Source organism: Theropithecus gelada, chromosome 12 (assembly GCF_003255815.1).
Source record: "Theropithecus gelada isolate Dixy chromosome 12, Tgel_1.0, whole genome shotgun sequence".
Classification (NCBI taxonomy): domain Eukaryota; kingdom Metazoa; phylum Chordata; class Mammalia; order Primates; family Cercopithecidae; genus Theropithecus; species Theropithecus gelada.
The window spans coordinates 17,508,046-17,652,224 of NC_037680.1; the positions used below are offsets into that span (position 1 = coordinate 17,508,046).

The 144,179-nt window shown below is 38.5% G+C and overlaps 1 protein-coding gene across 1 annotated transcript; it reads left to right on the forward strand.

Moving 5' to 3' along the window:
* Positions 1–21,886: 21,886 nt before the first annotated feature.
* On the forward strand, positions 21,887–96,192 carry SPOPL (speckle type BTB/POZ protein like). Its single transcript, XM_025405421.1, has 11 exons — positions 21,887–22,227; positions 73,198–73,335; positions 73,524–73,645; positions 73,923–74,074; positions 75,571–75,698; positions 82,002–82,179; positions 82,261–82,316; positions 83,782–83,904; positions 87,679–87,821; positions 87,911–87,964; positions 91,901–96,192. Exons 2-11 carry the CDS (start codon positions 73,258–73,260, stop codon positions 92,043–92,045), a joined length of 1,179 nt encoding a protein of 392 aa, XP_025261206.1. The 5' UTR covers positions 21,887–22,227; positions 73,198–73,257; the 3' UTR covers positions 92,046–96,192.
* Positions 96,193–144,179: the final 47,987 nt, after the last annotated feature.

A 144,179-nucleotide genomic window follows, 5' to 3' on the forward strand; every position in this document is an offset into this window, starting at 1 on the left:
AACCAGGCCATAGACATTAATTCAGTAACTGAGTTCTGTGAAATTTCCAAGCTAGATTAAGATGATTAAAGAGTGTCTTCTCAAAAACAACTTTATTATTAAAATTTAAATAGATCTTGTAGAGTAAGTGTCAGTAATAATACACATCTTTTTCCTCTTAATAAAGCAGTATGGCCGGGCGTGGTGGCTCACGCCTGTAATCCCAGCACTTTGGGAGGGCAAGGCGGGCGGATCACGGGGTCAGGAGATCGAGACCATCCTGGCTAACACAGTGAAACCCCCGTCTCTACTAAAAGTACAAAAACATTAGCCGGGCGTGGTGACGGGCATCTGTAGTCCCAGCTCCTTGGGAGGCTGAGGCAGGAGAATGGCGTGAACCCAGGAGGCGGAGCTTGCAGTGAGCTTAGATTGCGCCACTCTACTCCAGCCTGGGCAACAGAGCAAGACTTCGTCTCAAAATAAATAAATAAATAAATAAATAAATAAATAAATAAATAAAGCAGTAAATAATAGGAGAGTCATTGTTTATAATTTCTAATATTCTCATACCAATGCTTATAATCATACAACTTCTTCATATCACAATGAATATATTCTGGCTGGTGATAAAGTTCAAGTCAAGACTGTAATCAAAGAAAAAAAAATGAAATCACTATACAGAAAGATATGGTAGCATATGCTGGTGAAGTGTGGTAAAAAAATTTGCATGTGTTCCCTGTGTCTCTTGGTGGATGAGACTAGAAGACATGATAAAGAAGGATATAGGAAACCTAAAATGGGATATTTCCAAATTGGAATAATGGGCTTTCCACTGTGCTACCCTTATTCCAGAGAAAGCCATCATTCTCCACTAAGCATAAGTAAACCAAAACCCTGGTTTTCCGAGGTAGCAGATTACCACAGGGTATGCACTAAGAAGTGAGAAGTGGTGTTTCTGCAGATAGTCTCAAGATGGTTGGGTCGGTGGCTCAAGCCAGTCTTTGAGAAATCCTTATTTCCAATGGAAAAAATGGGGATATAGAAAATACAGTTTACTATCAAAAATATATATTGTTATAGGCTGGGCCCAGTGGCTCACACCTGTAATCCCAATACTTTGGGAAGCCAAGGCGGGCAGATCACTTGAGGTCAGGAGTTTGAGACCAGCCTGGCCAATATGGTGAAACCCCGTCTCTACTAAAAACACAAAAATTAGCTGGGCGTGGTGGTGGGCCCCTGTAGTCCCAGCTACTCGGGAGGCTAAGGCATAAGAATTGCTTGAACCCGGGAAGCGGAGGATGCAGTGAGCCAAGATCGCATCACCGCACCCTAGTCTGAGTGTCACAGCGAGACTCCATTTCAAACAAACAAACAAAATACATCTTGTTATAAAATGTTATTAAAGTTATTGAAGCATATATTCCTGTGAAATATTTTTAACACACATTTTATGAAACTAGAGATTTGTTTCTTTACATTGACAGTGTAGACAAAGACCTCTATCTGGTAAATTATCATTTCTAATTCCAAGTGTGTGTGACCATGCATATTCCTATCTTATTTTAGAATAAAGTTTCTTGGTTTTTATATTGCTTGTAAAACTGCAGGGTTTTTTTCTGTTTGTTTTCTTTATGTGGAGTTTCACTCTTGCTCAGGCTGGAGTGAAGTGCACAATGGCTCACTGCAACCTCCACCTCCCCAGTTCAAGCAATTCTCCTGCCTCAGCCTCCCAAGTAGCTGGGTGGGATTATAGGCACCCGCTACCACACCCAGATAATTTTTGTATTTTTAGTAGAGACGAGGTTTTATCATATTGACCAGGCTGGTCTCGAACTCCTGACCTCAGGCAATCCACCCACCTCGGCCTCCCAAAGTGCTGGGATTACAGGCAAGAGCCACCGCGCCAGGCCAGAAATGCAGATATTTTAAAACAAGATCTACAAATTGATTTTTCAGACACTGTGGTAACAATATTTAAAGGTAAATTAATATAAACATATGATTGATGATACTTAAAAAGACTTTTATTTTTCAAAAGTGGTAGTCTTTTAAATTTTACACTTGTAGGTAAGAATATTTCTGGAGAGCATGTCCAGACTGACTTATTTATATAAGTGTTATTTTATACACTGGTTTTTTTCCTAAAAGAAAGTAAAGGACATTACAAAGATACAAACAGTATGAATCTACGTTCAGATGGCTAGGTTAATTCAAGGAAATATTGTAGACAGTTGTATTTGTCAGTATAGGCTAGGTTATACTTTGCTTGAAAAACATATCTTAGATTAATAAAACAGAATTTTGTAACTTATTTACTGTAAGTCTGTTGTAGGTCAAGGTGACTCTTAAGGCTAATATCCTTCATCCAAAGACTAAAAAAATTGATGCTGCATTTATCACCTTCCAGTGGGTTTCAGAGCATATCATTTTTAGTTTTGTCAAAATTTTTTTAGTTAAAGAATTATTTAAATGGTATATGATGCTACCAATTCTAAATTTTGTTCCAAGCCACAAGCATCGATTGATATAATGTTAGGATATATACTTTCTGTTTTCTGTTTTTGTGTTTTAGGGAGGATGATGCCTATGTATATTTGCACATTGAAATTGTTTCTAGAATAACAAATAAGTTCATGTCAATGCTTACTAAATTTTTTTGTGTGTAATTTTTTTGTTAAACCACTTTATTGAAGTATGATAGATATATGAAAGGTCATAAATATTAAATGTACACAACATGATGGGTTTGGAAGTAGGCATACACCCATGAAACCATCACCATAATCTATGCCGTAAATCTACACATCACCTCCAAAGTTTTCTCCTGCCCTTACTACTATTGTATGTGTATATGATAAGAATATGTAACAAAAAGTCTACCTTATACATTACAGTATTGTTAACTGTAGGCATTATACTGTACAGTAGATCTCTAGAATTTATTCATCTTATGTAATTGAAGCTTTGTACACTCTAATACTTTCCCATTAATACCTCCCCCACAGCCCCTGCCAACCATCATTCCACTCTCTGCTGCTATGAATTTGACTATTTTAGATTCATCATATAACGAAGATAATGCAGTATTTGTCTTTCTGTGTCCGGTTTACTTCACTTAGAATAATACCTTCTGGGTTCATCCATGGTGTTGCAAATGGCAGGATTTCTTACTTTTTTAAGGCTGAATAATATTTCATTGTAAATATATACCACATTTTCTTTATCTATTCATCTGTCAGCAGGCTTTTAGGTTGTTTCCATTTCTTGGCTATTGTCATGAATCTAGTAATACAGATATCTCTTCAAGATCCTAACATTAATTCCTTCGAATAAATATCAAGAAGTAGGATTATTGGATCATATGGCAGGGTTATTTATAATTTTTTGAGCAATCTCCTTATTGTTTTCCATAGCTGCTGCCCCAATTTACATTCTCACCAACAGGATACAAGTGCTCCTTTTTTTCCCACATCCTGGCCAATACTTGTTAACTTTTTTTCATTATTAATAGTCCTCCTAATATGTATGAGGAAATGATCTCATTGTGGTTTTGATTTGCATTTCCCTGATGAGTGATGTTGAGCACTTTTGATATAAGTGTTGGGCATTTGCATGTCTTCTTTGGAGAAATATCTATTGTGATCCTTTGCCCATTTTTAACCAGATTATTTGTTGTCAGGCTTTTGGGGGGTTTTTGGTATGGAGCTGTAAGAGTTCGTTATATATTTTGGATACTAATTCTTTATACAGACCTATGGCTTGCAAATATTCTCTCCTATTTTATATTTTGCAGGATAGGTTTGTCTCTCACTTGATTTGTTTTCATTCACCGTATCTTCACAATATTTATATTTGCCACTAAGTGAGATTTGAAAAGCATGTTTACATGGTATTCTTGCAATTGTAAAATCCTCCCAGAAAAACTGAATTGTTTACATTATCATGCCTTATTCCCGCTCCCCGCCCCCCCGCCTTAAACCAATTCTATAAGCACTTAAATGATCTTGATAGGGATTTAAAGTGATACCATCTCACACTAGTCAGAATGGTGATTATTAAAAAGTCCAGAAACAACAGATGCTGTTGAGGATGCAGAGAAAAAGGAACAGTTTTACACTGTTAGTGGGAATGTAAATTAGTTCAATTGAAATTAGTTCAATTGTGGAAGACAGTGTTGTGATTTCTCAAAGATCTAGAGGCAGAAATACCATTTAACACAATGATCTCATTACTGGGTATATACCCAAAGGAATATAAATCATTCTGTTATAGGCCAGGTGCAGTGGCTCACATCTGTAATCTCAGCACTTTGAGAGGCCGAGGTGGGCGGATCACTTGAAGTTAGGAGTTTCTGCGTTAGTTTGCCAAAGATAATGGATTCCAGCTCCCTCTATATCCTTGCAAGGGAAATGATCTCATTCCTTTTTATGGCTGCATGGTATTCCATGGTATATATTTTCTTTATCCAGTCTAACACTGATGGGCATTTGGGTTGATTCCATGTCTTTGCTATTGTGAATAGTGCTGCAGTGAACACAGGGGTGCATATATCTTTATAATAGAATTATTTATTTATTTATTTATTTTTTGAGACTGAGCCTCGCTCTGTCACCCAGGCTGGAGCACAGTGGTGCGATCTTGACTCACTGCAGCCCCTGCCATCCAGGTTCATGTGATTCTCATGCCTCAGCCTCCTGAATAGCTGGGACTACAGGCACATGCCACCACACCTGTCTAATTTTTGTATTTTTAGTAGAGACAGTGTTTCACCCGTTGGTCAGGCTGGTCTCACCACAGGCTCTCACTTATAAGTGGGAGTTAAATGATGAGAACACATGGACACTGGGAAGGGAACAACAAAAACTGAGGCCTTTCATATGGGAGGTGGGGGGAGTGAGGCCATCAGGAAGACCAGCTAATGAACACGGAGCTTAACACCTAGGTGATGGGTTGATGTGTGCAGCAAACCACAATGGCACATGTTTACCTGTGTAACAAACCTGCACATCCTGCACATGTACCCTGGAACTTAAAATAAAAGTTGAATGAAAAATAAATAAATAAATAAATAAATCTAGTATTGATTTGGGTTGTTTCAGTTTGTGTTCTCCAAATAATATTTGTTCAAAATAAAGTAATTTAGAAAATGCTCTAAAATGTGAAAGACTTACAAGAACTTGAATGTAAGACAACATCCTTTTATTCTAAGGCATACTTTTGGACAAAGTATTAAGAGTCTATTATGTGCTTGGCATCATACTAAATAATAAGAGAAATACAAAGAGGCAGAAAGAGATCAGAAAGCTGGAGATGTGGGTATCTCACTGGTATCTCATACACACTGTGGTGTGCATGCCATTTTGACTCAGAAGGCAAGGGTTGGCTTTTCTCAAAGGGTGATATCATGCTGACTGCTAAATGAAGAAGAAAGTGAACAACATGGATTTTGGGGGTAGGACATGGGTAGGTAAGGTGTGAATCATACCAGGCCATAATGGTCATAGCATGGGGTCTAGATTTATGTGTGCTAAGAAGCAGTTCTTGGGGTATTTTTAGTAGGGATGTAGTATGATCTGATCCATATTTTTTAATATTGCACCCTGTCTTGTACATAGAAAATAATAGTGTCTTGGTGGCAGAGTGGAAGGAGAGATTAAGTAGGAGGCGAGGGTTTAGTGTAAGTGGGAGCTGAGAGAAGGAGGCTTGGATCAGTAGAAGAGATGAAGAGAAATGGACAGAATTCCATAAAGAAATTCTAAAGACAGGTCGGATGTGGTGGCTCACACCTGTAATCCCAGCACTTTAGGAGGCTAAGGCGGGCAGACCACCTGAGGTCAGGAGTTCGAGGCCAGCCTGGCTAACATGGTGAAACCCCATCTCTACTAAAATACAAGAATTAGCTGAGCATGGCGGTGCACACCTGTAGTCCCAGCTACTCAGGAGGCTGAGGTAGGAGAATTGCTTGAACCCAGGAGGCGGAGGTTGTGGTGAGCCAAGATCATGCCACTGCACTCCAGCCTGGGCGACAGAGCCAGACTCTATCTAAAATAAAATAAAATAAAATAAAATAAAATAAAAAAAAAGAAAGAAATTCCAAAGACATAAGGTACTAGGAAAATATTTGAACCTCATATTGCTTTTCTACAGATCAGTAAGAAAAAGACTGAAAACTAAAAGTAAAATGAACAAGGAATGTTAACAGGCAGTTTGCAGAAAAGAAAATAAAAAATGCTTCTAAATATATATTAAGCTGTTCAATTTCACTCCTAATAAGATAAATGAAAATGAAAATTACATTGAAATGTATATTTACTAAAGATTAGCAAAAAGAAGAGAGTTTAATAGAATATAAACTTGGGGAGGGTAGAAAGAAATATTCTCATACATTTCTGGGGTGCATATAAATTAGTATACTCTCTGTGATGGACAATTTGGAGGTATCTATCAATATTACACATGTACTTATTCTTAGACCCAGAAGAGTCTTCTCATTTTAATTTATCCTAGAGATAAACTTTATTCTATATCCCGTAACAGATGCTGTCGGTGCTATGCTCATGTTCATCAGATCTGCAGCCTCCTATCAATGACTCTCAGAAGTTGGTGTGTATTCACTTCAGCTATCTCACTCTTGAGGTTAAATAATTGTGAGGAGTGTGTTTTTCTTCTTTCTCAGGTTTCCTCATTTGAGCTTCCCATAAGGTTAAACTCCAGTTGCCCATGTCAGTACCTTGGCTCGATACCACACCATTGGATGACTGCCTTCTTTTCCCTGGATCACTTCCCTCTTCCTTTACTGGTTTTCCCAGTACTTATGAATCAATTACTTAAAATCGAGATTTGTTTCTCGAGAAATTGAACTAAGACAATCAATCCGAGCTTTTTCTCTGAATGTTCTTTCTACTTTTAGATTCCTAACAGGGGTGCTACTGGCATTTGGGTAGCATATGTCTATGTCATATAATCCTGCCACTACCTTTCAGGATGTTTAGCTTGTCTCTTCTTTGGACACAAAATTCCACTAGCTACTGTGACAGCCAAAAACTTAATACATGCATTTCCATATTTCCACGTGTCTTTCTCTCTCCCCTGGAAACAGAGCTTTTCCTATAGCCCTCTCAAGTAGTGCCAATATCTTCTCTCAGATGCCATATACCACTAGGCCAGTCGGGGGCTCCATACTGCTTCCAGATCATTTTCTCTTCTTCTTCCCCTAAAACTCCAGCTTTTAATATCATATCTTCCCATCATAATATTGCTATGATTCACTGTGTTTCCCTTGACCACTCCTCCTTATTCCTTAAAGATTTAGCCTTTAGTTGACTGACATTTTATCAAACGCTATTCCTATAAAAATTCTTGATAATTGTAATATTCATGTGGATGATTCTTTCAACTCCATGACCTCTCAGTTCCTTGATTTTCTCTCTTCTTCAATGATCTTATCTGTCCTTCCTAAGGGAACCTCCAGAATCTCCTACCAAATACCTACCTATGGCTCTGCATCTGTGCCCACCTACCGCCTTTTCTGTTACTGTAAATGAACACCCTGTGCCTATCCAGACCCATATGTCTTCTAGTGTTCTAATCCCATACTTTCCTGCCCGCTGAAGGACATAATTCTAGCAATTCATCTTGCTCTATCTGCATCCTAAATTTTCCCTCTTTACAGCAGTCAAATATGCTGCAATTTTGCTCATCTGAAAATGATAACATGCTCAACTGGTTTTTATTCTACATCACTGGCTACTTTGTCACAACCTACTTTGCTAGTTTTGTCTTGTCTCTTTGATTCTAACTATTGGAGTGCCCCCAGGGCTAAGCCCATGAACTTTTCTCTATCTGTGCTGGTTACATTGTGATTTTGTTAATCTCTGTGGCTTTCAATATCGCATATAAACTGAAAATTCCAGAATTTATTTATCCAGCTTGATCTCACCTCTGAATTCCAGACTTATATATCCACTATCCTTTTTGATAGCTCTATCTGGTACCTGATAAATAGTTCCAACTGGAAATTTTAAAAACCAAATTTATATCCGCCTATCCAAACGTGCTCACTCAATGATCCTCTACTCAGGAAATGGCATACTCATCATTCCAATTGCTCACACCAAAGTCCTGGCATCATTTAATTTCTCTTTCTTTTACACTCCACATCTACTTTATCAACAAATCTTTTTGGCTCTATATTAAAAGTATAAATAGAACTCGATCACCACTTACACCTCCATTGCCCCCAACATTCTAGTACGAACCATAATCCTTTTTTTAAAATTTCAATAGCCTCCTGATTGGGTTCCTTATTTTCATTTTCCCCCACAGTCTAATTTAAGTATAGAAGTCAGAGTGATCCTTTTAAGACTTAAGTCAGATCATGTTATTACCTTGATCAAAACTCTGTATCTTATTTGGAATAAAGGTGAATGTTCATACAATTGCTCACAAGACCAGATAGATTCTAATCCCTCAGGCACCATTCCACATGCCTCCTCTTTAACCTCTGAATAAATAACTGGAGAATGGAGACAGATTCCACATAGATTTTTGGAGGTAGAACTACTAAGACCTGCCAGTGGATTCGATGTGGTAGGGTTAGGGAAAGACAGCAATAAAACATGGTAAACAACTCCTGAGGTTTTGGCCTGAGCACCTGGATAAATGATTGTGTGTTAACTCTCATGGGAAAGACTAGGGGAAGAAAGACTTGGGCCTACCTAAAGTGCATTTGTAGGATGTAGTTATAGCAAGTAGATAAGAATTCTGTCATATACATGTTAGGTTTTAGATACCTACTGGACATTTAAGTGAAGATTTTGAGTATGCAGCTATGACGTCCAGTAAGAGAAAACTAGGTGAGTGTATTTCATGAAATCTATAGAAGATGATGCTGTTACTAAAAAGATGCCATGTTGAGAGATTTTGATGCTGCTGAGAGATTGAGGAAAAATTGAACAGAGGTTGACAATGAATTAGATACATTCAGGTCATTGGTAACCTTGTGAAACCGTACTAGTGAAAAGATGGGATGGGTTAGGGACAGAATAGGAGGAGTGAAATGGAAGAGAGTTTATACAACTAATATGGTAGTAGAAAGTTATATTGATTCTGATTGAATCCGTTTTTAACCATCATTGTTATGACATAATTAACATACCATAAATTTACCCATATAAAGTATACAGTTCAGTGGTATCCAGTGTATTGAAAAGATTGTACAACTATCACTACTATCTAATTCCAGAATATTTTCAATACTTCCCAAAGAAACCTCACATTCATTAGCAGTCACTCTCCAATCTCCCAATCCCTGCCAACCACTGTCTTCTTTCTGTCTCTATGAATTTGCCTATTCTGGACATTTCATGCAAGTGAAGTCATTCAACACACGGGCCTTTGTGTCTGGTTCTTTCACTTAGCATGTTTGCAAGGTTGCAGTGTGTGTCCATGATTTATTCCTTTCTATGACTAAACATATTTGATTATTTTATGTATATCCCATATTTTGTTTATCTGTTCATCAGATGATAGACATTTGGGTTGTTTCCACCTTTTGGCTGTTAAAGATAAGGCTGCTAGAAGCACTCATGTATGAGTTTTTGTGCAAAAATATTTTCATTTCTCTTGGGTACATCCTAGGAGTAGAACTGCTATGTCATGTAGTAACTATACGTTTAGAAATTTGAGGAACTGCCAGACTTTTCTAAAGTGGCTGCACCATTTTATATTCCCACCAGAAATTCCAACCAGATTCGGGTCTTTTAAAAATATATTCCATCTCTACTTAGCTTTTTGAACATTTGGAACATAGTCACAATAATTGTTTTAGTGTCTGTCTCTGCTAATTATATCATCTGTGCCAATTTTGGGTCCGTTTTGATTGATTGGTTGCTCTCCCCATTATGAGTTGTGTTTTTCTGTTTCTTTGTATGCCTGGTAATCTTTGATTGCATGCATAATTTGTGAAGTTGTTGGGTGCTGGATACTTTTGAACTCTCATAAATCTTCTTGAGCTTCATACAGGTATGATGTTAAGTTACTTGGAAACAGTTTGATCTTTTCAGATGTTGCTTTTATGATTTGTTTGGCAGGTTGAAAGCAGTTCTCAGGCTAGGGCTAATTATTTCCCACCACTGAGGCAAGACCTTCTTGAGTACTTTATCCAGTGCCTGTGAATTATGAGTTTTTCCAATCTGGCTGGTAGTGGGAATAGACACTATTTCTGGCCCTCCTGGCCCTATGTATGTCATGGCCACAGGTTCTGTCTACTTCCTCCAGATGGTCCTTTTCTAGGCCTCATGTAATTTCTTCATAGTCATGATCAAAACTCTTCTGAATACTTGACGGAGATCTTTCTGTGGACCCCCAGGCTTCACTCTGCACAGCTCTCTCTCTCTCCTCTGTCACTCTCTCCTAAGAAATCTCACTGCACTGATCTTCCTGGACTCTCAGCAATGTTGCCTCAATTCAGAATCATAACTGGGCTTCACCTCTGTTCTCCTACCACATGTCATGACCTGAAAACTCTCTCAAATTAGTAAGCTGGGGCAACAGTAGTTCTCATCCCTTTTATTTCCTGTATTTCAAGAATCACCATGTCCATTGCCTGATGTCTAGTGTCATGAAAACCATTGTTGCATGTCCTTTGTCTGTTTTTGTTATTGTTTAGTTGTTACAGGTAGGAGGGTAAATCTAGTTCTACTACTCCATCTTGACCATATATTTTTTTCTAAATCAGAGATAGCAGGGAGGACTCTGAAATGGCCCATCATCAATGCCTTTCCTTCCTTATTTATGATGAGAATGAGGGCTTTGACTCAAATCATTTCTATGTATATTTACATAGCTGTTTCTCAGATCTTAAAAAACAGATGGGGCAAGCACTGATACCTCAAATAGATTTCTTTTTTGGAAACAAAATATTCCACTGGGGAATAGTCATTTATAGTACGGGATGCTAGCCCAAGCTTTGTCCTGGCAGAGTTTACAGATCCAAATGTCTGCACAGAGGCTTGACAGATGTGAAGTGTAGGCCAGAAGTAAAATGTGATGAACTGAGAACATGACAGTGAACTGGAGAGGCAGGCTTGGTCCAAAGTCCTTCAAATTCAAAAGGATGACAGCAAATGAAAATGCCCTAACTTTCTGACTGAACTTAATCCCACTGTCTGCATCCAAAACTCTGACCACCTGCCTCGATTCTAAGATAGTTTTTATTTATTTTTCACCAACTACAAAAAGCAGCACTGAATAAGATTGTTTTATTAAAATATCTCGTACAAAAATACCTTTAAAAGAAGAGCAACACATACTAATTTTTGTATAGTGATATTATTATTAATGCCTATAAGTCCTACAAAGGAGGCTCATTGTCTCCCAAAAGATGATTAACTAGGAGAATACAAAATGACAGATGAGGAAATAAATGTAGTTTTACTGAAGCAGTAAGTATTTTAGCAATCTCAGAATGTGTGTCCACAAAGCTTAGCAATATACTCATGTCAAGGACAGTAGTTACATCTCTTTTATCTTCCCAGCAAAAAGTAACTACAACCAGTTTCACCTGTTTTGCAACTTGCTTTGGTCAATATTTTCTTTAGCTGGGAAGAAAGCTAACTGACACAGTGGAGATGGAAAACTGGTTTTAGAAACCTATTGATATAAGTTAGAAGAGACATATTTGGAGAGCTGGAATCAACATTTTAAATACAACAATTTCTAGACTTTAAATAGTTATACTTTGGTTTACAGTTTTTTAGAAATTAAATGGTAGCTAAGACTATCATATTAGGAATTGAAATATGAATGATTCTATAGACTGTGACTTAGCTGTGATGCTCATAAAATTCTAAGTCCTGCACCTACTTAAGGTAGTCCATACAAGTACAAACCCAGAATATCTGAGTCATGTTATGAGTGAAATATATGTTCCTACTAATATTCAATCAGAGTTACCTTGCCTTTTAAAGGACATCAAAGGATTTCAACATACAAAAGTCAGATATAAAGTGTTAGTGTATATTTTTTAACACCTAGTAAAAATAACAATGGTATTAATTGTATGAAGAAGAAAGGCCATCTTGGTCAGGTCGTCCAACCACAATACTTAACAGGAAGATTAGCTTCTCCAACATAAACACTTACTTACACACACCACTGCTGTGACAATCACCACTGACTTTCACTGTAGAGTTTATGGATCTTTAAGATTATATTTCATGACTGAACTGCATTTTTAAAAGACTTTTCCCAAATAATGTATGAAAAACCAGACTTCTTTTAATTATTGTTTGTTGTAACAACTTATATTAAAAAGAAGTGACATTTTTCCAAGTAGGTTTTGTTGGATCAGTGGTTTTCAATTTGGGGCTCATTTGTCTCTCTCATTTTTTTCCCCCAGGGGACTTTTGGCAATGTTGAAAAATGTTTTGATTGTTATAACTAGACAAGTGGGTGCTACTGGTAGAGATGCCACCAAAAATCTTACAATGCACAAGACAGCTCCCAACAACAAAGAATTATCCAACCTCAAATGTCAATAGAACTGAAATTGAGAAATCATGTTAGATCAAGACTCTGTGATGTTAAGCTTCCGTATAAATTCTAGTTGAGAAATACCTTTGTGGTAACTTTTAAAATTACAATTGTTTCAAGAAAAACAGCTAATTTAGGCTTATTTACTATTTCAAAACAATAACTTCTTATTTGCTTAGCATTTTATCTTTAAAAAAAATTTTTTTAATAGAGACAGGACCTCTCTATGCTGCCCAGGTTGGTACTGAACTCCTGGGCTCAAGTGATCCTCCTGCCTTCGGCTCCCACAGTGCTGGGATTATAGGCATGAAACACCATACCTGGTCTTTTTTCTTTTCTTTTAGCCTTTTATCTTTTGCACAATCTTTTCATATGTTTCATCTCATTTTCTCCTCATAGATTTGTGGTGAAATTATCTTTTTTTCTGTTCTGCTATCCAGGGCACTGTTGTGCAGGACAAGAATAGGATTCAAACAAGTGATACTGATTCGCATTCTGAATGAAAAACCCAGTGCTCTTTTGCTATCCTATCCTACAGTAGTGACACTCCTGTTAAGGACACTATATGAAAAGAAATGTAAAAATAAACAAAAACAAATCATTGTGCACCTCTGGGAATGTGACCCCAGAAGATAGGTATCATATGCTCTAAGAATGGAGGAAGCAGGAGAGACATAGGTTGGATATGGGAGGTGAGGAGCAAGTATGGCGAGTAAGAGGTGGAAAAAACAATGACATTACTAAAGCCATCTGGAGAAGCACAGGCAGATTCCTAAACTGAATGTGACTGCTTTCCTGTGAAAATCATTCCTTCTCCCCTAAGCAGGGTAAGACCCTTATGAAAACACAAAATGCATGAATCTGCTGAATTCAACTAGAAAAACAGAAACCACACTTATTTCTTCGAACAAAGAATGTGATACAAGGAATCTGTTGCACAGGTGATGAAAAAACTGAGAAGAATCCAGGGGAAATTCTTCCCTGGAGAAGCAACCACAGGAAACTATTACACTTTTTAGTAGGTGGCAGGAGGAGGTGGTATTGTCAGATCCCAGCGCTGATTTCATGGTAGGCCTGTCCAGCAAGAGAGGGAGCCTTTGGGGAGAGAGCTGCTGCAGGGGATGGTGCCTAAGGCAGAAAGAGATGGGGAGATACATTGGTTTTTCCCACCCTCCAGTCACCGGACAGTGCTCCCTGTTAGCCTAGCCCAGTAGGAAGCCAGCTGACACAGGGGTCTGGAAAACAGCCTGCAGAAGCCAGCTGAGATAAGGAGAGAGAAGGGCAGGGGAGGAGTATCTTCCAAGACTAGCAGGCTAGTCATCACATGTCCCGCGGAGGAATGCCAATGGAGGAACACCATGGATTGGTTCAAGTGATCAAGTAAATATTCCAGGAGCTTAATCATGTTTTCTTTCAAAATAAGATGTTTTAAGTCTATCTTGGACCAAACAATTAAATAACTAAAATAAAAATCAAACTCAGAAGAGAAAGAGTATTTGACAAATGAAGCCCTGTACCTTTTTGTATAAATATCCAGGCCTCGTAGGGTTAAGTGATTATCACAGAAAGAAAAGTTTTTTTTTTTAATAGAAAATAGAAAACAGCTCTAATAGGTGGGATTTTGTCACACCTGTTTTGCACACAGTAGGCTCCACGGTCAAAATAGAGGAAAATTCTTGCTGAGCTTTTGACGACATGAAAATAAAGGCATTCATCACCTTTCCTCTCAAAATTGCAGACTGTAGCAGAACACCATTTTTAAAAAGCTAGTCTAATTTCCTTTTTGGGGAAAAAAATGAGAAAGGAGACTAAAGAGACAAAAATATATAATTGCAGATTCTCCCTCTTAACTAGATCACTGTGTACCCAAAATACGTGTAATTCAATTCTAAGAAATATATTGAAATTGCAGAATCACTAGTATAGAGACCTCAGAAATCCTGGAACAAAAAAGCCAACTATTAATGGCTATTTCAACTGAGTAATGGTTAACATTTAGAAGAGATGTAATCTGGGGTAATTACTGGGGATACTTTGACTTTCTTGTATATGTTCTTAATCTGCATAAATCTGCATAAATGATCAGAAAAGCCACAGAGAAGTGTAGTAGGGATGCCACATGTAATTGAGTCATAAAAGGCTCCTTTAGAGAAGGAGACACTCAAAGCACAGGGAAATGTAACAGGCACCTTAAGTAGGAAAATGTGAAGTGTGATTTCTGGTAGCTGTCCTACTTGGGACACAAGTGGCCTTTGCTGGTCAGTCCCAGCAGGCAGGGCAAGACTGAAGGACCCAATATGCAGTCCCAGACCAGGGCTTTGAAAGGGGCTCCAGAGAGCCAGATGAAGCTGCAGCCTTGAGAGAGTCCAGTTATCATTTCTACAGGGTCAAGCAAACAAATGCCACAGTCCAAAGCGGCAGTCGCCTGGGGGCAGGGTCCTCAGAGATGGAACAAGAGCTTGAAAGGGAATCTAGGGGCTGGTGAAACTCTTGAAATCCAGGGAGGCCAGCTCGCTTTGGGAGTAAGGGGAGTGTTTATCTGACAGCTACTGGCAGAAGGTGAGGAGCCAAGACAGAGGATCAGGCAAAGAAGCCCATTAGGATATAGAAACTGGGCAAGAGAGAGATTTAAGTGATGATGGGGGTGAGGGGCTTGAACTGTGTCATAGAGACGTGTGTAAGTGTTTGCTTCCCTCCCAGTGGCATTTTTCTAATCCTTTGAGGCTCAAGTTCTCACGGTAGGTTCAGTGCCCAGAGCTCATAAGCCTTTCCCAGTCTTATCAAATTGTTTGAGAGCTGGACAAGAAAATGCCCTGGCTCTAAAATAAAAAGCAGACTGTAAAATGAAATTAATAAATACTTCAAGAGGAAAAGTATATGAATTCCTTTAATTTTTCATAACAAAACATTGTGCTTTTCATGTGGGATAGGACTACATTTTCCAGTGTTTGATAGTGTGTGGGATGAGGCCTCTAAAAGAATATGAAGGGTTTATGTAACCCTTGAATTGGTCTTTCTTCTGCTTGGCATAGTTCGGGCAGGGGAGGTTCAGTGTGTTAAGACTTCAGCAAGGTTGGGCAAAGACTGGAAGGCAAAAGTCCAAATCACACATAGCCAGAAATGTGGGGGAGGGGAGGAGAAGAGACTGGAAGGAAGGGTGTCTGGGACAGTTGCAGAGGTTGGGTTGACTAAGTGCTGAGAGATGCAGGCACAGTGCCCCTGGAGATGGTGCAGTCTGGTTTCTAATTTTGGAAATGGTCATACCAGGGTTTCCAATTCGGCAGGCAGGCTAGCAGTAAAAGACTGAAGTGTAGGAGAACCATCTAGAGGCCGGTGGCCATTCACTGTTGTGTGGGGGTATAAATACAGAATTGACAAAGTAAGACAGGGCTTAGTTCCTAAAGCAGGTAGGCAGCAGAAGGGAAGCGATGACTGAACTGGAGAATCTGGTTTTTCTGAGGCACCAGACCAGTGGAAAATCAGTGAGTCAAGGAACACTGAGGTCCAGAGGTTCCAAGGCTCCTGGGTTTACTTAGTGTCTGATTGGCTACAAGGCAATTTCAGGAACACCACAGAAGGTCAACCAATGAGAATGGACTTCTAGATTGCTTGTCTGGGATCAGGGCCTAATTCTATTCTATATGCATCCTCGTTGGGAGGAGGGGCACCAGAGTCTAAGTGAAACAGGGAGTGATCCAATTGGAGATTACCCTGGAGACAGGACCCCTTTGTGTGTCCAGAGAAATAGGTATGGAACTGCCATTTCTTGAGTCAGGTTCCAAGATGACTGGGGTGAAGTGGCTCCAATTTAGGAGAAGGACACAAAGACAGGAAACCACCCAGTAGGCACTGCAGGGGCAGATGTTTAAACAAACTCTTCTAGCCAGGTACGGCCCTGATAGGGAGGAGGGTGTGTCTCTCTGAGGAGACCACAGACCCTGACGGGGAGACACTATGATGACTGAGCAGAGATAAAAGAGGAGGAGACCTATCAGTTGTACCTCTAGAGCCAATTAGGGCTGATGCAGATGCTGGTGGCCTCTGGCTGAAGAACAGAGTGGAGAGCTTTAGACTTCCCCTGGGTCTGTATCCAGGGTCCAGGGCCAACCACAACTCCTCTTTCTCTGTTACCTGAGAGCAGAGAAGGGGCAGGGCCAGGGTGCCAGCAGGAGAGAGCTTAGCTGGCCAAGCTGAAGAGACAGGTCATTAGGGACTAGATCATGGCAGCAACAACTGCCTGGATCCTGGCAGAATAAAAGAATTCCAGCAACAGTAAACGACTTTGGATAAGAGCCCTCAGCTGATGCCTGGAGGGATGCTGTAGGAGTTTTGGATAATCTTGTAGAAGAGATCATTTTTATTGTTTTTCTTTTACTACATATGAATAGAAGACCTGCAGGTAGCATAGCCAAGACTTTTCTCAGATGATATATTTCCCAGCAGAAGTACTGCTATTTCTAATGTGTGAGACGCTAATGATACAGAATCTAGGAATTACTAGCATTTCAAGAGCCTCCACCACGTTTAAAATCTAATTCAAATGAATATTTAACTGAACGGCTATAAAATGTAGCAGTATGCCAACCATTCAACTTATTTTTCAAATTTTTCACAAGAAAAACAACAAAAATCATCTCTCCTATAGTAGACCTGACAGATTATCCAAAGAATCAAGGCAGTAAATTTATGAACATGTATTTAATTTGGAACAAAGAAGCATTCTGAAATATTTGACATAATGTGACTGGGGACATAAAGGTAAAGCTGTTGGCCGGGCACTGTGGCTCATGCCTGTAATCTCAGCACTTTGGGAGGCCAAGGCAGGAAGATCACTTGAAGCCAGGAGTTCCAGACCAGCCTGGGCAACAGAGTGAAACCCTGTCTCTACAAAAAATAAAAAAAAAAAATTAGCTGGACTTGATAGTGTATGCCTGTAGGAGGCTGAGACGGGAGGATCCTCCTTGGGCCCAGGAGGTCAAGACTGCACTGAGTTATGATGGAACCACTGCCCTCCAGCCTGGGTAACAGAGCAAGACACGGCAAGGGAAGGGAAGGGGGAAGGGAGAAAGACAAAAGAAAGAGAAAGGAAAAAAGGGAAGGGAAGGGAGGAAGGGAAGAAGGAAATGGAAGGGAGAAAAGAAAAGAAAAGAAAGAAAAAGAGAAAGGTGAGAAAGAAAAGAAAGTAAGAGGAAGGGTACCAATGAAGGACTTAAAGGACTTAAAAATGGTCCTGTTCTCAGAATTCAGGGTAGGCCCTGTTCTGAGTTTTCTGAGAATTCTCTGGGAATGATTTTTGAGTGAGTACATCAAATGTATGGGTCCTTTTTTGCCATAGGCATCATTAGACAAGGGTTACAGGTATAATTGTTTGAGTTCTGAAGTTTTTTGCAACCTTAAGAAGTCAGTATCATATAATATAAAAGTACTACAAAACTAGGAATTCACAAGCAAGATGAAAAGCCAGAGGCAGAAAAACGAAGACATGAGAAGAGAGAATGAAATTACGTGTACAATAATTTACAAGCTATTAATATTAAACAAGGATTTAGTGTTTCCTTCGAGATAAAAGGCCTCATATTTATTACAGTGAAAAATAATCAGCAAATGAGTTGTCATTTCTTTCCACATTGATTCCAGAAACTAAATGTCATTCTAATTGTATAAGTGTTAGCTTGTGCAAGTTGGGACTGAGTTTGGTTTCCTTGAAGAAAATTTAGGAAAGAAGGGAATGATACTTAGAAAAATACGTGGGATGCCAGGCATGGTGGTGTGCATCTATAAGTTCCAGCTACTCAGGAGGCTGAGACAGGATTGTTTAAGTTCAGGAGTTTGAAACTGCAGTGAGCCATCATCGTGCCTATGAATAACCACTGCACTCCAGCCTGGGCAACAAAGGGAGACCCTGTCTGTTTCTTTCTTTTTTTTTTTTTTTAAAAGCCTCCACCACGTTTAAAACCTAATTCAAATGAATATTTAATTAGGTTTTATTAAATATTCAAATGAATATTTAATAATTTAAAAAAAAAAAAAAAGAAAGAAAAAGGAAAAGGAAAAATAGGGGAAATCAGCTTACTAGCAAAGAGCTTGGTGGACTGCATTAAAACTTGCAGAGGCATTAGCAAAATCCCCAGAAGCAGCGAGCCCAACAAGTACATCACCAAGGATTCATAAAGTATTGCATGTTTGCTAACAAGCATATTCCTTGCTTTTTTATCTCTACATGGAAGATAATAATGGATTTGTGAGTTTTGTATAGCTTAGTTTTTGACAACTAGAATTGGAAAATTATTGTATAAAGCAGGTGGTGGTATGGAAGGCAGTGGTGAGTCCATCGTGCCTACACAGCCATGAAATGGGAGCATCTGTGGTGTTTAATTTAGAAGAGGAACAAGATGCTACAGTCACTAAAATATCAAACTGGGAAGCTTGATTGGTTCTTTAGGCAGAGCCTCATAGGGTTGGGTCATGGAGATCCAGAGTCTGAGGCTCATCTGTGTTTATTAAACTCAGAACGGCTGTTCTGATCATCTTCACTAACTGCTGACATAATTATAGGAAGTAGAACTTCCAAGTTGGCCATATACACTGAGTATAAATAGTTTCCTATAGAAAATCAACAATAAGTAGCAAAATAAATATGCAAAAGTTATATGCATATTTATTCAGTAGGCTTTTAGGCAGGACAGGTTGGATGATCCTAATGGTTAATGCCTTAAACAAAGCAAGCCTGATACTGGCCTAGCAGAGGCACACTGCACTCTACACTAATGATAAAGCTGTTATTTATCTATTTTAAAAATTTACTTATGGCAGCAGTAAATGAAAGCCTATCATCTCTCTCTAGTTTTCCAACAGGTATCCAGTAAGTAGGAAATCAAATTAAGAAGGTAGTTCTTTAGCAGACTGGTAATAAAGCATCAAGCTTTAATAAGCTTAAATCCAAGCTTATTGACCATAAAACCATCTTCTACTTTGCTAAGCCGTTACAGTTTTGTTAGCATTACTTACAAGCCATATTCACTCTTACTATCATTTTATTGGTGGGTAAAGTCATTGAATACTGCAAGCAAGAGAGGAATTGTGTGTCCTAACACTTAAGGATGGTAAGGAGATCAAGCCTAGGGAAAAGACTCTATGAGAATACCCTGAGAAGCAATTTGACATCCTTGTGGTGGAAGTTTATTGAATCAGTTCCCAACTTTAGCCCAGTCAACTGTGAAGGGTCAGCATTATTCTTAACTTCCAACTGGAAATGTACTTGATGAACTTATAATTTAATTCTTTGAGTGTATTATATTTACTAGGTGTCTTAAAATTTTTAATTAGTGGAAGAGAGGGGGGTGACATACTACGAAGGGGTTGAAAGAGCTAAAAGCCTTAGTCAAAAATTACATGTAATTTTTGCTGTATGTCACATACTATAAAGTTAACACGGTTGCACAGTGAGTATAGCAAATAGTTTTAACTGTTCTTTGCTGGTGTTTGGAGATGGTGAAATGTTTACACTAATATTTCCTCTCTCCACCAACTCTTCCCCACTCCCTATACTCACTTCCACTTCTGTTTTTTAACTTTTGGAGTTTCTTGATCTGCATAAACATTCTATGAACTCAGCCCAAGGCAACTTTGAATTTTATGGTTACACTGCTAATTTTATCTTTATCTGAAAACTTTTGGCACAGATTTTGTTTTAAAGCACGTTTTGTAAATAAGTCAATAAGATTGCTACTGTAAGGCCAGATGCGGTGGCTCACACATGTAATCCCAGCACTTTGGGAGGCAGAAGCGGGAGGATCACTTGAGTCCAGGAGTTTCAGCCCAGCCTGGGCAATATGGTGAGACTCCGTTTCTACTAAAAATACAAAATTTAGTCGGACTCACGCCTGTAGTCCCAGATACTTGGTGGCTGAGGCACAGAATTGCTTGAATCCGGGAGGTGCAGGTTGCAGTGACCCAAGCTCACGCCACTGTACTCCAGCCTGGGGTACAGAGCAAGACCCTATCTCAAACAAACAAAAAGAAAAAAGAAAAAAGAAAAAGAAACAAAAAAGATTGAAATGAGGGGATCTGACTGTCCAGTATTCAAATCCCAGTAAACTTTGGATGAATTACTTCCCATTTCTAGTTTTTGTTGCTTAATTTTAAGATGGAAATAATTTCTACCTTGAAGTTGTAGGGAGGTTGTTGAGAGAATAGAGATGATACAAGTCTATGCTTAGAATACTCAGCACATAGCAAAATAATAAATGTTTTCCCTCCCCCACCTCTTTTCTTGGAAAGCCAGGTAAGCAATGAGAAGTTGATTTATGGCCGGGTGTGGTGGTTCACGCCTGTAAATCCCAGAACTTTGGGAGACAAAGGTGGGAGGATCCCTTCAGCTCAGGAGTTCGAGATCTGCTTGGGCCACATAGCAAGACCTCATCTCTACAAAAAATTAAGATTACCTGGGCATGGCACACACCTGTAGTCCCACCCACTTGGGAGGCTGAGTTGGGAGGATCACTTGGGTCTAGGAGGTCGAGGGTGCAGTGAGCTGTGATGGCACCACTGCACTCCAGCCTGAATGATGTCCATGCCTGTTCAGGCAAAGCCCGAGTTGCTGGTTCCCCAAACTTCTTTAAAGAAGTTTACTGCTGGTAGCTCGATTAAGTATCTTTGTCCCATGACCGTGGGGAATAAAGAGTTCAGTTGTAACCCCCTTTTTAAACTAAATGGCCGCAGAGACAAGGCAGTCCCATCCTCTCTTCACACATTTGTGCAAGTGCAGCTTTATTTCCCACCGTGCAGCCCCAGGAGGCCGCCTGCTCTTCTGCACTCACTTCCTAGGCATCCCTGGCCGCCCCTCGGCAGGCTCTCCTTCTGGCCTGAGACTTCCAGCTAAGACTTATCCCCTCCACCCGAAAACTGCTCCATGGGGCACTGCATCTACCTGGAGAGTTCTCGATTTCCAACTGGAGCCTGTATATTGCTGGTTGTGTCTCAGCAGTCCTTACAGATCTGGGCTCACAACGGGAGTTTAGCAAAAGTTCTACCCTGGCTTCCTGGACCCAAGAAAATCCTGTGTGCACATACGGCCGCCGCCTTTGGCCTCTCCTGCGGATTAGACCAGTTAGGAGGTCTCAGTAGGCTTTAAGCAGGACAAGTTTTACACTTGGCCAAATAAGGGTCAAGCTAAGCAAGGCGCCTCCGCACGCCTAGCCAGAGCGGTGCGGGCTGCGGATCCTGCCCAGCCGGGAGCCCAGTGCCAGGCGGCAGCGGCCTCCCAAGCGCGGCGGCAGATCCGGGCCCGCCCGGAAGTGCCCGGCCCTGGAGGAGGGAGCAAGAGCCCGCAGGAGCCCGCGAGCCGCCGCCGCCGCCGCGCGCACGCGCCCTCGCGGGCTGGGGGCCGAGGCAGGAGTCGTAACTCGGAAGCCGGAGCCCAGACGGACCCGCGGCGGGGGGGTGGGGGCTGCGCGGGGGCGGGAGCGGCGGAGGTGGCCGCCCCTGGCGGCGGGTTTGTTTATCCCGGGGAAGAAGTTTAGGAGCGGGAGATAGGGAAGGAGGGCGGGTCGGGAAGGAGGGATGCCGTTCGGCGGAGGCGGCCGCCACAGGGACTTGCCGCCATCACCCCTGCCGCTGCCACCGCAGCCTCGGGCTCCCAGGGCCGACGCGGCCGCTGCCTCTGCAGGAGAGGAGTCTCCGCCGGGACTGACCGCTGCCGCCCCGCACGTCCAGGTAGGCGCCCCTCCCCCTCCCCCTGGTCCCGCGGCAGCCCCGGGCGCTTGCTCCCCTCCCCCGGCTCGCCGAAGACCGGCGGCCTCCGGCTCGTGCCTCACTGCGCCCTCTTCCCTCTGGGTCCCGGACCCCCGCTCGGGCGGCGAGCTCCGGCCTGCTCTGGGGTCTACCTCCCAAGCCGCCGGACCGCCCTTCCCTCGCGCGGCGGCGCCGCTTTCCCCGGGGATGTCCCCAATCCCTCCTTGATTTCCCAGCCTCCGCCTTCCAGGATCCCCTTTCGTTTTACACCCGGGCCTCGCCCCATCTTTTCCTCTGGTCTCCCTCCTCGTCTATACCTGTATACCTCCACACCTGCTCCTTTTTACCTGAGTGCTGCCCAAAGCCAGAAACTGCCTCCTCTCCCACCGCGCAGCGTCCACTTTCATACCTCCTCATCCCAAATACAGACACTTGAAACTCTCATCCCTGGTAGCCCATTTTAGGCAGAGTTCTCAGCTCCGCAGACCGCTCAGTACCTCCACTCCCATGGTCATGCCTTTAACCTCGCCACCTGCTTTCTAATACATTTTTGCTCACTTATACCAGAGTACATCAAGCTAACCGAACGGTTCGGGGTCCAAGTCTTGAGAAAGCCCACTTTTATTCCTGCTGCTCTCCTTTTTCCTAATTCTTTTTGACTCGATGTATTTGTATACTGATTCAACGTAAAAGAAAAGGGATGGTAGCATTTTCTCTCTCAAAGCAGTCACAGAACCCAGTAGAAATAATATTCACCGTCTGCTTATCCTAACTTTCGCTTCTCTTTCTTGACTGAACTCTGTCATTCAGTGATTCTTCCCAGGCTTCTGATGCTTTGTCTATATTTGAATAATTTTGGGCCTAGTTTGACCCATTGTAGTACTCACTTTCCTACTTGCAATTGAATTCACTGTTTGTTGGACTGGAAACTGACGAGGTAAAAGGTTCATACCTTGGAAAATTACTTCTCTCCTGCCACAATGGGATTGGTGGAATATTTCAAATTATCATTTCATCATTCTTGTGAGAAATGTTGCCTAGTGGTTAAGAACTCTTCTCTAGAGCTCAAACTAGTATAGTTACCAGGGTGTAAATCCTTGCTCTGCCATCTACCAGCTTTGGCTTTGGAGAAGTTAATTTATATTTCTTGGCCTCAATATTCTTACAGCTGTAAAATGGGGTTATGTATTACCTCATAGAATGGCGCTAATAATTGCACAAGTAAATACAAGTAAAGTACTTAAAACAGTACCTGGCACAGGGCAAATATCTGATAAATGTTATCTTTATCATCACTCCTTGGTTTTACTTGATCTGACTTGTGGGTAGGTTAATTCCAAGATAGGAAAGTGGGAATGGAAAGCTACTGTCTTTTTTTTTTTTTTTTTTTTTGACATTTAACATCCTTTTTTTGACATAGATAGCATTTATAATTTGTTATTGTATAAATTAATTCCTTCTGATTTGAAAACTACAGGGTTGTAGCCCACCAGTTGCAAGTCAACTGACTGCCAAGCTACAGATAGATCAGTCTTTATTTCAGATGTCTATTTGGAACTTCTACAATTTTACCTTTGTTTTGAGAATAAACAAAGTGAAAGTACTGTGTATAATAGATTCATCTACTGGAAACTGAGATTTTACAGATGAAAATGTTAGTACTGTAAGTTAAATACTCAAAACTGGTGGTATTCTTCGTACTCATCTGACCTTTATCTTCAATCACTACTGGAGATAGAGCTTTGGCTTGGCTTCATTCAGAAGACTGGTGGCCGTTTTCTCTTCATGTGTTACATTCATTCATATTCACATGTCTTCTTGGCTTGGTGTTTACAGAATTTTACTCACTTAAAAAAATGCTGACAGTTTTTGCCACATTTGCTTACCTCTTGTGCGCTATTGCTTGTTTATTACATTTTTAAAGGACTCACATTAAAGGATCTGAATAGATATTACTTACTTTAGTGTTGTTTTAAATAGTAAAAGTTTGAAATCACTATTTGCTGTCCTAATTACATGTAAAAATATGTACATATGTAACTATCAAAATAAAAATGTTTTTCCATTTATAGTTTAAAATCATTCTTGTGCCACGATGGAGCATATTCCATACTTGGGGTGACACTGTTTTTGGTAATCCTGTTCCCTGATCTAGAATGACCTTTGCTCCTTCTCCTGCATATCCAGGTTCTACCTGTATTCCACCTCTCTCTGCTTCCACCTAGTTCCTTCCAACATTTCGTTTCTTGGCTTTCCTAATGTCTATATCTGCATTTTTGGCCATGAATTTTTTATAAGCAGTGCAGATTGAAGAAAACTTCCCTAGAATCAGACTTTTAAAGTTTATAGAACTTTGAAAGGCTGGGATAAAATTGACATTTAGCATCTACTCTATGCCTAGCACTATTTCTTTGGTTTTGTAAATACTCTTTCCAAAAATATTTAATGAGCATCTACCATGTGCCAGGCATTGGGGATACATGAGAGTGGCCCTTCTGCACCATGTTTCTGGGTGAAAATCAAACCCTAATGCTCTGAGGCATCTAAGCTATGTAATGAATTATCTCATCTACTATGCACCTAGAATGGTACTAGCTATGTACCATTCTTGAGAGAACTGAGGAAGTGGTTACTCCAGTCAGTTTTTGTGAGGCTTAATTTCTGCAAAGCCCTAGTTGAGAAAAGCTCCTGTACAGAGAAGAGTAATATGCAGTCTCTGCTTTTTTATAATTTATATTCTAATGTGGCACTGACAGGCAGTTTATATATATTAACTTTTTTAAACCCCGTAATAATTCTTTAAGAAGACTTTTTTATTCCTATTTTACAAATGAGGAACTTGAGAAACAGATGACTTAACTTCTGCAAAAGCAGACAATTGAGAAAGTATTGCAGCCAGGCAACATAGTTCTCATCGATTACTCTTTTGACTCTCACACCTTTCACTTCCTTGTTGATTTACTTTAGAGAAGACTCACTTCCTTGTTGATCAGAGAAAATTCTTCACCTTTCTGAATATCTTATTTATTTATTTTTATAAATGTAAGCTTCACAGCAGAGTTTCCTTCTCTTTTCATGTTGTTTAGTAAAGAAAGTAAAGGAGATGTAACTCTTGTAAAGCACCTCGTCAAAAGTCTTATGTCAAGCCTTATGTATGACTAGATATTGAAGGTATTTACATTTAGTTGTCAGGCTCACTGTTTTGTTTGCTTACTTGGATTTGTTCACTTAACGAAAGTTTATTAACAGCTCATCTGTGCCAGGCACTGTGCTAGTCTCTGGTGACATGTGGTAATGGAAAGATATTACTTGTATTCATGGAGGCAGAAGTCTGTTTGGGGAATAAAATAAAGAAAAAAATTACAGGCCAGGTGCAGTGGCTCCTATCTATAATCCCAGCACTTTAGGAGGTTAAAGTGGGCTTATCACTTAAGGTCAGGAGTTCGAGACCAGCCTGGCCAACATGATGAAACCCCGTCTCTTCTTAAAAAAAAAAAACAGCTGGGTGTGGTGGCACGGGCCTGTAGTCCCAGCTACTTGGGAGGGTGAGGCAGGAGAATCTCTTGAACCCTGGAGACAGAGCTTGCAATGAGCTGCACTCCAGCCTGAGCAACAGAGTGAGACTCTGTCTCAAAAAAGAAAAAAGAAAAAATTGTAAAAAGTAATTAGCTACCATTACTGCTACAAAGGAAAACCATTGTAAAGAATGAAGGCCCACCAATCCATCAGGGAATGCTTCTCTGAAGAAATGACTTTTAGACAGAAACCTAAAGGATGAACTTTTAGTGACCCAAGTGATGTTGGCAATTTCAGCTTTCTAGAACTGACAGACCCAGTAAGAACTGAACCTTAGTACATGCGGTTGGTTGATGGGGAATAGACTGGAGCAGATCACAATGGCCAAAATCCATGCTAAGCATTTTGTACTTAATCCCAAGAGCACTAGGAAGCCACCAGAGAAAACAGCTGAATAAGTTACCCAAATTTTTGCTTTAAAAAAATCACTTGGCTGCTCTGTAGAGAATAGGTTGGAAGGAGGCAAGTATAAATACAGGGAGACTAGTTAAGTCATTGCCTCTCAAGCTTGTCTGTGTTGAAGGACCAATTTTGTTTTAATTTTCAATTCATACTGGTATTTAGTAACACGCAATAAGGTGTTTGCTGTGGCAGTGTCAAATTGCTGTAAAAGTTCCTAAATGCTTTCTCTAGGTTTCTATATTTATTTCATTTCAGACCAATAACAAAAGTTTGTGGATCAGTGTCAGTGCACAGATCACAATTTGAATAGTATGGAGATTAGCTGTTATAATAATGTAGTCAAGAGTTGATGGAACCTTGGTTCCGGATGGCAGTGATAGAGGTAAACTAGCCTGATTTGACAAATATTTGGGAGGAAGAATTATGTAGATATAATAGATATAGAGGTGGATGAGATTTGGGGATCCTGGGGAGAGGAAAAGGCTGACTTCCAGGGCCAGTAGTTCTTGTGCTTAAGGTGGGAGTACTGGGGGAGGAGCAGTTTTTTATTTTGTAGTTTCAGGGAAGGGGGAGGTATTGGTCATTTTTCAATTTGAGGCTTGTTAAACTTGAGACTAAGACACAGAAGTAGAGATGTCTAGTAGCAATTGGATGTATAGGTCTGGAGCTCAGCAGAGAGGTTTGGACTGGAAATAAATTGGAAATAGTCAGCATACAGTTTATAATTGATTTCTTGGAGTGAGGGATGAGATTGCTTAAGGAGAGAGTATAGAGAAGATAAGGGGGCTTATGAGTAAGCCCTGTGAATCTTTTGCATTTGAACTTTGGTAGAAAGAAATGGAACTAAAGAGGCTGAGAAGGAAGAAGCTAGAGATTGGAGGAAAATTTTGTTGGTATCACTGAAGCCAAGGCAATAGACTAAAAAAGAAGGGAGTGGCCGGCTGAATATTTTGAATGCAACTGGGAAATCAATCAAGTGGCAAAGAGCATATGCTGAATTCAGCAACAGGAAGAAAATTTTGTATTTCTGGTAGTCAGTCCACCCATAAACTGTTTGACGATGAATTTTGTATTGATCTGCTAAAACTACAATCCTAAATTAAAATATTAAATCTATAACATGAGCATTATCTGTCTTCCTGAGTTCAGACATGTTTTTGTTTATCATTTGGCTGTTCTATAAGTATCTAAAACTTTTCACAGCTTATTCATTCATAGTATGTATTTCTTAAATAGTCACTATTTATCAGACACTGAATACTAGACTTCTAGGTATAGGATTAGAATTCAGAGATTAGGGACCATGGATGATTAAACAAATATTTGTTTTTCTTGTGTGATGAGTGCTGTCATGGCAATTTATTCAGGTTGCCTTGGAAGCACAGAGCAGGGGCATCAAGGGAGGCTTTCTAAGGAAAGTGACCCTTGAGCAGAGTGTTTCTGAACGTCGAGTTACATAGGTGGAGAGGGCGAGTTAATCATAGGTGGCAGAGGAGTTTAAAGAAATGATACTTTAAGTAATTTGAAAGTCTGCAAAGGCAGAAAATGGGGCTAGATTACATGGGTAGTAGGTTGGAGAGGTTGGCCGTACCATTTAAAGGTTTCTCACTTGAACTTGTATCTTTTTTGGATTTGTTTTTTTGATTAATATCCTTACCACCCATACAGTCAATAATTGTGGAGGTATCTTTTTACTATCTTTAAGAATGAAATATTTCTTCGTTTGAGTATTTATTGCCCAAGATAGTGTTTAATTTTGCTAGTTAGCTTTACATTATATGTATGAAACCCATACTTACAGATTCATTCAATAACTGATAGCATACTTAAATATTTTAGTTATATTCCAGTGACTTAGTATGGAAGAAATTTTATGTAACTTTTTCTCTCAATTTTAAGGAGTTAAGGAAAGCCTTGCTAAGGATTGGTGAAGATGTACTATTAAACCTTGGGTTTATGGTCAGTGATGGTGTTTTTGGGCTCAGTAGAATGACAGCCGTCCCCTGATAGCTTAAATGTTATTTTAGGTGGTTGTATTACATCAAACAGTCTACAAATCCCTGGACTTCTCTCTTGAACCATGGGTAGAATACAGTTTATAGACATGGATAAACTTTTTGAAGAATACTGTAGTTGGTAAAAGCTTAATTGGCAAAGGCAGTGTCTCATAGAAAATAATGGGATAGAAAGGAAAATTATGTTAAAATTAATTTTATTCTTTATTTTATTTTATTTTTATTTTATTTTATTTTTTTGAGACAGAGTCTTGCCTTGTCACCCAGGCTGGAGTGCAGTGACATGATCTCAGCTCACTGCAACCTCTGTCTCCCGGGTTCAAACAATTATCCTGCCTCAACCTCCCCAGTAGCTGGAACTACAGGCATAGCCACCATGCCTGGCTAACTTTTGTATTTTTAGTAGAGATGGGGTTTCACCATGTTGGCCAGGCTGGTCTCAAACTCCTGACCTCAAGTAATCTGCCCGCCTCAGCCTCCCAAAGTGCTGGGATTATAGGTGTGAGCCACTGGGCTGGCCAAAGTGAATTTTAAAAACACAGTGAATGAAAAGTTCTAGAAGACATGTACTTTGTTTTATTTTTTGCAGAGACAGAGATCTCGCCGTATTTCCCAGGCCTGTCTCAAACTCCTGGCCTCAAGCAATCCTCCCACCTTGGCTTCCCAAAGTGCTGGATTACAGGTGTGAGCTACCCAACGCAGCCATAGAAAGAATATACTTTAAAAGGGGGTCAGCTTTTTCAAAACCTGTTTCTGAAATACCTTCTTGAGTTATTGTGGAAACATCATTGTGTTATTCTGATCTGCTAGGGTGGTCTTCCTGAAATTTCATGTTAGGAAAATTATAACTTTAAACATTTCTTTTTCCTAGTTCATACTGGCTTTAAAATCTTTTGTTCTTGCCTTTTCCTTGGTTTTAAGTTTTGTATGTCTTATATAACAACTGTATGCTTTTCATGTATTTATTATGGCTCTTACAGGTACCCTTTTAGAGGCCTTTTATCTTTATGTTGAACATAACTATAGCTCCTGTTTGGTATTCTTTATACCTGCTTATATGTTCTAAAAGAGGTCAGAATAATTATTAGCATTATATTCTGAATTGTGTAATACATGAGACTAAACTTTACATAGGTAAAAGCTAGCAGATTAAAATGATTTTTTTATTCTCAAGTATAAAATTTTTGCACCTCAAAGCATCATTGAGACAGGTTAGATATACCTGAAGTGAAAGTATGATGAAGTTACTCATCTGTGCAAGATGGATATATTTAGAAAATACTCCCCTTCCCCCAGCACCCACACTTCTTTGGAGTTGGTGTGTTTGCTTTCATCCTATATTAGATAAATAAATACAAATATTTAGGGTTAACAATTAAAATCAAAGAGGTGTTTTTATTTTCTGCAGAACTGTAAGGTTAATAGTATACCTAAAAAGTAGTATCATGCTTTTGAAATATTATTTTATAGGTGTGAGCTGAGAATAAATTAAACAAAAATAACGAATAAAATATAATGTTTTATTTATTGACAAAGAAAATACCATTGTTTCCTGTTTGGGTATGTTTTCCGAAGCAAATTTAACAATTTTTTTCTTGTGTAAAATACATTTGTATCTCCCCTCTTTGAACCCCCCAGTTAAGTGATTTCTTAAAAAAATATATTTTATGTTTTTGAAGCTGTTTTAGGTTCACTGAAGAAGTTGAACGGAATAACAAATAAAATATAATGTTATATTTATTGACAAAGAAAATACTATTATTTCCTGTTTGGGTATGTTTTCTAAAGCAAATATAACAATTTTTTTCTTGTGTAAAATACATTTGTATCTCCTCAAACCCCCCAGTTAAGTGATTTTTTTAAAAAATAGATTTTATGTTTTTGAAGCTGTTTTAGGTTCACTGAAGAAGTTGAGCAGAATCTACAAAGATTTTCCATATATCCCCTGCACCCATACAGACATAATCGCCTCCATTATCACCATTCCCCACCAGAGTGACCCATTTTTTAAACTGATGAATCTACATTGACCCATCATTATCATCCAGAGTGGATGGTTTACATTAGATTCACAGTTGGTATTGTTTAGTGTATTCTATGGATTTGGACAATTTTTATGACATCAGTCTACCATTATGATGTCTTTTGCAGGGTACTTTCACAGCCTAAAACTCCTCTGACCTAGGCCTGTTCATTCTTCCTTCCTGCAACCCCTGACAGCCATTGATCTTTTTACTGTTTTGCCATTTCCAAAGAGTGTAGCCTTTTCAGATTAATTTCTTTCACTTAGTATTATGCATTTTAAGTTTCCTCTGTGTCTTTTCATGGCTCAATAGCTCATTTCTTTTTAATGCTGAATAATATTTCATTATCTGGATGTACCACAGTTTATCCGTTGACCTACTAAAGGACATCTTTGTTATTTACAAGTTTTGCAGATTATGAATAAAGCTGCTATGAACAACCTTGTGCAGGTTTTTGTGTAGACATAAGTTTTCAGCTCTTGGTAAATACCAAGGACCATGATTAATGAGTAGCATGTTCAGTTTTGTAGGAAACCACCCCGCTGACTTTCAAAGTGACTGTACCATTTTGCATTCGCACCAGCGATACGTGAAAGTTGCTGTTGTTCCACATCCTTGTCAGTGTTTGGTATTATGCTGCTGTTGGTTGAAGTACTCTATAGATGTCCATTATGTCCAGTTGATTGATAGTATTGTTGAGTTCAAATTTGTCCTTACTGATTTTCTACCTGCTGGATCTGCCCATTTCTATTAGAGGGGTGTTGAAGTGTCCAACTACAATAGTGGATTCATCTGTTTCTCTTTGCAAATCAGATTTTGCCTTACGTATTTTGACGCTCTGTTGTTAAGTACATACAAATTAAGAATTATGGAGAATTTACCTCTTTATCACTTTATAATGCCCCTCTTTATTCCTGATAACTTTCCTCAAAGTATAATTAAGTGATTTTTTAAGGTAAAGATTGCAGTAGTCTCAAGGTGTTTTTTAAGCAGTCATTTGGAGATATTTTTTAATGTTTTAGTAGGAAATTCCTCTGTAGTTTTTATAATATAAGACAAAAAGTGAAATAACAGTGAGTGTAAATTTGTTCTGAGATTGCCAAGGCAAGTACAAAAACAGGAAGCTACCAAATACCTAAATGAGTTTAATTTCATTTAATTACACTTTTTTGGTGACAACATTTAGGCTCAGTTTAAACCTACTAACCATTTAGGAATTACGTCGAGTTTTGGTAGAAAAGCTCAAGTGGGGCATGGGCACACACTAAGCAGATTTGGTCATTTCTGATTGCATTTAAAGTGCAACCTTTATCCTGCATGTAGATTTAAAAATAAAAATAAAAAAATAAAGTACATCTTTTAAAACATGAAAATACTTTTTCCTGTAAGCATTTTATCAATGGCATTTGAGAACTGCCTTGAATTGTGGAGTATCTTGGTTTGTGCGTTAATATTGTTGATTTTATTTTCTCGGGTGTCTGATTTATTTTTACTGTTGTCTCGCTGCCTCTCCGTACCCCAAGTCTTTTATCAACAAAAATTTCATCTTTAAGTAGTTTAATGAAACCAGTATTTTTTCTTATGAGAGTATACCAGGTGTATTCGCACATGGGCCTGAGAAACTGACAGCTTTCTACAGTGGTAAATATAACCTTTACATCAAATTTCCTCATAGATTATTTTACTAAAAGAGAAGAAGTACCCTTTGTAAAGCACTTGTGCCAGACAGACACTGTGCCGAGTACTTAAGACATTTTATCTCATCTACTTCTTATCAGTAACCCATGAGGTATAGATAATATCGTAATTTTTTGAATCACAGTTGCTATCAATTACCAGATGGATTATTATTTTATGTACCCCAGAGAGAGAGAGCACTGCGAATTTTAATTGTAAGATGCTATCAACTTCAGAAATGTTAAAATGTGACAAAATAGCTGTCTTAGAATTAGTGAAAGGTGGAATTAGTGCTACCTTGTTTTGTGGTTATCACTTAGGGTTCTCCAGACAGCTCACCTCCCAAAATGATGTGAAGTCAAGACAAATATAGGTCTGCTTTACTCCAGAGCTCTCCAGGCATCAGAGCATAGAGACTAGGAGCATACAGCCAGCTTGCCATTTAATAGCTGTATGACTTCAGGGAAGTTACTTAAAGTCTTAGTTTTCTTTTCCGTAAAATGGAAATAGAAATGACAATGGTAAAACCATATAGTTATGAGAACTGAATGAGTTGTATATACATTTATAATGTGCTTTCCATGAGGTTAAATGCTCTGCACATATATTGGTTAATTAAAACAGTAGTGTTGTTTCTGATCTAAGTAGATGCTTTAAGCTTAAAAGGGAGAGGAAAAGAGCCTTATCAAATGGTTCATTGATGTTTTGTGCACATAATAAATATTAAAGTAATTTATTGATTTGTCCTTTAAAATTAATGTAAGATTGCAGTCTTGACAATTTTGACATCTAAATTATATTTTTATTTTGATAAAAATAATACTGTATAAAAGTTTGGGTGAAATCTGCTTTCCTTTCATCTCTGTTATGACATATTTAGTCAGAATATTGATGTGCTATGATGGATATCTTGAAAATAACCTGTGATACAGTTGGGATTCCTGTCAACCTCATAAGAAACTGATTCGGAAATTTTTTTAAAGGGTTTCAGTATTATTGACGCATGTTTTAATTTCAGTTAAAATACACTGCCTTTTCATTGCATGGTGTATAGAGGAAAGATAATACTGAGACAGTTTTTGTAATAGCTTTATGTGCGGATGATTTTGTTGGTTCACTTTGAGATTTAAAATCTTGTCATTTTTCTGAACCACAGTTCTATACAAATAAAATAAAATCTTTTCATATACCCTGATAACAAAAATGGATTAAGACTTCCTTTGAACTTCTTGCTTTTTCCCTTATTCCCACTTTTGCTTTGTTTTCATTGTTTTGTTTTGGTTTTTTTCGGACTCACATTATTCATTTACTTCACAAATAGTTATTGACCGACTGTTAAATGCCAGGTCCTGTGTTTACAGTGATGAATTGGAAATAGCCCTTGACCTGGAAGAACTCACTGTTTATTAAATGTCTAGTCATTGAGTATTTAGGCATGGTGCCGAGGACTTTCTATATACATCTTTTGATTTAATCCTTGTAACTACACTACTAAGATAGGTCAGTGCTTCTCAAATGTTTCTATTAATAGATGGCAGAGAAGAGGAAACTCTTGGGGAATCAAAGGGAGGTGACAGTCTAAGTGTGGTAATGGTGATGGTGAAGGGGGAGAGCTTTGATGTTAAAATTCTTTTCAGTTTAGTGTTTTCTCTTACAAATGATTTGAGGCCTTGGTGGCTGTCACCTGTAATCCCAACACTCTGCAAGGCCAAGGTAGGAGGATTACCCGAGGCCAGGAGTTCTAGACTAGCCTGGACAACATAGCAAGACATTGTCTTTATAAAAATTAAAAAGTTAGACTGGACATGGTGGCTCACGCCTGTAATCCCAGCACTTTAGGAGGCCAAGGCGGTTGTATCACCTGAGGTAAGGAATTTGAGATTAGCCTAGCCAACATGGCGAAACCCCATCTCTACTAGAAATACAAAAATCAGCCAGGTGTGGTGGCACACGCCTGTAATCCCAGCTACTTGGGAGGCTGAGGCAGGAGCGCTTGAACCTGGGAGGCGGAGGTTGCTGTGAGCTGAGATTGCACCACTGCACTCCAGCGTAGGCGACAGATTGAGACTCCATCTCAAAAATAAAAATAAAAATTAAATTAAAAAATTAGCCACATGTTGGTGTTGCTGTGCATGCATGTAGTCCCAGCTACTCAGGAGGCTGAGGCAGGAAGATCACTTGAGCTCAGGCATTTGAGGAGGCAGTGAGCTATGGTCTTGTCACTGTACTCCAGCCTAGGAAATAGAGCTAGACCCTAACTCAAAAAAAAAAAAAAGAAAAGAAAAAAAATTGGCTTTTGCATTCTGTTAACATACCTTTCTTTGTTTTGATATAAACAAATTTTTAATGTAAAAAAATTTTAATTAGCATGAGGGAAGATTCAAAAAAGTATCCTGTTCCCATTTTAGGGTAGAGAGAGTATGATACTGGGAGCAGGATTTTATTACACACTTCAGAGCATCAAGGGTGCTTATTTATTTGTTAATTTTTTTTTTTTTTTTTTGCTTTTTTAAGTAAACTTTTGAAGTATAACATGCAAAGACATGCACATATCATCATACATCATGTATGGTCTTTTATCCTGGCTTCTTACTCTAAACGTACATATATGGTTATGTGATCTGTGAACCCGAATATGTGAGACAGGTCTCAGGTAATTTAGGAAGTTTATTTTGCCAAGGTCGAGGACCTGCGCTGGGGTAACAGCCTCAGGAGGTCCTAATGACGTGTACCCAAGGTGGGCAGAGCATGATTTGGTTTTATACATTTTTGGGAGACATGAGACATCAGCCAGCATATGTAAAATGAATATTGGTTTGGTCCAGAAAGGCGGGACAACTCGAAACTGGGATAGGGCTTCCAGGTCATAGGTAGGTAAGAGACAAATAGTTGCATTCCTTTGAATTTATGATTAGCTTCTCCAAAGGAGGCAATCAGATACACATTTATCTCAGTGAGCAGAGGGGTGGCTTTGAATAGAATGGGAAGCAGGTTTGCCCTGAGCAGTTCCCAGCTTGACTTTTCCCTGAGGAATGTACCTTGTAATATAATCATTGGGTCATATGTGTGCTTTGTTCAGTTTTAGTATAACCCAGTGATTTCCAAAGTTGTACCAATGTATATAACCTCATCAGCAGCAGATGAGAGTTCTAGTTGTCCCATATACTCTGGAACATTGACTTGATATTCTCTCTCATATATTTAGCCATTCTGGTGGGTGTAACATGGTATTAAGTTGTGGTTAGGCTATTTTCTCAAAGTAAACATGATTCCTTTCCCTACTCCTACCCTTGGTCCCCTCTGTGCACAACAGAGACCTGTGTATTTTCGTAAAACCCATCAGATGATTCTGGTCGCCTTGCCAGTTGGTAAGAGGCAGAATATACAACAAATTTAAGTATAATTTAAGGAAAATGAGATGGTCGTGAAAATTATAGCTCCACAGTGTAGTTTATTGGTTTTCTGACAAATAGTGCACTTCTGACTTGCTAAATATGGATGAGTTTTAAGATTTTGCAGGCTGGCGAAAAGTTTTATAGGCTTTTTTATTTTACTGAGTGAGTTTGCAACATTGGCCCAAAGCTCTAATTACACAATGCTGGAATGTGCTTGTTCTTACTTGACCATCTACCCAGATTGCAGGTTGTGTTCATTCATTATTCTGTGGGGTTTTGCTACAGTTTAAAGAAGGGAAACACTATATGAGCAGATGTTTCTCAATTTTCAGAACTTGAAAAAAGTTGACAAAGTAACCATTTCCTCACAGCATCCTGTGTATTGTTTTATATTTAATTTCTTGTGTTTTTCTTTTAAGTTTCACAGAAGTGTTGCTAAGCTGTATTTTTTGTCGTTTTGTAGTGAAAGCGCAAGAGTGCAAAAAATATTTTTCCCTTGTATCCTTTTCAGTGTTAGGATTGTAGTTAATCTTTTCTCATTCCTTAATCATTATAGTGTTATGCCCAGACCGTTTGTTCCCCAAAGAAGACCACCAGAGTCCAGTGTCAAAGCCAAGCGGCAAGGATCTTTACTACAAGTTCGAACCTGGTCCCTCCATTCCACAGCATACAAGAGGGCCCCAAACAATGCGAACGTTTGCTTTTTATAGCCCGAAAGTTACAGGGGAACAAAGAAATTCTTTTGGTTCCCGCGCTTTCAGTAAAACCTTGAACGGCTGTCTCCTTATCGGAGACTTTCCAGGTGGTGTTTGTACTGGGCTCAGGGAGTTTGAGAGATATATGGCGATATGTGGTGGGATGGGAGGATGGGATGTGTTTGTACTAGGCTCAGGGAGTTTTGAGCCCGGGGCGGAGGAATGTGCCCAGCTCCTTTCATTCCCCCCTTCTTTTCAGGTATCTCTAGAGCCAATCTTGGGTCTTATAAGTCTGATTCTGTTTCAGCATTTACAGGTATTGGGCTCTGAGGACCATGAGTTGTACAGTGTCAAATCTCTCCCTAACAAATTGTAAAATTCTGTTAACAACACAAGGTCCTACGGTAAGCAGGAATAGTAGACTTAGCAGGGGTCCAAGGAAGGGTAAGGCTAACAGAGAAAACATAGAGGAATTCCACCATTGGTCTGCAGCTGAAGCAAACTGCCATGTTTTTACTTCTGCGCTTAACTTGCGTAACTGTTGGACCCGGTCCTCTACAAGCCCTGATTCATTTATGTAGAAACAACAGTCTTCTTTCAGAAACATACATGTACCACCTTTTTCTGCAGTGAGTAGGTCTAGGGCCCTCCGGTTCTGCAAGGTTACCTGAGCTAGGGACGTGAGCTGCCGCTGAAGGGAGGCAAGGGACTCAGCCAACTCCATAGCAACGGCAAATTGTTGGTACAATTTGTTGCTTTCTATGAGGGTGTGACCTAGGGCTCCCCCCGCCAGTCCGGCCGCCATGAGGGATGCGGTGAGGGAGATTCCCGCAATGAGGGGGAGAAATATGGCTCGTGCAGGTCTTGGTCTAGGGACTGGGTGAATAGCAGTACTAGTCCAGTTACCGGTGTACCCTAGGAACTCGCCAGCAGTTAGTAGAGTCAACCGGGGAACTAATGTGACAGGAAGACACAGTAGGTTGGCAACAGAGGGACTAGGTAGGTTCTTAGATAACGTTCCATTACACCAGAAGAATATGCCCGGCGGAGCCTTTAGGGTGATATTAGGGGGCATTGCAGTGATGCTGCAGAGGCTGGAATTGGTTCCTGAGAAACAGTAGGGAAACTTCTCCTGACTGGGGTTTAGGTATAGGGGCACGTTTAGGATAGGAGCATATGAGAAGTTTCGGAGGTTGTTAGCTTGGGCAAAGGTAGAGGATCCCCATGGCAAAGGGACAGCGGTTAGCGGTGGACGCCCTAGAGTGGCACACAGAAAGCAGCCAGACAGGCTGTGAAGTCCTGTAAGGTTAGCAAGTTCTAGTCCTTCTTGTAATAACTTTAACCAGGAGAAAGGACGTAAGTCTTGTGTTAGTCTGTTTTCCTGTCGTTGGATATTCCCGTGGACCAGGGGCAGTACTTGCACTAGGCCTTGCCACAGATAGAGGTGACTGCTAGGCCATGTGGAGGAGGGGGAGTAGTATACAGCGCCATGTTGAGGCGTGGTCCAGCGGGAGTTCCAGGGGTCTCTTAACTATCCATGTATATGAAAAGTCTCTATCCCGTCTATGATGGAAAGGCCACTTAGGGTCTAACTGTTTTCTCTCTCCCCAATAACGGGGTCTAGGGATGTTACAATAGCTATAAGGACAGCCGGCATTTTGGTGCCACCAATAGTGTTTACAATTGTATTTAGTCTGATCAAACTCAAAGCATATTATTGGTGTCCTAGGTTTGGCTATTTGAAAACCAGTAAAATTTAGTAGAATTGGGCTGTTGCACCCTGAGGAGGGGCAATCAGCACTGGCCAATAATTTCCCGGGCTTATGAGGTTGTCCAGGGTGGGTTCGGTTTTCATAAAGCCAGAATCTCCAGACAAAGGGATTAAGAGCTGGTTTTGTGATTTCCCCAGTGGCCACTAGGGCGACTAACGTTAGGGTTAGACTACCTAACTGCATGTTTGCAGTGAGCTATGCTGCCGGCGCAGGGTGAGTTTTAAGGGGTTGTTCCTAGCTCTGTCCACAGTCCACGTGTCCGGTGCTTCAGCCGCCGCCGTGATTGGTCCCAGAAGTTCGGAGGTTGGGTCCACTGGCTTGACGTGGGTGTAGTGGATCCACGACGTGATGCCTTCTACCTTCAGGGCGGTGGGTGTGGTTAGGAGTACCTGGAGTGGTCCTTTCCACCTGGGTTCTAGGGTCTCTTGTCGGTGTCGCTTGACCAGGACCCAGTCTCCCGGCTGGTATGGATGGGGTGTCGGCGGGGGACCAGTCTCATATAGTTCCTTCAGCTTGGGCCAGATTTCTTGATGAATTTTTCTGCAAGGCTTGTAGGGAAAATAAGAGTTCAGAGACATTTTCTGTTTCAGACTTGAGCAGATCATCTTTTAGGCTGGGAACTAAGGGTGGGGGTCTGCCATACATAATTTCATAAGGGGTAAGGCCCAGTCTGTAAGGGGTATTACGGGCCCGGAACAGAGCGTAGGGGAGAAGGACCACCCAATTAGCGCCAGTCTCCATAGTTAATTTAGTTAAGGTCTCCTTTAAGGTCCGATTCATCCTTTCTACCTGTCCTGAACTCTGGGGCCTGTAAGCGCAATGTAGTTTCCAATTTGCCCCAAGGATGGAAGCCAAATCCTGACTTACCTTAGCGACGAAGGCCGGCCCATTATCTGACCCTATCTGGACGGGGAAGCCATACCTGCGGAGGATATCTTCCAGGATTTTCTTTGCCACAATCTGAGCAGTTTCCTTTTTGGTGGGGAATGCTTCAGTCCACCCTGAAAAAGTATCTACAAAGACAAGTAAGTACCGATACCCGTATTTTCCTGGCTTTATCTCAGTAAAATCTACTTCCCAGTAGATACCGGGCCTGGTTCCCCTAAGCCTTGTTCCTGTTGCAGCCTGGGATTGGGGGTAGGCGTTGTTAAGCTGGCAGACTTTGCAACTTGTCACAATGTTGCTGGCCGTCTCGGCTGTGTGTCTGAATTTGAGCTTAGAGCCTCTGATCAGGCCTCTCATCCCCCGAGCACCCAGGTGGGTGGTTCGTGTGTTCTAACACTTGTTGTCCTAATTTTTCTGGTAGGATGGTTTGGTCATTAGTATCAGTCCACCACCCATTCTGGATCTGTTTCAGGGGAAGCTTGTCAATCCACTGGAGATCTTGTTCTGAATAATCAGGGAGATATGGCAAGTCCCGGGGGCCCGGGTCAGGGAGCTGGAGTGCAAGGAGTTGGCTGGGAGCCTTCGCCACCTTCCTTGCAGTTTGGTCTGCCAGAAAGTTGCCTTGAGCAGTTGGAGTAGTTAGTTTCTGATGCCCTGGGCAATGCACAATGGCTAACTTTTCTGGCCTCCATAGGGCTGTTAGCAGGGCTAGGATCTCTTGCTTGTTTTTTATCTCTTTTCCTTCAGCCGTCAGTAACCCTCGCTCCCTGTAAATGGCCCCATGTATATGCGCCGTTGCAGAAGCATATCGGCTGTCTGTATATACCGTCAGCTTTTTCCCCGCCCCTAAGGTAAGAGCTTGGGTGAGCGCTATCAGTTCGGCCTTCTGGGCCGATGTCCCCAGGGGCAGGGGTTCCGCCCAGATTACCTCAGTCTCTGAAGTCACTGCCGCTCCAGCGTACCTCTGGCCCTGATGCATGAAGCTGCTACCATCAGTGAACCAGACGAGGTCGGCGTCAGGAAGTGGGCAGTCCTGCAGGTCTTCTCGAACTCCGTGCACCTGAGCTAGTATCTCGGTGCAGTCGTGGAATGGGGCGTCCAGGTCTGGGTTGGGCAGCAGCGAGGCAGGGTTTAAGGTCGTTGGGGGCAGGAAAGTTATCCTGAGAGGATTTAGTAGTAGTCCTTGGTAGTGGGTGAGCCGGGCGTTACTCATCCATCGATTAGGTGGCTGTTTGAGTACACCTTCGATGGCATGTGGAGTAACGACCCGCAATTCTTGCCCCATGACAAGTTTATCAGCATCCTGCACCATCAGAGCCGTGGCTGCAATCATTCGGAGACAAGGGGGCCACCCGGCAGCCACTGGGTCTAACTTCTTTGACAGGTAGGCAACTGGCCTCCGCTAAGGGCCTAAGTTCTGACTTATTACCGCCTTGGCGACACCTTTATTCTCATCTACGTATAAGTGGAAGGGCTTGGTAACATCAGGTAGTCCCAGTGCAGGCGCGGAGAGTAGGGCGGTTTTAATCTGTTGGAAAGCCGACTCGGCTTCGTCTGTCCACTTAAATGGCTGCTGCCCCCGTGTTGCCTGATATAAGGGTTTAGCCAGTTCTGCGAACCCAAGTATCCATAGTCTGCAAAACCCCGCTGACCCCAGGAATTCCCTCACTTGTCGGGTGGATTGTGGCCTGGGGATCTGCAGAACAGTTTGTTTCTGGGCATCTGTTAACCAGCGCTACCCTTCTTTAAGCAGGTACCCTAGATATGTTACCTCTGGCTTACAGATTTGAGCTTTCTTTGCCGAGGCTCGGTAGCCTAGATTTCCCAGAGCTTGTAAGAGACCCTTGGTCCCTTGGATGCAAGCTTCTTGGGTCTCAGCAGCAATTAGGAGGTCATCAACATACTGGAGTAAGGTTATTTCAGGGTGTTTGCGTCGGTACTCACCCAGGTCTTCATGGAGGGCCTCATCGAACAGGGTAGGAGAGTTTTTGAATCCCTGCGGCAGTCTGGTCCATGTCAGTTGGCCACTTATGCCCCTATCAGGGTCATTCCACTCGAAGGCGAAGAGCTTTTGGCTCTGTGGGGCTAAAGGCAAACTGAAGAAAGCATCTTTCAAATCTAAAACAGTGTACCATTGATGTTTAGGGTTTAGGGGACTTAGGAGGGTATACGGGTTAAGCACAGTTGGATGTATGTCCACAACCCTCTTATTGATTTCTCTTAAGTCTTGTACAGGTCTGTATTCTCCACTATTAGGTTTTCGTACCGGCAACAATGGAGTATTCCAGGGTGAGTGACATGAGCGAAGGACCCCTTGGTCAAGGAGCCGGCGGATATGCAGGGCAATTCCTTTCTTGGCCTCTAGGGGCATCGGGTATTGGCGTACCCGCACGGGGTCTGCCCCAGGCTTAAGTTCAACAAATAAGGCAGGACGGTGTTTTGCTAGACCTAAGCCCCCCGTTTCCGCCCAAGCTTCTGGATATTGCTGGAGCCAGGTTGCTAGGTCCTGGTCAGGGGCCGCTTGCTCCTGGTGGAGCCGGTACTCATCTTCTAGGGTTATAGTCAGGATGGACACGGGTCGATTGTGGGAGTTGGTCACGACGGGCCCCTCAGGGAGGAAATGGATCTGTGCTCCCATTTTAGTTAGCAGGTCTCTCCCCAGTAGGGGACAGGGGCTCTCAGGGATGACCAGGAAAGAATGGGTTACATTCCTGGCTCCGAGGTTTACTGTTCTTTGTGTTGTCCATGGGTATTTCTTAACTCCTGTGGCCCCTTGTACCCACGAGGACTTGGAGGATAATTTCCCATTAGTTTTAACTAAGACTGAGTGCTGTGCTCCCGTATCGACCAAGAACTGGACTGGGGACCCCTCCACTTGCAAAGTTACCCTAGGTTCGGGGAGGGGATCCGAACCCCGTCTTCCCTAGTCTTCATCTTGAGTGACTAGTACGGGTGTAGACCTAGGGGGTCCCTGTCCTCGTTGCTTCTTTTTGGGGCAGTCTCTTACCCAGTGGCCAGCCTCCTTGCAGTAGGCACATTGGTCTTTTCTCAGATTATCATGCCTGGGGGGCTGCCTAGGTTGGGTGTACTCTGGCTGTAGATGCTCTTTCTGTACTACTGCTGCCAGGACCTTGGTCATTTTTTTTCAGTGGCCTTAAATTGCCTTTCCTCTGGAGTATCTCTGTTATTGTAAACCTGCTGGGCTATCTGAAGGAGGTCTTGAATCCGCTTTCCTTCCAAGTCTTCTAATTTCTGGAGTTTTCTTTTAATATCTGGGGCTGCCTGATTTACGAAAGACATTACAACAGCTGCCTGACTTCCTGGAGCCTCTGGATCTATGGGGGTGTACTGTCTAAAAGCTTCCATTAATCTTTCTAAGTAGGTAGCTGGGCTCTCTGTCTTTCCCTGCAGAATAGAATATACTTTAGCCAAATTAGTGGGCTTGCGAGAAGCTGCCCGGAGACCTGCCATTAGAGTCTGGCGATAAAGGTGTAGCCGTCCCCTACCTTCTGCCGTGTTGTAGTCCCATGCCAGCCTGGTCAGAGGAAAGGTCGTGTTTATGAGGTCGGGGTTGGCAGTCGGTTGACTGTCGTCCCCCGGGACCAGCTTTCTAGCTTCTACCTGTATTCTCTCTCGCTCTTCCGTGGTAAACAAGATTCGGAGGAGCTGCTGACAATCATCCCAAGTGGGCTGGTGGGTGAACATGACACTATCCAGTAAAGCCAGTAAATCTTTGGGGTTGTCTGAAAACTGAGCACTCTGAGTCTTCCAGTTATACAGATCACTGGTGGAGAATGGCCGGTACTGGAGCCTGGGGATTCCTGTGTCATCTGGGGGTCCTATTTCCCGAAGGGGTAAAGCCACTGTGGAGTCAGGTGGCTGGGGGGGCTAGTCTGCGAAGTGCGCCCTTGCGTCCGCCCCGCCGGCCCTTCAAAGTTACTTTCCCTTTCAGCGGGCCCATGTGTGTCGGCCGCCTCCCGTCCGCCTGCTCCCTCTCGCGGCTCAGCCCGGGGGGTTGGGGCCTGGGGCCCGGAGGGGTACGGAGGGGGTTCTGCGAACAGTGGGTCCCTGCTGTCAGGTAGAACAGGATTGGGGGGGGCAGTTGGTTGCTTGGATTTTAGTGGTCGAGCAACCAGTGCCTTACAGGATTCAGAGGCTAATTGGAAAGGGGACAGCCAAGGAGGCGGGTTTTCAACAAGGTCCTGCCATATGAGGATATATGGGATTTGATCTAAGTGGCCCGCACGCCCAGGTAGGAAAATCTTGGATTTTACCCTAGTGATGACAGCAAGTCGGAAGGTCCCTTCGGGTGGCCACCCCACATCAAAGGCCATTCGGAGCGACACAGAGTAATTAGCTTTCCTTTCCTGATTTCCATACCAAGATCATGGCCCCTTGCTCTGACTTCTTTGAAATTACTTGTAAGGAGTGACAGAGGAGTGCTCTGGGTATTACCCATCCTGTAATGATTTGTAGTCTCTTCCTGTAAAGGAATGTGGGTTAGAATCCCTGTAAAGGAAATCTGATCTGACTTATTAATGATACCTAGTCGCAGGCGCACTTCGGCAGCCCGGGAACCGGGGCAGTTCAGATCGCGAGCGCGCACCGGAAGCCGGAAGCCCGGGAACCGGGGCCGCAAGCACACACCGGAAGCCGGAAGCCTGGGAACCGGGGCTGCAAGTGCACACCGGAAGCCCGGGAACCGGGGCCGCAAGCGCGCACCGGAAGCGGGAAGCCCGGGAACCGGGGCCGCAAGCGCGCGCTGGAAGCCTGGGAACCGGGGCCGCAAGTGCGCACCAGAAGCGCAGTTCAGATCGCAAGCGCGCGCCGGAAGCCCGGGAACCGGGGCCGCAAGCGCGCACCTGAAGCCGGAAGCCCGGGAACCAGGGCCGCAAGCGCACACTGGAAGCCCAGGAACTGGGGCCGCAAGCGCGCACCGGAAGCCGGAAGCCTGGGAACCGGGGCCGCAAGCGCGCACCGGAAGCGCAGTTCAGATCGCGAGCGCGCACCGGAAGCTGGAAGCCCGGGAACCGGGGCCGCAAGCGCGCACCGGAAGCCGGAAGCCCGGGAACCGGGGCCGCAAGCGCGCACCGGAAGCGCGGGTCAGAGTTAGCTGCCTGGGTCGCGATCGCACTCGGGCGACCCAGATCAAAGACAGCTGCTGCCCCGGGAACGGGGGCAGTTCAGATCGCAAGCACGCACCGGAAGCCCAGGTCAGAGTTAGCTGCCTGGGTCGCGATCGCACTCGGGCGACCCAGATCAAAGACAGCTGCTGCCCTGGGAACCGGGGCAGTTCAGATCGCAAGCGCACACCGAAAGCCCAGGTCAGAGTTAGCTGCCTGGGTCGCGATCGCGCTCAGGCGACCCAGATCAAAGACAGCTGCTGCCCCGGGAACCGGGGCAGTTCAGATCGCAATTTAGATCAGAGGAGAGCCAGGGGATGTCTCCCACCGGTCTCCACTGGCTGTCCTATAGCGCGTCCGCCAGGACTGTGCCAGCTCCAGTTTCAGACCTCACGAGTCACAGATTCAGATTCAGAACAGACACACAGACACAGACAGACAAACGGAGACAAGCCAGCTCACCTATCAGTAGATTGATCCTATCAGATCCGTTGACCAGGGGTCTGGTGGGCTTGGGGAATCCCGGACGGGCCCCCAGATGTTATGCCCAGACCGTTTGTTCCCCAAAGAAGACCACCAGAGTCCAGTGTCAAAGCCAAGCGGCAAGGATCTTTACTACAAGTTCGAACCTGGTCCCTCCATTCCACAGCATACAAGAGGGCCCCGAACAATGCGAGTGTTTGCTTTTTATAGCCCGAAAGTTACAGGGGAACAAAGAAATTCTTTTGGTTCCCGCGCTTTCAGTAAAACCTTGAACGGCTGTCTCCTTATCGGAGACTTTCCAGGTGGTGTTTGTACTGGGCTCAGGGAGTTTGAGAGATATATGGCGATATGTGGTGGGATGGGAGGATGGGATGTGTTTGTACTAGGCTCAGGGAGTTTTGAGAGATATATGGCGATATGTGGTGGGATGGGAGGATGGGATGTGTTTGTACTAGGCTCAGGGAGTTTTGAGCGCGGGGCGGAGGAATGTGCCCAGCTCCTTTCAATAGATTATGTTAGAATCATATGTAGGGAAGTGTCATTCCTGTACCTTTTGGGAATAATATTTGTTGATTTCTTTTAAGATATGCACATAAACTCTTAACTCCAGATAAGCCCATAGTTTTCCCTTTCTACATTTTATATGCCTAACTTTTTACAGCTATTATTTTTATAACTGGCTTCATTTCTTACTGCTGCAAACTACTGTTTTAAGGTAGAGCAACCATTTGATAAATACTTCTGCTCTACATATTCAAGTATTTACTGATTATTGCTAGTCACAGAACTCTTGGAATTAGCTCATCATCAGAAGAGCTAAGATGTCATTCATTATTTGTAAGATTTTTATTTTGAAGTAAACGTGTTTGACAATAATTAGCTAAAAAATAAACAAACAAAAAAACCAAGTTTAATGAAAGCATGTGCTTATGAAGCTGCTATTCTGCTTTTTAAAATTTTCTATAGCATTGTTCATCAGCTCAAATAAGCAGACCGTGGGTGGTTAGATTGATAAGGGGTGGAGGGTTTACAGGATGGTTGCGGTAAAAGAACAAAGGAGTGAAATGTTAAGTATGCTTGCTAGAGGGTGTTTGAAGTGGTGATGCATTGTGGGTTTGAGGTTTGATAAGGAAGGAAGTGAAGCCATAATGGGAATAATGACTTAAATGGGAAGGGGCTAAGGAAGTATTGGTAATAAGAGATATTGAGGGATTAAATTGGTGACAGAACAGGAATAAGGTCTGTTGTAAAAGATATACTGAGGTTTATTTTCAGAGTTGGTCAGGCTATTGTAGGTAATAAGTTTGTTTGGAAAAGACTGCTATAATATGTGGGTGAGATCATTCGGGAATGTCAAGGAATTTCATGCTGGTAGGTTGCAAGTCCACAGGGTACACTCATCCAAGGTGATGATAGAAATAGTGAAGAAAACTATGGAGGGAGACAAGTGCTGAAGTCCTCAATAAGGGAACCTAACTATTAATAGAAGAGGTGAGCCCATGATAGCCAGGGAGAAGAGGGGAAGAGGGTATTGCATTTGACTCACACAGTTGCCAGTTTTGCAAGAAGGCTGGAAAAGTGGTCTGGAAACAACATCAGGGAGTTGAAAGAACTCTAATTGCTCCATACTTCTTTGGTCTAGATCCTTCACAGGTGTAAGAAAAGAGTATTATTTGAGCAGTTCTGGTTTATCTGCTTTAATTAGGTATTTACCTCTTTGACCTTATTGTCATAATCTTTGTTTCACCAATGCCTGACCTATTTAGGTACTTAATAAATGTTTGTTCTGTAAATGCTAGACAAATTGAAATTGTGCCAGTGTCCTGGAATTGTAGAACAAAGAACATTGCTTAGACATTTAAAAAAGTGATTTGAAAACTAGTAAAAGAACTGTTACTTTAACACAGTTATATTTTCAAAGTATGGAATTAAGTACCATAACTATAATGAGACATGTTTGTGTTTACAGGCATAATACAGGAAATAAATTACATAATTTTTTACATAAATAGGTGGATGACAGTTTCTTGATGGATTATAAAGGGTAGTTGGGATGTTTGGGAGAACATTCTTGATTTTTAGAAGTTGGCAGGAGGATATTGCGAAATTGATGCGTATCTTTTAGAACTTTCGACAATTATTACACCTCTGATGTCTGGCTGCTTTTTACTTTGTTGTTTCCTTTCATTGGAGCATTAGACTTTTGAGGACTGAATTGTAGCAGATTAATTTTGGGGCAAGATGGGTAAAGAAATCTTCAGTAATTTAAAGTAAAAAATTTCTGGCTGGACATGGTGGCTCACGCCTGTAATCCCAGCACTTTGGGAGATTGAGGTGGGAGGATCACGAGGTCAGGAGGGCGAGACCATCCTGGCTAACACGGTGAAACCCCGTCTCTACTAAAAATACAAAAGATTAGCTGGGTGTGGTGGTGAGCGCCTGTAGTCCCAGCTACTCGGGAGGCTGAGGCAGGAGAATGGTGTGAACCCAGGAAGCGAGCTTGTAGTGAGCCAAGATCGTGCCACTGCACTCCAGCCTGGACAACAGAGGGAGACTCTGTCTCAAAAAAAAAAAAAAAAATTCTGACCTAGGCCGGGGTGCAGTGGCTGATGCCTGTAATCCCAGCACTTTGGGAGGCTGAGGCAGGCAGATCACCTGAGGTCAGGAATTCAAGACCAGCCTGGTCAGCATGTGGTGCAACCCCGTCTCTACTAAAAATGCAAAAATTAGCTGGGTGTGGTGGCTCATGCCTGTAATCCCAGCTACTTGGGGGACTGAGGCAGGACAATCACTGGAACCTGGGATGCGGAGGTGGCAGTGAGCTGAGATCTAGCTGTTGCACTCCAGCCAAGGCTACAAGAGCGAAATTCTGTCTCAAAAAAAAAAAAAATTCTGATTGCTAAATGAAGAAGGAAGAGAAATAATGAAGGCAAATGACTCTATTATGATTTTGTAAAAAGAAAAATAAGACTCAAAACCTTGGAAGTTGGGGAAGCTTTAATGAAATGTTTAGCCAAATTGTTCTGAAACAGAAGAGGTTGGGGAAGAATGAGAGAAGGGAGAGGGAGAGAACATAGCTTTTATTATAGATGAATGTTTTAGAACTAAGGTAAATTTGAAAAATGCCTAGAGTTAATATTAGTAGGTCCAGAAATGGCAACTAACTGTGCAGGAACTACCCTAAGTGCTTTATAGACCTTATCTCCTGTAATACTCAATATGACCTTTCTGAGTGAAGAATTATTCTCTTTCTGAAAATGAGAAAACTAAGGGCCAGAAAAGGAAAGTAACTTGTTCAAGGGTATAAAACCTAAGTTTTTGTTTAATTTACAAAGTTTTATACACAGACTTTACAGATATATTTCAGTGAGTTTCGAAGGAGGTATTTACCAGTGTAACAACAGCCAAATCAAGATATAGATCATTTCCATTACTCCAGAAAGTTCCCTCGAAGGTTACACAATTCGTAAGAGACATGTTCGACGTCAGTCTGTCTTCTTCCAGCTGCACCTCCACATTGCTCGTATTAAAAGGCAGATGAGAGCTGCTGGAGGTAATCAGTGTGAGAAGAGCAGAGTTAATAGCTGGTATATACCTGATGGAGAGCCAAGCAATAAAAGTTTAAACAGCAAGACTAAAACCTCAAAAACTATATTTGGACAAATTTAACTCTGCTGTCCTTCATAGTTCCCAAGATTATTACTACTTTGTAAACAAGTTCTATCTTTGAGTTTTATATTGATACTCATGAATAATTTATTGAGTGCTTTCTGTCTACCAGACACTGTACTAGGTGTCTTCTCTACATTCCCATTCAATATGCCAGTCATTTGAGAGAATTACCATTTGTTATTCCCATGTTATATACAAGAAAACTGAGACCCAGAGACCTTACACTGCTTTGGAATCGAACCCAAGTCTGATATCAGAAACTAAACTTTTAACTGTGATGGTGGTCTCTGGATCATTCTGTAATGCTAAATTATTTTTGATGCTTTATTTTAGAAGGCATTAAATTATGTACTGTTCTGTAAACATCTAATTCTTTACTAGTGGTTGACTTCTTATCCAGTCAGCATGTCTTTGCTTACTGTCTGTCACGTTCTATACTAGGCAGTGGTTGCATAAAGATGGAAATATAGTGATCTCAAGGAGCTTAGCGTATTTGATGAATTGGAGAAGTCATAGTGTTTTCACTTAAAAATTCTGGATTCATTTGCTGGGCGTGGCAGCGGGCGCCTGTAGTCCCAGCTACTCGGGAGGCTGAGGCAGGAGAATGGCGTGAGCCTGGGAGGTGGAGTTTGCAGTGAGCCGAGATGGCGCCTGGGCGACTGAGCAAGACTCCGTTTCAAATAAATAAATAAATAAATAAATTCTGGATTCAATTTCTGATTTCTTGGGCTTAAAAAAAAAAAAACTCTGTGACCTTTAGTAGTGTTGCTTTTCTGTGTTTCAGTTTCCCTATCTGTAGAACAGAAGTAAATACTTAACAGGTTTGTCTAGAGGATCGAATGAAATAATGTGTGTGAAGAATAAAGTTTAGGTGGGAGGATCACTTGAGCCCAGGAGTTCAGGACTGGCGTGGGCAACATAGTGTGAGCCCATCTCAAAACAGACATAAAATTACGCAGGTATGGCATGCGCCTGTAGTCCCAGCTACTTGGGAGGCTAAGGCAAGAGGATTGCTTGCCTAAGAGGTCAAGGCTGAAGTGAGCCATGATCACGTCACTGCACTCCAGCCTGAGTGACAGAGTGAGACTCTGTCAGAAAAACAAAATAAAAAATAAATTTTTTAAAAAAGTAAAGTTTTAATGTGTAAAGCAAACTCTTACAGATTATTGTACTATTAACTACAATACATTTGATTAATTCTATGTGGGTAGCATTTTTTGTGAAAGTCCCAGGTAGCTAAGGAGTAATTTTTACCCAGGAAAATGGTATAGGGCCAAAGGGTGGTTAGTGAAAGTTTTACAGAAGAGGTGACATTTAAGATTAAAATGCAATGTTGGTGCTTAAAGAGATAAGGTTATATTATCTGCCACTTATTAGTTGAAATATCCTTCTCCTCTATGAGCTGAATAAAAGAATTGTGTTACTATAGTTTATAAACTAGAGCTTGAATTAAATTGACTAAAAATTTTGTTATATCAAAACTGTATATTTTTGTATTCCATAATGTTTTATAGAAGACTAATTATGCATAGGTAATTTCTGATTCCTTCTGTCTTTTAAGAACTTTAAGCCATTGCTGAAATTTGCAAAACTTTGTAGGCCAGTACTCAAGTAAATTTATTTTTAGAGACTGTAGTGAACTTGGAGGTACTGCTTTGGTATTACGAGTATTTGGATGATCCTGTTCCTTTTATCATGTTTGTGTTGCTTAAAAATACATACATACCTGCATACATACATGTACACAGACATACATTTGGTCACAACATTTGGTTTCAGCTATTTGTAATTTTTACCAAAAAAGGTATGGTCAGGTTTGCTATTTTGTTTGTTTACTTAAGCACATTGGAAGTTGTAGAAGATTTTATCTGGAGGACCTCTGAGAGCTAGTTCAAATTATGAGGTCAGAGACTGTCTTTGTGTTGTCCTTCCTTATTTCCACATGGCCTACATTAGTGTAGGTTCCCCCAAAATACTCAAATGGGTCAATGAATAAGAAAGTGAACAAATGAATGAATGATTTTTTTTAAAAAAAGAAGAGGCTGTGCAAATTTCCTTTGTGAGTAGTCACCTGACTGCTAGTCTGGCCCATTGTAGTTTACTACCCTGTTTATATATTACTATAATTTAAAATCTTATCTCTTATAACTGTAGTTATAACTGTAGTTATAAACTGTGATGCTAACTGAATACAGTTGATTTTTTAAAATCCTAATACGGTGTAAGACTGTTACTGGGCTTCCTTTTTTCTTACATGCCTTGTTTATACAATATTATTAATACATAATAGAAAAAATTGTACTTGTCACAACTAGCATGCTATATAAATGTAGTTGTTTGCAAATGGTGATTTTAAAAAATGGTTTCCAGAGATCCAGAATATCTTTAATATGTTATGCTGTAGAAAAAGTAGTCAGGTTCTGCAGTGACCTATAGTTTGTATTTTAAAAGAAGGTAATTGCAGTGTGAGGAAATTATTTGGTGATGTTGAGTAAATTTTACACTACAGTTTATGAATCTGTATTAACTTATGGTAGAACTGGACAGAACTTAGTAATTCTTGCCTCCAATTCTGTCTGTAGCCAGAAGCTCAATGATGTGCCAAAGAGTACATAGCCTGAACCATGAAAAAATGGGTAGAAGTAGAATCCAGGTATCTCAGCACATGGACCCCAGAGCTTTTTTTTTTTTTTTTTTTTTTTTCCTTTTTTACTGTTGCCATGGAAAATGACATTATGCCTATATCTAGAAATATTGTTAGATGATTTCTTGCTTTTAATCTTTTCTTTGAAAATACATTAAAGCAACAGAAATGAAGTGATTTTGTGGGATTATATTGTGGTACACAGGGGTTCACTCTTAGTTTAATTTTCAGTTGTTTATTTTTTGTGGGAGAACCCAGGCAGTAAGTGACAAGGCAGCAGTAAACAGAGGCTCTAAATCTCCTCTTTTATAACAGCATGTGTTATTAGCTTTTAGGAATTATCAAGCAGAAAAAGAGTTGTTCCAAAAATATCTGGAAGTCTTTTGCCTACCCTTGTAAACTTTTCATATATCTATACAATGTAATTAAAACTACCTCCTTGCTTTCAGTGTTGGAGGATGTTGTGGATTTCAAAAGAGATTCCCTAACATTGGAATAAGACCCCCCAAAAAGAAGTTGAAAGTAGTCCAGTTCCTCAGGATAGTACCCAAGTAAAATGGAAGACTTATTCAGAGATGGAGGACAAATGAGCAGCTGGGGAAATGGTGATGAGTTTTTTGTGTGTGTTAGTGAGGTTGATCGCTTCCTGGTTCAGCTTTCAGACTAGAACCAAGGTTCTTAATGTGAGATCCCAGGACCACCTGAGACTTCGTTAGAAATGCAAATTTGGGAACCTGACCCAGACCCATTGAACCCTTAACATCCAGACTGAAGCCCAGCATTTTGTTTAACCAGCCCTCGAAGGTTATTCTACCGCACACTTAACTTTGAGACTTACTAACCTAGAAAAACATAAGCCTTAAGGTCTACCATTGTTATCACTTAGAGTAGGGGACTGTTGGCTTTAGGACCACATGAAATTACCAGTATTCTGCTTTTGACATACAAAAATGTCAGTGTCATGTAATTCAACCTGATACAATTGACTGAAAAAACACTATAGAATAGCGATTTCTCTTATGACTGAAGGACCCAGGTAAGTAGACTATAAGGTAAATGAAGGTATTTGTTCATCTCCACCCTTTTTTTAAAAAACTGGGGTTCTGTGTAAATATATTACCAATGCCAATTACTTCAGTGTACCCATCCTCTCCTTCCTTTCCCCCAGCTCTGTTGGCTTCCCCCTTAAATAGAAATATATATAAGAAGAAGGAATATTTTTTCATGTCCTTAGCCAGTTTTTTTTTCTGAGGGTTCAGCTGTTGCCATTACTGCATCTTTAACCACCCACTCTTCTTGTCCCTGCAACATTCTTTTCAATAGCAGTGGTGTCCAGCTCTGCCACTTAGTCTAATCAGTCTGCTGAAAGACACAGCTGTTTCTGTTTCAGAGAGGAGCCTAAATTGACTAAAATTTAGTACAAATTTTAGTCAACTTTAAGTAAACTGGTTTTGAATAATTAAAACTACAAGACGGACTTTCTGTTTTCATGTGTAGGTCAAAATGAGCTATTCCATTAATTCTCTCAAAACGTGTAACCCCCTTCCTTTTTCATTTTATTTTTAAACCAACACTAAGTGTTGTGCTAGGCTTTGCCTTACAGAAATGAATAAAATAGAGACGATATTATACTTAGGTAATACTGCAGCCATGCACATAAACTTTATAGTAAAAGACAATAAATGAAGTAGGCTAGTGGGGGTGTATATTAGTCCATTTTCATGCTGCCAATAAAGACATACCCGAGACAGGGCAATTTACAAAAGAAAGGTTTAATTGGACTTACAGTTCCACATGGCTGGGGAAGCCTCACAATCGTGGCAGAAGGCACGTCTCACATGACAACAGACAAGAGAGCTTGTGCAGGGAAGTTCCTGTTTTTAAAACCATTAGATCTCATGAGAACATCACGCAAAACACCCACCCCCATGATTTAGTCATCTCCCACCAGGTCCCTCCCACAACACATGGGAATTATGGGAGCTACAAGATGAGATTTGTGTGGGGACCCAGAGCCAAACCATACCATTCTGCCCCTAGTCACTCCTAAATCTCGTATCTTCTTCACATTTCAAAATCAACCATGCCTTTCCAACTGGTTTTGAGTAGTTAACCCCCAAAGTCTCAACTCAGAAGTCCACAGTCCAAAGTCTCATCTGAGACAAGTCCCTTCCACCTATGAGCCTGTAAAATCAAAAGCAAGTTAGTTATCTCCTAGATACAGTGGGGGTACAGGCATTGGGTAAATATAGCTGTTTCAAATGGGAGAAATTGGCCAAAACAAAGGGGCTACAGGCCCCCATACAAGTTCAAAATCCAGCAGGACAGTCAAATCTTAAAGCTTCAAAATGATCTCCTTTGACTCCATGTCTTGAATCTGGGCCATGCTGATGCAGCATCCTATGGTCTCAAGCAGTTCTGCCCCTGTGGTTTTGCAGGGTACAGCCTCCCTCCTGACCGCTTTCAAAGGCTGGTATTGAGTGTCTGCAGCTTTTCCAGGCGCACGGTACAAACTGTCAGTGGATCTACCATTTTGGGGTCTGGAGAGTGGTGGCCCTTTTCTCACAGCTCCACTAAGAGGTGACCCAGTAGGATTCTGTGGGGGGCAGGGGCGGGACTCTGACTCCACGTTTTCCTCTGTCACCACCCTAGCAGAGGTTCTCCATGAGAGCCCCACCCCTGCAGCACACTTTTGCCTGAGCATTCAGGTGTTTCTATATATCTTCTGAAATCTAAGCAGAGGTTCCCAAACTTCAATTCTTGACTTCTGTGCACCTGCAGGCTCAACACCACGTGGAAACTGCCAAGGCCTGGGGCTTCCACCCTCTGAGGTCACAGCCTGAGCTGTACCTTGACCCCCTTTAGTCACAGGTGGAGTGGCTGGGACCCAGGGCGCCAAGTCCCTAGACTGCATAGGGCAGAGGGACCCTGGGCCCAGCCCATTAAATCATTTTTTCCTTCTAAACCTCCAGCCCTGAGATGGGAGGGGCTGCTGCAAAGGTCTCTGACATGCCATGGAGACATTTTCCCCATTGTCTTGGAATTAACATTCGACTCCTCATTACTTATGCAAATGTATGCAGCTGGTGTGAACTTCTCCTCAGAAAATGGGATTTTCTTTCCTATCACATTGTCAGGCTGCAAATTTTCCAAAGATTTATGCTCTGTTTCCCTTACAAAACTGAATGCCTTTAACAGCACCCAGGTCACCTCTTGAATGGCTTGCTGCTTAGAAATTTCTTCCGCCAGATACCCTAAGTCATCTCTCTCAACTTCAAAGTTCCACAGATCTCTAGGGCAGGGGCAGAATGCCGCCAGATCTTTGCTAAAAAGTAACAAGACCCACCTTTGCTGTAGTTCCTAACACTTTCCTCATCTCCATCTGAGACCACTTCAGCCTGGATTTCATTGTCCATATCATTATTAGCATTTTGGTCAAAGCTATTCAACATGTCTCTAGAGAATTCCAAACTTTCCCACATTTTCCTGTCTCCTTCTAAGCCCTCCAGACTGTTCCAGTCTCTGCCTGTTACCCAGTTCCAAAGCTGGTTCCACATTTTCGCGTGTCTTTTCAGCAGCACCACACTCTACTGGTACCAATTTACTATATTAATCCCTTTTCACACTGCTGATAAAGACATACCTGAGACCGGGCAATTTGCAAAAGAAAGATTTACTTGGACTTACAGTTCCACATGGCTGGAGAAGCCTCACAATCATGGCAGAAGGCAAAACACATGTCTCGCATGGTGGCAGACAAGAGAAGAGAGCTTGTGCAGGGAAATTCCGGTTTTAAAAACCATCAGATCTCATGAGACTCATTCACTATCATGAGAACAGCATGGGAAAGACCCGCCCCCATGACTCAGTCATCCCCCACCGGGTTCTTCCCACAACACATAGGAACTATGGGAGCTGCAAGATCAGATTTGGATGGGAACACAGAGCCAAACTGTATCAGGGTGGTAGAAGTGTTTCACGTGAGCTGACTGGCAGTCAGTAACTGATTTGTTTTCCAGATAATTGACATACTGTGTTATATACTGCTTTTTTCCTACTTAATAGTGCTTTTTTGAAAAGAGAAGTTGTGGCTGGGCATAGTGGCTCACACCTGTAATCCCAGCACTTTGTGAGCCAGGATGATTGCTCAGGGCCAGAACTTTGAAACCAGCCTGGGTAACAGCAAGACCTGCATCAGTACTGAAAGTAGAAAAAACAAACAAAACAAAAAAACAATTAGCAAAGTATGGTGGCACATGGCTGTAGTCCCAGCTACTCAGGAGGCTGAGGCAGGAGGATCACTTGAGCCTGGGAAGTTGAGGCTGCAGTGAGCCTTGATTGTGCCACTGCCCTCCAGCCTGTTAGAATGAGAACCTGTCTCCAAAAAAAAAAAAGTTGTAATTGTATCAATTTTTGTGTTATGTAAGAGAGTAGAGAGAATAAGATATCATCCATTTTCACCTTCACTCCCAGTTTTATTGTGCTTGCTTTTACTTGTATAAGTGATTTCTGTAATGTTCTATATGTTCTTTATTAGCTCTAGATAGTATTACCTATGTTTCTGAATCATGGTCTTGTTCCTTTCCTTACTCCTTCAGTCTCACAATTTTAATTAGTTGTTAATTTTGCATCATCAAGGTATTTGCATTTTGTTCTGACTATAACTTTTTTTACTTTTTAAATCAGTTCTAATGATTTTTAAGTCTAGAAATAGATGATTATATGAATACTTACTATGGAACAAAGTGGAATGTCTCTACAGTATGAAATGTAATCCTCTGTACATGAAAATTGCATCAATTGAAAATTTTTCAAGTGGAAAGTTCTTGTGGATTCTCATCTGATTGTTGTTGTTTCCTACTCTTCCTCTGAGGTTATTCAGCTCTACTGTGTCTTCACTTCCATGTTTTCTTCTTCATTTGGCTAAAGCTGTGGTCTTTAAAATTAGACATTAATGTAGAAGGAGGCACACAAAATAATTTAGAGGAGTATCAGGATTTATTAGAAATTAAATTATGTGTTAATTTTTATCTATAATTTTTAATTTTTATTTTGGTGTGTTTTACAATACATGTATTAATATAGTGATGTATATATTTTATAAAACTATACTGAGTATATTCAGATTTTTTTTTACTCATAAGGGTGTGCCATACAAAAAAATTTAGAGTTTAATTGGGTTCAGAATACATTTTAAATATAGGATGTCAGACTTTTCAAGTATGTGTTATCTGAAAATGTCCTTTATTTGGTCCTCATTCTTGAATAAATTTGAGTATGGATTTTTTTTTTTTTTTTTTTTTTTGGAGATGGAGTCTCGCTCTGTGACCCAGGCTGGAGTGCAGTGGCACAATCTTGGCTTACTGCAACCTCGGCCTCCTGGGTTCAAACAATTCTTCTATCTCAGTCTACCAAGTAGCTGGGACTACAGCACCTGCCACCACACCTGGCTAATGTTTGTGTTTTTAGTAGAGACAGGGTTTCGCCATGTTGGCCAGGCTGATCTCAAACACCTGACCTCAAGTGATCCACCTGTCTCGACTTCCCAAAGTGCAGAGATTACAGGCAGCAGCCATGGCACTGAACCTGAGTATGGAATTCTAAGTTCAGCTTTTGTTTTCTTAACAGCATTTACCCCTTGCCTTAATATAGTATTCAGATTTTAGTCTGACTTGTTCCTTTGTAGATAACATAGAAGTTTTAGGATTTTCTTTTTTTAATGGAATTTTGGAGTTTTATCCAGATGTGTCTAGGTATAGATCTTTTTTCAGTAATCATTCTTGGCAGTTGATGAGGCCTGTCTATGAACTTGTGTCTCCCTTCAGATTATGGAAATAATCTTGTGTTTTTCTCTTTATATATCTCTTGCTCCTAGTCGTACCTTCTTTAAGAGCACCTGTCAGGTCAATACTGGACCTCCCCAGTCTGACCCGCAGTTCCCTGATTTCTCATATTTCCTATATTTGTGTTTTTAATCTGTCTCCTTAGAAGTCGTCTTTATCTTTTATTTTCTACTCATGCATCAGTTATGACCATATTATTATTTATCTTGCACGTTAAACTTATTTTGTCATTTATTTTTAATCACGAAGTCTTTGTTTCTGACCACTTTTTCAAAGCAGCTTGTTCTTGTTTTATTCAATTGTACTTTATGAGAAATTTTTTAAAAGTATATCATTCAGTTCCCTGAATTGTCTCCATTTCTGTGAGAGTTCTTTGTTAATTTTTTTCCTTCCCATTTTGTACCTTCTCTTTTATCTATTAGTTTTGGGGAAAACTAATAGATAAAAGAGAAGGTACAAAATGGGAAGAAAAAAAATTATCCTTGGCTTTCCATTCATAGGATGAGGGACTGACTGTGTTGCTAAAAGATGGTATCTGGCTGTCATGGTCTTCAGTGCAGTTGTGTAGATCTGTTTCCCCAGCATCCTCTTTCTTGAATGGAAAGGTTATGGACACATTTGGTATAAGTGGGCAAGGTGTCTCAACATGATGACTTCTCTGAAGTTGCATGCGTAAGTTGGGAACTGTCACACATGTCCAACTAAGGAGGGCTTTATTTTGTGTGGGAGGGTGCTCTAATACTATTTAATTCCTATTAGAAGTTATCTTTTCTCCTTTTTCTTCACATCTCATTCCTAATGTCTGCTATGGTATTGAGAGTTAGTCCAAGCTATATCCTGTTTGTGTCTCAGGAATTGGCACTCTCACAAGAAACATACCCAGACAGGTGGCCCTCTTCCTTTAGAGGGCAATTGTTGGCTTTGCCGTGATGGTAAAAGCTACAACTGCCACCCTTGGGGAAGGGTAGAGCCCCAGCTGTTTCATCTAGCCTAAATACTGTTTCTAAAATAATTACTCTGAGGCTTGCCTCTTGACCGTTTCCTGTTCTTTGTGTACGTGATGAAAGGTTAATTTTTCTTTGGGCCTCCTTAAAAGAAACACGGATACTTACAGTATCCTGGATTGTGATTTATCTCCCTTTATATATCTGCTAATTTATTGCCATTCCTCTGACTTGAATTTTTAAAAATGTCTGATCTACCAGTATCACACCCTTTCTTATTTTCTAACGTTGTTATTGGTTTTTTGGTTTTTTTTTTTTTTTCTTTTTTTGTAAAAATTTCTTGTCATCTCATTGAGTATGGTGTTGGGAAATAAAAGAGATTGATAAATGTGTTCCTTTCACTGCCTTGAACTGTATACATTTTTCTCAAAGTTCCATCTTGGGTGCAATATATGACTCAGGTATCTAGAAATCAGAAAATTAATAGAAAAACTGTATACTATTGTCACATATGAATTGGCAAGACGGTATGACTCCCTTTTGTTCTGAGTTTTTAAAACCAAGCATTGTCTGTTACTTACATTCTGGAAAGGACATGTCTTAAAGAATTTAGTGTAAGCTTGGACTCAAATCCAGTCAAGTGCTGCCAAATTTTAGTGCTAGGACTTTGAGTAGGTTACTTTGCATTTTTGCAACCTCGTTTACTTATCTGTAATATTGGCAGAGGCAGTTATTATCTTCCTCTTAGAGTTAATTTGAGAATCAATTAGATAAATACTTAAGTCTGGCATATTGAAAACCTTTAGAAAATATCTGTTCTCATTGTTTTTAAATTCCCTCTTTTCAGGAAAATGTTATTTATACATTTTAGATAGCCCCTTCCTTACAGGACAGATAAGTTTCTGCAAAGTTGACTGTGAAGCAGATTATTATAAAACAAATTTCAAAATAGTTATCTTTATAATATCTGGGGAGAAAAAATATGAGTTGAAAACTCTTGGTGAAGAAGTTTGTTAGTGGCTTGCTGGAATGAGTAGCAAGTATACTTGCAGAGAGAAGTTAGCTACTAGAAATGGTTGTCCCTCTTAGGAAGCACCTGCTGAAATAGTAGAGCCCTTTGCATAATTGGGCTCATAGGAAGCCAATAAGTAATACCCATCTTGTATCATTTTTCTGTGTGTACTTCTATAAAGTTATAATGAATATGATGTATTCTTTATGGCCCTTTTGAATATGTTTTTGACCACCCCATTTCCATACTGTTCTTCATTGTTACCTTGGTCATAAATGAACTGTGTGTGTGTGTGTGTGTGTGTGTGTGTGTGTGTGTGTTTCTGGACTCTTTTTTTCTTTAATCAACTTCTCTGTTTTTCCACCAGTACCACTCTGTCTTAATTACAGTTGCTGTATTTTAGGTTTATGTTTTCTACTTCTAAGTCTTTCAACTTTGTTGTTCATGATAGCTTTGATATTCTTGATCCATTTGCATTTCCATGTAAGTTTTAGAATCAACTTGTCAGTTTCCACAAAAAGCAGCATTGGGATTTTTATTGTTATTACACTGAGTTTATATGTTAGTCTGAAAATATATACTTTTTTTAAACTTTTAAGTTCAGGGGTACATGTGCAGGTGTGTTATATAGGTAAACTCCTGTCATGAGGGTTTGTTGTACAGATTATTTCGTTACTCAGGTATTAGTCTAGTACCCATTAGTTATTTTTCCTAATCCTCTCCCTCCTCCCACTAATAGGCCCCAGTGTGTTGTTTCTTGCTATGTGTCCATGTGTTTCCATCTTTTAGCTGCCACTTATAAGTGAGAACCTGTGGTATTTGGTTTTCTGTTCATGTGTTAGTTTGCTAAGGATAATGACCTCCAGCTCCATCCATGTTCCTGCAAAGGATGTGATCTCGTTCTTTTATATGGCTGTGTAGTATTCTGTGATGTACTACCTTTTTTTAATCCAGTCTACCACTGATGGCATTTACATTGATTCTGTGTCTTTATTGTGATAGTGCCGAGGTGAACATATGTGTGCATGTGTCTTTATGACAGAATGATTTATATTCTTTTGATATATATCCCAATAATGGGATTGCTGGGTCAAATGGTAGTTATGTTTTTAGGTCTTTAAGGAATCGCCGCACTGTTTTCTACAATGGTTGAAGTCAGTCTGAATATATTAAAATCGATGTCTTTACAATAATGAATTTTCTAATTCATGAATACTATATATCCCTTCATCAGTTTACCTTATGTATACTTTCTCTTAATATCTTTTGTAGTTTTCAGTGCAAAGATTGCATCCTTCATTAGATTTATTTCTAGGAAGTAGACTTTTAAATTATACTTTGGTATCTTTTAAAATTTTTGTTTTCTGATTGTTGCTAACATAAAAATATAATGGATTTTTATATGCTGACTTTGTATACAGCATCCTTGACAAACTTCATTGTTACTCCTGTTAGTTTGTCTGACTCAAGCATGTTATCTGTGAATGGTGACCATTTTCTTTATGCCTTTCCAATTCTTATGCTTTTATTTATTTATTTTTACCTTAAGGTACTGGATAGGACCTCTAATACAATTTGAATGGAAGTGGTAATAGTAGTCTTGTCTCATTACCATTTCTCAGGGAAACCTTACTGTAGGGTGTGTGTGTGTGTGTGTGTGTGTGTGTGTGTGTGTTAAGACACTTTTAAAATTAAGGATTTATTCCTAGTGTGTAGCATTTTCATCCTGAATGGGTATTGAATTTTATCAAATGCTTTTTCTGCAACTATCAAAGTGATCTTTTCCTTCCTTTTTCTGTTAATGGGATAAATTACATTAATAAATTCTAATTTTTAATCTAGTCTAACGGAGTATTTTGGCTTATGTATAAAAATGTAATTATAAATAATATAATTATATATTTATTTACAATCTTTTTTCTCTCCTTTTTAAAATCTATTTTATTTTTAGTTATGCTGTCTTTTCTTGTAGTGGTTACTGTAGAGATTACGGTGTACTTCATGGAGTAACTTGAGCTACTACCAAGCATTATTTTTGCCCCACTTCCCCAAGAATGCTAAAACCTTACTTAGAATACCTTTTTCCCTATAAAGAACACTTTTTACTCCATTTATCCCTCATGGTTTTTACATTACTGTTGGCATGCATTTTAATTCTATTTATATTTAAGCCCCAAGACATTACAATTTTTCGTTGGCCAGTTTTGGAAAATTCTTACTTATCTCTTCAAATATTGCTTCTCTCTTTTGCTTCTGTGACTCCACTAAATAGGTGTTAGACTCTTGCACTGTGTCTCACGTTTGCCTTTGGCTCTTTGTAATACTTATATTTTTTTCTCTGGTTTAGTGAAAATATCTTCATTGATCTTTTAAAAAAAGTTTTCTAGTCTTACCTTTTGCTGTTTAGTCTATTCAACTTATATTAAGTAATTTCAGTTATTTTCCAGTTCTAGAATTTCCATTTGATTATTTTTAAATGAAATTAAATGAAATTATTAGTAAAACTCCGTTGCCTGTTTTTTTTTTTTTTTTCCTCCTAGCTTTGATTCATAAGCATCTGTTTTTTGGCAGCCTGATAATTTTTGATTAAATAACTGTAAAAATTGGGAAGGCTCCAGATGATAATCTTCTTTTAGACAGGATTTATTATTTCTTTTCTTAGACATGTTAGTGTGGGAGCTGATAGCTTTTATCCAGTCAGGGATTAAAGTGAATCAAGACTGTTTTAAGGCTATTTGTACTTTTGATTTGTCTTCATACAGTCTAGCTTTACTTTACAGGTGTTTCAATTTAGTCTTAAATTCTTGGGACACTGTGGCAAATCTGAACTCTAATCCTTGTCTCGTTTGCAGTGTAAGATGTCTGAAAACTTTGCTGCTTGAATTACTGTTGCATGCAAAGTCAGCATTTGGCCGAAGTCTTAAAGAACACCTCACCAGGATCTTAACCCCTTGGGTATCCTATTTTATCTCCAGTGCCATGAGGCCAACAGAATCTTTGTTGATAGTTTCATTCCATGGCAGTGGCTCTGTCTGGGTAAAGTATGGATTCTCGCTCTTGCATTGTGGTTACAATCCGCAAATATTCTTGAGGAGAAAAGTGGTGGTAGTCTGTCAGCCCAATTTATTTATTTTTATTTTTGTTCGCTTTTTTTTTTTTTTTGAGATGGAGTCTTGCTCTGTTACTCAGGCTGTAGTGCAGTGGCATGATCTCGGCTCACTGCAAGCTCTGCCTCCCGGGTTCACACCATTCTTCTGCCTCAGCCTCCTGAGTAGCTGGGACTACAGGCGCCCGCCACCACACCCAGCTAATTTTGTTTTTGTTTTTGTTTTTGTTTTTTATTTTTAGCAGAGATGGGGTTTCACAGTGTTAGCCAGGATGGTCTCGATCTCCTGACCTCGTGATCCGCCCTCGTCGGCCTCCCAGAGTGCAGCATGAGCCACCGTGCCTGGCCTTGTTTTCGTTTTTTACTTCTGTGATGACTTGAAATGTCAGCCCATCTTTAGGTTGTTCTCCCTTCTCTGGAATCTTGTGACCTTTTGTCCTGATTGCTTGAGCAGCTCTAGATACCTTTAAACATACTTATTTTTATTCGAGTTTTTCTATTTCTCAGCAGAATTTACTTTACCTGCCAGTTATTCCATTATCCCCAGAAGCAGAACATCTCATGATAGCCTCTAAGTACTTTTCTCATACGTTGTTTTGATCATTACCAGCCTTATCTCTCCTGCCCATCTTTACCGTCAACTGTCATCAGTAAAGTTTTACTTACTGTTTCTATTCAGTACTCACGTTGTGGTAAGAGTGTGTATATGTATAAAATTTCCTATTATCCACTCAACAACCATAGGGCAATGAGGTGCTATAATAATTTAATAAACAGAGGAGAGGCCCAGTATCTATAAGATCACAGAATTCATGGCAAAGCACTGATTCACACTGATCTCAGTATATAACTCTTGCTATTAAAATCTATGCTGTTGTTTGTGGTCTTCCTATAATCTTGTTTGCTTCCTATAGAATACAGCTCAGGAAATATCTTCAGGACATTCTTGCTGTCCTGAAGTGCTTCATTATCACTCTGTACAGTTCTCTCTCATATTATCATATTCAAAATATCTCAGTGTCTGTATCCTCTACTGTGTTATAGTTTTTGCCAAGAATAGGGAATGTGTTTTGTCTTTGTACCCCAGGGTTCATTAGTGCATGATATATCTAATATAATAAATGTTTATTATATTTCCCTAAAGTCATTGTATACTTAATTTGAATGGATTTAAGAAATGTGTGTGTGTATTACTATTTTATCACCTTTATAAACACTTATTAGAATCTAATTATACTCCCTGGTAACAGTCGTAGCAAAACTGTTGAACTATATGTTAAGTTACATATTATATTAACTCTTTTTCATCATGTATATAAAGTTGTTTTGACCTCAGGCAGTATTTTGTTATGACATCCTGAAGCAGTTCAGAGGACTCTTAGCATAAATATGGTGGTATTTCAAAATTGTAAAGTAATTTACCATTTGTTAATTGTAGAATTAATAAACAAAAATACTATGTGTGTAATTAAATCACAGTTGATTAAGCTACCTCCTAGAAGATGAATGAGCTGATTGCAGATAACAATGAAAGACATAGCTCATAAACATCAGTCTCATTTTATAACTGTATAAAATTTTGATAATACTCTTTAGACAGCATGATTTTTTTTTAACCCTACTTTCCTGGGTAATTTATATATTTTATTGGTCTAGAAGCCTGATAGCTAACACACTTGATATACTGCACAGTTAAAGACATTTGTTAAAGAAACTTAATAGTTTTTCCTTTGGGTGATTAAAAATAACAATTAGTACTTTATTCTCTATTAGTGGCTAATTTAGACTCAATAGTTATAGAAGATGTTTTATCGAGTTGACCCTCTGTATCCACCGATTCCGCATCTGAGGATCCAACCAACTGTGGATCAAAAATATTTGGGAAAAAAAAATTAACAATACAACAATTTAAAAAATTCAAATAAAGCAGCACAGTATAACAACTATTTACATAGTATTTACATTGTATTAGGTGCTAAGTAATCTAGAGATTATTTAAAGATACCAGAGGATATGTGTACATCAAATACAGTTATTATGCCATTTTATATAAGGGACTTGAACATCTGTGAATCTTGGTATCCATGGGAGTCCTGGAATCAGTCTCCCATGGATTGTTGTAAACAAAGGGACAACTTTGATTACTTTTCAATCACAAAAGAAATGTGTATATATTTGCATATGGACATGTATGTGCAGGTACTTTTTAAAAATGAGGTAAAATTCATACAAAAGTTACCATTTTTTTAAAATAAAAAGTACAGTTCAGTAGTGGCTTAGTACATTGACAGTGTTGTGCAACTAGCATCTCTGTCTAGTTCCAGAACACTTTTATCAGTCCCAGAGGAAACTCCATAACCAATTACTTACCGTTTCCCCCTCCTGACAGGCCCTAACAACTACTTATCTGCTTTTTGTATGTATGGATCTGCCCAGTGTTTAATACAATGTGGCCTTTTGTGCCTATCTTCTTCACTTAGCATAATGTTTTGAAGATTCATTCATGTTGTAGCATGCATCAATACTTTATTTCTTTTTATGACTACATATTATTTCATTGTGTGACCAGGCTTAATGGCTCACACCTGTAATCTCAGCACTTTGAGAGGCTGAGGTGGAAGGATCCCTTGAGCCCATGAGTTCAGGACCAAACTGAGCAACAGTGAGACCTCGTCTCTATAAAAAATGAAACTACCTAGGCATGGCAGTGAGCTGTGATTGCATCACTGTATTTCAGCCTGAGTGGCAGAGCAAGACACTGTTTAAAAAAAGGAAAATTCATTGTGTACATGTACCACTTTTTAAAAATTCATTTATTCCTTGGTGAGCATTTGTACTGTCCATCAGTGGATGGATTATTAGCTAGTAACCTTTTGGCTATAGTGAATACTGCAGCAATGGACATTTACGTCTCAGTCATTTGAACACCTGTTTCCAGTTCTTTTGGATACATACCTAGGGGTAGAATTGCTGGATCATAGCGTAATTCTGCGTTTAATATTTTGAGGAATCCTTAAACTTTTTTCCACAGCGGTTAAACCATTATACATCTCCACAAGCAATGTCCACGGATTTCAGTTTCTCTACATTCTCGTCAATGCAGGTGATTCCTCACTTGGTTTTTTTTTTTTTTTAATTTAGCCATTCTAGTGAGTTTGTTTTTTTTTTTTTTTCCTCCAGCATTTTTACTGTGATCCATACATTTGCAGATTTCTTTGTTTTTAACCTACTTGGACTTGATTGAGCTCCTTAAATGTATATATTATTGCTTTTCAATAAATTTAGGAAGTTTTCAGCCATTATTGTTTTAGCTATTTTTTTCTGCTTCTTTTTTCTTTCTTCCCCTTCTGGTACTCCTGTTATGTATATGTCAGTATGCCTAAAATAATGTCCTACAGTTCTCTGAAAATGTTCATTTTTCTTCATATTTTTCTATCTGGATTGTATAAACTCTATTGATTTGTCTGTAAGTTCACTAATTCTTCTATTAGTTCACATCTACTGTTGACTTCCTCTAGTGAATTTTCATTTCAGTTGTATTGTTCAGCTCCAGAAGTTTTATTTGGTTCTTCAAAAAAAAAAATAACCTTTACCTTTTTGTTGATATTCTTTTTTTGTTTTGTTTTGTTTTTGTTACATTGTCATCATACCTTCCTCTACCTTGATTATGGTTTCCTTTAGTTCTTTAAACATATTTATTAATGGCGATTTGGAATGCTTTGTCTGTTAAATCCAACATGTAAGTGTAATCACAGTTTCTGTTATCTGCTTTTTTCCCCAGCATATGGGTCATACTTTCTGTTTTTTCATGCCTTCTAATTTCCTATTCAAAGCTGGACATTTTACGTAGTATATTGAGAAATTCTTGGAACTGGTTTCTTCCTTCCAGGGCATGCTGTTGCTTCTTGCTTATTTTGTTTATGGACTGTTTTAGTGGAGTCTATTTAGTGCCCCCCCACCCCCCAGCCCCACACACACACAGTGTTAATTTAAGCCTCTGATGTTGCACCTCTGGGGAAGCAGCCTTGGGTATTCCCAGTTATCGTGGGTGATAGTGGTTTGGCGGGGCTCTCTTTTTGCCTGACTACACACATCTGTTAAGGTCCATTAATCTAGTGCTAATTGCACAGTTTTCAACAATGCCCTGGGGCATTATGTTGTTCTGTAGACTCATCAAATTTGGTTTCCTTTGAAGAAATAGTTCCCTAAGTCAGTGCTTGAAATTTCTTCTGAACCCAGGTGGACTCCTCTCAGCTGTCTCTTTTCCTGTTTTTTTTTTCAGGCAAATCAACTGTCCAGTTTAGCCTTTGTGTCTGTTGATTCCTCCAGTCTCTTCTCATTTGCCTCTCACAGCCTCTACTATTTTTCAGATCATGCTTGCATGTTTCCTTGCAAATGAACTTTGTTTCTCTGGGAAGAGATTAAAAGCAGTCTGCTTTATGGTCCACCTCTTTCCACAGGCAAACATCTCCAAGCCCAGGCTCTGGAGTAAGGAGTAAGGAACAATGGTATTTCTTTCCCAGTGATATGTCTACTGTAGGAGCTGAGCTGGAGGGAGGCAGTAACCTCAGTTCTTCTTATCTTCACGCTCCTGGTATGGAACCCACAGCTTACAAGTCAAGACAACAGTGATTATTACCCCGACAGCAACATGCCCAAAGTAGAGCCTCCACCTTTCCAGCAGTGACTGATTTGAAGAAGGGAGCCAGCCCCTTACCTCTTGGCTGCATTCACGTGGAGTATCAGCATTAGGTAGCTAGAGGTGTAGCAGGATGAGCCAAACAAACAAACAAAACCCCTCAGACACCAAGTTGAGAAAGGAAAGGACTTTATTCAGCCGGGAGCGTCAGCAGACTTAACGCCTCAAACAACCGAGCTCCCCAAGTGAGCAATTCCTGTCCCTTTTAAGGGCTTACAGCTCTTAAGGGGGTCCGCGTGAGAGGGCCCTGATCGATTGAGCAGGCAGGGGGTACGTGACTGGGGGCTGCTTGCACCGGTAATCAGAATGAAACAGAACAGGATGGGGATTTTCCTGATACTTCTCCATACAGTGTCTGGAATCTATAGCTAACACAAGCACTTAAGTCATGGGTTGATTTTTAACTACGAGGCCCAGGGTGTGGCACTGGGCTGTCTGCCTGTGGATTTCATTTCTGCCTTTTAGTTTTTTTGTTTTGGTTTGGTTTTTTTTTGAGACGGAGTCTCGCTTTATCGTCCAGGCTGGAGTGCAGTGGCATGATCTCAGCTCACTGCAAGCTCCACTTCCCGGGTTCACGCCATTCTCCTGCCTCAGCCTCCCGAGTAGCTAGGACTACAGGCGCCCGCCACCACAGCCAGCTAATTTTTTGTATTTTTAGTAGAGACGGGTTTTCACTGTGTTAGCCAGGATGGTCTCGATCTCCTGACCTCGTGATCCACCCACTTCGGCCTCCCAAAGTGCTGGGATTACAGGCATGAGCCACCACACCCGGCCTGCCTTTTAGTTTTTACTTCTTTTTTCTTTGGAGGCAGAAATTGGGCATAAGACAATATGAGGGGTGGTCTCCTCCCTTAGAGGCAGGATGAGAAATGTTGACATCCTTCCTGTCACAGGAAGACTTTGACTGGACCTGTTGGAAGAGGGAACATAGTGCTTATTGCTACACCAGTCTGGAGTGGAGTTTCTGACTCCTTGAGTTGGGACAGAGCAGGTCCTGGTTCAAAAACACCACAGACTCTCACTTTTCTCAGAGTCTCTACTAAATTTTCTTGAATAAATGTTTCTTCATTTGTTCTCTGCTTCTAGCAGTGTTTTTATATTTTTCAACAAATTTGCTGGGCATTGTGTCCATGGAACTCCTTAAGTTGTCATGCTGAAAGCTTTTTTCATTAATGGTTCAGTCTTTGCTGTTTATGGGGGTCTGTTCACATTTTCTGTTTCTTCTTCAGTCAGTTTTGGTAGTTCCACATTTGTGAATTTTAATTTTTTTTTGTTCTGTTACTGATTTATAGTTTCATTCAACTGCAATCAGAGAAGATACTTTGTATAATTTAATTTTTTAAAAATTTGTTGCGACTTGTTTTGTGGCCTAGGGAGCATATGTTCTATCCTTGAGAACAATTCGTATGCACTTGAGAAGAATGTGTGTTCCACTGTTGATGGGTGAAATGGCTATTAGGTCTAGTTATTTTATACTACTGTTGAAGTCTGCTATCTCTTTATTGATCTTCCTGGTTCTATGCATTATTGAATGTTGGGTATTGCTGTCTCCAATTCTTACTGTAGAATTGTCTGTTCTCTCTTTAATTCTGTTAGTTTTTGCTTGATATAGTTTAGGACTCTATTATGTGGTGTATATATGTTTGTATTTGTCATACTTTCTTGATGAATTGACCCTTTTGTCAATATATAATATCCTTTGTCTCTCTTGTAACAATTTTTGACTTAAAGTCTGTTTTGTCTTATGGTAGCATAACCAACCAACTCTCTTCTGCATGAAATATCTTTCTTCATCCTTTCACTTTCAACCTGTTTTTGATTTCCATAAACATAAGAACCCTTAAAGATACTCTTCCAGTCTTTGCAGATTGCCTATCTGTTGGATCACTTCTTCAGTGCTTAGCCAGGCCATTTACAACTCTGCCTTAGTCTTCACTTCCTGTTGGCTCAGCACTGTGAGCCAGCTTAGGACCTTCTTACCTGTTTTCAAGATGTGTTTGCCCCTGGCTACACCCATGGCTTTGTAGATTTCCTGGGATATATGGGAGCTTTTCAAAGCTTTTATTCCCCAGCTTCTTCCTTCCCACACTTTTTTGCCTGGTCATTGCTTGTGCCAACTCTGATTCCTTCTCTAGGTGGCTATAACTAATACATTTGCCTCTTAATGTTTTTGATAAATGCCAGATCCCAGAATGCTGTCCCCTACCTTGGGGAAGCTCCAAGGCAGGTGAAACTGGCCCTTCAGTCAGTCCTTCAGGGAATTGCCAGACTGGTCAAAGTACATAATGACAATATGTTTTAGAATAAGATCCCAGTTGCTCCCTTTGGTACCAGCACCCTATACCAGGAATGAGGGCAAATGACTTTCTACCAGCATCCTGTATCAGGAATGAGGGTTGATGACTTGGGTGGACCACCAAACTGGGGGAGGGGGCCATAGTAAGCAGATGTGTTAAAATGCCACAGCCCTTTCTCACTGAAATTCGGTAGCTTCTTTCTTCACTAAGCATTCCCTTAGCTGTTAAGTTTTTGATTCAGTTCCAGAATTTCAAACAAGCTGATTCTGACCATTTCACCAGCTATTCATTTCTTTTGTGGAGGGATGGAGTTTTGGAGCTCTCTACTATTTTGTGACATCTACATGTATATACATTATTACATATCTATGAATTTCTACCTATATAGTTTAGGGATTCATAGATATTTTTAAAGAATGTCAATAAATTTATTGGTATGATAATCAGCAATTCAGGATATAGGTTACTTCTGGTAAAGAGAGGAAATGTGATGGTGGTAGGGACGCACCAGGATGGTGGGTACGTGATTGTTTGACATGTGATTCTTTTTATGTTTTCTGAATACTTGAAATTTTTATATAAAGTTAGATAGTTTTATGTGTCTATATGACATATATAAAACATTGTGACACTCAAGCATTTTGTTGAAGTAGAAAGTCTTGTATATGTTTATTCGAATAACAAATCTTGCTTTCCCTTTAATAAGTAAAAGTAGGAAATATCACACTTGAAATGCTTAAGACTATACGATGGGATAGGGAAGAATCTTCTACTTATTTGTTGATGTGTATGGATTGATTGTCTTGTGTTTTTCTCTAGATCTTAGTTTCATTGTACCCTCTCTGCAAGCTTTTTCTGTAAGAATGAGAATAGGAAGGCCTGAGTGTTAATAAGTAGTTGATAGTCTACTGTTTTTATTTTCATTTTTCTTCTTATGAAGAGGAGGAAAGAAGTAGAATCCTGGAAATAGCACTAAAGTGGACTTTGGGAGATCTTTGTCTTTGTTCTTTGTTCTAGTATTCATCTAACAGTGTAAATTTGGACAGTTCTTATATTCTGTGCCAGTCCGTTTCTCTCATCTTGGTCCTCATTTGTAAAATAAGAATTGGAACAGATCAGTAAGGCCTGTTTCAGCTTTGTAAAATCCGGAAGGGCACCATAATTCTATGGAAAGAGCATTGAGTTTGGAGCCAGGCAAATTTGTGTTCAACTATTTTCTAATTACTTAAACTCTAAAGTAAGCTTTCCAGAGTGTCTCTTTTCTCATCATTAAGATGGGGTATTAACACCCATCTCGCAGAGCTACTGAAGAATAAACAACATATCTGATATCTTGTAAAGAGCTCACACATACACTCTGTTCACTCAGATTCTCCATACCCTCATCTTGTAACTACATCATTTGAAGGAGTAGCTGGAGAGAAAACAACAACGACAAAAAATCCTTGTAGCCTTTTATGTAGCTTGCTTTTTTTTTTTTTTTTTTTTTTTTTTGAGATGGAGTCTCGCTCTGTTGCCCAGGCTGGAGTGCAGTGGTGCGGTCTTGGCTCACTGCAGCCTCCACCTCCCAGGTTCAAACTATTCTCCTGCCTCAGCCTCCAGAGTAGCTGGGATTATAGGCGCCTGCCCCCATGCCTGGCTCATTTTTGTATTTTTAGTAGAGACAGGGTTTCATCATGTTTGCCAGGCTGGTCTTAACTCCTGGGCTCAAGTGATCCGCTTGACTCAGCCTCCCAAAGTGCTGGGATTATAGGCGTGAGCCACCATGCCTGGCCGTGGTTTGCTTTTATATATGAATTACACTTGAAGTGTATATGAAGTATATTTTTATATATGAGGTATGTTGTGAATTATACTTCAGGAAGATAATAACTCTTCTAGAAATATTGAAGAACTTTCTCTTTACCCTCCGGAGTTTCTAAAACTTTTTTATTTATGTATTTTGTTAGTATTAAATTATAATAGTATCTTTTTATAAAAGCTTAAAGATTCAGGTTAACGTTTTATTTGATTTCTTTCTTTTTACCTTCTACCCCAGGATCTATTACTTAAATAATAATATAGACACAAGATATTACATATTTGTTGTGGTCCGTATGAGTTTGAAAATAACCATGTTTCCCACTACCTTTAAAAATAATTACTTGTATTTCTGTATTAATTAAAACATAACACATTGATAAAATATAAATAAATAAAAATAAGAAAAAAAGCTCATCACCCAGAGATAGCCTTTAATATTTAGATGTATTTGACGTTATCACTGAAATGCCAAAGTGCAACTCAGTGCCTCCACCTGCCAGTCTGTTTTTCTTTATGCACCAGTACCTCCATATACTATTTATATTTATAAAAGCAATGTCCTGTTAGGCATTCTGTTTGATTTTTTTTAGATATATAACATAATCCTGAACACTTCTCCCTGTCATTAAGAAAATTTAATACACTCTTAATGGTTGCACATTTTCCATGTATTAATATTACAGAAATATACTGTGCTCAAAATTATCTTTTTCACAGTTGTAATCATTTTCCTAGGATGTATTTATAGGATGAATCTGACAAAATTTCTTTTGATACTAATTATAAAATTGATCTATAGCAAAGCCTTATCCCCAGTATAGTGACATCTGCTTCTCTGCAATTTTGCTGGCTGTAGGGCTTGACAGTTTAAAATAATCTTGGACAATGCAATAGGTAGAAAATGATATGAGCTCTTTTTCTATTTCATTGATTACAAGTGAGGGTAAACTTTTTCTTTTTCTTTTTTTTGGTAATCATTCTTCTGTGAAATGCTTGCTCATCTCATCATTTTTTTGTGTGTGTGAATGTTTTTGAAATCAATGCAAGTTGCCAGAAATCATATAAATGCTTTCATGGAAATCAAGTAACACCCTCTGCATTTTTATACTTTTAGAAATTGGTAGCTTGTATTTTAGCATCATTCCCTTCTTGCCAGAAATCTCACCAGGAAATAATAAGGGAGATTATTATACTATTTGTATTCCCACAAGAAAAGTATGAGAGCACCTTTCCTTACACTTTCACTCATCTTTTGGATTGTTCCTAGTTTGATAGGGAAAAAGTGGCTTTTTAATTTAGTTTTAACTTTTATTTTTCTAATTATAAGTTTTTTTCCTGTGAGTTATTTACTTATTGTTTTATTTGTACAAATGCTTCATATATTAAGGAAATTAGTTTTATGTGCTATATGCATTTCAGATATTTTTTCTTGGTTTATTGTTTTTGAAATTGGTCATGATAGTTTATTTTATCAGGTTTCTTTACAGTCACTGGCAAAAGTATTAACCAGGACACATCCTTCTCTTACTAGAGATTTTTCTAACAGATAAGTCTAATAATCATTACTCTTTCAGTACATTTATTTAGTTAACTATGAATTTGCCTAAAATAAATATTCAACTTTTGTTTCTGCTTCTGTTTCTACTCCCAACTCTGTAGAAAACAATAGTGGTCTGTCTTGGAGAATGTTCCACATGCTTTTGAAAAGAATATGTTTTCTACTGTTGATGGGTGAAATGGCTATTAGGTCTAATTATTTTATACTGCTATTCAAGTCTGCTATTTTTTAATCAATCTTCCTGGTTCTATGCATTATTGAATGTTGGGTATCGCTGTCTCCAAGTATTATTGTAGAATTGTCTATTCTGTCTTCAATTCTGTTAGTTTTTGCTTGATATATTTTGGGGCTCTATTATGTGGTGTATGTATGTTTGTACTTGTCATACCTTCTTGATGAATTGACCCTTTTATCAATATATAATATCCTTTGTCTCTTGCAACAATTTTTGTCTTAAAGTCTGTTTTATCTGCGGTAGCATAGGGTTCTCCAGACTTCAGTACTTATATTGTCATGTAATCTTCAAACCCTCTTGCACCTCAAGAGTGCACTGCTTATGTAGCTTATTCTGATTGTGCCTCTTTCTTTTATTAAATTACAAAGCAGCAACATCTGGTCACTAATATCCTGATTAGATTATGAAGAGGTAATTGTGCATCCCATTGGATATAGTACGAGCTATAGTACAAGTAGAGTACAGCTAACTGGGAGGAAATTTTATGACATAGTACATCTCGGTAAGAAGCACTCTGTTAGGGATGAAAGTCTTAAAAGAGAACCTGATAAGATAGATGTAAACTTTCGTAGAAAGTCTGTATTTCTTCTTACAGAGCATTAATTGCCTGTTACATTCCATTCTGTGTTTTGCTTGATGAAAACTTCTGTAGTCTGACAGATGGGTAACTAGTATTTATAGTTCTAACTTTGCAAACCTTTTCGTTTTCATGACGATGTCAATAAAAGGGTGAAGGAAGGTAAGCCAGATATTAACTGATGTCATTATGTTTCCAAGATATTTTGTGATTTTGTGTATATGCTCTTACTCTTAAACTATACGTTATTTTAAAATTTGTGATTTTTTGGAGAACATGTCTTTACAAAATAATCTTATCTATAAATACTATGTTTGTTTAGATTTCAAGTGTTATATGTTACAAAAACTTATTTTATATTTCTTAAAATCATTAAATTTATTTAAAATTGTCACATGTTCCTTCATAATCTAGTTTGGGATAGTAATTGTTTCATGTCTATTTAAATATGTCTTCCCTCTTGATTCTGTCATTTAAACTTTTTAATCAGTACATCAGACTTCTTTCCTTTGTAGGTAAGGTAGTCAACTGTGTGGGGTACTACGTAAATCCTAAAAGACTACAATAAAGTGGCAATGTCTCGGGAACCCACCCCACCTCTACCTGGAGATATGTCTACTGGTCCCGTAGCAGAAAGCTGGTGTTACACACAGGTACGTGCTCTTAAAAATCCCTCACTTTATGTCACTTATAAATTTTACAGTATGTTGAGAATATTATTGTGAAACACTTTGCCATAGTTATTAGAAGTGTTAGAAGACTGGATCATAGGCTGTTGAACATGTAACAAGTTAAAAGTATTAGCGTCATCATTATAAAAGTGGTTTTCTGAATCTCTTAGGTTAAAGTAGTAAAATTTTCCTACATGTGGACCATTAATAACTTCAGTTTTTGTCGAGAAGAAATGGGTGAAGTGTTAAAAAGTTCAACATTTTCATCTGGCCCAAGTGACAAAATGAAATGGTAAGATTTTTGTTTGCTTTGGATTTTTGTTTTTTGTTTTTGATGTGATCATCATCTGCTCATGATTTTGTTGTTGTTATTGTTCCTGAATGAGTATTAATATAATTTCATATTAGATTGGTAATATGTTCCTAATCATGTGGGGAATTATAAAGAACTGTGAGGATGTTGACAGGAGTGCTGTTTGTGATATTAACACATGATTTCAGTATTCTCTCTCTCTCTCATGCTTTTCAAGTATTATATTCCTCCATGTGAGCTTATTGTTTTATTTTAGGTGCCTGAGGGTAAACCCAAAGGGATTAGATGATGAAAGTAAAGACTACTTGTCCTTGTATTTGCTTTTAGTCAGCTGTCCCAAAAGTGAAGTTCGAGCAAAATTCAAATTTTCCCTTCTGAATGCTAAAAGGGAAGAAACAAAAGCAATGGGTAAGTGATTTGCAAACTGAGTGAAGACATTTCTGTAACTACATGTTGTGACTTCTTCTGCACCTTTACCTGGAAAAGTCTGGGACTTTTTTCCACTAAAATCTGCTTAACCTGAAACTTTTAATTTGACCATTATTTAAATCCAGCAGAGAGCTATAATTATTTTACTGAGTCTTAGACTTTGTAAAACATGTAAAAATGGTTAATAATATTACTTCTTCATGTCCTAAAATGACATCCTAGTTGTCACTTAGAAAAATAGTTGCTGTTAGGGCAAGGTGCCTGGTTCAGTGCTTGGTATATATAATAGGTGCTCAGGAAACATTTCTCTCTTGCCTTTTTTTGCCAGGTAATAAAATCTGAAGAACAGTGAGAAAGAGATAGAGTGCCCTGATATTTTGTCACTAGAATTTTTTGAGCAGTAGATTGAACACTGACTGAAAGGAGCCGTTTTTCTTAGTTTCAGGGCCTATTAATTTCAGTCCAAAATTCACATATATAGCCAGCTGAAATGCAGTAGCCTTGAGCTCCATAATAGAAGAGTGATGTAGGAAATGTACATTGTGTATGGCAGAAGAATAATATTTTCTAGAAATGAATCACAGAATCAAATAAATTGATTACAGAAAATTCACATTCACATACATTTTTAAATAATATATTGCTAACATAATATATATTTTCACATTGTCTTACCTTAAGATAGTGGAGTATTTCAGGTAGATTGATTACTGATTTTCCACTTCCATTTTATTCTTTGTATAATAGATGATGAATACTTTCTGTAGAGGATCTTGTTTACTGCCTAGTATATAGTTGTTATAGAGTACCTTAGGCATTTGAAATATTTACTTCAGATATTTATTAAATATATTACAAATTACACGAAAAGCATCTTTTGGACTTTTATGAAAAATTCTTTTTAGGGGAGAGGAGGTTATGTCTGGAGACTTAGGAATGATAAAGGACTTTATTTAGCTTTTTCACAGGTTCATGAATTTTTCTATAGTTGGATAAAACTTAAATCAGTGGGATGGTTATGCCAGGAAAGCTTAAACATGCCTTGGTATTTAGAACATCCGTTTTTAAAGGGAGAAGCAGGAAATAAGATGTATGTTTCTTACCAGATTCTGATATTAGATGATAAGTAGTGTGCCTGTACCAACATGTTTTGATCCTATTTCATTGTCTTTTAGGGCCTAGATTGTTAAAAAGGTCTCTTCCTTCTCCATGACATTTGATCTGACTTTTCTATTTGAGATCCAGAAGTCTGAAATTGAGCTCATTGACAATGGCCAAAATTGAGTAGGCATGTGAAGTTACTGTGTCTACCCGACTTAAAACTCTTACGACATTTGATTTATAAACACAAATATCTGCAATTTTTATTATGGATGTATTGGCAAGTCCTGTTTTCACACATTTAACTGTGTTACCATGTTTAAAAAGTCTCTTGGATATTTATTTTATTTAAACTCTATTCTGTTTTCCACCAGAAAGCCAAAGAGCATATCGATTTGTGCAAGGGAAGGACTGGGGTTTTAAAAAATTCATTAGAAGGGACTTTTTGCTTGACGAAGCTAATGGTCTTTTACCAGATGACAAGCTTACCTTATTTTGTGAGGTGGGTACATCTTTTATTCTAAGGAACCCCATGGTTTATTTAGTGACATGGCAAAAGTATAAACTGGATTAATAACCCTTTAAAAATTAATTGGTATAGTTCATCAAGTTTCATTTGTAAATTTTTGACTAGAAAAAGCTGTAGAAAATTCTTGACTACAAATCAGTGTAATGACCCAGTCTGGAAACATGTCATATTTCTAGCTATAATTTGTGTGTACACTTATACTACAACACTACATCCTTCTTCTCTTGAAAAGACTGTGAATGTGAATATGTGAACGTTCCTAAATATTTTCTTCATTCTGAATAACTGACATATATTGTCACTTTTTAAAAAAATTTTCAGATTGATTGTATTCAACATTATTACTGAGAGTTTATCAGTTTGAACCCAGAAGTACCTGGAAAACATTGAGAAGCTTTCTGATTGTTCAGGCAGTTGGATTAATCTAATCAAATAGCATTCTAAGAAATAGTTCTCAAATTTTTAAGATATGTATGTGTCTATTGACAAACTTATAAGGTGTAATTATGTGCATAGAATGGCATATTTTGAAAGTTACTACCATTGCCTCTGCCAATAATGTACACTTATGATTTGTCCTAATTTGATGTTTGGATTTGCTTTTGTCATGTTATCGTTAGGTAGTTTTATCTATATGAATTTTTGAGATTCACCTTTGGACTGAATTCAAGGATTATATTTTTAACCAGTACAGTTTATAGAGAATATACATCAGTAACAATTTTATCAAAATGTTTAAGGCAGTTGATAATTTTCATAAGAAATATAGTTGAAAAGATTTTTATCAAGTATTCAACAGTAGATATATTTCAACAGATTATCATGGACAGATGAGTGTGTTAGGAGTATAATAACTTATTTAACTGTAAGTTAGCTGTAATCTTTTTACAGTAAGTGTATAAGATTTCTTGACAAGATTACTAACTAATTGTATGACATTATGTCAGAAGAATAATTGAAATATGCCCCCAGGGACTATATAATTGCATCTTATTTTTTACTTAGACCAGTTAACTGTATGATGAATTTATTATGAATACAATTATTTGGTTGACAAAGCACATAGCACAAGTCTTATTAAATAATTGGGAAGAAGACAGTATTTGTTGCTAATTGGCAGATATTCTAAGTAGTATGCTAAATAAATATAGGTTATGCCATATAAAATTTTTAGCATCCTTACTGTAGAGTCTTCCAGAATTTTAGCAGTTATCCTAAATTTCAACATGTAAATTTTTAAAATGTTAATTTAGAACAGAAAGGATCTTGAAGACTATTTAATCCAATTTTAACAAAAACAAAAAATGACCAGCTAAAATAGTTTTAGAAATGAAACTTTTTAGAAAATACTTTTTTTTTTTTTTTCAGAATTGAAATAGTATTTACAGATATTTTCCTAAGTACACTGTGCTGGAACCTAGACAACCAAGAAATTCAGAAATAAGGCTGAAATTAAGTTTAAGATTTGTTTTTTGTATGCTTGGTATCCATATGCTACCTGCTTAGTGACCCCCAAAAACAAAACCCAACATGACATGTATTTTAAATTTAGCATCAATCAGATTCATTTTTGGATCCTGAAATATACATCTTTTTGCTGATATAGATAATTATACCCTGGGCATCGTATTTAGCATAGGTGGGCAAAAGGTACTTTTAACTAACATTCTTCATGCCCTCCATTGTTTCTTCCACCCCGCTCACGGATGCCCTTCCTTCTACAGAATCTCCAGCACTGCTTGCAGAAAAGGAGGAAGCATTGCACTACCCTTCCTAAAGAACTGCCTCCTCCCCCTCCCCTGCAAGTGGTGCTGTAGACAGGTAAGGCAGTTGGGTGCTACCCTTTCTGCACAAAACATAACTTAATCTTGCAAGTTCCCTACAGTGGTAAAAGTGGCCAGAGATAGAGATTGGTAGCAGTGTAAGCAGCTCTGCCCTCTTTTCCCAAAGTGACACAGAAAACAGGAATTGAGAAATAAGTAGGAAAACTAGAAAACTGGTTAGTTTAATTTATCTTTTGAAATCCAACAGATTTTAAATACTCTGATAGTCTACAGACCCATGCCATTTCATGATATACAGGAAAAATATATGTACAGATAAAATATATATAAACAAGTATTTCATGAGGTTTAACTAGCTCATTTTTAAGGACACATCTTTTATCCCATCCTGTTTATCTTTTGCTAAGATAGTGTCTTAGTCCATTTCGTGTTGCCATTAACAGAATACCTGAGATTAGGTAATTTTAAAATAACAGAATTTTTATTGGCTCATGGTTCTGGAGGCTTTGAAGTCCAAAGTTGAGGCTACATCTGGTGAGGTCCTTTTTCTCACATCATAACATGGTGGAAGTCATCACATGGTGAGAAAGACAGAGAAGAGGTGAGGGGAAGAGTGGGGGTTGATGGAGGGCAGGAGGGTGTGTGTGTGAGAGAGCAGGCCAGACTCGCTTTAATAAACCCATTGTCTCAGTAAACACATTAATCCATTCATGAGGTTAGAGTCCTCATGACCTCGTTACCTCTGAAAGGTCTCACCTCTCAAGAGTGTTGCGTTAGGTATTAAATTTCCAACATATGATCTTTGTGGAATACATTCAAATCATAGCAGATAGTCTTTCTGTTTTAAAATAATTATATATGATAGTGGGTGGAAGTTGGGATTTATTTTCTAAAAAGCCCTTTCTTGGCAAAATGCAAAGTTGACTACCCTATTTCTGTCACCAGATTTTTAAAAAAATGACACCAGTCTATGAAAGTCAAAAAGTCTAAAACTCACTATTCTGGAAGATATTCATGTGAAATTCGACTGTTAAAAGTTTCTCACTTTGGAGCCAGTGTGGTGGGTGTTTGACTAGTTGATTAAAATGGCAAAATTGTAGTACTATGCAGCACTGGAAATTCCTGGCTTTTAGAATTAGTTGGAAAATTCAGATTTCAAAAACTGGAACCAATAGTTAGCTCTACATTGGAAGAGACCCACATTTTTCAGGATAGTCACAGATTAGATCCCTCAAATGTTCCTTGTCACTCTAAACTATATTCTTTGAGTTGAGCCAAAAGCAAATTTGAAAAAGGACTGTCAAATGACTTTGAGGTTTTGCTTTGCAACTTGTAACAATTTTGAGGATTGCACATTTGCCTTTTTTTTCTTTTCTTTTCTTTTTTTTTTTTTTTTTTGTGAAAGAAGCATAAATTTGACCTCAGAAAAGAATCTCAGCCTTTTTCCTGAATTTTTTATTCTAGGTTCCATTCAGTAAGAGTATTCATTACCTGCATTTGAGTATGTAATAGATAAAACCAAATTTTTAACATTTTCTTAAATATAGGTATCAAGAAAATCGGAATCCATTGCATGTGTCAATTTTTAATTAGATCATTAATTTCTGCTCTATAGTCTCTTGAATACTCTTTGGAGTATGAAGTGTTAATTATGTGTCTTAGTTAAAATTTGTGGTTGCTGTGATAATACTATGTAGATAGGTATGTCAATAATACAAATCTTCTGAATTGTTCTTGCTTATACAGAATACAAATATAATATCAATATCTGTGATAATATTGTCTTTATTTTTTAATCCTTTTATTACCTGATTTTTTTACCAAATTTTTAATTAAGTTATTTTGAATTCGTTAAGAGACAGTAAATAGAATTCAAGAAATCATTTCTGAAATTAAATACATCATCACATTTTGTAACTCTGCTGTATAGATTATGCAAGCCATTGAACAGATCCAGTTTTTTCTCTCTAGAAATTTCAAGAGCAGTGCTTGATATGAACAAATAAATGCTGTTAGGGTCTAAAGAGCTGATCCCTTACGAAACCTTGAATATTAACACCAACATTTTTTGTGTCTATAGCATTAGGTTATAATGTGTAGTAGAATAGGGCAGTTGGGTAAGGATTAGTGAAACTTTTTTTCTCTTTATAGTTATTAAAATTTTAGACATAATTTGATTAAAAACTTGATAAGATAGGAGAACCTTTATTGGCAGATTTATTTGTTTATACAATAGCTTGTGGCTCCCATACTTAGAGAAACATCTCATAAGATTGTTGTAATAAATGCTTTTTGATCATAATTGTGTTAATGTTGCTAATTTTTAAAAATATCAAAAAAATATTGCACAAAGAGCCATAAAGAAAGGAATCTGGGCCAGGCTCAGTGGTTCACGCCTGTAATCCCAGCACTTTGGGAGGCTGAGGCGGGTGAATCACAAGGTTGGGAGATTGAGACCATCCTGGCTAACACGGTGAAAACCCGTCTCTAAAAATACAAAAGATTAGCCAGGCATGGTGGTGGGCGCCTGTAGTCCCAGCTACTTGGGAGGCTGAGGCAGGAGAATGGCGTGAACCCGGGAGGCAGAGCTTGCAGGGAACCTAGATCACGCCACTACACTCCAGCCTGGGCAACAGAGCAAGACTCCGTCTAAAAAAGAAAAAAGAAAAGAAAGGAATCTGGAGATTTAGGAGTAGTCTTCCTTTCGTACAAGCCAGCACAATGTGGTTTGGAATACTTTGTTTACCTTGTCTTTAGCACAGTCTGAAGTCTCTTTATAAAATAAGGTGAATAGATTGGATGATTTCTATGACACATATGATTTCAAACGGTTAATATGTAAATTTAGGGCAAAAGTGGTTAATAAAAATATCCTCAGAAAAATAAAAATTTTCTGGTTTTTCTTTAGAAGTGTATGTTCATTCACATGAGATACATGTTTGTATGTTTGGATGTATTGGGACTTCTGAGACTTAATCTTCTCCAAACATTTTACATAATTAGACTTTGTGTTAGCATGTTGGTAGTTTAGCAAATTTATTTCTGATTCTGTTTTCTGCATAGTTTACTGTATATATGTGTGTCCTTATTTATATTTTACTTAATAAAAGCCTGATGAAATATTGTTAAATTAATGCAGCTATCTATTGCTGCGTAACAAATGATCCCAAAACTTAGAAGTTGAAAACAGCAATAGATGAGTAATGTAGCACTTTTTGTTTGTTTGTTTTAAAGTCATTTACTTTGAAACATTTACTTACTAGTTAAGGTAGTGTTTTCTTTAAATGTATTTTTTACATGTATTAAATGTAGTGTGACATTGTTAATAGCATAGTAGAATTCGTTTTTTAAAAAAGTGATGTGCAGCCAGGTGCAGTGGCTCACGCCTGTAATCCCAACTCTTTGAGAGGTCAAGGCAGGTGGATCACTTAAGGTCAGGAGTTGAAGACCAGCCTGACCAACATGGTGAAACGCCTTCTCTACTAAAAACTACAAAAATTAGCCGGGTATGGTGGTGCACACCTGTAATCCCAGCTACTCGGGAGATCTGAGGCAGGAGAATCACTTGAACCCAGGAGGCAGTGGTTGCAGTGAGCCGAGATCACACCACTGCACTCCAGCCTGGGCGACAGAGGCAGACTTTGTCTCAAAAATAAAAAATCAATAAAATTTTTTAAAAAGTGGTGTGCAAGACTTAGTAGTGTTTTAGGATATTCAGTATGTAGTCATCTTTTATGGGAAATAATCTATATTATATTGGAATCTCCATAAAAATAATACGTAATCATACCTACTTTTATTGATTATTAAGTAAATAAGGGTCTGCAAATTGAACTAAATTATATTGCTCTTGCTGTTCATCTTCCATAAAAGATTTTCATGAACTTTAATAATTACAATTGCTTTTGTGGAAGTTTTTGTACCTTAACATTTAAATCAGTTTAATATGTATTTAAATTAGTTTTACTAGAAGTGAAACGTTAGGAATAACACTTTAAACACTTCTCAATTTGCATATCATAGACTGTAATTTTATCACCTTTTTTATACTGTAAAAAGTCATTTTGACTTCTAAACAAAATACTATGTTTATGTACATATAGTAAAATTTAAATGTAGATAGGTTTGAAGTGTAAGAAAATAAAAAAGAAATTTATTTCTCCACCTCACAAAGGTGTATTCTTGTTTGAGTTTTTATATCATATTGTGGCTTTTCTATTGAGAAGTATTTTTGTAATTAATAAGCATTCTGACCAATTGATAAGCCATTTATTTACATAAATTGAAAAAGATCTATATTATTTCTAATTTTTTCATTTCTCTCCTTTAAATTGTGTTTTTAATTTCAGTTTCTAGATATTATAAATTTTGATTAGGAGTACATTGAATTATCCAAATAATCTTAAACATAAAAAAATTTGAAGTATAGACTTAAACTAATTATTGATATTACTTTGTGAAAGTGTTTTTCTTGCTGTTCCTTTTTTATTAGGTGAGTGTGGTCCAAGATTCAGTAAACATATCAGGACATACTAATACAAATACTTTGAAGGTGCCTGAGTGTCGTCTAGCAGAAGATTTAGGTAATCTCTGGGAAAACACAAGATTTACAGACTGCAGTTTTTTCGTGAGAGGACAAGAATTTAAAGCTCATAAATCTGTGCTTGCAGGTACTTTCTACTTATGGGGTAATATAATACATTTAAAAAATACATTTATGCATAAAATAATGATGCATAATCTTGTTACAGCTCGATCCCCAGTTTTTAACGCCATGTTTGAACATGAAATGGAAGAAAGCAAAAAGGTAAACATGGCTTAAAGGCTAATATTTAATTTATATAAAGGTAAAGTAGTTGGGTGTATGTTTTAAAAGTAGTAGTGCAATGTTCTCATTGTCATACTGTGATAAGCAGGGAAAATTTTTACAAATAGGAAAAAATGTGTTCTATAATAGAATAATAGATGTAGCTCAATGTGGATGTGCAGTGAATATTCCAGGGAACAGCTATTTTTTCTGCCCATCTGGTAGGTAAATTAGATAGTTACTATGCAAAAGGATAGTTATCCAAAGGACTCTTCTGGTCCATAGCTATTTGAGAAGTCTGTGTTCAAGGTATATATTCTGCCTTTGTAGACTTTATGGATTGAGTTTTGGAGTCTGTTTTCTAGCAACAAAAATAACATAGATGACATCAGTATTATTGTATACCAACTGTAATCAGGATGTTACCTACTTGACTCCCCCATATGTTTCTCTTGTCATCATGAAATGTAGTTATGTTAGAGATCAGAGGTTAATTCTTTGCTGTTTGCATAACTTGTGGACCGTACGGCTCCAGCTGGACAACTCCAGAGTTTATTCATGTGGCTCAATTTTATTCTTTCTGCAGAACTAGATGCTGCAATAAAATAACTGCTTTCTTTCTCAAATTTTGGTTTGGGGAGATGCTGTGATCAGCCTTCTGATCACTTCCAAGTTGGGAGACATCAATGATATCATATACTGTTGACATCAAGGGGTCAGAAAAATTTGCTGTCATTTAGTTAGATATTTAGCTTTATTGATCTCAGCAAAGAAACTAAATACAAAAACATGCAGTAAAAAAGCACTAGTCCTCTTTGGACTTGACTGTTTTTCAGGTAAGCAAGGAAGTGCCAGTATATGATAATACATGCCATTTTTGCAAATGGGAGAATTCTGAGGTAGTGGGCTTTGTTGTTACCTCTAGTAGCTTGTCCTACTTTTGATTAATTCTGGGAATAGAACTGTTTGTTATAGAGTCTTAGGTGTTGTATTAGGACCTAGGGATTCAACAAAGAAAGGGTTAATAGCCAGTGTCCTTTAGAATAGTGGTCAGAAACTTAACACAGATGTGTTTTATTTGGTTTATAGTTTTCTGTTTGTTTACTTGTTTTTTTTTTTTCTTTAACTGTTTTTAATTGAAAACTTGGGGCTCCTTTTTCCACATGGTGGTGCTTGGCTTGGTCTGAATATCCGGATATGGGCTGTCCAGCTGGCCACGGTTCCCACCTCTCTGATAGTGTATGCTTTTCCTCTTGGACTTGTCCACTTCACTTTGCCGAAGTACTTAATGAAGATGTACCTACCTCAATTTTAAAGTAGAATTTAGAAATATCTGTATATGTGTATTTGAGTTATACACTATTTTAGTGTAGATGTAGGGCTTTTAAATTACTGTCAAAGATTCATTTTGGTTCATTTGTGTGTGCATTTTTTTTAACTTTTTTGTGTTGTTTTTTGATATCAGAATCAAGTGGAAATAAATGATTTAGACCCTGAAGTTTTTAAAGAAATGATGAGGTTCATTTACACAGGGAGAGCACCAAACCTTGACAAAATGGCTGACAACTTGTTGGCAGCTGCAGACAAAGTAAGTAATTAGGTCTTAAGGAACCAAAATATACCCTCAAGCTTGATTTATATAGAATGCTGTCATCAAATGCAAACTCCACATAACTTGTATTATTTGTAGATGGCTCATGAGAGCTTTATGAAATACCATACAGTAGGGTAATCTGGAAATGAAATTTTTTTTTTTGAAGTCACGATGTGAAAGCATCTTGAACCAGAAAGAAGTGATTTTTTTCATGGGAGAGTAACCTGTAAACTCAGTCGTTTTGAGTGTATATGGACTTCCATTTAAAAGAACACACACAGTGGCATATGTAATTTTCAGGTATTTTTAGTCTTGAGATGTAGTGCATGACCTTTTTTAAAAAAAGGAAAAAATATTGGATATTATGTAACTTGATTCTCTCCATGTAGAGATGGTTTTTTATTATGACAGCATAGAAAGAGCAAAAACAATATTAACAATTTTATAATACTTTTTTGTAATGATTTTTTTGAAGGCAGAGAAACTGCAGAAAACGTCAGAAAAATGTATAAGCCAATGGTTCTCAATCATAAAAGCACATTCAGTATACAAGTTCACATATGCGTGTATGTATGTATATATGTACTTATGCATGTGTTATGTGTCGATGGATGGTATATGTGTATATATACACATCATTTGAAAAATGTTACTATTGGGGAAACTGGACCAAGTGTATATGGAATCTATTTTTTCTGACAACTGCACATGAATCTGTAACTGTCTCAATAAAAACTTAAAAACACCATTTACAATAGCAGCATCGTCAGTACTAAATACATAGATATACATTTGAAAAAAGAGGTTTAAAACCTGCACATTGAAAATTACAAAGGTATATTGTGTGATGCTGAGGTTTAGGGTGTGATTCACCCCATCACCCAGGTAATGATCATAGTACCCAATAATAGGTAAGTTTTCATTCCTTGCCCCCCTCCTTCTCTACCCCCTCAAGGAGTCCTCAGTGTCTGTTGTTCCCATGTTTATGTCCATTACACAATATACCTCTGTAACAAACCTGCACGTGTATCTCCCTGATTTTAAAATAAAAGTTGAAAAGAAAAAAAAATTACAAAATATGCTAAAAGAAACTCAGGAAGACTTAAATAAGTACATAAATCTTGTCCATGGACTGAAAGTCTCAATATTGTTAAAATGTCAGTTGTCTTTAAAATTGATAGTAGAGTCACCATATTCCTCTCAAGATTCTAGCAGTCTTTTTTCTTTCTTTTTTTTTTTTTCCCCCCCAGAAGTTGACAAGCTGATTTAAGATTTTATGTGTAATAACTTTGGGGAAAAAAAGAATAAAGTAGAGGACTAACACTACTTGATATCATGACTTACTATAAAGCTTTAGAAATTAAGACAGTGTGTACTGGTGTCAAGATACACAAATAATGGAACAGAATAAAGAATATGAAAATAGACCGTCGCATTATGAATATTTAATTTTTGACAAAGGTGCAAAGACAGTTTAGTAGAAAAAGGATAATCTTTAAACAAGTGGTACAGGAACAATTGAATGCTTACATGTGTACCTCAAACCATACATAAAAAATACGGCAGGCCTTGCATGGTGGCTCACGCCTGTAATCCCAGCACTTTGGGAGGCCAGAGTGAACGGATCACTAGAGGTCAGGAGTTCAAGATCAGCCTGGCCAACATGGTAAATGAAACCTTGTCTCTACTAAAAATACAAAAATTAGCTGGGCATGGTGGTGTGTGCCTGTAATCCCAGTTTCTTGGGAGGCTGAGGCAGGAGAATCGCTTGAACCCAGGAGACAGAGGTTTCAGTGAGCCAAGATCATGCCACTGCACTCCAGCCTGGGCAAAAAAGCAAGATTCCATCTCAAAAAAAAAGTAATGCAAAATGGATCATAAACCTAAAAATCTAAAACTTCTAAAACGAAACATAGGAGAAAGTCTTTGTGATGTTAGGTTAGGCAGAGATTTCTTAGCTGTGGCACCAAAAAATCTGTAAAAGAAAAAAATGATAAAATAGACTTCAATAAAATTACAACTGCTTTTCTTCAAAAGACAATAAAAAGATTAGCTACAAACTGGGAGGAAATATTTTGCACAGCAGATATTTAATGAACAACTTTTATTCAGAATATATTTGACTTTTGTATTCAGACTATATAAAGAATTCTCAAAACTCAGTTATAAGAAAACAATGTTATTTCTAAAAGTAGACAAAACATTTGAGCAGACATTTTCTGAAATAATGTCTGAAATACATTAAAAGATATTCTAGTCAAGCATGGTGGCTCACACCTGTAGTCCCAACACTTTAGGAGGCCTAGGCTGGAGGATCACTTGCGCCCAGGAGTTTGAAACCAGCAAATGCAACATAGTAAGTCCCTATCTCTACAATTTTTTTTTTTTTTTTTTAATTAGCCTGGTGTGGTGGCATGTGCCTGTAATCTCAACTACTCAGGAGGCTGAGATGGGAGAATTCCTTTAGCCCAAGAGGTTGAGGCTGTAATGAGCCCTAATTGTGCCACTGCACTCCAGCCTGGGCAACACAGCAAGACCCTGTCTCAAAAATAAATGATACTCAACATCATTAGGTCGTTAGGGAAATGTAAATTCAAACCATCATGAGATATTCCTACATATCATTATAATGGCTAAAAGTACAAAGACCATACTAAGTGTTCTCAAGGATGTGGAAGAATAGGATTCTCATATGTTAAAGACATGGAAAAAGTAGGGTTCTCATATGCTGCTGATGGAAATGTAAAATGGTACAACCACGTTGGAAAAGTGTTCAACAGTTTCTCAGAAAGTTAAACATAAACTTACACTGTGATCTAGTGAGTCCAATTTTAGGTTTTTACCTAAGAGGAAAGAAAGCATATGCCCATACAGGCACTTGTATATGACTAACAGCTTCATTTGTAACAGCCAAGAACTGGTAACAACCCAAATATTCATCAGCAGTTGAATGTGTAAAATGTATTGTTGTATATCTATGTATGATGGAATAAAAAGGACTGAGCTATTGATAGGCAATAACATTCATTATTCTCAGAATAATTATACTGAATGAAGGAGTCAGACAAAAACAAATATGTAATATATGATTTCATTTATAGAAAACTCCAGAAAATGCAAAGTAATCTATAGTGATAGAAATCATATCAGGGGTATTACCTAGGGTGGGGCGAGAGGGAAAGATTACAAAGAGGTAGGGGGAAACTTTGGGGGACGATTGGTATATTTACTACAGAGTTATGATGGTTTTATGGCTGTATAAACTTACCAGAGTGTGAACCTTATGTGTACTTTATTGTGTGTCAGTTATACTGTAGTAAAGCTGCTCAGCATGTTACATAACATACACTAATAACTGCAAGAATGTTTAGTGGTTGTAAATATGATTTATTTGACATTATAATGAATTCATTCTTCAATACTGAGTGGTGGCAGCATGCAGTATACTTGGTGGTACACATTAGTGTTTGAAGTAGTAGAGAAGTATATTTATTAAGAATACTGAGTAATAAGGTAGCTTTTTAGAATAAATCCTACTTTAAAAAATACACTTATGCAAATTGCAGTTTCCTAAACAAAATTAGTCTTTTTTCTAAGTACATTCATTTATATTTTCTTCATATTAGGTTAAAACAGTAACTTAAAGAATTTTAAAATAATTGTAAAGAATAATCTACTTTACCTTTATTTTCCAAGTTACAAATGTATCATGTATTCAGGAACTTAGTTGGAGTAAACGTTTAATGGTTATGTTTTCATTTTGGATAGTATGCACTGGAACGGCTGAAGGTCATGTGCGAAGAAGCTTTGTGTAGTAACCTCTCAGTAGAGAATGTTGCGGATACCCTTGTCCTTGCAGATTTGCACAGTGCAGAACAGTTGAAAGCACAAGCCATAGACTTTATTAATAGGTAAGCTATGCTTATATTTCAGTGGGCATGACACCTTCAATATTTTTTCACCGGACTTTTTTTTAAGTATGTTTAAATCTTCAATGCAGGTGCAGTGTACTTCGACAACTTGGGTGTAAAGATGGGAAAAACTGGAACAGCAAGTAAGACGACATCAGTTTCTGACTTAAAGTTGCTCTGCATAAGTGAAATTAAATGTTTGCATAGCCTTTTGTTCATCTACAATAAGTATGAATCCAGATGTCATATGAAGCAAACTGCCAGTTATTAAAAACAAACAAACAAAGACTACTTAGTGGATTCCTGAGGCTATGCTCCCTTGTAGGTCAGCTTCTAATGCAACCTCAGATAGATGCTGTAATATCTTAAGTGCATAATGCCATGTGGTATATAGCAGAGTCCAGGTATTGCTAGAGATCCAGTCCGTGCCCCTTCAAAAAACATTCCAAAAAGTGTGGGAAATAATTCATTTACTCTTATGAGGAATGTTACCCTCCAGATTTGCTGAGAAAGCCTTTTTGAAGGCTGACTCACTGCTTCTTAGGTTAGCCAGGTACCTTGAGTAATATGCTATATTAGACTAGCTTCCTAATATTCCAAAAATGGTAACAATTTGATATTCCCTTTTCCCTAGTGAACCTATAAGGAGTAGGATAGTTGCTATATCTTCTAAGACTGGATCTTGTGAATATGAGCATACTCTTGTGAATATAAGCATACTATTCTACTTTTTTCCCTTCTCTTATTTTTCATGACTTTAATATTCTTTGTAATTATCTGAAATCAAAATGGGGAGTCAATAGGTTGAAGTGTTTGCTTCTGATTTTGATTAGTTTTGCTTATAAACCCTTAAATTTCACTTCCTCAAATTATCAGAAGTTGATATAAGAAACTGGGAATTTTTTTTTTTTTTTTTTGACGGAGTCTCGCACTGTCGCCCAGGCTAGAGTGCGGTGGCACAATCTCGGCTCACTGCAAGCTCTGCCTCCTGGATTCATGCTATTCTCCTGCCTCAGCCTCCCGAGTAGCTGGGACTACAGGAGCCCGCCACCACGCCCAGCTAATTTTTGGTATTTTTAATAGAGATGGGGTTTCACCATGTTAGCCAGGATGGTCTCAATCTCCTGACCTCGTGATCTGCCCATCTCGGCCTCCCAAAGTTCTGGGATTATACTGGCGTGAGCCACCGCACCTGGCCAAATATTTTAAAGAATGAAATGAATTAGTTTATTGACTTAATTATTTCCCATTGGTTTAATCTGTTTTGATATATGTGAAGTTGTTTAACTGAGTTCATCCTATTAGTTTGTAGATTCTGTTTTCTGAAAGTAAAAAAAAAAACAAACTTTAAAATTATTGGTTGTCTTGTATAATATGTTGATCAGTGTATGCTAATATGATATCATCATGGTATTTGATCCTAGAGAAAAATTGTTTTGCGTTTAAAATATATTAGCATCAAATGTCAGTTTGGGATCCTTTGTACTTAGCCATTTTCAAGCTCTAGTTTTACTCTTAAGGAAATACTTTACATTTTATAACTTTTTCAGTTCAAAAAATAGCTTGTTTTGTACCCCCTTGGAGAAGCTGTATTCATATTCATCAATAGATATTTATTAATAAATGAAAAAGGTATAATAAGTATCTATGTGATTCTAAACAACTAATTGAAATTTTGAACACAATGACACACTGGTATTAGGCTGATGCAAAAGTAATTGCAGATTTTGGCATTACTTTTAATGGCAAAAACCACAATTACTTTTGCACCAACCTAATAATTTGATGTTTGCCAACTTAAAAAATTGTTTTGTTAGTATCAGCTACTATTTAGTTCAGCAAACATTACTCTAGTATCTTCTGTGTGTCAAGTACAATGCTAGGTAGGGTACTGCATATAAAAATAATTTCAAGAGAAATTCTTGGTCCTGAGAAATTTATCTAATATAGATAGATATATAAATATATCATTTCATTATAATATGCTAAGTAATACAATAGAAGAATATGTACAAGCACTTGACTAACCCTGGAAATTTAGAAATGGCTTCCTAGAGATTGCTGAGTCTTAAAACACAAATAGGAGTTAGCAGAACTAAGAAGGAAGTAGCAAGCATTGCAGACAGAAGGGACAGCATGAACCAAAGTATAGAAGCGTAAAGTAGTAGTTGATCATTCTTTTGACAGATACTTATCTTTTATTATCCAGTAAATTCCCAAGTTACAGTGCACAGTATAGAGAATACAGTGGTGAGCATGACATATATTTTCCCTGCCTTCATGGAGTTTATGGTCTAGCAGCAGATTGATTAAACAGGTGATTGCAATAAAGTGTGATGATAGAGAATATGTAGCATACCCTTAGGAGCATATAGCAGAGACTTAACCTAATCTAGGAATCAGAGAAAGCCTTTTCAAAAAATTGTTATGAAACTAAATACCAGAAATATTGTAGAGGTTACCATGGTAAAGAAGAGGGAAGAGAGGAAGAAAAGTACACCCCAGAAAAAGGGCATGAGATGTGCAAAGTTTTAATAATGAGAAAGAGCAGTATACTCTGTGTGTGTGTGTGTGTGTGTGTGTGTGTGTGTGTGTGTGTGTGTGTGTTGCGGCGGGGAGGTAGGTAATAAGAAGCAGGAGAAAGTAGGCAGAGGTCAGATCCTGAAAGGCCATGTAAAATAACATTAGAATTTTTAGATATTCAGAGTAGTAGGTGACCAGTAAAGGGTTTTCACCCAGAGTGGGACATGATTAGTTTTGCGTTTTTAACAATCTCTGCATGCAGGGTGGAGAACGAATTGTGGGGAGGTTACGGTGGCGATAGTAGTTGAGAAACAAGGTTGAATACAGGTAGGCTAGTTGAAAAGTTATTGGAGTAGTTCAGGCAAGAGATGAGCGGTGGAAATTAGACTTGATTGGTGACAGTGGGGCTAGAGAGAAAAGAAAGTAAGAAATATTTTGAAGGGAGAATCTAGTATTTAGATATGACTTGGATGGTAGATGGCATAAAGGAGAGAAATGAGGCAAGGAAGGGTAACTAGATATGTTGCTGGAGCATTTATTTACTGTTATTGTTTGGTGAGAGCATAGTGTACATAGGGTACAATAAGTAGTTCAGTATCAGAGTATAAAATGCCAGATCATGGAAGGGGGGGTTGGAAGTGTGGGTAGAGTAAGAAACCAAACATAATATGATGCTGTATTTGTCTTTCTAAAGAACTTGGATATGAGCAGTGGGGAACAATGAAGAGGGCCTCATATATTTGTGTTACCAAGGTAACATTATGGAAGCTCAGTTTGAGAGGAGCAGGAGACTAGAAGACCACTTAGGAGTCTGTTGTCATAATCCAAACGTGAGATGATGTGGGCCTTAAACTGGGATTCAGGACATCTCTGAAGCCTTTCAGACCTTAAAATAAGGTTTTGATGATTGGAGAGGAGAGTCTATGGTGATTCCCAGATTTCTAGCTTGCATCACTGGATGATGGTGGAAGTTTTAGCTGACTGGAAAGGTAGGAGGAAGAATTTGGGGTTGGGGAGAGGGATGATGAGCTCTCATCTGACAGTCCTGAATTTATGGGTCTTGAGGCACATCCAAGTGAGAAAACCAAGTGGTTGGGAATGAACTTTGTGTGGAGCCCTAGGATTTAGCAAATCAGTAGTTAACATCATTGAATTTCATAGTTAAAATTGTGAATAGTGGATGAGATAGAATGAATAATGAATGTTAAGGGAGAAGAGTAGAGTTCAATATTTGTAACTCAAGAGAAAATCTGCCTTATAAGAGGCATATAAAAGCAGAGAAAGGGGCTCTTGAAAGAGCTGGTACAGAAATGGTAACAATGAGAGTTGAACTGTGAAGACCTATGTCGCATACTTTAAGGGAATAGAACTTCCAGAAAAATTTTAATAGTTTCAGTTGCCACAGAAAATACCAGTAAGATAAAGATGGTATTTTAATAAAAGCAAATGATTCGAATACCTAGGTAAAAAGTGTCCAAATATTTTGAAATTTGCAGTGCAACAGTACATTTTGAAAAGTACTCTTTAGTAAACATCTTTTTAATTCTATTTCTCAGCCAAGCAACCGACATAATGGAAACATCGGGGTGGAAGTCCATGATTCAGTCTCACCCTCATTTAGTAGCAGAAGCCTTTCGAGCACTAGCATCTGCACAGTGTCCACAGTTTGGCATTCCACGCAAACGGCTAAAACAGTCCTGAAATCTTCCATGAACAGTTGAAAAATGGAATTGACTTTTACTCCTCCAGGTCCAGAAGGATTCTAATACACAAACCATAAGCAAGAGTTGTTTCTGTTATTTTGTCCACAGAACAGAAGCTGAAAAAGCATATGGCTTGCATTTCAGGTGGATAATTTATGGTTTATTCTTCAGCTTTAAATTAGACTGATTAATTCACTTCAAGGCCTTAAATTATCTTCAATGACTTCTCTTGTTCATATAATACTTTAATTTTTTTTTATTGTGCCTTGTCATTTTGACCAAGGCTATGCAGAATTGCACTAGCTCCATAATGCAGTAATATTGATAACTGAAGATATTAAGTTTCAAAAGGATCTTCCATTATTTTGCAAAAAGAAAAATGAATTTTATAGGGTTTGTCCTATGCTATCTCAAAGTTTAAAACTAAGTTCTCTTTAAAAGCACTTGTATTGGAGATTACCAGTAATGTCTCCAGTCTAAGTTCTATAAATATGGGAGAACCCTCTTACCTTCAAGGTAAGTTACGGCAATACACTGCTTCAATTCTAATTTATTATTCATTTCAGGGGGCAAATATGCAATGAGTTGGCCCAGATTTTTAGTGACATTTGTGATGTTTGTCTTGTATGTTAACTGTCCAACAAACTGTGGGTTTATTCTAAGTTTACAATGATTAAGAACTGATTGAGGTTAAGATTTCATGAAGAAAGCATGTATTGTGTGGAAGTAATTTTTTTTTTAATTTATACTGACCTACATTTATATGAAGAATTCTGTACATGTTAAAAGTAAGGATGACCAAATGTAAATTTAATGAGTGGGCCAATTAAGAAAGATATATATGCACTTTTACTGTGTAACTTTTGTATGCTGAATGGTACATATATTTTTTTGCTTTTGAGGGAATTATTAAGGTATAATTAATTGTGTCTTAACTTTCGAAAGAAATTTTTAGATGGAGACAACTGGGATGTTTATGATAATAGATAAGAAAGGTATCCTTGATTGTAGTTAAATTGGTTTGGATTACAGATACTCATTATTGAATTGACTCCTATTTTCTCACATTTTGGAAAAGACACCTGAACAATAAATGAATCCTGGATAGTCAACTCTCCTTCACATAGTGAACTGATACTTGCCTGTGGGAGATGCATACCAAAGGAGAGAACCCTTAGACTATGTCAGGTCACACTAGGAACCTCCCCGTCTCCCCGTTTTTCTTCATTGTGTTTCAGTTACTGTACTAACATTGTGGATGATACTGAAATTCTGCATAATGTGAACAGGATAAACTGTTTATAAACTGATTTTCATGCGCCAGTTCTTTATTATAAATGAATTTTAGCTTTAAATACATATACACGTTCAGTGGTTGATAGTTGTGTTCTCAAGGGAGGTTTGTTCTGGTGCATTGTCCTGGAGAAGCAGAAGTAGTCAGTGTCGGGGCACCACATCTGACTTACTGTGGTGGTGACAATGTGCTTCTTAAGGGCACGATTTATGTTTGACCACAAGGGAAAAAGTGTGTCACTGGAAAAAAATGCATATACCTATGTTTGCAAACATAACTATTCTTCAGATAAAAATCTGTATAATTTGTTTATTTAATGTTTGAAGTCAGGACAAAAGAAAAAATGAAGCTTGAGGTGTTTTCAAATAGACCTTATTTTTGCTATCTCTTTGTTAGGTGTTAACTGAAGCAATTTTAATGTATCCAGATTCATCGGGATTCATATTTACATTGAAAAAACTCAAATAACCTTTTGTTATCCACAACAACCTGGAGTTTAAAAAGATCGTATTTTCACCTGTCTTCATTACTTTCTATGTAGTTTCATTCTTTGTCGTGGTAACTTAAATTTGAAATTGGAAGAATCTCTTGGGATAGAAGAAAGATTCTTACCTGGTGATGGACTTCATCCTTCATCCTGTGTAAGGGTATTATGGGAGGTAGAAATTCACTTCCTTAAATCCGTCATATGATTGAGCCTCTTAAGTTTGCAATATTATAATTTTAAAAATCACATACACACATACATATGTATACATTTCCAATTTAAGATTTTTCGAGGATCTTATAAGAAAACAAAAATTCCCTCAGGCTATAGAATTATGTTGTCATATATCAGAAAAGTACTGATGTATCCATTTATATCCAATGCACACCACACCGGCACATTGTGAATTAATTCACCGCTTGAATCTATATTTCTAACCACAGTGACTTCAGTAAAAATACCATATAATGAACATTTCAGCTGCTTCTTACTTACTCGAGAGTTTATTGCAAATCTTAAGGATTTTATTATAAAGATTTTTTTTTTAGTTTGGTAGCACATTTTGTACCAAAAATGTCAAACACTGTGCTGTAAGAATATCCATGTGTGTAGAAATGTCCACTTTTCAGATAATATAACGCCTACCATTATACTAACAGAATCATATGGTAGTTGATTTATTTTTTTATTTATTATGTATATTTTTGGTATTGTGGGTTCTTGAGGCAATGATAAAAACACTTAATGTATTCTGACATGAGTGCTCTAATAGCCTCCTCCCCCTCATTTTTAAGCTACATACATTACTTTCAAAATAGGCATAGATATTCTGTCCAGCCTTTTGAACTATTAGCCTGTTCCTGTTTCCCTTTGTCACCTTAAGCAGGGCTTTTTCTGAGAAAGTAGTGAATGGTTTAAAATGTTACATACTATAAAAATAATCATTGAGTAACTGTTGTTTAGACCAACACTTAGAAATACTATATTTGTGCCTTTTCATTTTTTAATTTTAATGTGTGTTGATATTTGGAGCACAAATAATGAAGGTGCCATAATATGGCTTGCCAATGTTACCTCCTTGAATAGTCATGTGTCATTGTCTTGAAATGGTAATTGGAGAACCTTGCATGAAATAATGTGATCATTTGTGTGTGTGTGTGTGTGTGTATGCGTGTGTGTGTCTGTGTGTGTGTAAATACCTGTATTTGTTTGGGGCTTGTGTGTGGTATGTTAAAAAGAGTGAATTTCTGGAAATAGAAATCAGTTAAATGTTGAAAGTTCAGGTTAGCAGAAATATTTCATTTAAATGTGCTTTACTTTGGAGGACAATTGATTAACAGAGCAAATGATAATTTTCAAAAATGTGATCAATTTACTGCATGATGAAATGTGAAAACAGTGCCTTTTTAGGACATCAGTTATAATAAAATTGTTTTAAAATATTAACAAAGATCTCAAAAAGTTGTCATGAACATTATTGGTTTTTTTAAAACTGGATCTAAATAAGAGCTTAGATGGCCAAAATTAGAATTAATAATTTACCCGTTTAAATTTTGTGCATAAGTTTAAAATCTTAATCAGAATTCTTTATAAAATGTGGGTCATAGATATGACCCAGTGTTACTAAAATAGAACAGGGATTGTGAAAATCCAACTCAACATACTTAAATATACTTGGCTTAGAGCCAAACATACTTGACGAGGTGAATTATTCTGACTTGGACATGCATGCTCTTTGATGGATAAAATAAAAATATTCAATGTATTCTCACAAAAGAAGGTGGGTGGGTGAGTGGATTTGTTTTAGTGTTCTCAGATTATAAAGACAGCACTTTCCGCACACATGAGTGTATTTTACAAACCTTTTTTATACAAGTTAATGAGCTCTACTTTATTTAAGTGTTCATGGAATGATGTAAATTTTAGGTCCAGTTGAACAAATATTGAGTGCCTAACATATGCAGGACTAACTCCTTACTAGGAATGAAATCACACAGTGTCTTCTGTTTGCAGTATGTGAACTTTATGTTTGAAAAGAAATTCTTATATTTAAATTTTTCTGTTGTCAGAGTTTATCATTGTATACTGTAACCCAGTAAATTTTGCATTCAGTTTTAAAAAATGAAGATGTAACTTACGTGAGTCTCATTTTTGAAAATGAAATTCCGCAAAAATTATTTAAAGATTAGTTCTTGGGGAAATTGATTTTCAAGATTCAAGTGTATAAAAACTTCTATTGAACTTTTCAGCCTCGTTTTTAATTAGCTGATGTTAATGATAAGATACATAATACTTGTATCTTGTTGCTGAAAATATTTTTTGCATTTCAACATGAGTTAAAATAAAGTTGTTACTACTTATTCAGAATTAATCGGCTATCTTGTGTTTATTTGAAAAATACATACTCTTTTTTAGATTGATACGATGCTTTGCGAAAGAGCCATGTATTTGATATGATAAATCATGCATAGTAATTGTCTTTTCTACATAGGTAAGCTCTTATTTTTTGGAACCAATTGAAGACATTCTTAACTGTGAAATATTAATATGCATTTATTTTAATATGTATGAACCATCAATACTGGATGACTTATTCTAATGCTATGTACGATTAATGTAACACTTAGAGATCACCTTTTCCCTGTCATTCCTATCCCGTCTTAATTTCAGTTATCCTAGACAGTTTAATCATTTGATGCTATCAAAAAGCAAATTGGGGAAGGATATTCCTGAATCAGTTTAACAATAGTAACACATTTCGTACTTTAAAATTATGGCCAATGTGGTAGTAGAAAGGCACAGTGAAAAGCCTTCCATGTGCCTCAGACACACATACATGTACTGAATTTTCCCTAATAGAATAAAAGCGGGTTGAAAAATTTAGAACATTATCTATGCAAGTATAGTAAAGTAGGATAAGTGGTTAATAATATTATAAATGTTACTAATGAACTTTGTGTAACCTTTTGCTTCCTACTCTGCCGCAGCCAGTCCCCTTAATAGTTTGAGAACATTGGGATGTGGTGTCTCCATCTACCACCTCAGAATCATTTGTTCCTAAGAGAAGACGAAGAGTGGCATTTGCTTTGATCACTGTTTTTAAATAGAATACACATTGGTAGAAATCTTTCACATAATATGTTGTTGCTTTTGGGGGGGCTGTTGGGGAATACCAGAGAGGTCTGCATGCCTCTGCAGTATACAGTGGCAAGCAAAAGGTTTGTCATTCCTGTTGTCCTCTTGTGCTTCCTTTCCACCTCTCCCTGGCTCTTCCCCCACCCCCTTGTTCCTTTTGTAAAGGATGCAGGTGTAGTCTTTTGCCAGCCTGTGACATAACACCTGAACAATTTCTATGGTATCCTACCCATTTGCTGAGATTCAAACCAGGCCTTAATCGATAACAAGCAAAGAGAAAAAAAGGTGGGATTTGTAAATAACAATTACAGCAAAAAAAAAGTGCACTGAGAACTCTGCTATTCTGCTCTAAAATAGATAGATACATTGCCATAAGCAGAGGTTTTTAGACTTTTTATAAAGTCCTAAAATAATTGTGATAGTCATTGTAACAGGCAAAGATGAAAAATGAGAATGACATGCAATTGAAAAAAGGTACTAAAGTTAGATGCATTAAATTTGATCAACACCAGAAATGATAAATCAGACATTTGAATCAGTAGAAGACAAGGTTGAGAAATGTTCCCAGATTATAAGGACAAGAATAGAGAGATGAAGAAAAAGACAATTCAGTTTAATTTATATTAGCAGTTAATTAAATGGAGTGCCTGGCACTGTGTAGAGCTGTTTACAGTGATAAAGTAGAAATGGTCTGTGTGTTCATAAAGTTTATTTTCTTGAAGAAGGTGCAGTCATATAATAGTAGGGGATCATTGTGATAGGAATACAAGAGGAGCCCCTAAACTGGGATGAGGGTGGGAGTCCCAGATGACTTTTCTGAGGAAGTGATGTCTAAATTGAGATTCAGTGGAAACTAAGCAGGTTAGTGAGGGTGTCATCCAGCCCATTATTTGAAGTCTTAGAGGCTGACCAAGGTTCATACAGAACATTTATAGAAATGAAAATGAACATGACTATATCCTACTGTGTAAAGGGAAGAAAGGACTAACACAAACCAGTAAGGCAGGGATACAGTTTATTACAAACCTTATTAAAGGAACCTGACTTAACCTGGGAGGACTGAAGTATTTCAGATGGGGTATTTCATGCTGATCAACAATCTGTCAATCTTTACATAGTTTGGAGGGGGCTTTTCCCATTAAGGGGATAGTTGAGAGAAAACATTGAAACAACTTGAAAATAAATTACATATGGTAGAAGGGAGAAAGAGGAGTTAAGAGTGGCTTCCAGGTTCCAGGTTTTGCATTTGGCTAACTGGGTGGAGGGTAGTTCTGTTCACCGATAGAGTAATCACAAGAATGGGAATATTTTGGGGAAAAAAAAAATTTCATTTGGAGGCTGTTGAACTTAGGGTTCCTATGGTGCATTCTGGTTGGATATGTGAATCATAAAAGTGATCTCAGTTATAAACGAAGTAATCATCAATACACAAATGATAATCTGCTTATGTAGGCTGAAAAGAAGGCAGCTTAGGGTAGAAACATAAAATTTTATCATTATGCTAAAAAGGATGCATAATAAGATTAAATCAGGAACATTTCCCTCCAGGAAGTTGGAGAGGAGAATGTTTCAGGAAAAGAAATGTCTAACAGTGTCACGTTCTGCTGAGTGGCCAAATAGGAAGTTAAAATGTAAAAGATTTTTCAAAGAAGAAATGAAAGGAATCTTTGAGGAAAGAAGTAGAATCTGAGTGAGGAAATGGATTCTCCAAGTATAGGAGAAAGTAGGCCTATATTTGGAAATTTTATACAATTGTCTTCCTAGGAGACTCAAATTCAGAATTTCATGCCAGCTTTGTAAAATGGCTAGGAAAATCTAGAGATAATCCACAGGATATATGTACTGACAGAAACCATCGATGGGAAATAAAATCCCAATCACAGTGGCAGAAAATAAAATGGAAAAAGTCTAGGAATTTTCTTGAGACTTACGGACTCTACAAGGAAGAAAATATCCCACAAAATTTTACTGGAAGATAGGAGAAAAAAAATGAATACTACATAAAGTAGAAAAAATAAGCCATACTATCATGTACCGATATTTAATAAAAATATACTTGAGGAAAATATAAGACAAGAATATAATGATAATATTTGTCTTCAGATTATGTACTGGGGTCGTTTGTTCCAATGTACTGCATTTTCCAAGCTTTTCATAAAACTATTACATTATTAATAAGAAAAAAGGTTATATATTTTTAAAATGTACACGCTGGGCAAGTCAGTATATCAAAGCTATCCAGAATGGCAAAGATGGTAAAATCAAAAACAGTAAATCAGTGAAATCATTGACTACACCAAGCTTGGGAAAGGTAATATAGGTCATGTGGTTGATTTGGCAGTTTGTATTTAATTCTTACGCAGACCATCATTACTAATGAGATGTTTATAATCATTTGGAAGTAATGTGGCATGCAATTGCTAGGATAATGTAAATTCCTCTTATTTTGAAAAGACATTTTCCGGTCAGGTGAGGTGGCTCATGCCTACAATCCCAGCACTTTGGGAGGCTGAGGCAGGCAGATCGCTTGAGCCTGGGAGTTCAAAAACTCGTCTCTACGAAAACTGCAGAAATTTTTGTATTGGGGGGTATGATGGCATGGGCCTGTAGTCCCAGCTACTCGGGAAGCTAAGGGGGACGATCGATTGAGCCTAGGAGGTTAAGGCTGCAGTAAGCCAAGATCACATTACTGCACTCCAGACAGATTGAGACCCTGTCTAAAAAAATTTTTTTTAAAAAGACACTTACCGAGTGTGTGTGTGTGTGTGTGTGTGAGAGAGAGAGAGAGAGAGAGAAGGAGTGAGAACTGTTAACATTCAAGCATAAAAGAACTTAGCACATCGAAGTCTTGATCAAATCCATTCCTCTTGGGATTTAAGGTTTTAGGCTGAATGGACAAGTGTCTCCTGTTAGTAATAATTACACAATTGAGCCCTTATTTGGCATAAGATACAGTGATGCCCAAAAAAATACAAAAATAGACGTGTCCTTTAGTTCACCTTGCTGACAATTAGAGAAACAGTTATTAATAATGATCAATCTTGCTAGATATTTATAAAAAACAGACTTTGTTCATTTTTTTCTGTTGGTGTCCATTTTCTGTTTTATCAGTGTGTCCTCATTTAGCTTTATTACTTACCCTTTGTTTCTTAGCTTCTTAAGGTGAAGACTTAAATCATTGATTTTTATGTAGTTCTTTTCTTATAAACATGTAAAGTTTTTAATTTTTCTCTAGCTGCTGCTTTAATTACATTCTATAATTTGTTTGTTGTATGTACATTATCACAAGTTCAAAATATTTTCTAATGTGCCTTGGGATTTATTCTGTGGCTCATGGGTTTACCTTCTATATTTGGGAGAATTTTCCTAGCTATCATAGTTTTATTGATCTCTTAAATCTGTGGTGGTCAGATAATATACTCTGTATGATTTCAATCAGTTGACATTTATTGATACTTGTTTTATGGCACAGAATATAGTCTGTGTGAAGGTTTTATATGCGTTTGAAAAAACTTTTCTGCAGTTAATTGTTGTGTATTATGAATGACGATTAGGTAGAGCTGATTGATAGTACTATTTAAATCTATATGTTTACTCATTTTTGTTTCCTTTTTTCCAGCAATTACCGAACAATGGTGTTAAAATCTCTAACTTTATCCATGGATTGGTTTGCTTCTCCCTTTAGTTCTGTTAACTTTGTGTGTATTTTGAAATTCTGTTATCAAGGGCACACATATTTAAGTTTGTTATGTCTTCTTGATTTGTTGATTTTTTTTAATTTTCACGAAAGATCTTTATCAATAGTGAGACCCTCTTCATTTTAGAGTTACTTTAATGATTACTGTTGTCACATCAGCTTTTTATACTCTTTTAAAAGTTATCTTTCCCCATTCTTTTACCTTCAGTTTACTTCTCTCCAAAGTGTTTCATGTAAATAGCATATAGTTGAATCTTGCCTTTTATCCAGTGTGAAAATATCTGCACTTGGAGTGTTTACTCCATTTCAATTAATGTGATTATTTTTAAGTTTGGGTTTAACTCTTCCATCTTGTAATACTTATTTATTCCATCCATTTTTTATTCCTCTCTTTCTCCTCTCCTGGTTTATACTGAATGAATCGCACTTTAACATTTTCTGTTTTATCTTGTATATTCAAAATTTCACTACAATTCCTTTGATCTGTTTTCAAGTTGCCCTAAAGATTACAGTAAGTACCGTTAGCATAGTCTATTTCAACTAATATGACACCTCACATCCAGCAGTCTAATTCTGTTCAACCTTTTGTGCTTTTATCTGCTTATATTTTACTTCCACACATGATATAAAACACAAGATACATTTTTTTAATTTAAAATAGGCAAGAGTTTTTAAAGTACATTTAAAACATATACATACGGAGTGTTTTTTGTTGTTGTTGTTGTTGTTGTTTTTGAGAGGGAGGCTTGCTCTGTTGCCCAGGCTGGAGTGCAGTGGCGCGATCTCTGCTCACTGCAAGCTCTGCCTTCCGGGTTCACACCATTCTCCTACGTCAGCCTCCCAAGTAGCTGGGACTGTATACAGGCGCCCGCCATCACGCCTTGCTAATTTTTTGTATTTTTTGTAGAGATGGGGTTTCACCGTATTAGCCAGGATGGTCTCAATTTCCTGGCCTAGTAATCTGCCTGCCTTGGCCTCCCAAAGTGCTGGGATTACAGGTGTGTGCCACCGCGCTTGGCCTCTTTTTTTTTTTTTTTTTACAAAAAATGTAAATTACATTTACCCAAATATTTACCCTTTTAGGGCTCTTTGCCCCTTCTTTCAGATCTTTATTTCCTTCTAGCATAAATTCCATTTAGCCTGAAGAATTTCTATTAGCATTTCTTCTAGTGAAGCTTTTGTGTGTCTCAAATTGCTTTTATTTCTCCTTCATTTTTTAAAACTTATTTTTTCTTTCTAAAATGATCAGAAAGAATCCATTTTTAAATGACCATTCACTGGATATTGAATGCTAAGTTGATAGGTGTTTCCCAACCTGTCCGTCCCCCGACCGACCCCCCACCCCCCCGCCAAGACTTTAGAGACGTTTTTTCACTGGGTCCTGCTCTGTGGTGGTTTGCACTGTGTGTAATATGTGTTTTCTTCCCCTGCTTCATTTGCTTTTAAAATTTGTTCTTTATCTTTGATTTTCAGCAGTTTTACTGCAGGTATGATTTTCTCTGAATTGATCCTCCTTAGGATTTCTTGAGCTTTTTAGATGTATAGGTTGATGTCTTTCATTAATTTTCAAAAATCTCCAGTCATTATTTCTTTAAATATTTTTTCTTCATACTCTTTCCTCTCCATCTGTGACTCCAGTTATGCATATATTAAGTCATTTGATGTTACCTCATATATCTCAGATGCTCTGTTTTGTTTTGGTTTTCTTTTTTTCATTCTTTAACTGTTTTGTTTTTCAATGTGGGTATTATCTATTGACCTATTTTCAAGTTCGCACATTATTTCCTAAATTGAGTCCAGTTTGCTGTTAAGCTCACCTAATGAGTTTACTTCCAGAGTTTCCATCTGATTCTTTCAGTGTTCCAATGACTCTACTAAAATTTCTTATTCTCTTCATGCATATTGTTCATCCTTCCACCATATTCTCAACATTTTTATTATAGTTTCAAATCTTTCATAATTTCAATTTCTAGGCCACAGCTGGGTCTTCTACTATTTCCTATCGTAACCATTTTATGGATGTTGTCAGGCTTATTCGCATGAAGTTATTTGTTCATTATGTTCCCTTTTTGTTAACCTTTTAATGTTTGTAGGACATGAAGTAATAGCCCTTCTTCTTTTCTAATTTTGGTATTTTTTTCCCCTTTCTTGATTGCTCTTGGTAAAAGTTTATCAGCTTTAATCTTTTCAAAGGTCAATTTTTTTATCTCTTGATTTTTTTTCCTGTTGTGTATTACCTATTTTATTGATTTCCAACTTGACTAATTATTTCCCTCTTTTTCATTATGCTGTTTAATTTGTCCATCTTTTTCCTAGCTTTTTAAGTTAGAAGCTTAGATCATGGATTTTACACCTTTATTCCTTCTTGACATAGCATTTAAAGCCATAACTTTCCTCTAAGAAAAGGTGAAAGATTTTACACCTTTATTCCTTCCTGACGTAGCATTTAAAGCCATAACTTTAAGAAAATCTTTTAATGGCATCTTACAAATTATTTTTATTGTGTTTTCATTATTGTTCCATTTCAACCATTTTCTAACTTCCTTGTGATTTCTTTTATCAATGAGTTATTTGGAAGTGTTTTAGCTTAATTTCCAAATAGCTGGAATTTTTCTATATCTCTCATTTTTAATTTTTAACTTAATTCTCTGGCAGCCAGAGGATATACTGTAGCCATTGATATTTACTGATGCTTGTTTTAGTACTCAGCATGTAGTTTATCTTGGTAAATGTTTAAATGCATTGAAAAGAATTTAACTGTCAGTTGTTTTCTGTAGCAACCCACAAATGTGTGTTAGGTTCAATTGATTGGTAATGCTGTTCAAATCTTCTCTACCTTACTAATTTTTGTGTGCTGTTTTCTATCAGTTACTGAGAGAGGGAGGCTGATCTCACCAACTATAGTTGTTGAATTGTTTATTTCTCCTTTCAGTCCTGTCCATTTGTTTTACTGTTTGACTCTTTATATTATGTACATGTACTACTCTGATAACAAACAAAAATTGTTAAGCTGATGGGAATACCCAAGTGAGAGGGAGGGCATAAATATACAGGAAACAGGCTAATGGGTTGTGTATAATTTCATGCACATTGTGATGGTATTCAATAAAGTAAATAGGAGAAAGGACAGTTACTCTTGTCCATTTTAACAAGAGGGAAGGAGAGTAGGATCAAAGTAGGTTATGGTAGGTTTCGTTAGTGGCGGCAAATATCCAGGTCATGATCGATGAATCTGACCGGTCAGTAGCAACCTCAATTCTTTCCTCCTCAAAAGAAAGAATTCTACTTAGGGTCAGAAGGTAGAAGAAGAGACCAAGGCAAGTTTCACAGCAGGAGTAGAAGTTTATTAAAAAGTTTTAAAGCAGGAAAAAAAGGAAAAGTACACTTGGAAGAGACCCAAGCGGGCACTGTGAGGGTCAAGTGTGCCATTTGACCTTTTGACTTGGAGTTTATATGTTGGCCTATTTCCAGGGTCTTGAATCCCTTTTCCCATGATTCTTCCCTTAGGGTGAGTCACCCCTATGGTGACCTGCTAACGCTTTGGAGGTAAGCATGTGCAGTGTGTTTACTGGAGTTGTATGCATGCTTGCCTAAAGCATTCTTCCCATTTCCAGTGAAATACACCTGGAAGGTTATACTCCACCATTTTGCTTCTTCATGTGTATGCTCGTGCCCACTCACCCCATTCCTGAATATTTTATTGGAAGCCGCTGATTACCAATTTTAAGTGTTTTTATCTATTGGGAGATTGCCTCTCCCTGGCACTGGCTGGACCAATTATCATTTTAGTATGACAACTGCCAGACCATCAGGAAACTGCCTCCTCTGGCACTGGCTGCAACCAATTGTTATTTTAGAAAGCCAGTGTGATAACTGCCGGACCATCATCTGATGATCACCTCTGACATTTCTGGTGGTGGGGTGGGGGTGGGGGTAGGGCGGTTGGTGGGGAACCCTCTCCTGCCTCACTCCTACCTGACTAGCTACCTACTGTAACAGTTATATATATATATATGGTGGTAGGAAACAGGTGTTCTGGTTCTGTTTTCTCTATGAAGAAATCAGCATGAGAGTGAAATGAAAACACAGACTCAAAATGCTTTTTACCTGAGAACAGTGATAAAGATAAGATTTCTTTTTCATTTTCAAAATTTTCATTAACTTTCTTTTAGCTATTTTTGTTGTCATGTTCATCCTTATAGCCTGATATGTTACTTCTTAGTTTATTTTATCTATATTTCGTTTTAGAGTTTCTCCTTTTCTTCCACTTAGTCTCAGGTTTATTTTCTGAAAAGACATTTGTAGGCTTTCAAAGGTATGTTCTTTTTCTGCTCTCTGAATAACTCAAATCAGCTTTATTTATGACTATCTGAGAGCTGTTAGCATCTGAGGGAAAATCATAATTGTCCATGTCATCTCTGTAATTTCTGAACCCCTTCTGAGCTTTGGATGGTATATAGTCAAGATTTCAAACAAGCTTAAAATCCAATAGGGGATATAGAGCAAAGTCTCCTCCTGTGCATAACTTTCTGTCTTAATGAGCCAGATAGATATGTTTTGTGCCTGGAGGAAGGATTTGGTAAATCTCATATAGTGACTAGAGAGAGCTGCATAGATATTGAAGGGACACTCAGTCTAAGTCAGATGATTAGGACTTGGGTCAGCCAATCAGCTGTATTTCCCTGCTCTCAGCACATACTGATTTAATCAAAGCTATTCGGAATCAATGTCTGCAATTGAATCCTTCACTGCTTACTGTGTAATCTTGGTCAAATTACTTATCCTCTGAGTTTATTGCCTCATCTTTAAAAATGTTGATAACTTTACTATCTCATAGGAATGTTGTGAGGATTGAATGATAGAGTAGATGTGAATGCAGCTATCTTTTTTTTTTTTTTTTTTTGAGACAGAGTTTCTCTCTTGTCCCCCTGGCTGGAATGCAATGGTGCCATCTCAGCTCACTGCAACCTCCACCTCCCGGATTCAGTCAATTCTCCTGCCTCATCCTCCCGAGTAGTTGGGATTACAGGCAAGCACTACCCATACCCAGCCAATTTTTGTATTTTTAGTAGAGACGGGGTTTCACATTGTTGGCCAGGCTTGTCTCGAACTCTTGACCTCAAGTGATCCCCCCACCTCAGCCTCCCAAAATGCTAGGATTACAGGCGTGAGCCACCACGCCCGAGAATGCAGCTATCACAACTGGCAAACATACAAGTACATTCTGACTACTGGAAAAAACAGCTCTCAGTTGCCCTCCACCACCAACTGACACTTGGTAGTTAACATAACAGCCTGGTCAACATGACGAAAACCCATCTCTACTAAAAACAAAAATTAGTCGGGCGTGGTGGCACTCGCCTGTAGTCCCAGCTGCTCGGGAGGCTGAGGCATGAGAATCGCTTGAACCCAGGAGGCAGAGGTTGTGGTGAGCTGAGATCACAGCACTGCACTCCAGCCTGGGAGAGAGACAGGGAGGGAGGGAGGGAGGAAGGGAGGAAGGAAGGAAGGAAGGAAAGAAGGAAGGAGAGAAGGAGAGAAGGACAGAAGGAAGGGAAAGGAAGGCAGGCAAGAAATTGTTCTTCAGAGAGTCAAGACTTTTCGCCTTTCATTGAGGCCACTGGCAATCAGTTTGAGGTTCTGACGTGGGAAGTGTGAAGACAAAATGAAGATGACACTAGCATAAGAAAAGGGAAAGAGGCTGAGATTGGGAATAGGAAGAGGATAAAGCAATTCCAGGACAATAGGTGCTGAGGTCCCATCTCAAGTTCATGACCAGGAGCACGGAGGGTAGGAGCAGACCCAGTATTGCCCAACTGTGCTGATGTGGCTAGCACGAAAATGTAGGTTTAGAGTGAAACTAATGAAACTTCAGCTTCAAGGCTCATCACTGCACACATGAGCTCCTTTAAAGGCTCTGGGAGGGATTCTAGTAATGCAATTGCATATTCATATATTTTCATAAGATTTACAATAAAATATTTTGACTGCAATTAAGACTTCTGCCTCTATTCACTCCCCAACTTTCTGTCACTCTTCCCCTAGTGTTGGGGAGGTAATGGAGTGGCCACAGGCATTATGAGGTTCCAACTAAGGCAACTGAGTTGGACGTATATTTCTGCTGTGTTTTGTTGGATCTACGCATGTGCATGTGGGGCACACAACAGGTTCTAGGAATAATCTTGCCTACCATGCTAACTCTCTGAAACCATGTAAAAAAGGTGAAAAGCTAGATGTTCTACATGATATAAACATGTCCTATTGCACCTGGCATTGAAGTATATGGGTAGTTAAATAGAGAAACAATGTTTGAAATACATGGAGCCAAATGGCCTGTGGGAAAGCCTTCCAACTCTCAGATATGTAACGTTTCAAGAGGTAAATTCAGTTCTCGTTGATACCTAGACAAAATGGAAGTTGTGTTCTGTAAGAATATATTCAGAAATGCATATATATAATTACCAATGCATAATCATATTTTTCTTTTTTGATGGAATTTGTGTGAAATTTATCACAATTTCTATGTATGTAGGGCACAAAACCTGTACGAGTACTCCTAACAGCTGTACAGCTTCATGACATGTGAAGTAATGTTTTATGCATCCTAACATACTGCATCTCATTACCAGTAACAAGTTGTGAAGGCAAAAGTTTTTTTTTAAAAAAATCAGATCTATAACAAATTTCATCAGCCATGTTTCAGACTAAATTTTATTTCCATTACCTTTTTAGAGATTAGAAATTGTCAATATGAGGAAGTGTTCAAAGGTTTTATGCAGCCCACAAATTGTGGGAAAAGAAGAAACATAGTGTATATCAGACAATTAATAAAACATTGTGTTGTTTACACTGATTTTCTGATGTCTGTGTCAGCTTTTCGAGGTTTGTAATTTATTATAATTCCTTTTCTCATTTGAAATCTTCACTTTTCTAATAAATTTTTTATAATTATTTAGTTTTTTTATAGAGGCCCCCTAAAAATGTATAAACTTCAAACCTCACAATGCCTGTAATGGGCCCTGACAGTGAGAAAATGCAAGATAGGACAGGTTTTCCGGAAAGGGACATCAGTTCACTCCTAACACTCTGAGAGCACCCAGTTTATTACTAAACTGGAATGAATCATTCTACAGATGGGACTACTCTCAGAAATTGACTTATTTGCTTTTAGTACCTAGCTATGGACTCTTTAATTCTGCATAATGGATCAGCTGCATCCTAGAGCAGATGTTGTCCAAAGCCTTTGGGTGTCTTTGTGCTTAATGACTTTCTCTTTCAAATGAGCATGAGACCTCTCAAGCCTTCCTGTTTCCTTCTAGCAATATGGGGCAGTCAGGACATAGGACCTTGAGACACCAAAATAAAAGTTTGTGATGTTCTCTCTGTTACTGCTCCAAGGAAACACTTTACCTTAATTCACTCTCTCTCTCTCTCTCTTTGAAAAAAAAATTAGGGTAAACCAAGGAAATCCCCTTAGAAGTTGGGCTTAATTTTTTTTCTGAAACAGAACCAGGTGCACTGTGTTTCAGTGATTACAAATGCAATATTAATATTGTAGATATTCACAAGGTAATATTTCAAATGCAAACTCCTGTTAAGAATGTGTTCAATTTATTCTGTTACTAGCCATCAAGAATCTGGGTAAACTTCTATAGATCTTGTCATTAGTTACACATTGAAAATAGTAAGGAGTAAACTAGGTTTCCACTGTAATTTTTTTTTTCTCATGGAATTCTAAAGAGCAAGCCAGTCCAATAGATTGATTTACCATAGGATTAATTCTCATTTCAGGGACAGTTGTCATACTGCATTGGGTAGTTTCCTCTGATCTTTTTTTAGAGTTTTGCACTTACCAATCTCTTACTTTCTAAGGCCAAGTCCCTTGATGTTTCCCTAGGAGAAAAATGACTTTCAATACATAGATGGTAAAGAAAAAGGTGGACAACTTCAAATCAATTTAAAGAAGAACTAATTATTTCAAATTTGACTTGTATCATTTTATATATATATATTTATTTATATTTTTATTGTGGTTGAAACAAGCTGTCTTTTAATAAGATGACCTATGTTCTGTTTCTCAACTCTCAGGAAGTTGACTTCCTGAGCTGGGGAATGAAATGCTGGAAGAACAAATAGATGAAGCTGCAGCATCTTGCTCATCGGTAAATTCAGTGTTCCTCACAGCATCTCTATGCCTCCTGCCTGGATCGGGTATCTGCTCATTTGTGTGTTCCAATTGGGCAGCATCTCATTTCTTCCCTTTCTCTCCAAAATTTTTCTTCATTTTATTTTTTGTAGAAAGGCCTTTAAGTAATGGCTATCTGTATTCCTTTTGGAGCTGTTGGTATAATAAAACATTTACCTCCATATTTCATCTACATTTAGGTTTAGTGATTTCCTATCTTCTTGGTCAATGCTTTTACCTCTTAGGGTTCTGAGTCTGTTCTATGAAAAAGATGCTCAGAACCTCTCCCAAAATTGCGTTGGTTTAAGTGACCTTCTGCTTACAGTGTTCAAACCTTTTTTTTTTTTTTAGCTGATCCTTACTTTTTCCCCCTCAATTTCCCTGTTCTTTATTCTTCTCCCTGGCCACACTTCTCTTGCATTTTGTTGTCATTCAAGAAAAGCTGGAGAGAGAAAAATTACCTGGTAATTCTTTTTTTTTTTTTTCTTTTTGAGACGGAGTCTCGCTCTGTTGCCCAGGCTGGAGTGCAGTGGCACGATCTCCGCTCACTGCAAGCTCCGCTCCCCAGGTTCATGCCATTCTCCTGCCTCAGCCTCTCGATACCTGGTAATTCTTATCCTCTCTACTGGGAGGATAAGGTGGGGACTCATTCCACCTTGACAAGATGACTGCTGATGACATCAAACAAGAGGACAGCTTCTGCCTAGAGACCACTGGGATCTAACGATGGGTTGCAACCAATGGTGAAATCAGAACATCACACTTACTAGGAGAGAAGACTTTGCAAGTCACTTATTTCAGACCAATAGAAGTGAATTATCATTAACTTAGAGTAAGAGGGAAGTATTTCTTAAGTTTCTCTTGTAGTGAACTGGAGTTTATCTCTCCGCTTCTGGGAGAGGTACCAATGTAATCCTGCTTGAAATGTCATTTTGAGAAAATATTCATTCATGGTGCAGAAAAGTTTGAAAACCCTTGGATGAGATAGGATATCTCTCCAACCACCTGAAATTGAGATTTAATCTGCATTTTTATCTGTGTTTAATGCACATTCCTCACTTCATCCCCAGGGTTCTCCTTAATAGTTTATTTCCTGAGTCTTCCTCCACTTACTCTAACCAGGGATATATCTTCAATGGTCCAAATGACAACAAAATTTTGTGTTTTTCTTGACTCTTTGATAACACACTCAGTGCCCTTCTCTTCCTCTTAAGTTACTCTCTGAACTCAAGGCTTAATTTATCAAATTACATCTCACTACAATTTAGGTCCTCCATTTTCTTAGATAGGGAAGATCACCAGTTACACCAACTACAATTATTTTTATACCACACCTTTTACAAATAAGCTTTACAATACTATAGAAACTTGAAAAATTAAAACAAAAACCAAGACAAAATGTGACAATCATTAAATAAGACGTTTTTGAGATTCCAGTTAGCCAAGGCAAAAAGAGAAAGCTAATAAATTAACATTATCCAGTGTTAATGGATAGTATACATTACCAAAGGAAGGTGTCCATTCCTCAAATAGCATTTTTCTAAATTTTGATTTCTTAATGTAATTGATAGATTACAACATTTCAATAAACCTAGCATCTCCCATGTTCTCCAATATTCTCACATATCTTCAGAATCCTTAAGGGGCATATGTTCCAAGACGCCCAGCAGATGCTTGAAACCGTAGATAGTATTGGACTCTACATATTCTCTTCTTTTCCTATACATACATACCCGTGACAAAGTTTAATTTATAAATTAGGCACAGTAAGTTTGCTGAGGATAACTAACACAGGAACAGAAAGCCAAACACTGCATGTTCTCACATATAAGGGGGAGCTGAACAATGAAAACACATGGACACTGGGAGGGGAACAGCACACACTTGGGCTCTGTCATGGGGTGAGAGTGGCAGGGAAGGAGAGCATCAGGATAAATAGCTAATGCATGTGGGGCTTAATACCTCGGTGATGGGTTGATAGGTGCGGCAAACCACCATGGCACACATTTACCTATGTAACAAATGGGCACATCCATGTATCCCAGAACTTAAATAAAATTTTAAAAAATTAGGCACAGTAAGAGATTAACAATAATAACCAATGATAAAATAGGACAATTATAACAATATGCCAGCACCACTACTGTAGCCATTATTAAGTAAAACAGGTTTATTTGAACATAACTGCAGTACTGGGACAGCATATCTGATAACTGAAATGGTTTCTATGTGATTAATGGGTGGGAGCATCTACAGCACAGATAAACTGGACAAACAGAAGATTCACATCCCAGCTGGGCTGGAGTGGGATGGTGTGAGATTTCATCAAACTACTCAGAATGGTGTACGATTTAAAACTTATGAATTATTTATTTCTGGAATTTTCCATTTAATATTTTTGGACTGAGGTTGACCACAGGTAACTGAAATCACAGAAAGCAAAACCGCAGATAAGTGAGCTGGAGGTGAGGGACTACTGTAATAGTAACTATTAAAAATGGACATTTTTCTAGGTCAGAAATAGTTAAATATTGCCAATTTCTTGTCAGTTAACCCCATATCTCATGGAGTTTAAAAGATCAGTTATATAGAGAAAAGTTTCTCCCACCCCATCTCCATCTAAACCTAATGATCCTTTCAATGGTTTATTGTATCTTCTTCCAGAATATCTTTACATCAATGTAAGCAAATAAAAATATCTATTCTTTATTTTTTTCCTTTTCTTGGAAAGAATACACCATATTCACCGTTATAGGCCTTGCTTTTAAAAAAATCTATCTTATATATCAGTAGCTTTCTGTCACCCTCCCTCCTCTTTTTTTTTTTTTTTTTTAAATAATATAAGTATTCCATTGTAAGAATGTAACGTGAGATACTTTACCAACCCTGACTGATGACTTTTCAGGTTTATAATATTTTTTGTAAGATGACTACTGATAACATAAGACAAATGTTTTGCTGTTTATTATAAATAATGTTGTAGTGAATAACATTGACATTATGTCTATGTATGCAGATTGTATGATTAAGATAAATTCTCAGAAACAGAGTTGCTGAATCAAATGGTAAATATATTTGCAGTTTTGATAGTTACTGCCACATTGCCTCCACACAGCCAGTTTGTGCTCCTACTGAGTATGGAATGAAAATGCCATTTCTCCACAGCATCATCAACAAAATGTGCTGTAAAATGATTGAGTTTTTGCCAATATGATAAGAGGAAAGTAGTGTTTTAGTTTGTATTTCTATTATTATGAATAAAGCGTAGTATTTTTTCATTTAAATATCATTTGTATATTTTTCCCCTAAAAAGTTTATTCATGTTTTTTCTCCTTTTACTGTTAAATTATGGATCTTAGTCTTATCATTTTCTGGGAGCTCTCTGTATATTAGGGAGATTAGTACTATGTTTCTAATATAAATTGTAATTATTTTTCCCGTTATTCACCTATATTTTGACTCTGCTTATGTTTTTGTTTTTGTTTTACCAAAAGCAAGATTTTATTTTTATGGGTATGAACATATATATTTATCCGTTTTTTCTTTAATAGAGTTTAGATTTTGAGTCATAGACCATACTCCAAAGTTATAAAAGATTTTGCTAAGTTTTCTTCTAGTATCTTTATTTTTCAAAAAAGACATTCAACTATTTGATTCCTCTAAAATTTTTCATATTATAGAATGTAAGATTTGGATCAACATTATTTCTTTCTTAATGTGGCTAATTTTTCCATCATCATTTATTGAAAAGTCCAGCTTGTCAGCCTTGTCAGGTGGCATTTCACACGCCACCTTAATTTAGGTCCGTCTCTAAGTATTTCTTTTGTGCATTGCTTACTCTGCTTGATCTTGCACCTATAACACACTGTTTTCATTATGGAGAATTTATCATCGGTTTTAACGTCTGGTAGTCCTAGGCCCTTTCCAATGCTCTTCATTTTCAGAGTTTTAGAATCACCTTTTTTAAGTTATTTAAAAGTATCCTGTTTGTACTTTTGGTATTACATTTCTAAATTAATTTAGGGAAAAGTAACATTTCTGTGATGAATCTTTCATTCAAGAATACCTTTTTATTTGCTTAAGTCTCTTGACCTTCTGAAACTTCTGAAATGCTTGCCTCACATAGGACGTATATAGTTCTTGTTATTTTCAGCCATAAGCATTATATCATTTTTATTGCAATTAGAATGAGATTTTTGTCTTCTGTGACATTTCCTGCCTTGTACATTTTCTGATTTCATGGTATACATGAAATCTATTGATTTCTGTGTATTAATTTTATACTCTGCTGCCTTATTGAATTCTCTTACTGCTTGTAGTAGTTTTCTAGTTTATTTTTAAACTCCCCAAATATTAAAATCACATAATCAGAAAGCAGTGGTGGTTTTATCTCCTCTTTTTCATTTCATATAAGCAATATATGACTATATTATCATTGTATAAATATGTCAAACAACATAGAAAGATTTTGAATCACAAACTAGAATCTTTCCTAATTTCCACAATCAACTATCTTTCCCAAATGTAACCACTCTTCATCTAAAGCTCTACAGACCTACTTCTATTTCCTTTATCTACATAAAACAATACATAATTTTGTTTTATATTTTCACATTTGGAACATACTTTATATCCTATACTTTTACATAGTTGTCTTTTAAAATATTTTTTGAAACAACCACAAACCTACAGAGAAGCTGCAATCACAAAACAAAGAACTTATTTTACTAATCACTTGAAAGTTAACTACTGACCCAATCCTCCATAACTCTGAATACTTTAGTGTGAATTTCCAACATACGAGGATGTTATGCAATAAAATCATCAAAATCAGGTAATCAACATCAATGCATCGAGACTGTATATATTGGTTAGGTCAGGGAAACAGAACCAATAGGATATGTGCATGTATGTAAAGGGATTTATTATAAAGTATGCACTCCCATGACTTTGAAGGCTAAGTCCCACAGTCTTCTGTCCGCAAGCTGGTATAGTTTGAAGACCTGAGAACCAGAGGGTTGATGATGTGGATTCTAGTCTGAGTCTGAAGGCCTGAGAACCAGGAGCATCAAGGGTAGGAGAAGATCAACATCCCAGCTCAAGCAGTCAAATAAAAAAGAATTTGACCTTCTTTCACGTTTTGTTTCATTCAGGCCCTCAGCAAACTGGATGGTACCCACCCATATTGGGGAGGGTCATGTGCTTTACTCGGTCCACCTATTCAATTGCTAATCTCTTCCAGAAACACCCATAAATAACATTTTACAGGATATCTGGGCATTCTGTGGCCCATTCTAGTTGACACGTAAAATTCACCATCACACCATCTAATGTAAGACCCCATTCACATTTCAATGATTGTCTCAATGCTCTTTATGGCAAAAGGAGCCAGTTCAGTGTCACATGTCATAATTAGTTGTGATGTCTGTTTACCTTCCTTCAGTCTTTCTTGACTTTCATGACCTTGACATTTTTGAAGATTACCGTTAATTATTTTATGGAATGTCCCTTAATTTAAGTAGGTCTGTTTTTTTTCCCCTCATGATTAAGTTTATGTTTTTACCCACAGGAATATAGGGACATCGAACATTTTTAAGTGCTGTTAGTTATCCATATATCTTCTTTTATGAAGTCCTTGTTCAAGAGTTTTATCTACTTTAAATGTTTTTATTTTATTGTATTATTTTATGATTTTTATTAATTGGTAGTTCTTTTTATATTCCAGCTATAAATCATTTGCCAAATAGACCATTTAAGAAAATCTTAGTCTGTGATTTGTCTCTATTTTCTTAATGGTAACTTTTGAAGCACACGAGGTTTTACATTTTGATAAAATATAATTTTTCTATTTCAAAGCATGGTTAGTAATTTTTGTGTCCTGTCTAAAACAATTTTTGTCTACCCTACATTCATGTAGACATTTTTTTCTGTTTTCCTTTAACACATCCAAATTCTAGATTATACATATGGCTTATGACTCATTTTGAATTGATTTTTGTGAATGCCATTGGGTAAAGTTTCAAGGTTCTTTTATTCTTTTTAAATTTAGAATGGATATCCTGTTCTGTTGATCCTAGTGCCATTTTGTTGACAATACTCTTCTTCACCCCCATGAATTGCTTGATACCCTTCTGTCTTTGTTAGGGTAAAATTCACATAACATAAAATTAACCATTTAAAAGCATACAGTCCAGTGGCGGTCAGTGCCTTCCTGTTGTTGTGCAACCACCGCCTATATGTACTCCATAAACCTTTCATTGCTCCCAAAGGAGACCTCATGTCCATTAAGCAGTCACTCCCCCTTATACTCCTTTGTTTTAAATCAGTGAGTTGATCAATATGTTCAGGTCTTGATTTTGTTCTATTAACCTATATATCTAGTTATATGCCAGCAAACCAAGTTTTTGATCACTGTAGCTTTATAGCAAGTCTTGAAATCATGTTGTAAAAGTTTTCCAACTTTATTATTTTTCAATATGATCTTGGCTACTCAAAGTCCTTTGTATTTCTCTATAAATCTTAAAATTAGCTTGTCATTTTCTGTTAAAATAAAGCCTGGTAGTATTTTGATTCAGAAGGCATTAAATTTATAAATAAATTCAAACTTTGAGAAGTATTGATATCTTAACGATATTGAGCCTCTGAATCTATGAATATGTTATATTCACACACTTGTTTAAGGCTGCTTTAACTTTTCTCAGGGAGTTTTTACTTTTCAGTGAATGAAGCCATTTAATCCTAGAGTTTTCTTTGTGAGAATGTTCTAATTACACATGATTTTAAAAATAAATCTAATGTTATTCAAATTTTCTATTTCTTCAGCACATTTTCATAAGTTGTGTTTTTTAAACATATTTCTCTAGTTCATGTGTTATTCAATAGTTGGTATTATGTTGTTCTTAACGTCCTCTTTTTATCTCTTCAGTGTTGGCAAGCTGTGTCATAACATTCCCTTTTTATTCCTAAAATTGGTAATTTGTGTTTTATCTCTTTTCATCTTGATCCAATTTTGCTAAAGGTTTATCAATTTTATTAATATTCTCTAAAAGTGAATTTCTTGTTTTGGTAACTTTTCTATTGTTTGTTTTCTATTTCCTTAGCTTTTATTTATCTTTATTATCATCTTTTACTTACTTTAGATTTGACTTTCTCTTCTTTTTGTAGCTTCTTAAGGTGAAATCAATTGAGACTTATTTTATGGGCTTGCATACAATGTTTCATCTTGGTGAATGTTTCATGTACATTCTGCAGTTGTTGGGTATAGATTTCTATGTTCAGTATAGAAACAAACCTACATGTTAAGTTGGTCTATTCCTTAGACACTTAATACATATACAATTTATTTCAATACGTGGTAACAGGTGAGAATCTAATTTTTTTCAAATATGTACCGCTTGTTTTAATACCTGTCACAGTTGATTTGAAATGCCACCTTTTTCATATCATTACTATCCTCGACTTCTATATTACTTCTTGGGAGTCACATACACAACTACCTAAGAACTGCCATAAACAACCAGTCTTACCAATAATTTACTGGAAGTGTATTTTATTTATTTGTTCATTCATTCATTTATTTATATATTCAGGCAGCTCTGTCGCCCAGGCTGGAGTGCAGTGGCGCGATCTCGGCTCACTGCAACCTCCGCCGCCCAGGGTCAAGCGATTCTCCTACCTCAGTCTCCCAAGTAACTGATATTACAAGCATGCACCACCTTGCCTGGCTAATTTTTGTATTTTTAATAGAGATGGGGTTTCACCATGCTGGCCAGGCTGGTCTCGAACTCCTGACATCATGATCCACCTGCCTCAGCCTCCCAAAGTACTGGGATTACAGGTGTGAGCCACGGCACCCAGCCCTTTAGGTATTTTATAAATAGATAATTCATGAACACCGTTAGTTTCTCTTTGCTTCTCTATGGGATTTTAACCTATTATATCTATCTATATATATGTGTGTATATATAATATGTATATATGTATATGTATAAAATATGTAATGTAAACATATATATGTTTAAATATATGCATATTTTATATATTCTACCTTATATATATTTTAACTACAAAATTACTAGATATGTTTAGGGCCATGCTAAAAGCCACAGCAACCCAACTATATAACAAATCACTATGAAATCAATGACAGGGACAGTGCCATTTTAGAGAAACCATGATTTTGCTAAATAAATGCTCAACCTATAATAAGTAATTTGAATTGGCTTGAATTGCTGACATCTTTTCTTAACTCCTGGAGATAATACTAGTCCGAGTGCTGGGGTCTTCCTGTGACTGAACTGTGAATGAGTTTGTAGCATGTTCCCTTGGAAGAACTTGTTCTTTTTAACTTGGAACATCCCTTTGAGCTTAGCTAGCGGTGAGTAGAAAGCACTATTCTCCTGAAAGAGATGGTGTGAGTAGACCATGTTGGTTGTTTGGGTGTGGGCGTGTGGTAATGGGCTAACAAATACTTTCTTTGGCCTCTAGGCTTGTCTTTTCCTCAGCCACCTTGGATAGAATTAATTATTTTCTCTTAGAATGCTTAGAACTTCTCTCTTAAGATGTTGATCATGTACTGGTTTGTCCTATTATTTGAAGACATGACCTAGTCTACCTACCAAAATGTTCCCTTCTAGGCCAGAGGCCATGTCTTTATCATAGTTGTAGGTGTCACTGAGCCTGTTCCTCTGCTTTAGCACTTGGGAAGTGTAAAGATTAAGCCCTTGGCTGGGCATGGTGGCTCACGCCTTTAATCCCAGTACTTTGGGAGGCAGAGGCGGGCGGATCACGAGGTTAGGAGATCAAGACCATCCTGGCCAACACAGTGAAATCCCGTCTCTACTAAAAATACAAAAATTAGCTGGGTGTGGTGGCGTGTGCCTGTAGTCCCACCTACTTGGGAGGCTGAGATAGGAGAATCACTTGAACCTGGGAGGTGGAGGTTGCAGTAAGCTGAGATACCACCACTGCACTCCAGCCTGGCAACAGAGCGAGATTCCTTCTCGGGAAAAAAAAAAAAAGAAAAAAGATTAAGCCCTCTAGATCACCGGAAGACGGGGTCAGAGACACAGTGCTAGGGCTGTCAAGCACAGATGCTGCTTTCCTTCCTCAGAGAAGGGTGTGGCCTATATGATGATGCATTTGGCTCCAGAACCAGCTCAGTCTGAACCTTCTAAACAAGAATGCCAGGATTGTCAGAATTATTGTAGACTGGGCAATGGAAGTCCCAAGTTTAAAAGTCAGTGAGAAGGCAAGTATTCAAGGTGTTTTCTGCTCAGGATTACTAACCAGGTCAGAGAGTGTCACCAACAGCTGTGCACCATCTGTGAGTCCAAGCTGCAGAGAGAAGCTCTCCTAAACAGGCTGTATCTGATTCTGCTCCATACTGCTGCCTGGCTTCCCTTAATGTCAGACTCCTTGGCTAAATAAATTAGGAATTTCAGGTCTGTGTATGTAGTCTTTTCTAATCTGCATGAAATGCCAGAAAGAAAATTGAAAGCACTGTGGTAAGGGAGAGGAGAGAAGCTGTAAAACAATGAAGCGTGCCAAATGAGACTACAGGGAAATCCAGTTGGATGCCTAGACAGACAGAGTGTGTACTTTCTCTACTTATCTTACCAGATGAAACAGTGGCGGTGGTTTTTGGTGGGGGAGATGATTGTAAATTAGGGGAGAAAATTGGACCAAATAGCTACTTTGCATTCAGCACACAGTAAAAAGTATACTCAGAGGAGCACTCGGTTTTAAGAACCAATTGATCAAGGCACGTTTCGGCTGTGAGTGAAGAGCCACATGTGACCAAAGCTGTGTGCAACAGCAAAGCACAGCAAACCGTGGCTGCCAAGACTTCCGATTACGCCATTAATAAACTTCATGTCCTTACTTAAGTAACTCAAACTCTCTAGCACTGTTTCCTATTCTACCAAGGGAAAGCTTGAACCAGGCTCTTTTACTTCATTTACTTGTCACCTAAGTGTTAAACACAGTGCAAAGACACAAGCAGACTATGATGAGCAAAACACAAGAGTCCCCGCTCTTGAGGTCACATTCCAACCTGGAGAAAGTTCAGTATCTACCTTTATACACAACCAAATCCAATAAAACTTTATCAGATTTTTTTTATATTTAAAAATCCTATGACTTCATGGAGGATTTGAGATTTATAAAAGTAGCTGGAAAATTAAAAGCACAGTACTAATGCAGGTTTTATCGTCATCACCCCAAAACCTGAAAAAACCTAATTTACATTGAATGTGCAATTGATTCATGGTTTTGTTTCTCATGAGGAAGAAAAAGTTGCAGACAGTATGTTGTAGCAAAGATTTATGCAGAGAGAGATGTACCTCTGCTTATGGAAAAATAGTTTATTGTTCATTTATCCACTCATCGCTGGATGTTTTAAACAGATTTGTATAAACTTTGGTCACCATTTGGATACAGTTAGTGGTGGTTTAGCTACGGAGTTCCAAATATACCCCCTTAAATAAAATTATCTCCCATGGCAGAAAAAGTTATGTATGCTCTTGGTGTGAGTATAAATAAGTAGTGTTAGAAGGCAATTTGGCAGATGCAACCAAAATTTGTACCAAAATGTTGAAAAGGAGTATACTTTGTAACCTAGCAATTCAAATCCTATTCAAAGGCAATGTACACACCAAGGCATATATATAAGGCTATTTGGTGCAGCACTTTTTAAAAGCAAAAAGCAGATATTGTCTAAATTCCAGAACTACAGGAATAGTTAAAATGCTGGGCCACTGAAACCAATGAAATACATGTAGAGATTCAAATGTAAAAATATCTCATGGCACATTACTACATTTTAAAAAAAGCAAGTCACAGAATAATATATAATCTTTTTTGCTTAATTTATGTAAAGGAAGCTATACATATGTCTATATATACTAAGCTACATCCAGTGGTTACCTGGAAAAAAGAAAAGAATTCTAGTGAAAGGTACAAGAAGACCTTAGTTTTTTGTTTTTGTTTTTTTTTGACTTCTATAGTTTTGTGTTTCTTGAATCTTTTAACATGAGAATGTTGTCTTTTATTACTTGTGAATGATTTTCATTTTAATAATTAAAATATAGAGGAAAATAGAATCATGATTCATGTTGTCTTGTTCTGTCAAATTAAATACTGTGCAAGAATACAATGGTTAAGAACATGAACTTTATATAGTCAGACTAACCTGTGATCCAAATCTGCTCCTAATACTTATCAGCTAGGTGACTTTGTATAAGTCATACAACTTCTCTGGTTCTCCGTTTCTTCAGCTGTACAATAAGGATAATAAATGTAAATGAGATAATTTGCAGAAAGTATGTAGCACAATATTTGGTACGTAGGAATTATCTGAAAAGCAGTAGCTGCCGTTCTTCCGCTTGTCTTTTTAAAAATTATTATTTATATCACCATCATCATCACAAAGTGATTTTAATTAAGTATACACATGAACTTTTAAAACTCACTTTGCCAGTGTAGTTATGTATATGCATACTCATATGCTGTGGAGAGGTCCTATTTCATTAATATGTTTAGAATGGCCACTTTTTTCCATTAAGTTCCTATGATACTGAGTCAGTGAGCCATGAGCTATACTGAAAAAAGTCCCAGTCCCAAGGAACTGACTTTTTGCAGCATTGCCCTAAGCTCTGGGTAGGAGGGGCTTCTTCCTTGGGCTCTGTATGTTAGAGGACCCACATCATCAAGTCTCTGAGACGCCAAATTATATACCCTACATCCTTGAAGGAATAGTTACTTGAAGATTTGTGGGTTTAGTCACTGCCAACTTTGGAAACAGACACTAATTTGGAGTTTGAGGAGGATTTGGGTGGCAGGACCACTTGATAAGAGAAAAGGCAATTTAGTTAATTTACCCAATCTTCCCTCTCTGATATTATGAGTGCTCCAGATTTTTGTCTAACAAAGTATCTTTTCATAGTAGTGTTCAGCATCCATTTTCTTATTTCTCTTCGTGTTCTAATTTGTGATTCAGGAAGAACCCATGAATTAACACTGTGCTACACTGCACATGGTAACTGAGCAACATTTTGTAATATATAATAATTCAATAAGTGTATAAATACACACACATATAAAATATATAATATACAGTACATATATACATTATATCATATGTAATATGAATAATATATATTACATATCTATCTAATGCCAGAAATTTGATATCACCTCTTTACATTAGCAAACAAAAGGACATTGAAAGCTAGAATTCTTAAGTTTTAATTTTATATGAACAGTAATAAAAATCAATAAAACACAAATATTAAAAACAGCTTTTCTTTGTTTTTTAAATGTTGTTTTATATTTTTAATGGACAAATAAATAATTGTACATATTCCTGGGGTATGTAGTGATGCTTCAATACATGTAATGCAGAGTGATCAGAACAGGGTCATTAGCATATTCATCATCCCAAACATTTGTCATTTCTTTATGTTGGGAACGTTCAATGTTTTCCTTTTAGCTATTTGAAACTATAATTTTTAACTATAATCATCCTGCAGTACTATAGAACACTAGAACTTATTTCTCCTATCTGGCTATAATTTTGTATTCTTTAACAGATCTCTTTTTCAAAATAAAAGTTATCAATGACAAGCCTCCGAAAATGATGCTAACATAGCTGATAAAGGAAAAGGTGCACAAGCCAAGAATTTGCTCCAAATCTATCTTTGTACTTGGCACTCTTTTGTGTAATTCTTTTGTGCTCATTACTAGGAGGCATGGCCTTTACTGTGCCCTTATCCATGACATTATTGGGAATAGTATATAGATTATATGTAATATTTTCTGGTTCGTTTAAAATATGAAATGTTTTGATTAAACCTCACAGCATCTCTTGGACACATAAAGAAATACAAGTTGCACCAAGAGAGTGGTGCAAAAGATGCTCGAAAAGAAAATTGTAGTCGTCACAGAAAATCAAAGTAATTTATAATTAGTATAAATTTTATAATTAGTATAATTTGTGCACAGTTATTTGGTATAAATGGATGGATACATTAATAATGCTAGAAAAAGTTTACAAAACCCTAAACAAATTTAGTTTTGTTTTACTTTTAAAAGATTTAACACACATGCATATTATATGTATATAATATATCATAGTATTTTAATTATAAAATGTATTTTTATAAGTCATAGAAACTACATGTGAGTTACACAACAAAAAATGACGTATCAATAAAATATAAGAAAATTAGAAGTTGGAAACAAAAATGACTCAAAGGAGCAACAAATAATGTGTGCAAATAATCCTGAAACTAATTTTTAAGAAGACTCTTTTCTAGCTTGTATAGATTCAGATATAGTCCTGATTAGAGAGAGATTTAAACAAATCTTAAACATGCTACTATTTTTAGTTTTTCAGTAATTACCCCAGTATTGAAATAATTGAAATAAGAACTTAAAAAAGGTAAAATGGCTTTTTATACTCTTTTATATAATGTCAAAACTGTTATATAAGTGACAGCATTTTTTATGATGAAATTAAATGTATTATAGCTCTTTCTGTGATAATGGTAAATTTTCACATATAAATGAATTATAATGTTTGAACATGATCTATAAAACTCATGGTTCATATCTGAATCTAAGTATTGCTTTAAGCATTTTGATGAAAATATCAGTTGCTTTTGCCTTGGCAAAGCAAAATTTCTCAAGATTAAAGTTTCTAAAAACTACCTAAGAACAATAGCAATTCAAACAATTTGGTCTAATTTGGCAGTACTATCTATAAAATATGAATTATGTGAAAAGCTTGATAACAATTTTTTTTTTTTTTTTTTAGATGGAGTTTTGCTTTTGACTCCCAGGCTAGAGTGCAATGGCGCGGTTTCAACTCACTGCAACCTCTGCCTCCCAGGTTCAAGTGATTCTCTTGCCGTAGCCTCCCAAGTAGCTGGAACTACAGGCATGTGCCATCAGGCCCGGCTAATTTTTTATATTTTTAGTAGAGATGGGGTTTCACAATGCTGGCCAGGCTGGTCTCGAACTCCTGACCTCAGGTGATACACCCGTCTCGGCTTCCCAAAGTCCTGGGATTACAGGCGTGAGCCATTGCCCCTGGCAACAACAACATAATTAGTGCATTTTCTGAAATAAAGGCAAGACAGTAAATTCTGTGAAATAATTATATAATAATTTATGAATTTTGTATGTCTTTATTTTATTACTCATCCTAGCATCACCAGCCTTTCAACAGAATACCCAGACAGATCATCTGATATTTTGCCAACTTTCAGTTAAATAAAAACCACAGTTTTCCAATTCCTATAAAAAATTTGTAGTAATGAAGGTGTATTTGTCAAAATAGGAGAACAGACCATATTTGGCTTAACAATTTGTAGCATGAAATATAACTTTGAAATAACTGGACATATGCTACTTGGGTCTCCATTTGTGTTCTTATCCTGAGCCCTGCAAATTTTAGGGGTGGGCTGATGTGTTATACTTACACAAGTGACCCTTCTACCCATACAAGGCGCAAATAATCATTAAGTGTTGCTGGTCTTACCACAGGAGAAGTAAAGCATCCTGCGGGAGTGAGGAGTGAGGCATTGCTGTTTTTCTACAGAAGCACCGCGGCGTTTCAAGCCCTTCGGCTTGATTCATGATATTCTTTCTGTCTAAGTGAATATAGAGAAGGAAAATACCTCTCCCCTACATTCATCTAATTCCCTCTTCATGTGCCCGTGTTGTGGTGTGAATTGTGTTCACTAAAAAGATATGTTAAAGTTCTAACTCCCCGTGCCAGTAAATGTGATCTTATTTGGAGATACGGACTTTGCAGACCTAATCAAATTAAGATGAGGTCATACTGGAGTAGGGTGGATCCACCCTCTAATAACTGGTGACATCATAAGAAGACTATGAGAAACACACAGAGACCCAGGGAGGGGGCCATATGAATGAAGAAGGAGGCAGAGACTGAATTTAGGCTCCCACAAACTAAGGGATGTCAGAAAGCACCAGAAGCTGGAAGAGGCAAAGAAAGATTCTTCCTTACAGACTTCAGAGAGAGCACGGTCCTGAAAACACATTGATTTCAGACTTTCAGCCTCCAGAACCATGGGAGAAAAAATGTCTGTTGTTCTAAGTCACAACAGCTGTAAGAAACCAGTGCAAGTATCACTGTATTTTAAGCCTGTGGGCCTGACTCATGAGTGTCTTTCAGAAATGCCCTCTCCTCTATATTCACTTAGATGTTCCATATTTCTCCTCTGCATGCCATGTATGGCTTTCAGGAAGACTTTGCTGGCAGTGCAGGGCAGGTCTAGCTTTATCCTACCAGCAGCCCAGGGCAGGTCTAGCTTTATGCTATCAGAGGGAGTGGGCTATAAGTAGAATGTGACCGGGCTGATGGTGATGCTGCTTCTTATAGCCTGGCATCATATTGGTTTTCTCCTGCAGTTGAGAAGAGTCGTGTGCAAGCCTGTGGCAGCAGCAAGTCCTCCTAATATGTCCCTGGTGTCAAACTGACTCATTAGACTGTGGTAGCTGTGGTTGACTCCTGGTTTCTCCCAACTCCACCCTTTTGGCAGGCAGCAACCCTGGCCAGCAGCTGCTCATGGTCTAGGAAGGACAGCTGTCTTAACACTCATTCATCTGTAGAGAGCAGCCTTTTGGCTCAGCGGATGGATCCACCAGATGCTCAGCTTCTTTGCAATTCTGGAGTCTGAAATCCCCAGTGCCATCTACCTGGCATCAATCTCAGGTGCAGCATTTTCAAAAGGACCCTGATGTCAGCAGCTGCTTGTGTGGGTAACACTAGGTATAATCATCCACTTATGTTCTCAGATTAAGAGTTGATTAGGCCAATTGTATCCGGATCATTTTCCCCTATGAACAATGGCAGCAGAATGGCACACTTTTCAAAAATTTAGTCTAAAATACATGAAAAATATACTGTTTTCCTTTTTCTTGGAAATGGGAAAATAGATTTGGACTGAGTTCCTGAATTATATTTTCTCTCTCTCTGGGTTTCAATAGCAAGCCTAATGTAACCGTGTGTAAAAAGAAGTATTTTAATTTGGAGGGAAGGAGTTTGCCCTCACAACAAGTCGACATTCTTTTTTCCATAAAACACTTGAGCTTGAATATGCAAATGATCCCCATATAGGCATAATAATTAGTCATTCTTTCACAAAGAAATAATTTATGAACATTGTAGTATATGACAGACAGCATTAAGGTTCATCAAGATTCTTTTGGATCTCTCGGCTTGTCAAAAAGCAAATGTTGATTTTGTGGCCTTGCTGGTAAAACACTGGACTCTTTCTCTTGGTGCACAATTTAGTCACCTTCTATAATTTGCTTTGAAATGAGCAAGATCTGGCATAATATATCTTCTATTTAATGAGCAATATTACAAACAAGATTAAAAGAAATGGCTATTATGCTTTTGTCTTTGCAAATTGAATTTGACAAGAGACTACTACAGACAAGTAATGAACTTACTAGATACGTCACGGGGACAGAGCATCATACTCTGGAAGGGCAGAGTTTTCTTTACAAACTTTAGTAAATGTATGGGAGAGCTTATCATTCAAATACTAACAATTACAGAGATTCTAGGATGAATTCCAATAAGCTCATGTGGTTTAATTTTAGATGCAAATAGAAAGAAATCATTATTCATATAATTTTTGTTGTTAACTAACCTTTTGGAGTAATGTTGACATAGAGTCGGAAAATCTGTACATTTAAAAAGTGCTACTATTTAGGGTTACTGCGTTAGTCTGTTTGGACTGTTATAACAAAAATATCCTGGACGGGGTTGCTTTAACAACAAACATTTATTTTTCACGGTTCTGGAGGCTGAGAGGTCCAAGGTTGAGGTGCCTGCAGATTCTGTGTATGGTGAGGGCCTGGGCCTGCTTTCCGGTTCACAGACAGCCATCTTCTTACTGTGTTCTCACAGGGTTGAAGGGCAAGGGGTCTCTCGAGAGTCTCTTTTTTTTCTTGAGACGGAGCCTCACTCTGTCGCCCAGGCTGGAGTGCAGTGGAGCCATCTAGGCTCACTGCAAGCTCCGCCTCCTGGGTTCACGCCATTCTCCTGCCTCAGCCTCCCAAGTAGCTGGGACTACGAGCGCCCACCACCACGCCCGGCTAATTTTTTGTATTTTTAGTAGAGACGGGGTTTCACTGTGTTAGCCAGGATGGTCTCGATCTCCTGACCTCGTGATCTGCCTGCCTCGGTCTCCCAAAGTGCTGGAATTACAGACGTGAGCCACCGCGCCCGGAGAGAGTCTCTTTTTATAAACTGTGATTACCCCATTTATGAGGACCTCACCCTCATGACCTAATCACTTCCAAAAGCCCTACCTCTAAATACCATCACATTGGGGATTACGTTTCAACGTATCAATTTTGGGGGGCCACAGAGATTCAGTCCATAGCAACTACTAATGTTAATAATAGCAGCTACCATTTACTGAGTGGTTACATATGGTAGCCGCTCTATTTACCGCTTTCTATTTAATCCTCCCTGCCATAGAAAAGAGATAAGTAGCATTGTTATTCTCATTTTCAAATTAGCAATGTGAATGTTTTAACCATAAGCTTGTCCGAGATCAACAGTTAGAAAAGAGAAGAGTCAGAATTCCACCTGTGCCCCATGACTTGAGAGTCTGCACTTTTATTGGCAGGTTGAAACATCTCCCAGTGGAAGAGGAGCATTCCGTGTTGAGAATTTCCATTGACGAAGTCAACTGAGTGGCCTGATTCCCTTGGACCAGCAATCTAGAGCTAGGGAAGATACAGCCCCAAGGAAAAGGCACAGCAGGCACTTGGCTCTCCTCTTGGGCTTCTGCTTTCTCTGAGAAAATGAAGTTTGAGGCCTCTGGAAACACTGCATCTCCCTCCAAAGGAAGGTTGTAGGTGTATTAATTAATATGATTTTAATTCAACACTTCCCTAGGCAGATAATTCTAAATGATGATCCCCAAATTATTTTCAACACCCTTCTTTTTACCACCCACTGACCTCCAAATACTCACTTTTCCAGTCTCTCTTGAGCTAAGTGTGGCCCTATGACTCACTTCCAGCCATGAAAAACAAGTGCAAATCTGTTAGGAGTATGTTCTGGGGCAATTTTTGCTCTCCTGATGAAGACAAAGAATGTTGATCCACTGAACCCACCCAAGTAATCACTTACTTTATTCTTGTTCTAAAAGAAAAATAACCCCAACTATTAAAGTTACTGTGAGTTGATTAGTTTTTTTCTACTACCAAATATATTCCTAACTGCTACAGCTTTAAATGTTTAATCATATTTAAAATATTTCTTACTCAGATTAATTAGGTCAACAGTCAGGTAAGGTAATTAGCATAATATTATCATCATTTTAAAGGCAGGGAAGAAGGGGCAGGCATGGTGGCTCACATCTGAAAATCCCAGCAACTCCAGGGCCTGAGGTGAGAGGATTGTTAGAGACCAGGAGTTCAAGACCAGCCTAGGCAACATAGAAAGACACCCATCTCCACAAAAAATTTAAAAATTGTGCCTGTAGTCCTAGCTACTTGGGAGACTGAGGCGGGAGGATCACTTGAGCCCAGGAGTTGGAGGCTGCAGTGAGCTATGATCACACCACTGCCCTCCAGCTGAGTTACAGGGTGAGATCCCCATCTCCAAACAAAATAAAACAAAAACGATAAGGAGAATACAATCTAGGGTGACGCAGCTACCCAGTGTAAGAGCTGGAGCTGGAATTCAGGCCTTCTAACTCCTGCCTGGGTGCTCTTTAAAACACTTAGTGAAGAGGCTTGAATGGTAACCATCAGGGATGTGGATGCTGTGGGTTTTTTCCTCATCTTTTCCATTAGACCCGCATAGAACTCAAATATCACTGCAGATTGATTTCAAACAGGGAAGGAAAAAAAATTCATTCGATATCCCCTGAAAGATGAAGGGAATCATTTACGGAATAGAGAGAGTTAGATTACCAGATGTAATGAATATGCGAGAGAATTCTTCAAACACACAGAACAGAGAAACGGGAAAAATGAAAATAAACTTCTATTATGGTAGTGAATTGGCTAAAGAATTAGCACAGGGAAAGGGGAAAAGAAATCTTCTAAATATTTCAATATGCTCATTTTATTCAAACCTAAGCAAAGAGAGCTTAATGAATGCAGCCTGAGTGGAGAGAGAGAAATGAAAAAGAGAGAAAGAAAAAATAATGAGGAGACCGGAAGAAAGGATGAGAATCTGAGATGACTCTAAACTGGAGCGACCATGTAGATTCCTTAACTGGAGGAACCAGGAATCAACATACATAATATAGATTTCCACCTTTTCTTCTTCCTATCAAGGAATCTAAATGGAGTCTTCGAAAGGTTCCTGTTTTGGGAGGGGAACAACACACACTGGGGCCTGTTGGGGTGGTGTTGGGTGAAGGAGAGCATTAGGAAAAATAGCTAATGCACGCTGGGCTTAATACCTATGTGATGGGTTGATAGGTGCAGCAAACCACCATGGCACACATTTATGTAAGAAACCTGCACATCCTGCACATGTACCTCAGAACTTATAAAAATAAAAATACTAAAAAAAAAAAAGATCTTGTTTCGAGTCCTCTCACTGGCATTTCGAGAAAGTTGAATGATGTTCTACATTGATGGCTGCAGGCAGTCACCCTTGTGATGTAGACAGAGGCTTTTTTTGGCAAAGGTGTTAACTCCACATAGCCTGATATCTAGCTAGCTTTGGCCCAAGGGCATTGAAATTTACATTTAAAAAGCAAATGTTCAAGAGGCATAAGTGATCGCTACTCAAAGACATACCAAATCAGAATGCGCCATAGATGTCTAAGCCATAAGATGGGTAGAAGACAGAGTTTGGGTGTGCAGGCAGTGACACAAGTTTGAAGCCTGAGGCTTTGATTAGCAGGCCCGACTGCAGTGCCATGCAAGAGAGGGTTAAAGGTATTCAGATGAGATGCACTACCTGGCTCAGAGGACAGAGGGATTGTCAAAGAAAAGTTCACCCAGACCTATCCAAAGTGGATTTGTTTTAAAATCGTGTAATGGCTCTGATCCCTGAAAGGTCTCATTTATGACACAAGTCGTAGTTACCATTTCCACATCAGTGACTCACAAAAGTATGTCCTTGTCTGGTCCTTTCCTTTGAGCTATATTCTTTGGTTTCTGCTGCAGAACAAATAGCTTCAGAAGCTTAGTGGTTTATGACAATGCTCACAGGTCTGCAGATCAGCTAGGCAAGGCACTGCTCAGCTGGATTAGGCCAGACCCAGGCTCCAGGTTGTGTTTGGATCAATAGCGCATCTTAGTTCTAAGACATGGGCTGGAGGGGCAGTGGCCTGCTAAAGCATGCTCTTCTCATGAAAGATCACAAGAGGACAAGCCAAACATGAAAGCATGTTAAAAGTCTCCGTTTGCATCTTGGCCACTGATCTACCGACCAAAGAGTTTCAGGGCCAAATTTAAAATCAACAGGTGGGGAAACACACTCCTCCCACTAGTAAGAGGCACTGCAAAGTTACATGGCAAAGACTGTGAGTGTAAAATTCTATTGCAAGTGAGTGAAGAATTGGAAACAAAAATCCAACATGTCACAGAGCTCTAGCCCCATTTATCTAGGTGCCTAGGAGAGACAAATGCTTTTGGATATCTCTAAGTCACTTTGAATTCAACATGAGAAAACCACACTTATGATCCATCTCCTCCTCACTCCATACATGCATGCACAACCCATTCCTCCTTCAGCTTCTCCTGTCTTGGTGGATGGCACCACCATCCATCCACCTACCTGGAAAAGCCAAACCCTAGAGTCATCCTTGACATCCCTCTCTCCATCACTCTTACTTAACTAATCAATTGCCAAGGCTTACTGATTTATTTCCTAAATATCCCTTGAGTCCATCCATCTTTTTCCATTTCTGATACCACTATCCTTTGCTCAGGCTGCTGTCCGCTTTTGCGTGGGTTCCTGCAGTACATCCTGTCTGGTTTCTTTACATCCATTCTCACCCACTTCTATCACAGCCTTTGCACTTTATACAGTGATCATTTTAACAATGCATATCTATCTTACCATTCTTTTGTTTAAAGTTGTCTAGTTGCTACCCATTATCCTCATGATAGCTACCAAAGTCTTAAACATGGCCTACAGGACCTGCATGATCCAGCCTCTTCCTAACTGCCGTTCCATTCTATAACCCACTCTCTCCTTGCAAGCTGCACCCTGGTAACATTATGCTTACTTCAGTTCCTTCTTGGCTCTAAGCTCCTCTGACTCAGGGCCTTTACCTGTGCTGTCCTATCTTCTATCAAGCTTTTAACCACATTCTTTGCCTATTTGACTTTGATTCGTTCCTCCTATCTGAGCTTAAATATCTCTTTCTCAGAGAAGCTTTTTTCACTCATAAAGACTATGACAGATCTTTGATTGTTCTCTCTTCACAACATACTTTTCCTCTTTGGCCCTCAACACAGGTTTTATTGTTATGTGATTGCCCAGGAAGGAAATCCATGAAGGAATTGGCTATAGAGGTGCTGGGCATGTGGGAAACAATTGATGGAAGCCACTGCCATCCCTGGCACTGGAGGGGATGAGGGGGAGAGGCGGTGTCATCAGAACCCGAGAGCTGGAGAAAGCCTGGTGGGTGATGGGGGGAGAAGTAGTGAAGGAGAAAAACATCCCTTGGCTTTTCCCTTCCTCCTCCCCTCTAATCTCCTGCCAGTGTCTTCTGTTGACTGAACCTACCAGAAAGACAGAAGGCAAAGGAAATAATAGCAGAGCAGGGGAGGAGCAGAAAACAGCCCTGAGAACAAACAAGCATAGGCTCATGACTGCAGGTTACATATTTGTTTATGTGGTTATTTGTACACTATCTGTCGCCTATACCAGACTGCGCCAGGGCTGTGTTAATGTTACTGGTCACTGATTCCTCAGTGCTTTTTACCGGGATTGGTCCTTAATATTTGTTGAATGGATGAGTGAATGAGAGATCTCTAAGAATGGAAAAATAGGTATCTATTAAAATTCTGGTGGGCACTATCTTGAGAAGGCACATACTTTCTCCCTCTACCTCTCCCTATCCCCTTTCTTTTCCAGAGGTTTCCAGTTAGGACTTATCATCCACAGTTTTGTTGTTGGTGAAATGACAAAAGTATGAAATTGTGATGCTAGTTGTCCATATTCAAACACATGCGCGCGCACACACACATGCACACACACACACACACACACAGAGTTTCTTTCTTTTCCCTTAGCCACAAGGGCAGGACCCTGTGGAAGGTCTTTTGTAGTTTGCAGAACCTGTTTGTGACACCAAAGAATCTGTGGGAAACCAGATGCCAACCTCTTGTTTTCCAAGGGGAATATTAAATAGCATCTGACAGTCTCTCGTCTGACTTTGAACAAAATTTTTTAAAAATCAAAGTGTTTATGTCTATAACCATGTCACCAAATGATCGAACCAGGTTATTTGCAAATGTGTGTGTTTATTTATTTATTCATTTTTGAGATGGAGGCTCGCTCTGTTGCCCAGGCCAGAGTGCAGTGGTGCGATCTCTGCTCACTGCAACCTCTGCCTCCCGGGTTCAAGCAATTCTCTTGGGTAGCTGGGACTACAGGCACATGCCACCACATCTAGCTAATTTGTATGCTTTTTAGTAGAGATGGAGTTTCACCACATTGGCCAGGCTGGTCTCGAACTCCTGACCTCAAGTGATCCGTCCACCTCAGCCTCCCAAAGTGCTAGGATTATAGGCATGAGCCACCGTGCCTGGCCCAAATGTGTTTTTGGCCCTATTTTCAGAATCTGTCATGAAAGTCTTTTAGACTGTTTGGGGGAAGCATTGATATTTGGGGTAAGCTATCACTTGGAAATTACAACTTTAAGGAGAGATTATTATAACCATAGCCACGGATGGGACGGCAAGTGGTGGCCAGAATCTCAGAGATAGTGAGACAAGTCTCCAGGCGTTATTGCCAACTGATTCTAACTGCTATGTAAAACTGTGTAAGAACCTCCCAGGATCCCTGTTCTTGGTGTTGGTAGGAGAGTAAGGCAGACAAAGACCAAGCTCATGGACCCATGAACACTTCCATGCTTTTAGTGTTCTTTCCTTGATACCCTTAGTGACTAGTGTGGGAAAGGCAGTGGTGTTCCTCAGACATCTCAGTTGCTTCCTCATATTTTTCAGCACCTGCACAGGTAGGCAGGGTTACAAGACTGGTTCTGGCTCAGGGACTGTGACTGGAGATGACGTGTGTCATTTCCAGGCCAATGCATAGACAAGCCACCATGGCACCTGAACTGAACTTGTGTTGAAATGTACAGCTTGCATGGCTGAGTAACACTGGAGGGAAGGTGTTCTAGAGAGTTATTTGGACCCACAGCAGACTTTGTATGAACAAGAGACCTCTGTTACGTTAGGCTACCGAGATTTTGAGAGTATTTATTACTATAGCATAAGCTGGCCTGTTCTGACCAGTAATGTGTGGATACAGTAAAAGAAGGAATATTTCTAAAGCTTTGGTCTGGTTGTATTTTTCTGCCTTTTCTTCTGTCTATTCTCTTTCCTTTGAGAGTGTAAGGAGTCCACTGGGGTGTGTGATATTATTACATATATATTATATATTATATATATGTGATATTATATATTATATATAATACATATTTTATATATAATATATGTTATATGTTATAATAATATCAAATATGTTATATTATATATTATATATAATATAATTATTATATATTAGCCCATATAATTATTATATATAATATAGGCTAATATACAATAATTATTATATATATTATATATCATTAAAGGAAAGAGAATAATAATATATTAGCCTATATTATATATTAGCCTATGTATTATATAATATATTATATATATTATATATAAACCTATATATATAGAGGTTTTCATCCTTCCTGGCTCATAACTCCCATAGCCCTTGTTACAGGCTTTTCTTATAATGTTGGGGTGATTTGAGCCTGAGAAATCGGCCTCAGAAAATAGAAGCTTTCTCTCTGATTTTCTCCTGCCTTCGCTTCACCTGCTCCTTTGTTTTCCTCCAAAGCAGGACTCTAATCTTCCCCCACTTATCCAAAAAGAAATTTTATGACTTAGCTTGTGTGATTGTAGATCATAAGACCCCCATTTCAGAAGGAGCCCTGCCCTATACCTGGGAGGAAAGAATGCTGCATAGAGAGGCCAAGAAAAATCTGAACAGACAGGCCTTGCTGGGTTCCTCACTCAACCTATTAGTATTAAGTAATACCCTTTTTATCATATCTCATTTCTACACTGTTGTCAATTATGCCTATCCAATGAAGCTCCATAAAAGGCCCAAGAAGACAGGGAGCTTTCAGATAGCTGAACACATGGAGGTTCCCGGAGGATGGTGAGCCCCGGAGGGTGGTGAGCCTTGGAAGCTCCACACCTCTCCCCATACCTTGCCCTGTGTAATTCTTCATCTGTATCTTTTCTGATAAACCAGTAAATGTGTTTCCCTGTGTTCCGTGAGCTATTCTCACACATTATTCAAATCTAAGGGGTGGGACGTCACAAGACCTCTGATTCATAGCCAGCCGGTCAGAAGCACAAGAATAACAACCTGGGGTTAGCAATTGGCATCAGAAGCTGGGGGCGGGGTAGGGTAGTCTTAGGGACTGAGATCTCACTCTGCGTTCTAATGCTATTTCCAGGTAGGCAGTGTCAGAACTGAGTTGAATTAGACGGCACCCAGTGGTGTCTGCTGCGGAGTTGACTGCTTGCTTTTTGTGGGGAAAGCCCCCCACATATTTGGTCACAGAAGTCTTCTGTGCTGATTCATTGTTAATGTGGTTGAGAGCAGAAGAAAAACAATTTTAGTTTTTCCACTCAAAGGGTGAAAAATAAGCCTAAAAATTGAGTTAATTTGGAGTTTGGTTGTGACAGTCTTTATTTCCAATATATTGAATCTAGGTCTAATAATAAAAGGAAGAACTCTCACTAAAAGTGGACAGGCCGAATTCTTTCAAAGCCATTGAACTTCTACTATAGGATACCGCCTATAGAACATTCCTGGGCAGAATCTGCAGGCATCATGTGAGGTGGGAGGGGGTGTTAGAAGAAGGCTCCTTATGCTTCAAATTACATCCCACCACTACTCAAGAAGATATATTTGTTGGACTAATAATATTTTGTCTCTGTTAACATTCAACACTTAAATGAATACTTAGGAACACACTGAAGATACAAAAATGAAATATCCTCTTGAGGCACTAAAGGAGTTCACAGGGTAGTGCTTTTTTTTTTTAAAAATTATTTTATTTTTTGACACAGGGTCTCGCTTCTATCACCCAGGCTGGAGTGCAATGGCGTGATCTTGGCTTACTGCAGCCTAAACTTCCCAAGCTCAGGTGATCCTCCCACATCAGTCTCCAAAATAGCTGGGACTATAGGAGCATGCTACCATGCCTGATGAATTTGTTTTATTTATTATTTTTAGTAGAAGTGAGTGCCATGTTGCCTAGGTTGGTTTTGAACTCCTGGGCTCATGATTAGCCCTTTTCAGCCTCCCAAAGGGCCAAGATTACAAGCATGAGCCACCATGCCCAGCTGGTAATGCTCTTATAGTCACAGCAAGACGTTAAAACCAGTGTCAGTCACAAATAAATAAGTCAGGGTTAGATTTCTAGGCTGTACAACACTGAATCTATTTCATAACACTGTTTTATTTCTCTTGTATCCCTTATCACAATCTGAACTTTAAAATATTAGCTAACCTTCCTATTATCTCCTGCCGTCATTAGAGTGTGGCACCACAAGAGCTAGGAGTTGCTCGTTCATCACTGTATCTCCAAAGCATAAGAGGGTCCCTGGTACAAAGCAGATGCTTGATAATATATTTGATAAATTAATGAATAAGTGAATAAATGAAATAAATGAATGACAGGATGGAAAAGTGCTACTGTCTGCACATATGGACTTGCTTTCTGGGGAAGTCAAGGCTGGATAGAGTTCAAGCTTGCTCACAGAGCAGGGTGAGAATTTTGGGAGTCGAGGGGCCTGACTGACGGGGAAGGTGAGAGAATTGTTCTCAAAAACATTTGAGAGTGGAAAAGGAAAAGCCACCGTCACGGTTTTGCCTTACAGCCAGTGCTAGAAGTTTGGCCTGGTTATATGGTTAACCCTAAAGAAATATCTAGAACCACCTCCTTAGCACTATCTGAAAGTTCACATCTTCTGACCGAGGGCACAGAAAACCTCCGGCTGTAGAGTATCAAGCAGGGAAAATTTATTTTTTAGGGGTGACAGAAAAAGTATTCCATGACGCTCTGTAATATTTCTGGATATTTCAGACAGTATGTGGTTTTTTGAATGTCCTATGTACATTTTGATGGATTACCCAATGACTATCTTATGAAGAATAATGGAGACACATAAATACATATGGGCTACATCTTGGCAAAATAAAGTAATCCCGAAGTAAATTCTAAGGATGTTCTGAACTGACACCCCTTAAGCACAACCGAATGTCCTGGTGCCTTGCCTCCCACTGGGGCTTTCTGGCTCTTTTTTGGCCCCAGCGGCTGCTGCAACTCTGTCTGAGTTCACACAGGAGCAACATGATGGTGCTCAGACCTCGCCGAAGTGTCTTGCCGAAGAGTTGGGAGATACTTGAACTATTCAGAGGTCTACTGGAAGTACAGGGCAGTCAACACAAACCGAAGAGGCAAACTTTTGGCCCGTGAGACATGGAAAGGGAGAAGAAATACATTCTTCTTTCTCCCCTAGACCCGAGTCCCAGTCCAGCTGGAACCTGCTCGGACGAGCGTCCCTTGGGATCCAGCACATGGCAGCCAGCATGCTGACAGTTCCTTCCTGCCTCCTCACTCCTCCTTATTTCTGCCTCCTTGGAACTGTATTCTCTAATCAACATTAGCACATACATATTGCCTCACACTGTACCTCCTGGGAACCCAGGATAAAGCACTATCTAAACATTTTGTCTTCGAAATTGTAATAAACATCAAAAGAAAAATACAACTTGAAAGTTAAATATTTATTGTGTGCACTTCTTTTTTTCATGTTTACACCAAATCATATAAAGGTCAACTACTTTCAGGACTCTGTGAAGTTTCCATTGAAATAAAGTCCAAATTCCTGCCATCAGAAGTGTTCCCACGGCTGGGCGCACTGGTTCATACCTTTAATCTTAGCATTCTGGGAGGTCGAGAACAGTGGATCGCTTGAGCCCAGGAGTTTGAAACCAGCCTGGGCAACATGGGGAAACCCCGTCTCTACTAAAAATACAAAAAAAAATTAGCCAGGCATGGTGGCAGGCACCTGTAATCCCAGCTACTCAGGAGGCTGAGATGGGAGGATCGCTTGAGCCCAGGAGTTGGAGGTTGCAGTGAACAGAGACCACACCACTGCCCTCCAGTCTGGGTGACAGAGCGAGAGCCATGTCAAAAGAAAAAGAACGAACGAATGAACGAAAGAAAGATAGAAAGAGAGAGAGAGAGAAAGAAAGAGAAAGAAAGAAAGAGAAAAAGAAAGAAAGAAAGAAGGAAAGAAAGAAAGAAAGAAAGAAAGAAAGAAAGAAAGAAAGAAAGAGAAAAAGAAAGAAAGAAAGAAAGAAAGAAAGAAAGAAAGAAAGAAAGAAAGAAAGAAAGAAAGAAAGAAAGAAAGAGAGAAAAGAAGTGGTCCCATGGATTGTAGCAAGCAGTAAAACACCATAGGAAGAGAGTCAGCATCTTTCATTAGCAAGCACTTAACAATTTTGATGCTCTTTTGCCTTATATCTTTTTTCTTATGCCATTGTAATAATACTACTTTTACATAAAGGTAAATTAAAAATAGGAGGTTTAACTGATGTGTTCAAAGTCAAATATTGAAAAGCCACCAGCATGGGGTCTAAAGTCCAGGCTTTCTGATCCTTAATCAAAATGTCTTATATTATACTTCCCTGCTTGATTCTCCAGACTTCACCCTGTTGAAAAGCACATAGGGAGGTACACATGAGTACCTGGAGGAAAAAGCAAGCATATTGACTGAAATGGGTAGAAAAGCTCAAATAATTTTTAACAATAGTTTTAGTTTGAATAAACCTCAAATTTCAGATATGATGGAAAGCTGCTGCCTGGAAGATAACTTCAATGTTCCATTTGAGCTGTTTTTGTTCTGGATGCTGTGTCTCATGACACAATGTTAATGGTTTGACTTGAAATCTAGAGGTATCACACAGCAGTCCAGGTACTTTGTGACAAACTATTGAATGCAAAGTATTCTCATACTTTGAGAACCAAGAAAAAGAACGCTAACTTAGAATAATAAGAGAAGGAAGAATTAGTAAAGAAATCTCGAGTTCTTTCAGGATGAGGAGTCAGGACTCCACAACTTTATTTTGCCATTTAAAATGTTGTCCAGGGCCAGGTGCAGCGGCTCATGTGTGTAATCCCAGCACTTTGGAAAGCTGAGGCCGGTGTATCGCTTGAGCCTGGGAGTTTGAGACCATCCTAGGTGACATAGTGAGACCCCATTTCTACAAAAAAAAAAAAAAAAAAAAGACAACGAAGAAGAAAATTAGCCAGGCAGAGTAGCACACACCTGTGATCCCAGCTGCTTGGGAGGCTGAGGCAGGAGAATCACTTAAGCCTGGGAGGCAGAGGTAGAAGTGAGCCATGATCATGCCACTGAACTTCAGTCTGGGTGACAAATTGAGACCCTGTCCGTAAATAAATAAATAAATAAAGTTATTCAAATAGCCACATTTTCAAGTACGTTCCTTTATGGGGGTGTTTGATTGACATTCACTTTAAAAGAGAAGGGGTGGATTAGGGATGGTTGGGATTGGAGTGGATGAGCTGAACTAAAGGATACCTCTTGGGGAACTGAAAATCTGATCTCAGAGCCCTTTTCGTGTCCTTAGAGAGAGAGGACAAGATGGAGACACAGAGGAAGTTTATTGACTACTTTCTTGATGTGAAATAAAAGGCATCAGGGGCCATCACTGAACAAGATTGGAGATAAGGGTTCCTCCCACCAAAAAAAAGCCAGGCTGCCTCTAGCCCAAGTACAGTGAGCCTCTGCACAAATTGAAACATGGCCCAACATCTCCCACGGACCTGTGTTGCTGCTTCCCTCAGGGGATGGCTACTCTGCTGGTCACATCTGTTCTCTGACGGGGACTGCTGCTAAAATCCCATTAGCTTAGGGAGACAAACAGCGCTCTTGGTAACCCTCCCAGCACAACTGAGATGCACCATGATGTGACTTTTAAATAGACCTGACTATATAAACTTGGGGAGAGCAGAAGTACAACACAAACTGAAACTTACAACTGCTGCCAGGAGGACCAATCTCACTCAGTCTAACTGCAATGTCTTTTGAGAGGGCCCTTGTCATCTTGGTCCTGACCTGTAGCCATATGATAGGGATGACTCACAATGCCTGCATCTCAGGAACACACCAAGAAACCCACTTTTCTTGGCATTTCCCAGGCTTGTTCATTCAACTGTGCAGCAGCTCACATGGAAACCGCAAATCCCATCCCCAGAGCAAGGTGCCAAAGAGCAGTCTCGCCCTCCCCATTGTCTTTGGTCCTCCAGCACAGAGGTCCTCCAGGGCAGAGAACAGGTGGAGATAATTTATTGGCATCTCTCAATCACAAGTCATAATTTTATTTATTTATTTATTTTATTTTATTTTATTTTATTTTTTTGAGATGGAGTCTTGCTCTGTCACCCACACTGGAGTACAGTGGTGTGATCTCAGCTCACTGCAACCTCTGCCTCCCGGATTCAAGCGATTATCCTGCCTCAGTCTCCCGAGTAGCTGGGACTATAGGTGCCCACCACCACACCCGGCTAATTTTAGTATTTTTAGTAGAGACAAAGTTTCACCATATTGGTCAGGCTGGTCTCAAACTCCTGACCTTTTGATCCGCCTGCCTTGGCCTCTCAAAGTGCTGGGATTACAGGTGTGAACCACTGCACCCAGCTATAACTCACGATTTTCAAGCACAGGACAAGCTAGTCCTGTTTTAGGATGAAGAATTTATTTAATACTTCAGGGACACACTTGTCTAAAATATTCAACTTAAACTTTGCTACATAGTTTCCTTAATATTTTAGTCTTAAGTGGTTATATTTGCTGCATGCAAAGCTTCCCTAAGGGCAGTATTTGGGTCCTTACCTTACATGTGCATGACTGAAAAGGACTCTTTCCAGAACATGGAGAAGTTAGGGCACAAAGAAAAATCAGGGTTTCTGAACCAGAACACCAGCAACTGCACAGAGCCATAACATCAGATGCCCAGCTTTAGAAAAACTGAACCCTCAGTCCCTTCTAGGAGTAACCCAGATTCACACCAATGAGGACAGCGGGGAAAACTGTCATCAAAGGTGGCTCAATGGGATTGGTCCCTTTCCAAACTGTCAGACCCCAGTTCTGGTTCTGCATTTGGTGATTATATTTGGTACCCAAACTGGTTTATATTTCAGACTTTTATGCACTCAAGTATTTACTTCCTTATAACAGGACTAGTCTTCCAGAGGTAGAGAATAGCTGTCTAGCTCTGACATTAAGTACAGAGTATGTGTCAGTTCTTTATGTCTTTCTACTTACTTCTGCTCTTCTTAGCTACAGTAAGATCCATGCAATTACAAAACATAAAAAGGTTTATTTTCTCTTAATCCGTACTCAGGAAAGGATCTGATCCAGCTGCCTATTAGTGGATGAGTTTTGAAAAGAGAGTAACTTCCAAATTCAGCATCACCTGAAAAATGTCCCCCAATCTCCTAAAGCGACAATCCACCAAGCTACTCCCTGATTTGTACAAATGGACATTTTCCTCTGGCTGCAGAACTTTAGAATTGGCAATCTGACCATTTTAAGCAAATCTATACATAGGATACAGTCTCTCCTGCTTCATATCAATAAAAAGTCTACAAAGCCATCGTTCCCTGGATTTCTATTTCTCACTTTTCTTTCCTGGGCTTCAAACTGGTTTTTCCAAAATTTATCTGTGTGCCTCAAAAAATATTTCAAAACCATGTTCGCTATCTTCCATTGTAAATAGGCTTCTTCTGAATAACTTATATTAGGTAAAGGTTAAACTAGTCACTCATTTGCCAAGTTTCCTAATTCAGCTTAGACGTCTGTCTCTCATTACTCTCATCTATTCTGTAATCAAGTCCAGGCATTTCTCCTTGCTGACTATAAATATCTCTTGATGCTCTTTCCTCCTCACCTCCATGCCACAGGTGTTCACCACGCCTCCCGAGGAGTATTCAGCTGAGTGATGATTTACCGTGAAGGTTTAGTACATGAAGCTTAGGAGTCACACTGCCTGGGTTCAGATCTGACCTGCCACATTCTGTCTGGTCTTGGTCAAACTATTTTATGTCTCTAAGCCTCACTTTATGGAGCTATAAACAAGAGATCATATTAGTATGATGATTAAATGAGATGATGCGTGTAAATGTATTTATAATAGTGTGTGCTACATAATAAGTATTATCCTAAAACTCCATAAAGTCAAAGGGCTTGTTTGTTTTATTCACCACTCCATCGCTGCTGCTGAGCACAACAGAATGTGCAGTATATAACAAGTGTTCAGCATTGTGGGATGAATGAATAAGGCTTCATGATACACCTCCAATTTATTCTCCACAGCTTTTCCAGAGTATGGCAAACTGTATTATTGTTCAAAACTGTTTCTGCTCATCCTTCTGGGAGGATATTCTACTCTGCTCCAGTGTCAGGCTTAGCTGTGTGAATTGCTTTGGTCAATGCAATGGGAATTTTGTATCCTGGGACATATCTGAACAAAAGCTATAAGCACCTGCATGTAGTCTTCTAGGTTTTCTTTCCCTCTCCCATGAGACCAGCAATATTTCAAGTAGAAGTCGCTCTATCAGTGGGTCCTGGAGTAAAGTCAAATGAAACTGAGCTAAGGTCTAATAGTATCAGACATGCAGAATAAGTAAGAAATAACCCATCACTGTTTAAAGCCACTACAATTCTGGGCTTGTTCTCTCTTCCTAGCTTATCCTGGCTGATCATTCAGAAAATGTGTTTCTCTCCATTAGCTACAAAATAAGAGTGTAATATGTTCAGTGTGACATACACGATTCTTCATCATTTGTCCACAAATCATCTCCTCAATCTACTCCTGCCTGTCTGTTCTGAGACATTGTGTTCCAACCACACAATTTTTTTTTTTGTTTTTGAGACGGAGTCTCACTCTGTCGCCCAGGTTGGAGTGCAATGGCACAATCTTGACTCATTGAAACCTCTGCCCCCTGGGTTCAAGCGAGTATCCTGCCTCAGCCTCCCAAGTAGCTGGGCCTACAGGCACCTGCCACCACGTCCAGCTAATTTTTGTATTTTTAGTAGAGAGGGAGTTTCACCATGTTGGCAAGGCTGGTCTTGAACTCATGACCTCGTGATCCACCCACCTTGGCCTCCCAAAGTGCTGGGATTACAGGTGTGAGTCACCACGCCCAGCCCCATTTTTTTTTTTTTTTTTTTTTTTTAAAGACAAGGTCTTGCTCTGTTGCCAACGCTGGAGTGCAGTGGCGTGATCACAACTCACTGCAGCCTTGACCTCCTGGGCTCAAGCCATCCCTCTCACCTCAACTTCCCAAGTAGCTGGGACTACAGGAATGAGCCACCACTCCTGGCTGATTTTTAAATTTTTGGTAGAGATGGGCTCTCCTTGTGTTGCACAGGGTGGGTTTGAACTTCAGGACTCAAGCAATCCTCCCACCTCTGCTTCCCAAAGTGCTTGGATTATAGGCATAAGCCACCATGCCTGGCCTCATAAAGATTTTTTTTTAACATCTCCTAAACATTGATCTGAAGACCTGTTTCTACCTCTGTCTGAAATCATCTCTTTCCTTGATGCTTGCACTTAAGGAAAACAGAACTACCTTTGGCTCTAGTTAGCTTAAGGCAGGCTATGTAGCAGAATATTAAACAATTGACAGAATCATTTGAAAGACTAAGGGAACTAACTATAGATTCAACTTCCAGTAATGATTCCCAACGCTGCACCAAGAGCCAGGCTGACAAGGGAGCTGCTGCTTCAACCATAATCAGAAAACTGCCTTCCGAGCCTAGAGGCTGCCTCTATTGCTGCCAGCTGCTGAACTGTGCTACTTCTGTTATGATTGGCACCAGCAAAACTAGTCAATTAATCCAATTTCATACTCAAGTCTCTCATAAATGTGTATAATTGGCAAAATCCAAGTCACACCCAGACTGCCAAGTTGCAAGGTTGAGAAATGTTTTTAACTTTCTAGGCTCTGTAATGCAGAAAGCCATCCTAGAAAGAAGTTGTAATAAATGCTGAGCAGATTGTTCCACATTCTCTAACACACAGTTTATTAATTTTTATAGTGCTTCACCCTCAAAGAACTTTCATGAACCTTGTCTTATGAAGACCCCTTGAGATTTGTAGAACAAAGATCCTCATTCCCATCTCTAAAATAAGGAATCTGAGACTCAGCAAAGTCTCATGGTGAAGCCAAGACTAGATTTAGTTTTCCTTAATCCTACTCCAGTTCAGTTCCTCTCCCATGACACTCAGGAATCAAGTTACACTAGAACCCTAGGCTCTGAGCATTTCAACCTGTAGAGTGACGACTGCTGCTGTTTCGCTGTACGAGGTGGTATCATCAGCAATGCAGGAGTGCTCCCAGAGGAAAATCTGCCTCCGACGGGGTGGGGAGAGTCAGCTCCAGGGAAAATAATTAATCCTTCAGTCCTCTGATTCCAATTAGGATAGCGCCTCTCTCATTTGTTATCTTTAAATGAAGTGAAGTGGGCGCTATCAGAAAAGTGGTGCCTCCTCCTCGACTTACTGTGAAGTTGGTGGGCAGGGAGAGCAAAAATATTTTCCACATTTTTATTTTCACTGGAAATTTTCACTGGCAGAGATAAGGCTTTGTGGGCCGATCATACTCCTAGTAAATCCTGTTTGCTGTTATAAAAATCCGACTAGAAAAGAGAATTATTGATTTCCCTGAGAAATAATGAGAACCCATTAATGTATGCATGGCTGTATGCATTCAGAGTTCTTGTGTGAGAGCATTACTCTAACATTTTAGATGGGCACTTGTAGAAAATGATTCAGTTCCAGGTCAAGGAAGAAATAAATTTTAAAATTCAAGGGTCTGGAATATTAATTTTATAGCTTCAAATCTAGAAATTGTTGAATCCTAGAGTGTTTCAGCTAGAGGAAATCTCCAAAATCATCTGTCCAGTGTATTTCAACCAAATTTAGAGCAAAAAATCCTTATTTCAAATAAGATGTTATGGAGAAACCTCAACCAGAAAAATAAAACTCTTCTAAATGAAAAGAGGCAAGAGGGCCAAACCTGACGTAAGTCACTTTCTCACAATGTTCCCACCCACCAGATCTCCAAAGAACCAAGGCTTCAAAAACAACAGTTCAAAAGCCACAAACATTGTCAAGCTGAAGGCCAACTCAATGCAATAGAAATTGCTATGAAGCAAAAAGGGTATTCCCAGACAAGGCTTTATTGGAGCTTATGCTCTGGCATGATGAAGGCAGCACAAGAGAGAGAATTCTCTGGCTGACTCCCGGAAAAGAGCCAATAGGGATTATTATTTATTAGGCAAAGTGTAGGAATGGATATTGTAAACCAAAAATAAAACTCTAAGGTCCCCAAACCATCTGAATGGGTCCCTCCTCTGGCCAAGGGCATTCCAAAGTTAACCTGAAAAACTACTTGCAGGCTGTGATGGGAAGGGGGAGCCAGACATGCCTCGTTATACTCTCCTCCCTTTTGGAATTACTAATAGAACAGACTCTTTCAGTCTGATAAGAAGCATTTACAATCTATTCTCTCTGAAGTCTGCTACCTGGAGGCTTCATCTGCATAATAAAATCTTGGTTTTCCCAACCCCTTATTGTGACCCAGATATTCCTTTCCATTGATAATAACTTTTTCAACCAATTGCCAATCTAGAGAATCTTTGAATCTGCCTATGACTTGGAAGCCCTCTCTTCCAGTTGCCCTGCCTTTCAGGACCAAACAATGTGCATCTTACATGTATCAATTAATGTCTCATGTCTCCCTGAAATGTATAAAACCAAGCTATACTCCAACCACCTTAGACACATCAGGATCTCCTAAGAGCTATGTCATGAGCCATGCATCAGTCATATTTGGCTCAGAATAAATCTCTTCCAATATTTTACAGAATTTGACTCATTTTGTCAACAATATCAGGGATAGGGTATGCAGGGTGGGATGGGCAAAGCACCTGAGGGGTAAGGTATGAAGGTCAGCATATCTAGTTGCC

What these genes read in the sequence shown, in the direction of transcription:
- SPOPL (XM_025405421.1), top strand. Translation starts at nt 73,258, where the DNA reads ATGTCTCGGGAACCCACCCCACCTCTACCTGGAGATATGTCTACTGGT. An exon ending in GGAAGAAACAAAAGCAATGG is followed by an intron (nt 74,075 to 75,570) that starts GTAAGTGATTTG and finishes GTTTTCCACCAG; the next exon opens with AAAGCCAAAGAGCATATCGA. An exon ending in GCCATAGACTTTATTAATAG is followed by an intron (nt 87,822 to 87,910) that starts GTAAGCTATGCT and finishes TCTTCAATGCAG; the next exon opens with GTGCAGTGTACTTCGACAAC.